Here is a 144,179-nt window from a genome sequence, read left to right on the forward strand (position 1 = left end):
AAATATCCCAGCGTTAATAGCTATTAAAAATAATAGTTAGTTCATTTTATGGCCATCAAGGTGAAATGTTTAATTAATGGTGATACTGAGGTTATATCAACCCGCCCTGTGACCTCGTCACATGTCCACATTTGGTCATGGACTTTCCACGTCCACATATGGCGTCCAAGGTACCCTGGGTGTGTTGGTTGTTGACGTTCTGGGACGCCATGTCAACTTCAGCCTGTTACATGCATTGTCTGTTTTCAAAATACACTTCTGTTTTCACAGGAAATGTACAGTTTGATACAGTCTCTTTCAAAATAAAAGCACAAAGTGTGTTGTTTCCTTCAACAACACACGCACCTGGTTGGGTTTAGGAAAAAAGAACAGGGTTTGACTTTATAATCTTACAGGAGGTGAAACACCAGCCTCCCAGATGAAAGTCAGTGTTTGTTGGACCCATCCACCATCTCTCCTGCTCGACCCAGTCGGACTTTCACCGCCTTAACTTTCGTTCTTGTCCCTCTGCATTTCCCTCTAGAGCAGCCAGGTGCCATTAAACTACAACGGCAACCTGCCACGTATCATGCCGACATTAAAGGACGTCTTTTCTCGTCGGTGTCTGACGCCACAAGTCACTGCCCAAGCCCAGATTTTGACGACTCTGGAGTGAGAACAGGTTGGTTCCCACTTTCCATTAGAGCCCCGCAGCTGTGGAACTCAAACTCACGCAAACTCACTGTCTTTTATCAATTTTTTCATCAACTAAGGCGACAGACGCTCACCAACGCCCCAACATTGACTGACAGCCGACTGTTGGCTTGGTGTGTCAGAGGCTTTAGACACAATAACGCAAACACTGCATCAAGACACACTTACAACAATGTGAGCCTGTCTGAGGTAAAAATAAGTAAGGGTTAATGCCCTTCGAGGTGTCCATTATCAGAAATGAATGGACGACGCGGAGGCGTGAACTGTCTGACGTGAAGTCCATTCATTTCTGATAATGGACACCTCGAAGGGCATTAACCCGCTTATACCATGGTCACTTACCAAAGAAACTAATATTAAATCAATTATTTATGCTTTAATGTGTTTTACAGTTAAAATCAGTTTTTCACAAGCCACAGCTGAGCGGACTATTTAATCTCTGTAGCTGACAGGTGTTGCTATGGAAACCCGCAGCGTAGAGAGCATAGCGACTCTGATCAGTGAAGGCAAGTGAGATGATGGATGAACGTTAGCTACGTGATATTATTCAGAAGATGATTATTTCAGAAAGCCAGTGCACTTCTTACCGCTTGTGTGTTACAGACTCTGAGGACGATGTGCAAAAAAACCTTGAGATATTACTTTCATGATTCAGTGGCGTTCATTTATAGGCCCAAGAAAATTTGTTTCAAATAATCAACATCCAAATAGGCTAGTCAAAATCGTTTTTAATTGCAACAGGTAATTCATAAGCATATAGCCTAGTCGTCGAGATTAAATCATATAAACACATTAACAAATTAACGATTGTTTCCTATTTAAAATTAAATGCTACATTACCATGATATGATATGGGTATGCCCATCATAGTGGCATTTGAAGGACGGAGATTGACAGATTGAGCACTGCTTGTTGGGACATTTGGAGATGACAACATGTTGCTCCAGTCTCGTCTCTCCTGCGCTGACGCAGCCCAATAAGCCTGCAGGCTGCTCTCACACCGATGTCCCGTGACGGTCATGATGTGACGAGTTTCCAGGTGTCTCATCTTCTAAATTATTTGATTCTTCCGGTGTCACCTCCTTGTGCCGTTTCTCCCTTTTCTTTTCATTCTCTCTTCTTCTGCATCCCAGTCATCAAATTCACCAAATAACCTAAATTAAATGAAACGATAAAATCACTCATGATGCCCGTTGTAATCCGTTGCCTCTGCTCTGAGTCTCCGTTGCTATGGTTACAAACTAGCAGTTGAGCCAGCGCAATAATTTAGAACCTGTCATCAGGCAATTTGACCGGAACGTCTTTTTAGCTGTCCTATAACACCTTTTAACGGACACCCTGCAGCCAATCAGAACTGAGTATTCACCCAGACCATGGTATAAACACTTTTAATGGACGTAGTGTGACGGTGCACAATGGCCCCATATGTTCACATTGCAGGTGTTGCTGGCTGCAGCTCTCTCTCTGAATACTGAAACCTGTTTCAAAAACTGTTGCTCACATTTGTCACTTAGACACAAAACACTGGAAAATAGGGTCCAGGTTGAAACGTCCCGAGACAAAACAATTATTCTTCTGTTGTGGCTGAAAAACACGCAGAAAGTTATGCAGAACCAGCGACATCGATCAGTTGACGACTCAAGAAGCTCCTCTCCCACCATTTTGTTCCATCTCAGCTTAAATGTTTGAGTCATGTCACCTTTTAGGTCCTTTCAGACTCCTAGCCCCGCCTTTACAACGTTAGAAACTCCAGATTTGATTCAGTGTTTCAATGTTTGCACCAACATTTAGGATAAAACTCACCACAGTTGTCCTGAGATGTGTGTCCAAGTCTGTGTGTGTCTTTAGTCCTGTCCTTCCTCCATATGAGCTGAATTTATGGTCCATATTTTATCATATTTATCACACTCATAACACTACAACTAACCTCGGCTGACTTTGATAACTCTGCATGGTACTCATGACTAGGTTTGTGTGTGTGTGTGTGTGTGTGTGTGTGTGTGTGTGTGTAAGACTGAGTATGACTTTCAGAGCATCTGCTGGGTGCGGGCATGGCAGGGGGGCACAGGTGGTATATTGTTTGTACCCACACACACAGGCACACACACTCACACACACTCATACACACTGATGAAGCTCACAGATGCTGACCTTGTGCGAGGCCAGGCTCCTGGACTGTCAGCACTTGTCACACACACACCGCCACACACACACACACCGCCACACACACACACACACACACACGAAGACGAGGTGCCCATTTACTCAGGGCTTGTCAGAGGCTGCCATCCTTCCCAGTGGGGGTATATGTGTGCTGCTGGGGAGGGGAGAGGGGTATCGAGGTGGGAGTATTGATGAATAATGCTGCAGGTAATGAGATGGGTGATGATGGGGACAGAAACGCGAGCAGCCGGGAACTTGTTTATATGTACTTTGCTGTCGTATAACTTCTTGAATTATTTGTGAAATTGGTGGAGAGATAAAAACCTCGCAGTCGGAGCCGGGAGTCAAAGCCGTGATACAGCAGAGTATTCACACAACCCAGCAGGGTTATGATCCCGGAGGTGCTCTCAGATAAGCATTGCACCGCGCGCTGTGACAAAACCTCCATACATACAAAAGTGAGGAGGCGTCCAAAGAGAAGCTGGGGATTTGAAATCCCACTATTTATCATGATTTCTCACCAGAATCCTCTCCTGGAGACGTATGTAGCTACTGAAGCAAAGACAGCGTCTCCAAACTGCATTAACTGCTCCAGATACTGTAGCATAAAACAGAATTCAGCCTTTCAGCCTGTCGCTGTTTCTTCTGTTCACTGTTCTTACTTAAAGAAACACATCACCCCCCAGTTACTCAACTTTGTTTTTCTTGCATGCCTTCACTTCGGACAAAGAATTCAAAAATGGAGAAAAGTGTTGATGAATCTTAACATAGATACAGGGCTGAACTGTCTGATTTCCTGGGGCAAGTGAATCTTAAACACACTGGGCCTCAGTCACCACTATCTTCCCTAAGTTTTTGTCTTTAAATTGTTCTTAAAAAGGTCCTAAGAAAAGTCTACCTTAGCTTCACGACATGTTCTTAAACCCCAGAACTGCTCACACCTGTGATCTTATCACGATGAATCCCGCTGTGTCTGTTGATCCTAATTAGCGTAAGCGTCCTGCAAATCTCCACAAAAGGGCGTGAGACTGCAGGGCCGTGTGCACACAGGGAGACTGAAGAAGATGGAAAGTTTTAATTTTTTTTTTTCTTGGCTTTTGCCTTTATTTGATGGGACAGTCTAACGCTGGAATTCCACTGGATGCGTGTCAGTTGCGGAACGGCTGCGCTGGTTATCCGCTGCGTGCTCCGCCATCTGTCAACACCCACCGGCTGCGTTTGCTGTGCCGGACAGCGGGAGTAATGAGGACCCACGAGATCTCGCGAATTCACGCATAATCACGCGATATAACAAGATGTAGTTTCTATAAACAGAACCACAAACCAGAGGAGTAGTAGGAAGACATCTGGGTGCACCTCCATGATTAACATCTCCTCGTCCATGGTGTCAACGGGGTGAAATGACGTCTGGAAACCTCTGACCTGTTGACTTCAGGCCTGCCTCCGCCCATTATGATGTTTTCAAGGTGTAGTGCAGGGAAATATGATCCGCCGTGAACACTGTATTTTATTTTGAAAATTAACCAGATGTTTTATTTTGTGTCTGTGCACGACTTCCTGCCCCGCACGATCTGCTCTGTGCTGAATTGCTGCGTTGTGCTCCAGCATCTGGCAAAAATAGAAGTCCTGCGTATCTGTTGCGGAGGGCTCCGGAGCGCCGCAGCTGTGACGGAGCCGGTGGAATTTGGGGGTTAGACAGAATCTGAATCTCACTCTGAGTTTCTGTTGTTGTTCAAAAACTAAAGAAATTAGATCATTTCAGTTTTTCTGAATATTTGAAGCAAACTGTAAAATTGTATCATTTATTTTGTTCAATTTTTTTAAGTTAATAATAAAATATTTTTTACTAATTTGTCACATAACCAAGAATATTGTTATTGCAAAAATACTATATTATTAATATATATAATAATAATATTACGATATTATTTAATATCATAATTTTGAGGCCATATCGCCCAGCCTACATACATATATATACACAAATACAACTAATGTGATCAAGCTGTCCTTGCAGAGCTAGGCAGTTAAAAATGTGACACGTGTTACAAATGTGCCGTTGGTCAAACTCATGCTTTGGCGTTCCCTGCAGAACAGAGCTGGCATGTATGACATGTGGAAACTATGCTAACTGATGAAGAACAGATACCTGCAAACAGCCGTGTGGATTTTAGCTCCACAACACACAAACACAAATTTATATTCAAAATATCCCTGGATCTTAATTTCACTTTGTGTGTGCTGTTTGGTTTCCAGCTGCCGTTCACTGCAGCATGGACGAACCCTGTTAACAAATGTCATGTTGACGAATTAATGTTTCTAACAACTGCGTCAAGCCGTTTCGGTGTCTGTGTTAACGGCTCAATTTTGGATGTTAATCGCTGCTGCATGACTTCTGTCCAAGAAGCAAAATGTGACAAGTAGGGATGAGATCTGGTTGTGATGTGTGAGCTTGAGAGAGCAAGAGGAGAGCAGCTCACAAAGATGGTCCGTCAGCGCTGCATCAAACGGCATCAACAGCTGATCACCTCCACTCCACAATCCCAAAAACAGTCCACAAAATCCTGGAGGGACTGAAAGTTTCTGAGCTTAAGAGCAAGGGAACATTTCACTTATCCTGGAAACAGGAGTTTAGTTGGGTGGCGTGAGAGGTTGTGGGCAAAACTCCAACTATGTATCGCGCAGTTGCAGCAAGTTAAAGAGCAAGGTGGATAAAATGGAGTCCTTTATTCAAAGGAACGCCACGTTTCTGAAAAACGATGCTGAAGTGTCGGAACAAGGGCCGTTTAGTCTTTGTTGTTATTTGATAACTGCTGACAACTAACACACTTCGTATGGGAGCAAGTAAAGACTGATTTTGGGCATTACATTGGAGAGAAGACAGACATCTCTCCAGCCGATGTCTCCAACACTCTGCACCTCACACCAAGACTAATAAACGGCACCACAGGTGAGAGGAGAAACATTCATTTCTAATTTTGGGTTGAACTGTCCTTTCACATCATGCTGAACACTGCGTCATTATCTGAAAGCCCCTTTATATACCACAAGAGCAACTGACATTATTTTTATGATGCTCAATATAAACCAGACATGTTAATTACACTCCTGGTCACAGGCGAGGTTCAAAGTTACAGCCCGTCAAGAGGAGAATGGCAGTAAAGTTTGTCTTTGGCAGATAAATCAGTGAGGGTCAGCTGAAACACTGGGCGGCTGTAAAACATGGAAGTACATAAAAGCCTCAGTCATACTCTGTCAAAATATGCTGACTGCTGTCGTCTCATGTCTGCAATCATAATACATCTATCTTTGGGAGTAGAGCTCAGAGGATTTGGGCTGATGGTGAATTAAGTTTGTTTGTACGGCCCCAGATCACAATTCTGTGTGTGCTTTACAACCTGTACAATAAGTTTATTCCAGGGTGCTGGAAAGTTGACTTCGACTGATTGGCATACCTCAGATTCAGGAGGAGCAATGCCGGTTTCATCCTGGCCATGGAACAGTGGACCAGGTCTTTACTCTGTCATGGTTGCTGGAGGGGTCAAGGCTTATGACTGCATCCCCTGCAGAGTCCTGTGGGTGGTACTGCGCCGGTCTCTGCATAGGCACAGTGAGAGCTGTGTCCCCATACCTGGCAGAAAATTAAACACGCAACCAGTGGGTGTTGGCCTCTGCCAGGGTCTCTAATTCTGTTTGTGATATTCACAGATAGGATCTGAAGGCGCAGCCGGGAGGAGGAAGGGGTCCGGTCTAGGAGACTCTGCTTTATGCAGATGATGTGGTTCTTTTGGCTTCAATACACTGTGACCTCCAGCATGACCTGGGCGGCTTGTAGCTGAGTGTGAAGCCGTTGGGATGAGAGTCAGCGCCTCCAAATCTGAGGTCATGGTTCTCTGCCAGAAAACAATGGATTGCTCCCTCTGAGGTGGGAGAGAGTTACTGCCTCAAGCAATGGAGGTCAAGTACTTCAGGGTTTTGGTTAGGAGTGAAAATGGGTAAAATGAAACACGAGATGGATTAGCTGTTTGGCGCAGCATCTGCAGTGATGTGGGCGCTGCACCGGAGCTAAGCCAGAGCGCAAAGCTTTTGATTTACAGATCTATCTACATCCCAACCCTCAGCTGTGCTCGTGAGCTCTGGGTCGCAATGAAAAAGATGAGATTGTGGATACAAGTGACCAAGATACGTTTCCTCAGTAGGGTGTCTGGGCTCAGCCTTAAAGAAAGGTCCAGGAACTCGGACACCCGGAGGGAGCTCGGAGTAGAGCCGCTGCTCCTTCATGTTCAAAGGGGTCAGTTAAGGTGGTTCAGGCATCTGATCAGGATCCTCCTGGACGCCTCCCATTAAAGGTTTTCCCGGGCACGTCGGAACACACTGAACACACTCTGGGAACAACATCATCCTCATTGTGCCCTCCTCACATGTCCACGTTGGACTTTCCACATCCACATATGACGTCCAAGGTACCCTGGGTGCAGGGGTCGCGTTAACCGGATATTCTCGGTCATTGACCGTTTTTTTACAACAATGACCAGAAAATCTGAAGGCCGTCGGTCATTTTGACTGGTTGCAATTACCACCCCTGCCCACTTGGTGGCAGAGTGCACAGTCAGTGGTTTACGTGGCTGCCGTTTTCACACTGCAGAGAAAAAGTCATTCATCTGCTTCATGTAGCGTTGCTGACATAACGCCCTGGACACACTGGACGTGGAACCGAAGCACGGCGCCCAGCAGTGGAGACAGTTTTCAGTCAGCGCCCATGTTAACCTATCTGACTGTCCACACAGGCCGCTGAGCAGAGCGAAGCGCCCGCGGAGTAGAGGCAGCGCTTCAGTTCAGCGTCTGGTCTATTTTTCACGGGAGCCGCAAGCGCTTCTGTCAAGCTGGATAGAGCGGATCGTATCAAACAGGAAGTCGGACACAGAAAAGACGAGAGAATCCGGCCAATTTTCAAAATAAAATAACAGCAGCGCACACTGTGGAACATGAGGAGAAAATACCGTGTTTATAATTTAAAATAACACAACAGTGCATAACCGAACACATTTTTCAATACCATAATCACTTCATTACAATTTTAATTCTGTGTCGACAGGCATAACTACGTAACGCCCTGGACACACCGGACGCATTAGTGACACGTTAGTGACATCCAGTGTGTCCAGGGCGAAGCCTAATGGCACGGGTGTGTGGATGTCTGTTCATCTTTTCGTTCATGTCCTTATTAATGCACACTTTATAACTTGCTTGTTGGATTTATTAAAAATGAACAAATGAAAACTAAATGTCTTTGAATATCTTTATTATCATTTAAAAACGAAAATTAAAATGACCGGTAAAAATAGATTATGACTGGATTTTTATGAGCCTGTCGGTCAAAATGACCGGCGACGAAAAAGTCTAGCGCAACGTCTGGATGGGTGTGTTGGTTGTTGACGTTCTGGGACGCCGTGTCAACTTCAGCCTGTCACATGCATTGTCTGTTTTCAAAATACACTTCTGTTTTCACAGGAAATGTACAGTTTGCATACAGTCTCTTTCAAAATAAAAGCACTATGTCGGTACAACACTGCAAATTGAAGTCTTTTTCCCTTCAACAACAAACACACGTGGTTGGGAACAGGGTTTGGCTTTACGGTCTTTCAGGAACTTGACACCGGCCTCCCGGGTGGAAGGGGTGGTGGTTTGAATCATCCACCCCTTCCACCCATCCTAGCTGGACTTTTGCTGCCGTCTGGATTACTTTGCTCAGCTTGCTGCAACTGACTCAGCCCTGGATAAGTGGATGGGATGATTCTGGAGTTCAGGATGGTGTGTGGACGATGCATGCAGAAAACCGTGTCTGTGTCCCATCAGAGACCTGTGATTAATGTTTCCTATTAATTAACCATAACTTCAATCTGTCCCTCATGTTAGCCACATGTTTTAGTTGCCTAACGCTAACCAGACCTGAACCATAATTCACTCACCATAAGCACAATCTTTCTTAAACTCAGTAGCTACGAAACTCGCACAGAACGCCATCTGAAGTTTTCCAATATTCACATTCTGGTCTGGTCTAAATCTTTTGTACAACATACTGCACATTATATCTTCGTACCTTTGATTCAAGCAAGGAAAGAAAAACGCTATGACCAAAAAACAAAATGAGTTTGAAGTCTACATATACATTACAAACCAAACAGAGGCAGCTGTATGTGATTTACAATATGAAGAGACAGAATTACTCAACAAAGTGACTGATGTGTTTTAAACCACAGACAGACAATGAGCTGATTAAATGAGTGTTTTGTAATGACTTTGTACATTTGTTTTACTGACTGTTTGTCTGCTTTTTACAATGTTGTCTTTTGTGTCTGGTGAGCTGAGGAAAAATTTCCACCCCTGGTGGACAATGAAGACATATTCTATATATTATTAAGGAACTAAAGAGTAAATTGTAAATTTAAATATTGTAATACTGGGTAAATATTCCATCCAATAAGTTGAAGAGTTTAGTGTTGACAAGGTGCCACAGAGCTGTCTGGTTATGGTGAAACAAACCGGAGGGGAATTCATTTTTCAATACACCACTGAAACCAGCAGGCTTTACCAACGTAACTAGTTTAGTAGTTTTTTCCCCATTAAAGTTTTTTGGGGGTGAGGGAGGGATGTCATTTGCTGTAAAGCAAACTATGATTTGTGATATTCCATCCATCCTTTTTTAACCGCTTATCCAAAGCCGGGTCGTGGGGTCAGCATACAGAGCAAAGCACCCCAGACGTCCCTCTCCCCAGCAACACTTTCCAGCTCCTCCTGGAGGACCCCGAGGTGTTCACAGGCCAGATGAGATATATAATCCCTCCAGTGTGTTCTGGGTCTGCCCCGGGGCCTCCTACCAGTGGGACGTGCCCAGAACACCTCAAGGAGGCGCCCAGGAGGATCCTGATCAGATGTTGAACCACCTTAACCTCCAAGAATCACCACTTTAACGTGGTGGAGGGATCTACGTGTCCCGGTGATCCTGGGAGCTGTGTTGTCCGGGGCTAATAGGCCCTGGTAGGGCAATTCAAGAACACCAAAAAAAAAAAAAGCGTGCTTCATTTAGAATAATATCACTGCTTTACTTTGCTGTCAGACAGTGATCTCTGATAGGGAACTGAAGCCCCCAGTTTGGAGAAGCAGCAGTGCCAAAACAGAATCCGAACTAAGCCTAAAAAAGTCCAACCTAAAAGAATCAGTGTCAGATGAAGTGTACGCTATATTGAGAGAGATTTCATTCAGTTCAGCCTCGACAGTTACAGAGATTTTAACTGACTGAGCTCACATGTGGTTCAATATTTAAATAACACTCAGCTGATACATGTTTAAATCAGCTGCAGCATTTACAAAAATTATCAAGTTCAAACTGATCAGAGGGAAAACAAAGACATTTGTCGTAGAAATCAACACGGGAGACACTACTAATGGATTTGAACCAGTACCTCGCCCAGTATAAGGACACCGGGGCCCCCCTGTGGAGCCTGGTCTCACTCCGAAGTTGTCGAAATCTGGCCCTTGGGCCGTGACTTGCAGCATCTGCAACCATAAAAAATAGACATCCTTTAACGTTGGCATGATATACGGCTGGTTGCTGTTATAGTTTAACGGTGCCTGGCAGCATCAGAGGGAAACATCACGGCACAAGGATGAAACTTAAGGCGGCGGAAGTCCGAGTTGGGCAGGCGAGAGGGGGGGGGTGGATGGATCCAACAAACACCGCCTTTCACCAGAGAGAGTGTTCACGTCCTGTAAAATTCCTTGTTCTTTTTTCCTAAACCTAACCATGTGTTCACCAGCGAGCATCTGGTGGCCAAGCCTTGGGCCATGGGGTCGGGTTGGACCCAGTCCAAATGAATAACATGGACCACCTGCAGGGACCGGCATCAGGGCCGGGTGCATTGTGGCAGGAGGCAGGGGCAGGGACCCTGACGTGCTGACCCCTGGTGCTGCAGACTGGCTTTGTGATACTGGGCTTTATAAATAAAACTGAACTGAAAAATGTTGCCCAGCTCATCAGACACACATCCAGCATCTACTGTGTTTCCTCAAAGCTTCATTTTTCATAAAACTGTAATAACAGCGCTTCTCTTCCCTCCACCATAAAACTCTGACAGAGCCCTGACGAGTATAATCAAACGAGGTTTCAACCAGCAGCAGCTCTTCAGAGGAATTGTTCACCTGCAAAATGTTGCTGTTTTTAACCCAGAGTGCTCGGCTGGTACCGCTCAGTGATGCGTGCGGTGAGTGTGGATGTTTCTGTGTATCTCCACAGTGAAGTCTCTGTGTTAGAAAGTGATGCCGTGTTGAAACAGAGCACAATAAAGTGCTTTTTAGAAGCAGTATGGGTGAGAATGAGCAACTGAAAATGGATTTGGCAGGCTTTACTTCGCCAATAGCAATCATTATAATATGCAGTGATCGGTCCAGATATTGATCCTGCACATCAGCTCCAGATAGAAAAGCTTTGGGAGCTGCCCAGGTTTTTATAAAAAAAAAAAAAAAATAAGCAAGAGAAGATTAAAAAACAAAAACAATATAATGGATTTAATGTTCTGTCTACCTCAGGCAGGACATTTTAACGTTCCTCTGCAGGAGTGTAGGAATAATCAGTGGCTGTATTAGCCGCTCTGGGGACCCACAGTCACTCACATTTATCTTAACACAGAAAAAAACAACACTTCTAGGACATACTGTACACAAATGCGATGGACCCCTATGAGACTGTTTTTCTCTCTGGGCCCAGGGTCATACTTCTCAACAGGAATGTTCCTCCGTCGGCACAAATTGATATTGAAAGCTAGAGAAAGAGCCATCATATGCCAACCTTGAGTTCCTGCAGCAGGAAAAAAAAACCTGAAGAACAGGATGAAACAAATAGAAATCGATTTTATGTGAAACTTCTGCTGCTGTTACAAACTCTGCTGATGGCGACTGTGAACGAGCCTCAGAGTCAACGGCCAAATAGTTAAATGAAAATGGTGCAACAGTTTTAAGTGTCCAGAAAGTCTCTGTGCAATTATTCACGATTAAAATGTGATCCCATCAGCTCCTTTAACTTCACTGTCATTTAGTCCTTTTATTGTCCTCTTACATTGTTGGCTGCTGCTTCACAGAGCCCCGTCTCCACCAAACCCTTTCAGTCCAGTCCCTTTGGAACCAGCAGTAACCCTTCAGACATGGTACCTAGACCCTCGGTGTGTTCAGACAGTCCTCTTAAATGTGGGCGGGGTTGTTGTCACTCACTGCTCCGTCCAGCACTCGCTGTATTTCCTCATCAGCGGTGACACAGATGGAAGTCTGCACCTGGTTTATCGTCCACAGAACGAGGCTGCACGCCCACATTTTCAGCACCACTAACACTTACAAACATAGACATTAGCACCTAAAGCCTCCTTAATATTTTTCAGACATTTTAAAAAAACTTTAATTATTTTTCTTGTGACATTTCAATAATATTTTTCTAGCATTTTATTAACATTTTTGGACATTTATCAAAATTGTGTCTGACATTATTTTGATAGTTTTAAGACACTTTATCAACATTATTTCAGATGTTTAATTTTATTAAGGATGGCAATAATTTTATTCATTTTATCAATGTAATCCTCCATGTTGTGCCTCACAGTTGGAGCTCTAATAACCTGTGCAGCATCACTCAGTATGTGAAGCTGTTGCATTGTACGTCGTAGCCTGTGATTCAGTCGGCGCTGTCATCGAACAGTCTGCAGACATCAAACTTGATGTCGTAGTTAATCAGATCCATGTTGCACAGTGTAGCTGCAGTAAACTCATAAGGTTAATAAAATCTCACAGTCTTAGTCACTTCATTTAGCACAGATTCAGCAGAGCTGACGGAGCGGCAGCTGGAAGCGCCTGCGTCACTCCATTAACTGTTTGTCTTTTATCAGAGAAAAACGCAGCTTCCTAAATCATGAGATGCTTTTTCTTTGTTCAATATCACTGTTAATTTAAAAGTTTTGGACTGTTTAGTGAAAAACAAATACTTCAAAACACAATGGGAAATTTTGAAAAGTAAAGTTATTTGACTTTGTGTCTGAAAAGAAGTGCAGTGATCAATATGTCCTTTAAAACATGCCAACAATCATGTTCTGTACAATGACAAAAAAAACCCCTCTAATTTCTGTTTGGCTGACAGGTGTCTATAAAAATCACACAATGAGGTAAAAGCACCTCACCCTGGTTAAATGGAAAAATAACTATGATTCCAACACAAACTGCCTTGTTTTCTTTTGTTGCCTGAGCACAGTAACATACTGTGATTTCTCCTCCAGATAATGTGTTCACTTCCTGCTTCCACAGAGACAGAGTGCAATTAAGTCCCGCCCACATCAGAGGGGGAAATAATTCATGTTGTCACTTCCATCTGTTAACAAACTGCAGGACAATGCCTAAAAACTGGTACGTGCTGAGACGACCTGCCAAAAGAAGCCAGAATATATACGACCTTAATTTAACTAGAGTCACACTGAGATTAAACCGAGCCAAGACAGAGTCACATGGCAGCATAAAAACTAACAGAACGTCAAATCACAGCAGCGACAATACATGTGTCAAACTGGAACATATAATAGAGTGCATTAAAAAGGCAGCAACATTTAATCGAGAAGTTGTTTGTTAAATGAATCAGCTGTAGCTAGCCATGACCTCATCCTTAAGTCCAAGTTTAAAACCATTGAAAGAGATCAGGGTTTACAGTTTGAGCTCAGCCTGCAGATCATTCCAGGGACTGTAGTGGAACAGACTTGTCCTGCCTGCCTCTGCGAAGGTAAAAGGCGATTAAGAATTAAGTTTTTACAAGCAGCTGAACCTAAAAAGTGAGCCTCAAAGAAGACAAATGTGGTCATTATCAGGGCCCGAGCACCACGCCGTGTGAGGACCCCATTAAAACTGAAGGTTATTGTTCTCCAAAGTGAATCACAATTTCAAAAACTCAAAAACAAAATTTCTACGAATAGTCTCTTCCACAGATGCCGTTGACGTCAGCACTGTGGCTGACTCTGTCGTCTGTGGACATTCCCATAGGAAAGTTGTAACAGAACTAGCGCTGGCTCCCAGCAGCAGTGATGTGATTGGATCCAAATCCGTGTACTTCCGTACTTCCTCGACCAACGGCTGACTAGCTTTGCCTTACACCTGCCTTGCTGTTCCCAGAATTGTTGTCCGTAGTACAACAGAAAAGGAAGTGTTCAGTGCATCGCAAGAAGAGATTAAAATGGATATGATTTCATTTGATTCAGCTCTATTGCAGAGCTGCAACGTCTCTGTTACATGTAACACACGTGGCAACGTCGTCATGTGGTCTGGATATCCCCGCCCATTTCTATTACAAAACGAAAGACAAATGTCCCCAGACTCCCATTCTGAAGTAAGGGAGACAGGTCACGCGAGACCACTCCTGAAGCTGGTTCCACCTACATGTACTAAACTTGGTAGACACATGTAACATCTGAAGATGTACAAAAAAAAGTCTCTTGAAGCCATACCCTAAACTCAACAAGAAGTCAGACGTTTTGACTTAAATGTGTAATTTTTGTGCATTTTGGGCTATTTCCAGAGGTCGTACTTTAACGTACTCCTCCTAGAGGTTTGATTTAATTGATTTCAAATTTTGTCTTTACCATCGTAAGACCTTCAACATTAAAAGTCACTCAAAATTTGAGTTTTTGTCAAAATTTATGACTATGGTGAGATGTCAAATGTCCATGATTCGCCACCAAACAGGAAGTGGTTTGTAACTCTAGTACATGCTGCAATCTGCCCCAAACTTCACATGTTTGATGACAGTCCCGCCCTGAACACATCTACATGGCACTAACTAGTTATAGTTATAGCACCCCCTACTGGCAACAGGAAATGAGATGGGTTTTTTTGGGCATTTTGCCTTTAATGGACAGGACAGATAAGTGTGAAGGGGGGAGAGAGAGAGGGGATGACATGCAGCAAAGGGCCACAGGCTGGATTCGAACCCGGGCCACTGCAGCAACAGCCTTGTACATGGGGCGCCTGCTCTACCACTAAGCCACCGACGCCCCAGGAAATGACATGTTTTATGCTTACATTTACAGGCTGAGCAGATCCACCTCAAATTATCTTTCAGGAATGTTCAGCTCCCCGACGATCACTTTACAGGCAGACGCCAACCTATTTGTATTTTCGTAGTGAAATGCAGAGGCATCATGTAAATACATTTCAACCTCATGAATCAGCCATTCCTCGCCCATTTTGGTGCTTTCAATATGAGCAACAGGAATAAAATAGAAACGGGGTGTCCGACAAAAGTCAAAACAGCTCGCCGCATCATGTTACATCGCTCATGGGCAATTATAACAGTCCTATAGAAAACAGTGCAATCAAATTGATGTCGTCACTAACGCTTTCTTACGTCGCATCCAGTCAGGACACCGTATAGATCAGAACAGATGAAATGAAAGAATATTTGTACTGCATTCATTTTCATTCAGGTGTTCTCATAGTCAAAGAGAAAGTAATGCTGCCTGTGTGGTGCTGATGTGATTATAACTGGATATTTACTCTTGGTAACAGATGTGCTGCCGTGTTGGGAAACAGTGGCATGATGTGCAGAAACATGTGTCAGCATATTGTTGGTGTTTCCACTTGAAACAATTATTTTACAGACATTAAAAGCAGCACTGTTGTCATCTTTCTGCCTAAAATGAAGCCACGCTTTGGAGCGTTTTTCCTCTCCGCCACGACTCCAGCATGAGTCTCACATCACTGTTTCACACGTGCAATCGACAGAAAAGCCTGTCGGCGTCAATAAAGGGAGCTGATGTACTGAGAACCGGTTTTCAACTTAAATCAGTCTTGATTTGTACCCTCACTTTAAACACACTTTGAATCAGAACAAGGAAATGATTTTGACTTTACATCTGAGAGCTGATGTCACAAGAGTCAAGAAGACGCAAACAGCAAATGTGTCCTTGTGACGCTCCGCTGAAGAAAAGCGTTTCCCACGTCTTCAGATATCAGCCTCAGATTCTGACAACCTCTTCCTTCATGCTGCAGGTCTGATTACCTGTGACAGGCGCGTCTGTCATACGGGAGGTACTACTCTGCGACTGTGATCACTCAGCAGTCATTAGCAGCTGCAGCAGTTACATGCTGGGCACTCATGGAAGTGACTGCTTCCCTCTTTGTGCCTGTTTAATTAGCAGCATTTGCATTTTGCACCTACACCTGAAACATTAACAGAAATGTAAAAATGCCTCTGTCTTTGCTCTGCGCCGGAGAAACACATTAAATTATATTACGTCATGAATTAATGTGTGTGGAGAAACACATTTGCAAGTTACATAAGTGCCTTTATTATTTTAGCAGATGTAAGTTTTGTCCTTTCAGAGAGGGCTTTTAATTTAACTGTGAGACTCCGTTTAGCAGTGACAGGGTTCAAAAATAATTAAAGCTGCGAGCAGCGTTGGGCGGGACCTCGGACTCACGCCGTTTCGGCCTCCAGCTCATATAGACAGTTAAAGACAAAAGTTCTAGACGATTTTAGACCCCTCTCCACTCTCACAGCTGACAATTTCTCCACATTTGCTCATGTTACTTTCAGAGGCACCAGCTCACTTCCTGTTGGGTTTAGGTCAGGGGTGTCAGCGCGTGATTTGTAGGTTTTGATGAGGCGAACAAGCCATTTTTGGTTTAATCTTTCTATGACATTCCTACGGACCGCAGTGGCCATTTAAGTGTGTCTAGGTGGTGCTAGAGAGCCCATTATGGGGTTAATTTTTTCATTGTATCAAATGTTTCGCCAGTCCTGACATGCGTGCCAATTTTGGTGAGGATCTGAGCACGTTTAGGGGGTCAAATTTTGTGGCCTTCAGCCGAGGACCCTAATAAGTGAGACAGCTGCATTGTATCAGACAGCTGATGTACAGATATAAAGTGTGCAGTGGGACGCTGTCTCCTTCTATATATTCAGTCAGTACATTCAGATCTGAGCCTGGATGTGCGTTCATGACCTTGAGGTAAAATATTCTAAACTCAAGGATCACGAGGGAACACGAGTCAGCACCTGCCAGAAACCATTAAACACCTTGTACACGATAAAGACTGGATGACTGCAGACATGAAGACCAGAGCAGAGCATGAAATCAGCAGCAGCAGCTGTGGGGAAGCCCACATATGTGAGGAGACTGAGAGAGCGCTGGGGAATATGGAGAATAGTGATGCCCTGATTAAGTTGTTTTTAACTCCAATCCTGATCTGAGTCCTTTAACACTGCCGACACAGAGTCTGAGCTGATGTCTATATTGATTAAATATGTATCTGACGCCTTGAAATGACAGTGATGTGCAGCTACTGAATTTGGTCCACTTGATCCTAATACCTGAAATCATAAGGCTACCACACTTTAATGATCGACATGATAAGTGAGAGATTGACTGGGAGCCTCTTTAGCCACAATAAAAAAGATGTACTGCTCTGTTGGAGTTGCTGGAACAACATAAACAGTCACTGTCGATTTATTGACATATGTAAAATATCACCTTGGGACATTCCTCCTGGCGGCTGTGGGGTTCAGGTAAACGCTACAGAAAATCTTTTTTTAAAAGGCACTACGTGAGGCTCAACTTGAGACTGTTGGATCGCAGACATTCAGACTTGTAGTAAGTTATCCCACCTCCTTAAGTCCTCTACTTACCAGTTTATGGCACTATTACCCCTTTTCCACAGTCATGGGCTGGCTTGGCTTGGTTTGGTTTGGTTTGGGCCGATCTGCAGTGAAAGTCCCCTGTTATTTTTGCTGCATGTGTGTGTCCACAGCAGGGCAGGTAAAAGATGTTTACCTGTTGGAGGTGAGCTGTTTGCAGAGGTGCAGTCAGAGCCTGTTGTCTGCAGCTCTTCATCAACATCTCACTGTGGCTGTTTCTGCTTTCACTCTTCCTTCCTGTTGTATTATTACACTTGCCTTTGTTGAAGAAAAGCTGCTGTCAAAGTTCCACTAATTCAGTGATAAACACATTTCACTTCCTGTAGATTCTTCACAATAAAAGTCCCCTGTTATTTTGGTATGTAAAAACTTTTATTGTGAAGCAGCAAAATAAGGAAATGTTGAGTTTTCGAGCAGCAACTTCACACAACTTCTAACACGGCTGGTAGCGAACATGAAACAGTAAAATAAAGCAAATATGTGAAGTAAAAACAGGACGCAGGAGAGAAACTAAACTTTACATCTCCACTGACCAGTGGACACTTGGTCATCATGTTCCAACATGGCAGACGTCATGGCGTCAGAAGTGCTAGGCTTTCTGATGAATGGACAAGTTAGACTAATTTTAGTTGGCTAAAGGTCAAGTTAAATGTGTCAAGGCACCATTTTAGGTAACAGTATACATGCCACCATCCTATATAAGCTGTGTCACTCTCCGTTCACACGTATCACACAGCTTCTGCATGTAGCCATGTTGATCCGAGCTCGTAATTAAACGTGCATTAAGAAAGAACTCCGTGATCGGCCTCATCCTTGAATCCGCCAGATCATCACAGAAACACCTTGTCTCAGAAAAATAAAATAAAACACACAGTGTCCAGATACATGCCTGACCTCAGGAGATCTTTTTCTGTTCTGTCCTGTGTCTTATCAGACGTCCTCTCATATGCCGCTACTTTGCCTAATTCACACATTCCTGAAAAGGAGGTTCTCCTGGTTTGGATCTGTCGTCCAATCATGACAGCAAATATTCAGACAACACTTTACAGCCTCCTCACAGAATACCTTTTTTTGGCATTGACAGTAGCCATGTTTCCATCAGCCTGTTTAGATGAGCATCTAGAAGTATCGCACCGGAAAATTATGATGGAAACGCCAAAATTCGAATTAAAATTCCCTGATTCGCACAAACTAAAATACGCTCGCTTTAGCCGGGTTTTGGTTTATTTCGAAAAAATGTTGATTCTCAAAACGGGGGATGGAAACAGTTATGTTGGAATTAAGTCTGACGTAGCGCACCTCTCTCCATGGTGATATCCACACTCCGGGTCAGGAAGGCGGTAATGCATTTACAAGCTGGTTGCCAACCACCAGAAAACGGAGAAGAAGAAGAATGCGAGACTTGTTTTGGTTCCGGTTCTGTGGAAAACTCGCGCGAGTTCGTAGTTTTCACCAAAGTCCGTACATTTAATGGAAACACACAGGATTCGTATTTCTTTAATGCACATTTCCCAATGATTCAAATCACTTTTGGATGGAAACATAGCTACTGTAACAGATAATCTCACCCAGTATTGATCAGTCTTTGGGTATCAGTGTATCTCCATCCATACAACACCTCCAACAAGTCTGAAAAGTTTTTTTAATTTCACAGTAAACTGACTTTGTTCTTCTCATCCTGCTACAGATCATGTGACACGTGTAAATAAGTGTTGGGGATCTGAATGAGTTTACAAGGAAAAGTACAAAATACACGACTTACACAGTGTTATGTGTCTGTAAGGTTGCCAACAAAGACCTACAATATTATTGTATTATGTTGTTTATCATTAATCAGTCATCATACAGCTGAAAACAAGACACCAGCAGACAGTTATTAACAGGCACAGAGTCAGCAGGCGACTGAGGGAGCAACACAAGGTCAAATATGTGAAAGAGCAGCAGTTAAATCCACTGAGGGAGGTTTATACAGACAAACTAACAGACAGGTGGACAGACAGACAGGTAGACAGGGTGTATCTGACTCACTTTATGTGAAGCTGAAGCCCAGTATGTTTTCCTTCACGGGGCAAAATGTTAGATATCCATGTTACAGTGTCCTCTCCTCCATCTTCTGTGTCTCTCAGCCAAACAAACACGGCCTCTGACATTAACTGTAAACTCTCCTGTTTAGTTTGACTTTAATCACCTTGTTTTAACTGTCCGTTTTGTTTAGCTTCGAAGTTAAACTCATAAAATCCTCCACAGAGTCCTGACTGGTTGATGCTACTCGACGTCATACTGATGAATCAACGCACCTGGTGTCCTCAGGTAGACTCCACGTGGACGTCAGCAGGCTGCAGTACCGTCTGTCACCGCACAGGCTGACTAACATGTATCTGCCGTTACAGCCCAGAGGGGCGCTGTTTCACAACATGAGGACCCTCGATGGAGTTCAGAGACACACAGACAGTAAAGAGTCAGAATTATTAGAAACTGAGTAGATTTTTTTTCTTTTTTAGTAAAAACTATTAGACAGCAGTTAGAGCTAAAGTTTCGGTCAGTGCCGTGTGCAGACATTTTGCAGTGCAGGTGCTCAAGTGGAAAAAATGGATGCATGAAAAGAAGAGCAAAGTGCAGCCTACCAGGAGGTTTCTATCTGCCAGCACCAGAGGGTCTCTTGAGCTTGAGGCCTCAATACATACATTTGTGCACAGTAATGAGCAGGGAAATGTCTTTATAGATTACACACAATGTGTCTAAATATTTATTCCATATGCACCCAGCAGCTGCTACACATTCATTCATTCATTCATTCATTCACACAGGCAGCAGTAAAGATAATAAATAACCATCACAATCAACAAATCTGTGCACAAAATTTAAAAACTCTCTGAATTAATAAAATAATAAACCAACCAGTCCACCCTCTAGAATACAAAGTGGGCCTCTCCTCTCCTCTCACATTATTCACCACTCCCTTCTTTTGCTCTCCTCTTTTCAATTTGTTCTTCTCTTCCCCTCCTTTCTTTTTGGAAAAAGTCACCTGCTAATGCGTATAATTATCTTCTAAATCAGCTTTAAATATTTGTAAAGAAACCCAGAGAACAGAAACAGGCAGCCCTGCGCTCCTCCTCTCCTCCTCTGCTCTCTTTATGCACTGCAGCTCCACCTGCACGTCATTTCCAACAAACTTTATTTAACAAATAAATACAAATTTTAAACAAACTTCATGATTTTTTTTTTTTCAAGTTAATGATTTATTACTCTGCATTTCATTTGGTGAAGAGTTCATCACGACTTGTTCAACACTCAAAACTGAAAGTTTTGGACTCGCCTGTCTTGAACTGGGACTTGAGTGCAAAGACTTGGGACTCACTTGTGACTTGCAAAACAATGATTTGGTCCCATTTCTGGTCACTAGTAACTCCAGCTGTCAAACTGTGGAGTAGAAAATCAACACATTCTCACTGCGACCTTGTCACGTCAACGCATTCTCGGAACCCATCGGCTGTATTCGCCGTCTGACTTCCTGCAGACAGTGAATACAGCCTCTGGGGGCAGACCCCTGATTTTTTTGGCATTCCGGTTTGATTTGGGCGGAGGAGGCGAATATCCGTTTCCGACTTCCGTTTATATATAAGTAAATACGTTGAACCATTGCGATGGATTATAGAGACTAGTCAACGTTTGGTCAACATGTGACCCAGTTAGTTTGGACGCCATGTCAACTTCAGCCTGTTACATGCATTGTGTCTTTTCAAAATAAACTTTTGTTTTCAAAGGAAATGTACAGTTTGCATACAGTCTCTTTCAAAATAAAAGCACTACGTTGATACAACACCACCAACGTTTTTTTCCTTCAAAAACAAACACGTGGTTACGTTTAGAAAAAAAGAACAGTTTGTAAGTGTGTAAAAATTATTTGTAGTTTTTTTTTTTTATATAGGATATAATATATATATTATATATATATTTTTGGGGGCATTTTTAGCCTTTAATGTATAGGACAGACAAGCATGAAGGGGGGAGAGAGGGAGTGACATGCAGCAAAGGGCCACAGGCCGGAGTTGAACCCGGGCCGCTGCGGCAACGGCCTTGTACATGGGGCGCCTGCTCCACCACTAAGCCACCGACGCCCCAAAATTATTTGTAGTTGTAGAAAAAAATAGTTTGAATAAATTTTTATACAACCTGTCACCTTGATTCTAATTCCTGATACATGAATTAGCCTCGTTGGATTAAAGATAAGATACCTAGAAAACATAATGACGAAAAGTCGACTAAAACATCATGTGTTCACGTTGACTGAGGCTGCTTTCACACCTGCCCTGTTTGGTTCGAATCTGTCAAACTCATTTGTCCCCTAAGTGTGGTACATTTGGGCAGGCGTGAACACCTGTACTGCCTTAATATGCACATTCAGCACATCCAATGCATCACTTTAATGCAATTATACAACTTTGGAACAACATGAGTCCCTGGTTCAGACCAGAGGAGACCACTCTAGGGCTGACAGCAGCCTGAGACTAGACTAAGACTATGACGGATGAAAACCACTAAAATGTGACAAACACTAATAAACATTTTCGTCTCAGGACTCAGACTAAGTCTAAAATAGCTCTCAAAATTAACTCTGCTTGCGCTCCATTTTGAATGGACCCATGACCGACTTCTATACCCACCAGTTGGGAACCACAGCTCTACCCTTCGTCCTCCCAGTCAACTCCGAGCAGCACCAGAGCTCTGCGTTGGCTGAAACACAAACACCTGCTGCAGTTAGACGGACGTTCAGCAGGTCCACCTTTAATTTTCGCCTCATCAGGGAGACAGGAAACGTCTTTTATCACCTGTTTCACTGCAACATGTGAAAGAGGAGCTTGTCATTCAATAACATGAAAGTGGCACACACACACACACACACACACACACACACACAGGAAACGCTCACACAGATACACACTGTAGGAGAGAAATTGATACACGCACTCCCACATCCATTACACTCACACAATCAATGAAGTAGTACATTCTCATACACACAAACACACACAGGGTGGGGAGGGGGTTGGGAGACACACACACACACACACACACACACACACACACACACACACACACACACCATTGGGGGTTTGATCGCCTCTCTATGTCAAATCAATGCATTCCTTATTAACAGGCTTTTTCTTCTCTTCCCCTCTCTCCTTTCTCTCTCCTCTTTTTCCCTCTTTTTTCCTCCCGTCTTCTCCTCTCCTCTCCTCTCTTCTCCTCTCCTCTCCTCCCTCCCTCCCACTCCTCTGTCAGAGAGCAGATCTGCCTGAATAATTTCTTCCCCCTGGACCAGCTCTGCTCTTTAATTCATGAGCCAGAGCGCGAGAGAGTGTGTGTGTGTGTGTTTCTGTGTGAGTGTGTGTGTGTGTCTGTGTGTGCGGGGTTGTGTCAGCGAACATGTGTGTGTGTATTTGTGTGTCAGCAAGTGAAAGAACAAAAAAGAGAGCTGGTGACAGAAAGTGTGACACCGTCTGTGTGTGTGTAAGTTTTTTTGTATTTTCTCTTTTTTAATTTTTTTTTTGAAAATCCAGAAAATGTAATTGTCGTGTTTTAAGGCCCCCTGCATCCCCGCACACGTGTGTGTGCACGTGCATGGCAACAGCATGTGTACCAACATGCATGCAAGCCTGTGTGTGCATGTGTGAATGTGTGCATGTGAGTGTGATCTTCTTCAACCACAGAAAGTCTATTTTTAACTTCAGGATGAAACTGGCTCAGAGTCATCTCAAACTGACTCCTCTGAATGAATCACTTGCTTCCATTCAACATTAAGCTCCTTCCACTTCTGCTCAGATGAATCATTTACTTCTTTGCCACTCTCAGAATTAATCTTTCAGCGCTTTTCCCAACGTTTCCAAATTAATTATTTGGTTTATTTCAGTTGTTCTAAATTGAGCCATTTAGCTGATTGCAAATCTTAACTGAAACGCTCAGATCATTAAAGCAGAGTTCATTTCAACTCTAATCAAAACAGTTTGAGTTGAGCTGCACGCCGTTCACACAGGACGTGACTGGACTCCAGAAGAGGACGACTCCCCTTATTTATTCAAAGTTTGAACTATGCGTGCACATTATCTTCCATGTTGCTTTAATAAAAACAAACGAATATTAAAATCCCGGCATGCCTGCAAGGCTCCGACAAGCTGTGAATGACAGCAGGTGAAATGTTCATCTGGATTGTTTTATTGGCAATAACAAGAGCCTCAGTCATGGATCTGAAACTGATTTACAGGTTTCATTTCAAGCCGCAATAAATTTGTCTTTACTGTCTGAAATTCATCTGTTAATATTTCAGAAACAGTTTATTAAGTCCTTAAATCGTAACAATTTGCTGAGCAAACGTGACACGACTCTTAACTCCCATCGTGCTGAGCTTTACTGCCAGTAATCATCTGCTCCTCAGCGTAATATATACACACATACATATACATATTCTGTCTTTGCCATGCTATGGACAGAGGTGTCATCCATGGGGGACACAGAGGACATGTCCCCTCCACTTTCTACAGTCCAAAAACTAAAAAGCATGGAGAGACTGGAGACTGATGTCTTTTAATTACACGTTCTCATCCCAGCTCATCAAATATCGCTGCTCATTCAGCCGACTTTCACGACTACATCTGACGCGCTCGGTATCTGCTGTCGATGTTCCAGGACGCTGGGTCAATTTACGGTTGTCACACGCATTCTGTCTTTTCAAAATACACTTCACAGGAAATGTACAGTTTCTGCTCTTTAGATGAAAACAGCCATTTTTAAAATTAACTCGATACGTAGGTAAAACACCTTGTATTGATGTTTACTCACTCCTCACACGGCGTTTGGTCATGGACTTTCCACGTCCACATATGTGACGTCCAAGGTACCTTGGGTGTGTTGGTTGTTGACGTTCAGGGACGCCGCGTCAACTTCAGCCTGTTACATGCATTGTCTGTTTTCAAAATACACTTCTGTTTTCACAGGAAATGTACAGTTTGATACAGTCTCTTTCAAAATAAAAGCACTACGTCGACTACATACAACATCGCCAACTGATGTTTTCTTCCCTCAACAACACATGTGGTTGGGTTTAGGAAAAAAGAACAGGGTTTGGCTTTACAATCTTACAGGAAGTGAACACTGTCCTCCAGGGTGAGTGTTGGTGGTTGTTGGATCCGTCCACCCTCAGTCCAGCCCACCTTACTCAGATGCTGCCTTAAGTTTTATTGTCTTGCTGCATTTCCCCCGGACTATGCCAGGGACTCTTAAACAATAACAGCAATGTGAAAGCACAACTTCTTTGTTGGTGTCTGACGCAGGTAGCTATCTGACACCAGATTGTGATGACTTCAGAGTGAGACCGGGTTGGTTTGTTTGCTTTCCTCACCAACATTAGCGTTCACGTGGAACCATGTTCCTGGCCTCCTGATGAATGTAAGACACAATATTCACTCTCCTTTGAGCTCTGTTTTTGGTCTCCACCAGTGTCCGACAGAAGCATCTTGCTCTTTAGCTGCTAATGTTCAGCTTGTTGCTAACGTTTGTATTCAAAATAAAAGCACTATGTCTGTACAACACCACGATTTGAAGTATTTTTCCGTAAACAACAAACACACATGGTTAAGTTTAGTCAACACATGCACGTTGTTGGATTTAGGCAAGAAGAGAACAGGGACTGGCCGACCTCTCGCTCGGTTGTTGTTGGACCCATCCACCATCCCTCCCTCCCACCCTACTTGGACTTTCAGCCATTTAACGTGCATTGTTGTCACGCTGTGGATGACAGATGCTCACTGACGGCCCAGTGTTGACCACGTGTCAGGGCCCATGTATGAAAACTTGTTGAGCTGCAACTTTACATTAGTAATGCCACCGAATGAAGCTGTGCAATTAGAGTTGCTCAAACTGTTGCGAGGTTGTTGTTGCTCTTACTGGACTGCTGAATGCCGGCTTTAAAGCCGACCTCTTCTATAGAATCACTAGTAGCATAAATTAGTAGTTCACCGTATTATTACCAGGGGCGCAGCACCAAATTCTGAGCCCTGTGGGTCCCCCGCCCTTCATCTCTTGATCCATGTCTCTCTCATGCCTGAATGGGTTATTGAATGGGCCTCTCAGGCACAGGCCCAAGAGCCCAGTGTCAAGGCGCCCCCTGGTCTTCACCTGATAAATGTCAAATCAACACGTACCCCAGTGTTGGCAGCCAGAATCGGATCAACTGATTTGGATTTGGCCCGAGTCTGGGGCGTCATACATGCCGAGTCTCAGCCCAGTCAGGCAACTGGATGCGGCCTGGCTAATTTCATCTGGCCTGCTGAGTTTGGGCCGAAGCTGGGCCGGTGTCGGCAGCTGGAAACAGGCCAGCTGATTCGACTTGATTCTGGGGCGTCAGTCATGCCGAGTCTCAGCCGAGTCGGGCAACTGGACACCACTCGGCTAGTTTCATCTGCCATGCCGAATTTAGGCACAACTATTAGAATACTGGTTAGTCCATTGGTATTTATCACAGATAATATCCAATTAATAAAATTAGTTTCACCAAAAAAATGTCCATCTCTCAGAAAAACCAACACCCTGCACCGACTGTGCCCCCCCACCAATAAAACCTAGATTCTGTCTCTGGTGTCGAACGTCTAATTTTGGAATGAAAGGCTCCACTTTTTATTTAAGAGAAGACGATAATGACTTAATGTAATCTGTCATAATCTGGACTCAGATTTGAACCACAACACTGTGGAGACTCATAATCATTCTGTGTCACCGTCTCCCTTCGTACTGCAGCAACACTTCCTTCGTCAAATCCGTCTGCAGAGGAGGTGCTCAGCAGCTTTTTGGTGCATGATCCTTAACTGTGTCTTTTGGTATCAATAATGAAGGAGGGCTGCATTCAACATATACATTTTTAATGTGGAGACATTTAGTTATCTGTCAGACATAATCTCATCGAGAAGAGCTCCTCATCGTCTCGACTACAGGCTGATACCAGAAGATACCACGTTACTGAAAAATTAATCACTTATTAATTGTATACATAATATTTTTGTCGGTTGATATTGAGACTGGGTCGTTTTCACTGTATTATCCAGTCTGACATCATCTTTGTTCCTCTGCTCAGACGGAGGTGTTATTCTGCTTTAATCAATCAGATGTGACTGATTGTTATCCGTCCGGTTATTTTCAGTCGACACGGACTCTGTTAAGCAGCTTCCAGGAGTGAATAACTATTTCTGTGTTGATCTGAGGACAAAGCAGATTTGAGAGTTCAGGTTCAGTCAGGAGCTGTTCTTCAGATTCTGATTACATCATGTTGTTATTTCTGTGAGTCCACTCACTGCGTCCTGCACAGCTGCGTTGGATCTGTGGCCTCAGACTCTGGCACAGGAAGACGATGTCCCTGATGTCCCTGATGTCCCTATTCTTGATCCTACCAACAGTACAAAGCTCTGATTGGCCTGGCTGGAAACACGCTGGGCTCCATTATCTGACCGCTGATAGTTTGGTCCACATCAACACGATTTTCACTCCATTTCAAACCTACACAACGTGGCTGTGCCAACTTCAGCTGGCAGCTTGAGACTGTTACATCACTGTAAAAAATACAGACTGACAAACATTTATTTTATGGATGAATCCAAATGGAAGCTGTACCGTACTGTACAGCCAGCAGGAGCAATTTGGGGTTCAGTATCTTGCCCAAGGATTCTTTAACATGTAGAGCAGACGAGCCGGGGATCGAGCTTAGTTGAATTTTTTTAGTAGCAAATACCTTTTTATAACCTATTAAAAACTCTTGCAAAAAAGAGTTTTTAATAGGTTTTGAAAAAGGAGGGAAAATGTGTCTTTGAAACTGCACAATGTCATCATCTTTACTCTTAATGTTAATGAACAACATATTAGCCCGCTGGTAAGCTTACTCGTTAGCATAGCCTTACTAATTAGCAAGCTAACTTGCTAATATTCTAGTCTATTAGCAAGTTTACTTGTTAGCATAGCCAACGTACCATGAAAGCTAGCTCACTAACCTTGCAGTAGCTGATAAGGTTTTTGTTTAATGTTCAGTTGTTTTAACTTCAGTTTTTAAAACTAGCTCAGCTCTGAAGAAGCACAGAGAATTTTAAAGGAAGTGCGTGAGCAGCACACTGATGATGTCAGAGGGCTGTGATTGGTTGATTGCATGTTGCTGCCGGAACGCGATGTGGGAAATTGATCCAGGAGCAAGGAACTGAAATTCAGATAGTTACGATGCAGAAGAAGGAAACAGATCATTTTTTTGCTTCGATCTTATTGACGCTAGGAGCGATCTTCAAAATGAAAACATAGTATCGAGAGTATCGATATTTTAAGATCGATCCACCCACCCCTAGTTCAGAGAAACATGAGGTGTGTAGGAACACGAAAACAGCGAGCAAAAAGCTTCGTTCTCATTTAAAACAATTATAAAAAGCCGCCTACAGCTGCTAGAATGCTTTCTGTGTGATCAGGGCCCTAGTGTGTACAGTATGGTAGGGGTGCATCTAGTGATTATTTTCAGTATGAACTATCTGCAGATTATTTTTTTAGGATTAATCGATTAAGTCTATGAAATGTCCACAAAAAAAAAATAGATATATAGATATCACAGAGCCCAACGTGGCGTCTTCATATTGCTTCTTCTGTCCAACAAACATTTCAAAACCCAAAGACTCTTCATTTCCTGTCTCAAATGACAAAGACAAGCAGCAAAGTCTCACATTTAAGAAGCTGGGAACAGAAAACGTTTGACTTTTTGTCTGAGAAATGACTGAAACATTGATTAGCAAAATAGTTGGTGATCTTTTTTGTCTTTGAAAGATCGAGGAATTGATTAATCGACCGATCCTTGCAGCTCTACAACATGGAGTTCTCAGACTAGAGAGCGTGACACACTTTGTGGCCTCACTGATGTGTGTCGTCACCTTTGCAGCTGACAACCATCACCATGTTCTTCTGAACGCATCAAACCACCACGACAGAGTTCACTGTCTCTCACTGTATCCCTGTGGTCTGTGCCAACATTTTTAAAAGCTGTGAAAAAATGAAATTAAGGTTTTCAGCAGCGTCTCTGCTTCCTGCTGTTGTTTGATTATCAGCTGACAGAGATTCAGCATCATACCTGCAGCCTCGTGTGCCACCTGCACGGCTTTTTAAGTGGGTTTATCCTCCCTCGCTGCTACGCTACAGGCGGCACGTCGACGTGAAGAGAAAGGATGTGGACGGTGATTCAGATGTCTGGCACCAGGCTAAACATTTTTCAGCCCTGTTGGCAGAACATTGTTAATGTCACATGTGAGCTGACTGTCATCAGAAGGTGGATGGCGTGTCACTGAGTCCAGCCGTGGAGTCCACATTTCTCCTCACTCATTAATTCAAGGTCCACACAGTTTAATATTATAACAGGTGAGTGTCTGACCCAAAAGCAACACTGATGACAGGCAGGACAGTTTGTAATGAACTTCAATGTACTAATATGATATATTATGATACAGGCGGCACATGTCGTGAAGGTGTGATACGTCACTGGACAGCATCAGTTTCAAACACTGCAGGTGACAACATAATATAAGAAGCTGGGTCTCATTTATAAAACAGTGCGTAAGATCAATACTAAAAATGCACGTACAGACAAAAGTCAAAAATGGCGCACACCAAAAAATATTCAGCAATTTTTACAATTAGGATTTGACCTCACCGTCTGCATCACCAATTTTCTGTCTCCAAAATGTTTGTAAGCACGGGTCAAAGTTTCTCCCATAGAGTCTGTTTCTATCGATCACAACGTTGCGTGAGAAGTGGCGTACGCCTCTTTCAGTTTTGTGCACGTTTATAAATGAGACCCACGGAAAGTCCCTATAGTTCTGGCGGGAGGGGCGGTGGATGGGTCCAACAAACCCAGGACTTTCACCCGGGAGCCTGGCGATCACTTCCTGTGGGAACGTAGAGCCAGACCATGTTGTTTTTTTTTAAACGCAACCGTGTGCTTTCATTGCACAAGGAAATAAACATAAATATGAGGTGTGTTACCGACATTTTAGGTTTATTTTGTACCTGTACCTTTCCTGTGAAAATGGAAGTGTATTTAGAAAAGACAAACCTAACTCTAACCACTTGCTGTTGTTGACATCCCAGCGTTGGTTGCAGCGTCCCAGAACTGTAGATGCAGGATGATACCTAGTGCGTAATATGTAGACAAGTCCATGGACAAAGCGGTGATATGTGACGACTTGGGATGTCGCAGTTTGACAGTGTTGTCATGAAATTACAGATGCTCAAATGTCCATTTATTTTCCTGAGCACTTTAAAGTCTCATCCATGTTGACTCAGATAATTTAACATGTCTGGAAGCCCCGAAGTTACAAAATGAACCTCGCAGCAGTGAGATTTGTTTTGCGAACAGCTCTTAAATTATCATTAATGTTCCAATCTTTCCCAGTTATCTGCCAGTATACCATCACCCTCCATTCCTCCCTGAGTGACTCTGTGCAGTTCAATTCAATCTTTATTGTCCCATGAGATGAATATAGTTTGCAGATGGAGTTAACAATAAAATAATGAAATAGAAATACGCAATAAAAAGGCGTAGTAGGAATGCAATAAAATAAAGGAACACAAGTAAAATCACAAAAAAAACAACAGTTTTACGGATGAAACCCTGCAGGGAGTCGATGGCTGAATATACTGCAATAAAAATGAAAGAATCAGTCATCAGTGCTGCTGGTGCATCCTCCGAAATGAAGTGGTGACGTATGACTGACATTAATAAGGTTTACAAACAGCTCGTTTCAGTTGTGAGAAGGAGTCTAGACATTTTGTTTCTGCAGTGAGTGAATAATGGGACAGCTAGTTAAAGGAAAACCCTCCTGAAAACAGTTTAACACTGTTTAAAAATAGCAGCTGCAAAACAAAGTGTCGTTGTTTGGTGCTCCGTTTCTCTCTGGATAACTGTGGATATTAGGAGGTGTTTCCAGTGCAGATACAATGGCATGAAAAAAACTTTAAAAAAGGGACTACAATGGCAGCACAAAATCTTTCAGTTATCTAAAACACCAACAGTAGGCTAAACATCCTGTTTTGGTGTCAGTCCCTCAGGATCATCGAGCAAAGCGCTCCTTTCTAAACTCTTCATTTTGCACAGGCTTTCAACCGTCACACAGGGAGAAAGAAATCCGCCAAAAGAGGAGGAATACACAGCAATCTCTCCACCGACAGTAGCCTCAAGGGACCAGAGTACAATGCATCCAGCAGACAAGTTACGTTATCAGTAAAAGGATATGATTCTCCACTTTTCTGGGATGAAAAACACATTCTCTCTCTCTCTCTCTCTCCTGCTGTCAGCATCAGCACCTCCTCCTGCTATCGCTCATTACCTGAACACAAGCTAAATACATCAGGTTCACACCTGATCTCCTGGGGTTACATGAGTCATTGTTGGAAATGTAGGGAATCATTTAAAGTACACTCATCGACCACTTTATTAGGTACATCTGTTCAGCTGGCCGTTAATGCAAACAGCTAATCAGCCAATCACGTGGCAGCAGCTCAATGTGTTTAGGCGTGTAGACATGGTGAAGATCAGTGGTTCTCACATGGTGTGCTGTGATGTCAATCCAGGTGTACCATGGGAATTTGTGATAGCCACACATTATTATTGCAATATACAAAAAGTCATGAATTAATGTTTAATTGACCGTATCAGTGTGCACCCATTTCCTAATAAAGAGGCAAACTCTAGCTAAAAAACTTAATTTAATTTAATTCAGTGTGTGAGGGATGATAACATTTAAATGGAGAAAGCTGTGAGTGGGTTAATGGATCGATTTATTGAACAAAGCAAATGACAACAGAGCACCAGAGAAGACGACCTGTCGCTGAAAGAAAGGAGAAAAACTGTCAGTAGACAGAATCATGAAAACTACCTGTCTTATTTTTATTGTCTTATGTCGTGATAAGAGTGATAGAAGAAGAGTTATAGGAGCTATAGTCCACGGACATAAATACAGGTGTGCCTTGAGATTTTGGCTCGCCCTCTGGTGTGACTTGGGCACAAAAAGTTTGAAAACAACTGGTGAAGACGAGCTGCTGAAGTTCAAACGGAGCATCAGAATGATGAAGAAAGGTGATTGAAGTGACTTTGAACGTGGCATGGTTGTTGGTGCCAGAAACTGCGACTGGGATTTTCAGCACAACCATCTCTAGGGTTTACAGAGGATGGTCCCAAAAAGAGCAAATATCCAGTGAGCCAAAATGCCTTGTTGATGCCAGAGGTCAGAGGAGAATGGCCAGACTGGTTCAAGATGATAGAAAGGCAACAGGAAGTCAAATAAGCACTGGTTCCAACCAAGGTGTGCAGAAGAGCATCTCTGAAGCAACAACACCTTGTCCAACCTTGAAGCAGATGGGCTACAGCAGCAGAAGACCACACCAGGTGCCACTCCTGTCAGCTAACAGCAGGAAACTGAGGCTACAATTCACACGGGTTTTCTCACCAAAACTGGACAATAGAAGATTGGAAAAACCACATTCAGATGGAAGCATGGATCCATCCTGCCTTGTATCAACGCTTCAGGCTGCTGCTGCTGCTGGTGGTGGTGTAATGGTGTGGGGGAGATTTTCTTAGTACCAACTGAGCATGGTTTAAACACCACAGCCTACCTGAGTATTGTTGCTGAGCGTGTCCATCCCTTTATGACCACAGTGTACCCATCTTCTGATGGCTACTTCCAGCAGGATAACGCACCATGTCACAAAGCTCACATCATCTCAAACATGACAATGAGTTCACTGTACTCCAATGGCCTCCACAGTCACCAGATCTCAGTCCAATAGAGCACCTTTGGGATGTGCTGGAACGGGAGATTCTCATCATGGATCAACTGTGTGATGTCATCATGTCAATATGGACCAACATCTCTGAGGAATGTTTCAGCACCTTGTTGAGTCTGTGACACCAAGAATTAAAAAGGGGATCCAACCTGGTACCAGCAAGGTGTACCTAATAAAGTGGACAGTATTTTTTAATTGGATTCACTTCAGCACAAAATAACTCCTGGATTGCGCGGAGCACCACAGGCTGATGAGATCTCAGTGGTGTGTGGGGGCAGACACAGTGAGGTAATGGGAGGTCTTTTTCCATGCACGATAAAGTTTCTTCTTTCGTAGCAGGTATAGTTGCCAGGGTGGGCCCGGTTGGAGCCAACCTCTCCTGCCCTTTTCTTTGCCCCCGGTGTCCGGCAGCTCCTTGACGGGGAGCAGCCGACAGCCGATGAGCCGCTCAGCAGTCAGCAGTGCAGACAAGGTGCTGCAGTTTGTCCTTGGGAGCAGGAGGAGGCCGAGCCAGACTGAATAACAGGACGCTTTCGATTATTGCCTCAGAAAAATTGGACTGGGATAGGTTGCACGGTGTCAAGTTCTTTCAGATGCCACGGGAAGTAGATCGACTGTTGTGCTTTCCTAATTAGGCGGGAGATGTTTTCTTTCCATCTGCAGGCAGTTAGTGGATTCAAGTGCAGTCATGTGTGCGCTTGTGTTTGTGTGTGTACATGACATGCATGCCCTCTGCAGAGAAGATCGATGTTGGTATGAAAATGAAGAAGGCGTTTATGGGGAAAATGGTCTTGTAGCAGATATAGTGATTTATTAGACTGCTCTCCCTCACACACACACACACACACACAGATCCTCGCTGAAGGAGAGAGAGAAGGAGTGGGAGAAAGTTTGCTGGAGGCAATTATATCCCACCTCTGTTGTCTTAAAATCTAGCCTTCAGCCATGCAGTCAGGAGTTGTGTCAATATAGGTTATATTGTACTACGCACACATGTACTCGCCAGCTAACTGAGCTGCACGGTGGAAGGGCGCCATGCATGCCAAACGTGTTATAAATAAATATCTCCACATCCGATGAAATATAGTCGTATCGGAGTGTGTGAGCAGACAGCAGAGAGGATGCTAACGCATGGCTCGGTGACACGTTCGCAGCCAAGGATGCTGTTACTAGAGTAAATTCATTGTCTCACTCTGGGACTCATTAAAGCACGCTACGAGTACCGTCATTATGTGGGCACCCAAACTGAGTAAATGTTGTCCCTAACCCTCGAAACAACCGAGGCTCATTAAAACACGAGAGCAAATGAGAGCCCAAAAGGAGCAGGCGTGTGTGACCCATTTTGGCTCGTGACTGCGCCTTAGTCTGCTGTACGACACACACGCACACAGTGAAGCGAGACAGGATGTGGATGAAGGCCACACATGTCAAATGTGCCAAATGAAATCACATTAGTAACTTAAGTGAAATCTAATTAAATCAAGTTGATTCAGCAGCTGAAGCGGTAAAGCCCCTGCTGGTTGGCTCTCTCCGCCCTGCAGCCACGACACAATCTCACGCTTCTGGTTACAATAACGAGGGGTTTCTTCTTAGCAGGCGTCCAAACAGAAAGCACTGCGGCGCCGGTGCTGCAGAGGTTGTTGCTCCGCTTGTCTTCTTTCCCCTAATTTTCCCCCCAAAGCAGAAAGAGCTCAGAGACCAGATGACCTACACAGCCAAGGTTTCCTGATCGGCCTGAAATTTCATCCAGGCAGTAAAAGTCATATCAGGGGTGTCTTAATTGAGCGGCCGCTCTACAATCAAACTGTTAAATAGAGGCAAAATGCTAATAAAACAGTGTTATGTCCACTGGCCAGATGGTGGCTCAGTAACAACCTTTTTTATGTGTAGGAAAATTATTTGTAAACCACCTATCATAGAGACACTTTTGTTCCTCATGAATCAGCTGCTCACTGAACATCAGTTCTTCCACACAGCATTCTGCACCATACTATATGTTTGTGTAAACTCCTGAATCATCCTCTCATGTCACTCGTCTGGATCATTTTGCTTGCGTCAGGCAGGGGCGTAAATATAGACAGTGCAGGCAGAGCGGTTTCACTGGGGCCCATAGAGAGGGGACCCTCCGACTATAAGTTAGGCAGAAAACAGTCAAATTTGTTGCCATATCAAACTACAAACATTATTAATCATAAATAAACAAGTTTCAACTATAAACTGATCAGTTTTGGACCTCGTCCACTTTTGTGTCGGGATCGGCTGCAGACTGACTTGGCAGAGATGGCTGCCTTGTTTATACATGGATTAGTGTATTGTGCTCTCACTGGCACTAACGAATGAAAACAACAGGTCTCAGTTAAAGAGGCAACAGATCAGCGTTTACATAGGTTACTTAGTGGCTTTGCAATCTTTGCAATAAGCTTCTGCCACCGGTGCCGAAATTTCACGGAAAAAATCTGCTTTACGGCAGGAAACGCGTCATGTATTGTGAAACTGGTCGGTCAGCCAATCAGGGACTGGAGCTGGTCCTTATGAGGAGTTGGGCATGAGATAGTTGAGTCACGAGCACAATGGCAGACGGACAAAGTTTGGAGACAAGTGAAAAACGGCCTAGCGAAAGAAAAGGAGCTCCTCTGTGTGAGGAGGCAAAGAAGAGCAAAAAGGAGAGTGATAAAAGAAGAGGAAAAACAAGAGTAAACCTCAGTCAGGCGTTCAAGAGATGGAGGGAGCTCCGTGACCAAAGAGGCTTCAAAACCCATGTCCAGCTAGCTTTCTTTCTAATGGATCAGTAAGTAACACGGCTAAATGTTAGCTAGACCAGAGAGGACTGGACTGTACTGGCTGCTAGTTCATTCCTAGCTGGCCAGCATCGCAAATCGCCGCAACCAGGGAGCGGGTAGCGAGTGTTGGTCGGCTGACATCCTGGTTGCCATTCTACAGCAGCCCTCGGACAGTGATACCCCCCTCCCTTCCTTCTGTTCTCTTCTCACGGAGGCAGCTATCCACGGACATCGCCCAGCTAAGTTACGCCCAGCTAAGTGAACACTGGACTTTGTTTCCCATTCAATTTGAGCTCCAACCGGCCGCATGGTTTCCATACGGTAGCGTTTATTCTAGAATGGGGACTGTTTACATGTGCATATTGGTATAATTCCACTGTGTCTACTGTTGTTTGTACTGGTACTGTACATATTGGTATCATTCACTGTGAGCTGTTTGTACTGGTACTGTACATATTGGTATCATTCACTGTGAGCTGTTTGTACTGGTACTGTACATATTGGTATCATTTACTGTGAGCTGTTTGTACTGGTACTGTACATATTGGTATCATTTACTGTGAGCTGTTTGTACTGGTACTGTACATTCTGCTATAATTATTTGCATTACTATTTGTTTTTTCTTCAGATAAATCTGATAATTGTTGCTCGGTCTCTTTACTCATTTATTTAGTAGAGTGTCCACACACCTTCTCATTCTACATATACATAGAGGTATACTGGTGGCTTTACAGCCTACATTTTATTGATTATCTCTGATCCCCACGCTCAGTTTGGTCGTTGCCACAGTGCGACGCAACACCACTGATGCTAGGTGGCGCCAAGCTAAAAAACAAACGAATCCTATCTGTTGCCTCTTTAAGTAGGAAGTAAAACTGTACGTGCACACCAAGAGCTACAAAAGCTGCAAAGGCGACCAATTCAATTCACTTTCAGTGGGCACCGGCGACCAAAAGTTGCAAAAGCTGTTTTGGCGACCAGAGCGTCAGATGAAAGTTGGGGAGTCATGAACTTTATGCAGATTAGCTACGGTGCATTTCGGCTGCAAATGACCAGCCACAAATCTTAAAGTCGATGTCCATCGCTTGCGTGGAACCCAGAGAACATCCTCGGAAACTTTAGTTCCTGCCACACATTTGTTCCTACTTCAAAATGAGAGAGAAGCTCATCACTGCTCTAGCTGGACATCGAGTCCGTTATGATTCGAGCCTGTTCATATATAGGGACTGAATCAAAAGGAGCAGGCGTGGGAAGCTAAGTCCTGAGTAGTTGGTTTGCCTGGTGAGTTGATATTGAGAAAGAATTTGAACTAGGGGTGAATACATCCATGCTAATATAACGCTTAGCATGCTAATCTCCTTTGTTTCATGTGGATGTGATGATTTCGTGCTACTACACATATTTCCCCAGTGTTTAATGTTGGCCAGTTTAGTGGGTCTGTTCTGTTTTCATTGACCACATTTCTTTACTCATGTGGCCCAGCTTTTGGGGCTGGGCAGCCGGCGAAGGCGCCGTGCTCCAGCCAGTAACCTGCTTTGCGGCTCCTTTAAATTGACAAGTATGATCGAAGGTTCGAATGTGTGACGCCGTGAGCGACTCGAGCTGCCAAAAATATTTTTGACAGCAGTGTTGCTTGGGCGACCTCGGCTGCTTTGCTTTGCTTTTGCAGCTCTTGGTGTGCACGTACAGTAAGGTGAAGAAAACCAAAATTTGATGTCCTCATATCAGGACACTGGGTCTTATGAGGATATGTCTTTAAAAAGCCTAAAACTATCAATAAGCTATATAAAAAAAAAAAATTATGAACAATTCCTTATTTTCTTTTTTTACCATATGTGATGATGATTTCTGGGTAACATGTATGTTGGTGTTCTCCAGTGTCGCGTCTCTGTTTGATCATGTGACGAGATATTAAGATGATGTGGTAGTTTAGATGCATGAATATCAACTAGTGTGCAGTGGGGCCCATTATAACTACCATACGCCACTGGTTAACTAACAGCAGACATTTCCTGCTCGGCAGCAGACATGATCACAGCAAAGAAGCATAAAGTCGATGCAGGAGCAGAGGAAAGTTGGATACTTGTTCACTGAAAGATGAAATAGTGTTTGTCTCATTTGTACAGGTATGAGACAAGAAGCTGCTGACCCCCAGGTGCTTTACCATCACCTGATCTGACACCCATTCAAAAAAGTTTGGACACCTCTGATAATGCGTCTCTACATGCTGAGAAAATCTGATCAATAACTCAAGAAGACTTCTCCAGAGGTTCCCTTCAGGTGCTTGAAGTCAGCTTCAGCTTCTGACACCACATTTCTTCTTCTTTATATCAGCTCTTCGCTCTGTAAGATGTGTGTTGAGACTCTGGTTGTACCTGACGACTAAACCAGTCACTGATTCTCTCATCTGTTACGTCTCTCCTCAACCGGCACACACTGCAACACTGACACCTGGTGGTGAAATGCTGCAGCTGCAGTGAAATCACATTGGACCCTGAGCGAAGCCTCATCTCTCCTCCTGCTGAGCAGCTGCCCAAAGTGTTGCAGACCAGTATAACAAAAACATACATAATAATACTGAGGATCATTTTCAGTAAGTCAGTTCTGACTCCTCCCGTCTGTCAGTTACAATATTCTAAAGCAACATACAAGATTTTAAATATAGTGTATTTGTTTGAATTATATAGGAATGTTTTATTTATGTTGTGTGTGTGTGTTGTGTGTCATGGCCACGTCTACCTGAACCCTTTGGGGCTGGAGAGACATCACTTTCTTGAGCTGCTTTCAGATGCTTTTCGCAAGTTTTTAAACCTTTAAAACCTCCCTGAGCTAATGGTGCGATTTATTTCAAAAACATAGGGGAAAAGGCAATGAGCACAAACTGAAAGGAAAATTTAGGAAAAACTTTTTAGAATTTTTTTTTTTTTTGCACAAAAACTAGGGGAAAAATAAAAAAAACAAATTAGGCAAAACTATATTATTATTATTATTATTATTATTATTATTATTATTATTTTAAATTATGTTACAGAATTAATTATTTATTGATTGATTAATTTAATTTCTAAGCTTTCTTTCCAGGTCATTTCCTTGTTTGACTGTTTTTAATTTTCTTTATTGCTTTTTTTTCTACATTTTTTTGTTGTTAATTTTCTCATTTTCTAACTTCTTGATAGTTTCTTTGGGTCCTTTCTTCTTTCGTCTGCCATGTTGTTGCATCTACAGTAGCCCAGAACAAACCAGGGCTCTGCAAATTTTATTTTTTATCAAAAGAACCCAAAAAATAATAATCTGCCAAAACAAACTGAGCCTCATAGTGGAGGCAACGCAGCCTATTAAGCTGAGATAACCTATTAACATCACTGATAGGTATAAGTGGCTTCTCTGCAGTGGGGTGCTTATGATCATTTTAACTTTGCAGTGTTGATGGTGAAAGCAAACAAAGCTGTCCTTGTCTCAAAGTCTCAATTTTCCTCAGAAACTTGTTCTTTTTGTGGTTTGAATCCATGGCTAGCTGAACTATGAGGATAGTCGCCACAATGAGGTTTGGTATTTTAGATAAAGGCCCTGGGCTGCAGACGTATGATGCACATTTACAATTGGAGAATATAATGGAATTTAACTGAACCCATTCTTCCCTCTACCTGTGAAATGTTCCCCGTGCCACTGGCTGCAACACAAGCCCAAAGCACCATCCACCCACCCCCGTGTTTAACAGTTTATTCTCCAAACATACCTTTGCTCATTGTGTCCAGAAAGTTCTGTTTTACCTTCATCAGTCCACAGGACTTGTTTCAATGTTCCTTTGCAAACTTGTGAGGCTGAATGTTGTGGTGAGGACACAGGAAAGGTTTTCTTCTGACGACTCTTCCATGAAGCTCATATTTGTCCAGGTGTGTCTGCACAGTAGAACAGTGCACCACCACTCCAGAGTCTGAGAAATCTTCCTGCAGGTCTTTTGCAGTCAGACAGAGGTTTGATTTGCCTTTCTAACAATCCTACGAGCAGCTCTCTCATAAACTTTGCTGTCTTCTTCTAGTCTTCATCAGGTCTTTTAATCTTCAGAGTGCTAGGCAGCTGTTTAGAGGAGCCCATGGTTGCTGATTGTTGGGACGAGGTTTCAGGAGTCACTTGAAATTAGCATCACCTGGCCTTTCCTAACGATGACTGTGAACAAGCTCATTAAGGTCTGAGACCCTGGGAAAAGCTGTCTGAGAGCTCAGATGTCTCGCCGTGCCCAAACTTTTGCATGGTGCTCTTTTCATTTTTTTTCCACTCTAAAATTGCACAAAACAAAAATAACACACTGCTGAAAAAAATGTTCACAGTAAATGAAATTTGACTGCGCGTGCCCAAACTTTTGCAGCCGCTGTACACACACATGCACAAACAGGACAAGCATTAAATGGAGAGATGTCAGGGTGAGGGGGCTGCCCATGGACAGGTGCCCTGAGCAGTTAGAGGTTTGGTGCCTTGCTCAAAGGCACCTTGGAGGCGCAGAGTAATATCCAGGTTGACCAGCTGCAACATTAAAATGATGCACCTATTTATACATCAATAATTATGATTCAATAATGGGCCACTCTGCTTGAGTGATTTACCTTTAAGTGGTGGTAATACTACTGTAGGCTACTTTTACTCAAGTAAAATTATATATGCAGACCTTGTACTTGTAACAGATTACTTCTACACTCTGGTACTGCTGCCACTGCTTCCATAAAACAACTGAGCACCTCTCCCACCGCTGATTACACCAGGTTTAACTGGGAAAAGTCGTTTTTATGTGAGGACTACAGTACCCGCCATGCCTCTCGCGGTGCGTGATGACGCCACCGAACATCAACAACTCACATGTGGCCTAGGGACGCCGTCGCGGTGCGGTGCTGCTAGCATCAACCGGGTAATGTGGAGCTGACGTCCCCCAACCGAAACACCACATTTTCAATAAAACACACGGCTGTCCGCGTTTTGTACACAGCTGCACCTGAGCCAACATGCCTCCGAAGAAACCCGCCCAGCCCGCGGGGAGTAAAAAAACTCAGGAGAAGAAAAAGGAAAAGATTATTGAGGTAAAAATAACACGAGTTAGCATGTCGGTGTTTTAGCGTTAGCCGGCCGTGCTAACCGAAGCTAGCGTATGTTGCTGACAAGTTGCACCGGCCTCCTGGCAGCTGACAGCGTCAACTAATTGTGCCGTAGTTGTTATGAATAATTCATTAACTATTTAACAAAAGTTAAATCACTATAATTAAATGTTTAAGTGAGTAGCTGTCAGTGTGTTAGCTAGCTGTCAGGAGGCTAGCTTCATTTTTGGCTGATGCTTGTGTCCTAACGAGGCGGTCAGGAGGCTAGCAGGGCCGCGCCGCCGCTCTGAGTGTCCACACTTGTCCCACTAAGCTTCATATATGTCCCTAAAGTCACCAGTTAAATTAGAAGTCTTTATATAACGTCTTTACTGTGTATTTTACAATTAGCTTAGCTGTTTTTGTACATGAAGAGTCATCAGAGCGGTGTGAGCGGCCTGTCCGGCCGCGCAGCTCAGATCAGTGACAGGATCAGATCTGAGCTAGAGCTGGACAAAGTTGGTCTTTAAACACATTATGTGTGTGTCGTCAGGTATGAGAGTGATGTTAACGCAGGTGTGGGTCTCTGAAAGCAGCTGTAACTATCAAACATTGTGTCGTGTAGCTGTCAGTGTGTCCACACCGGCTTGTCTGCGTTAGCCGCCTTTTGCTATTGAGACACACAGAGGCTTCAAATGTACTGCAACGTGTTCCTGAGGTTTGTCACTGCAGAGCTTTGAGGCTGATTATAGGTTTATTTAACTTGTATAACGTCACGTTTAATTGTTCCTGAATGTGACAAGAGTTGGTAAACTATCTGTGTAATTACACAACAAGTACTTTGTGTGCTGTCTGTGGTCTGATGCTTATAGTTAACGGTTTATTAAAGTGAGCAAAGTCAATTAACAAGTTGTGTTTCCAAAGGCTGGATAAAGCTGAATCCTCTGAGCCACTGAGCTACATTGTTATCCAACAACTATTGACAACTCATGTTGTCACACTGATGTGTTCTTCTGTGAATACAGTCCCTATAAACACACTAGTTACTGCTGTTTGATGAATGCAGACTATTGTGACCATTAACTACATCATTCAGAGAGGTTTGAGGGACTAACTAACACATTAACATAACAGAGTCATGTCTCGTTTCTCTGTTTTTAACTTAAGTCAAGTCTTATCACACTGTTCACAAGTTTGGATAATAACAGGGGCGGGAATCACCCGACGACCCACTATACAATATTATCACAATAGTCGACCAAGTCGGCAAGATTTCATTGGTCGCTTAGCTGAAGAAAAACAAAACATGAAACTCTATCAGAAGCTGCACCTTGTCAGAATAGTGTTGTCACGATACCAAAATCTTTGTTTTGGTACCCATACCAATATGAATTTTGATACTTCTTGGTACTTTTCCTAAGGAAAAGTCCTTTTGGCTACAAACCTTTAGAACAATAAATAGTAGGGGTGTAACGGTACCAAAAAATCGTGCTTCAAAAGTACCTCGGTACGGACGTCACGGTTTGGTTGCTCAAATGTTCCACCAAGTTGGTGTTGTCTCCTGTTGTCTCCCTTTGCGAGGCAGACTTTCTCTTGTCTTTTTTCACGTGCGCCAGCTGCAAATGTTGATACAGGTGTTGTCATACACACCACTTGTGCAATCTGTGCTCCAGTAGGAACAAGAAAGGCGTTTGTGTGCATAAATGAGTAAAATAAATTAACTAAATTAATGAATTGAATCAATTTCAAAGTACCAGTATTTTCCAAATGCAGTATAGTACCGTTTGGAATACTCTAGTACCGCGGTACTATTTTAGTACCGGTATACCGTGCAACACTATGTCAGAATAAATCCAAACCTATATGACTGGAGCATGTGTGACTTTACTTTGAAGGGACAGACACAGGAAGTGTCCTCGTCAGGTTAATTTCCAGGGCTGGTACCTGCGGTTATTCCACAGGCTAGTTAATAACATGTCGGGCAGGAAATCCAAAGTGTGGGATCATTTTGAGAAGGTGAAGGACGAACCCAAGGTGATATGTAAACTCATCTTCATTGGTCGACTACAAACATGACGTATCATGTGAAACATGGAAGTAGCTACATGCCCATTAGCCCACAGCGTCATTAACAGGCGGCTCGCTCAGTGTGTGACGTGCACTTGGAGATAAAATATAGGCCTATATTAATGAAGGTTCATTAGTACGGTTTGTATTTCTCTGTAATGTAGCACAGTGTTAACAATGTTACTGATACTATTCTTTCTCACACCTTCAACTCAAGTGCTGAGTATTGGAATAAATTATATTGTGATTTATTACCCTTTTGTCCCAACTACAAATTATTTCTTCAAAGGAAAACTTTGCCAGCATCTGTGTTCATCTGACTTAAATCATTTTATTTGTGGCATAATGTATCTAATATTAAGTAGTAATATTGGATAATATAAAGTAATATTAATCATTTAAATAGTAAAAATCAATACTTGACACTGTGTGATGAAACGATATTGCCTCACAAAAATATCACGATACTACGTCGTATCTATTTTTCCCCATCTCTGTTATACAACAATATTATTGCATATTTCCCTCGTGTGATGCAGCCAGGAATGATAATGACTACTTAACGACCGATTGGTTAATTTAATTAATCAAGTAAAGATCTGATTCTGAAATATACAGATGAGTAGCCTCCTGTTATATTCCAGCTGTCAGTACGATGGTGTATGTTGGAAGCATGTTTCCATTACAAGCGTTAACAAACAGGGTGCAGTACAGCTACTATATGACAAGGCAGCCATTATGGGGTGTGGAGTGAGAGCGTGGTGGCGACACTGGAAAGTAAAGCAGGCAAAGCATCATGATGCAGTTATAATTAATGTGTTTCATGTGGTTAGACCTCCACATCTGTATTTGTTTCAGAGGCTGTGTGATGCTGTCAGAGTATCCAGTATGTTGCTGTGAGAAACAAAAGGCATTAGGTGCAAGCAAAGTTGATGTATTTTTAGAAAAGAAATCAAGATGAACTGATGGTTATGTTACCAATGATCAGCTAAGGAAAGTGCTTACATATGTAGCCCCATCCTGCACATCCAGAATCACAGTGTGTATGTGAGCTGCTCTGTGATGCAGGTGAGTTCATCCTCATCTGTCGTGTTTGTGGATTTGAAGTGCAGGAACTTGCTCTCGTTAGTTGGAAGTGTTAAATTGATAAATTAGAAACTGATAACTGACTGTGTGTTTTTTCCAGGACAAGACATTTGGCTTGAAGAACAAGAAAGGGGCCAAGCAGCAGAAGTTCATCAAGAACGTCACTCAGCAAGTCAAACATGGACAGCAAAGTGCCAGACAGGTCAGGAGCTACGTTAGATGTCACCACCTGTCAGGAGTTGTTCATCACCTGGCTGTGTGGCGGTTAAACTGCTCTGTGTGCTCAGCTAATTTCACTGGATAAGATCGTCCTCATACACATCTACCATCTGTGTTTGTGTTTGAAGGTGGAGGCAGAAAAGACCAATAAGAAGGGTGATAAGAAGAAGGAGCTGGAAGAACTCAACGAGCTGTTTAAACCCGTAGTCGCTGCCCAGAAAGTCAGCAAAGGTACCGAACACACCGTCTGTGAATGTGACAGAAGATGAATGAATCATAACTCAGCTCATTTTTCATTGTAGCTGCTCATCATGTAAAAATGCCCAAATATTTGCTGGTTGTGTGTTTATAAGTTGACCATAATTAATCACGGCTGAATGAATCTTCTCTCTTTCTGCAGGCGTCGACCCAAAGTCCGTGCTGTGTGCGTTCTTTAAGCAGGGCCAGTGCACCAAAGGGGACAAGTGCAAGTTCAGCCATGACTTGTCGATGGAGAGGAAATGTGAGAAGAGGAGCCTCTACGTGGATGAAAGAGACGATGACCTGGAGAAAGGTTAGTTTGTAGTGAATGTATAATTATTAAAAGCTGGATGTCAAAACATTTTCTGCAGCTGAACTCAGACAAAACAGAGATTGTTGTCATCGGGCCCTGACAGGCTGCTCCCCTGCTGGATCACATCAGACCTGCTGAAAGACATCTTGGAGTCTGGTTGGACAGAAGTTTAAGTTTTGAGTCAGAAAGCTTGTGTAAACATGTTTACATCATCTTAGCAATATTTCAAAAGTACGATCCATTTTAACTTTTAAAGACGCAGACAGTTTTACACACCTTCATCTCTTCACGCCTGACTCAGGAATTTATTAATGGACTCCAGACTGTTGAGAACTCAGCTGCCAGGAGACCTTAATTTTAGCCTCTTTAGACCCCGATCACACAGCAAGCGTTTGAGCAGTTGGAGGCATCTTTTGTATTTTTTTTTTTAAAGATATTTTTTGGGCATTTTTAAGCCTTTAATTGATAGGACAGCAAGTGTGAAGGGGGGAGAGAGAGGGAATGACATGCAGCAAAGGGCCACAGGCTGGAGTCGAACCCAGGCCGCTGCGGCAACAGCCTTGTACATGGGGCGCCTGCTCTACCACTAAGCCACCGACGCCCCATCTTTTGTATTTAAAAAAAAAAAAAAGAGAATGAACGTTGTGCTTGCTGTTTTGCGTTGCTACACGTAGGCCTGTCATGATAACAAATTTTGCTGGGCGATTAACTGCGTCAGAAATGTTTGTGTAATATTGTGCTTTTAAGACCATTTTTATTGTTGTTGTAATTTTGCTGTTTTTAGACCATTTTTAAACTTATATTATGATAATAAAGACATTGATGCAAGTACACCCTTTTAAAGAGAAATAAACATTTATTTAACAAGAATATTTAGGAATGCAAAAAATAGTCAGTCTCTCACTCTCAGGTGTGCAGTTAAGATGGTCATAATCGCTCTTTTTGTTGAGACGGTTTTAGAACAAACCCGGCATTCCCTGTCTTTCTCTTATGCTCAACTCCTTTTTTTTCTTCTCCGCCTTGTCTCTCCCTCATGAAGATCGCACTGTGTGTGTGTGTGTGTGTGTGTGTGTGTGTGTGTGTGTGTGTAGCTCATAGCCCCGCCTCCCCCACAGAGACAAAGACACTCGATGACGAGAGGTTTCCCTCCGTTCATTGCGCTAATGAACCAACTCACCTGCTGCCAGACGATGCACGGCAGTGAACGCTCTTGTCGTCCAGTCTCTTTGGTGGAGAGAGACGAGGAAAACAAATATGAATATGGCAATTCATCGCGGCCGGAAAACTTACCGTCTCCCTTTAAATTTACCATGCAATTAACCGACTTATCGCATACCGCCACAGGCCAAGCTATGCGTCTCGTGCTTTTGTGGGAAAAGCACTCCACATCATCTCTTTTTCGTCATCTTTTTCCCCATTGTCCGGTTATTATCGGATGATTTTAGAGGCGGGGCTTCTGTGGTGGTCACTACAACACGTTTACAGTTGGTAAACAATGGAGGAGAAACTGGTGGTAGTGGCTGCTGGATACCCAGAGCTATACGGCTTTACAAAGCACAGTTAGCACCATCTGAATAGAAAACAGCAGATAAGTGCAGTACTGTAAACGTCCATGATGGAGGAGAAGCTCCTGGACCAACTGGTGGTACTCCCCATGATCCAGCCTCTTTTTTAGGGTCTCATGTACCCACACAGATCTCTGTTTATCTGCTGACAGCCTCTCACCCTCAACCAGAGCTACACACAGCACCCTCTGCCTCAACATGGCAGCAGCTACACACTGATTACTGCGGGGAAAGAAAAACAGTAGAGTGATTATATGGAAGGGTTAGGGTAGCGAACTGATGAGGTGATTGCACAAATTAAAAAGCGTAGCAAAGGTTTATTTACCAGTGGCATTCAATTTTATTTACTTTTTAAGAACAAAAAGGGGCAGTGCGTTGCGCCTCATGTTTTGCAACCTGGAAAACACTTTCTGTGTGATCGAGGCCTCACACCGGCTCCCAGTATGTCTTAGATATATTATAAGATTTACTGATGCCTTTAAAGGCTCTTCATGGTCTCTCTCCCAGCTGTATCTCTGACCTCTTAGTGCCGTACACACCAGGACGTACTTTGAGGTCCTCAGGCAGCAGAGGTCGCCTGTCTGTTCCTGACACTGAACAATAAAGGGGACAGAGCGTTTGCTGTCGGGGCCCCGAGGCTCTGAACAGTCAGGTCGACTGAGTCAGTGATCTCATTTAAGTCCCTTCTTAAAACAGACTTTTATCAGAGAGCCCTTCCTGGTCTTACTTGAGTGATAAGTTCATTTAAACTGTCTGTTATTTCCTCAGGTTTCATAAACCAAAGTGTTTTTATCAGTTCTTTTAAAAGTTGTTTTCATGTCATGTCTGTTTTAACTGTTGACATGTGAAGTACTCTGTAACTCTGTTTGAAAAGTGCTTTAGAAACACAGATTATGTGTCATGCTGGCCAATGTCATTATATTTACTTAGTTTGATACAGTCGTCTCCAAATGGCTAAAATAAGGTGAAATGAGGTTATTTGATTAAAAAATCACATATCACTTATATACTTATTTACTAAGAATCATACTGGCTTGTTGCTCTGTTTCTTCTTCAGCAAAACAAGGTGGAAATACTTTTTAAAACCAGACTTCCTATAAGCACCAAGAGTCTGAGTGCAAAAGTTGAACACTCTGCTGCCAAGACGATCTATCCCTCATTAAATCTCAGACACACCGAGTGCTCAGTGATAAATATCAGGAGCGGTGCTGATGAAGGTTCGGGTCTATTATTTGCATGATGCTTCATTACTTGTTGTGTTGTGTTCAGACACCATGGAGAACTGGGATGAGAAGAAGCTGGAGGAGGTGGTCAACAAAAAACACGGAGAGGCGGAGAAGAAGAAAGCCAAAACACAAATCGTAAGTTGGCTCTGATGATGAGTAATGATGAATGAATGAAGACAGGGTCACATATGAGGAGGTAGATGGTGATGCATGGAGGGAAATGGTCCATTTGCTTTTGCCATTTGAGGAAGAGAAGACTGAGGCAGAAATGACCTACAAGAGTCAGATGGACGAGGTTTGATCAGTAGTGAAGGTGTTGGATTCGATCAGTCATCACATAAATCTATGAGTCATGTTAGTCGTGATTTAAAGCCGAACTGTCCCTCTGGCATCAGCTAAGCCTCTTTTTGAGTCAGACACACAAACAATCGGAGCAGTTTAAAGAGCAAAGTTAATCTGTGATCTCATGGCTGCTTGTCCCCGAACACTTGACAGTCACTCAGACTTAAAATCCAGTCAGCTGAACACAGTAATAATACGATGCTGTCTGTGTACCTCGACCCCTCTGAGTAACATTATCCACTGCATTGTCTCGTCTGCAGGTGTGTAAGTACTTCCTGGAGGCCATAGAGAATAATAAGTACGGCTGGTTCTGGTCGTGTCCAGCGGGGGGCGACACCTGCATGTACCGGCACGCCCTGCCGCCCGGCTTTGTACTGAAAAAAGACAAGAAGAAGGAGGACAAAGAGGAGGAGATTTCGCTGGAGGAGCTGATAGAGAACGAGGTAAGGATGGACGGAGGGGTGTGAAGTCTGGACTCTGAGGTTTATGGTTATTAGAGTCAGAAAAAACAAACAAATCTGTTGAATAACAGCTCTGAATTGATACAGAAATGTATTCAACAAAATCAGCAGTAAACTAGAAACAGCTGCGTGTAGAATAATCATGTCAAGCATTTCATCGAGACTCGTCTCCAAAGTCAGAACTGTAGGTTACAGTGAGCTCAGTCAGTGCAGCACTCAGCAGTTAAGATAACATGTTCAGCTACAAAAAAAGAATTAACCACTTTGTTTTTTCTTGAACTGATGAGGTAAGAAGCCGAGGAGTGAGCCAACTCCTCCTCCTCTCTATTGATAGCTGCACATGTGCTGTACTAATTGGGCACTTGCAAGAAAATGGCGGTGAGTAAAGGCAAAGTTTATGAGCTGAGGCGCAAGTGAGCACTGTAATCGTCTGGGAAACACGAGTTTAAGCCCCGTCTCCACCAAACCCTTTCAGTCCAGCACCTTTGGAACCAGCAGTAAGCCTTCAGACATGGTACCTAGACCCTCGGTGTGTTCAGACAGTCCTCTTAAATGTGGGCGGGGTTGTTGTCACTCACTGCTCCGTCCAGCACTCGCTGTATTTCCTCATCAGCGGTGACACAGATGGAAGTCTGCACCTGGTTTATCGTCCACAGAACGAGGCTGCATGCCCACATTTTCACAACAGGCTGCAGTGAGAGTCTCTCTCCATGGGATATTTCAAAATAGCAGCTTTGTGCATTTAGTCCTTCTCAGGCAAGCTCAGGGGTTTAGTGTTGCTGTAGCCCACAGGAACAACGCTCTGCCGCATGATGACATCATCAGATGTGGTCGTTAGCTCACTGTTTTGACATTAGTACTTGTAATTATGTTAGTAAACATTTATTTCTATTGTACCTTTTAAAAACAATTACAAAGTGCTTCAAGTATTCACATTAAAAATATACAACAATAAAATACAGCAAACATTTTAAAAGTTATTAAATGCCTGTCGACACAGTTAAAAAGGAAACACAAGAACCCTCAGTGGTCGGTCAGATTTACAGAAGCAAATCTGAGACGGAAAAATTGGATATTAAGATATTTTGTCTGTAGAAAATGGTACCCAAAAGTTTAGGACCTCCAACCTGGCTGCCGCACGGTGATGTGACGTCTGTAAAAATCTCCATCTGACTGATATTTTCTCTCCACATCCTGACGTCTGTCTGTCTGCCTGCAGCGCTCAGCTCTGGGCCCCAACGTGACTCGGATCACTCTGGAGACTTTCCTGGCATGGAAGAGGAGGAAAAGGCAGGAGAAGGTTGGAACATGTTCAATCACATTTTTATCAACATCAGCTTTTTATGGAGCAAAACCAGAAATGTTTGATCGTAAAGCTGCTTACATTTCCCTCTGTGTGCTGCTGATTAACAGATTGACAAAGCGAAGGAGGAGATGGAGAAGAAGAAGGCCGACTTTAAGGCTGGAAAATCGCTAGTGGTAAGTCCGACTGGTGTGTGTGGTCGTTACGTTAACAGTGTGTGTGTCTGTTTCTAGAGGTCCGTGACTCTGAGTTTACAGTCTGTCTGGTTTTATCACAACACAGCAGACGTTTCCACGGTTACACAGGATTTAATTAAATCACATGTATCTGTAGGTGAGTGGGCGTGAGGTGTTCGAATTCCGCCCAGAGCTGGTCGACGACGACGATGCTGAAGCCTCCGACACACGATATGCCAGCGACGAGGATGGTGATGAGGAGGAGAAGGAGGTAATGTAGCAGCGTGCAGTCACAGATGATGTCCGCCTACAGTCAGTGGTTATTTAGTGAGGCTTTGTATGACTTCATATTGATTTGTGCTCTCTGGAAGCGAGGTGTCCCAGCACAATAAGATTTGTTTGGTGTCTGATATAGTTTGCATCGTTGGTCCAAAACACCTGCAGTCTAACGGTTATTTTGGTCATGCTGTGAGGTCGCTGTCGTCAGGAACTTCTCTGCAGCGCCTGGAAAACCTCTCAATATTTAAACATGAGGCCATTAGGTATTAAAATATTTTGAACACTGTGAAGAGGCAACAAGTGTTCCTGTCGTCGTGATGAAACGGTTCAATTTATGCAAAACTCAGAACAGAATTTCCCGTTCAGAGAAATGTCCACATGCTCAGTGAGTGCAGGAGAGAATCCATCCACACAGAGTGTTTCCTGTCTTTAGTTTAGTGACATTTAGAATCTGGGAGAATAGATAATGTATGTGTTTCTGCTTTAATGTCCGCTAAGTGAAAAGTTAAGAGCAGCAACAGCCGACTGCAGAAAGTGAAGTCAGAGAGAAACAAGGACTTCGGTCACACCTCACAGAGACGAGACAGCCACATTTTCAGTTCGCTGTTTTGCCTCAGTTACAGGTGATGCAGGTGGTGTGGTGCAGTCGTCAGACTTTAAAGCTCCGTTTGCACTAAAACGTTCAGTATCGTACCTTCAGGACCAAAACTGACCCTAATGGTGGTGCACACAGACCAGAGGGAGGCGCCTCTCCAGTGGCTTTTACAAAATATTATATGGAAGTGAAAAACACTTACTTTAATTTTAATGTTTTATTACTGTGGCCTGAAGTGATTCTTACATTTTCCAGCTGTAAAAATGTGTAACCTGATAACCGGTCCTGTCTCCTAAATTTTGGTGACCCTAATTAGCAGTGGACTCCCCCTCGCTAAGCTAGTTATTGATCCCAAATCCCAAAAAGAAAAAGTCTCAGAGGAAACCAGAGAACTACAGTAAGTAGTGAGCAGACAGATGTCTTTGCTTTCACCACCAACGCTGAAACGTTTAAGTACCAAAGAACCATAAATACCCGTTATTATTAAACTGTTCACAATGGAAACGGAAAACTGAAGAGCACTCGTCTGTATTAAACTGTCTGATTCCTGCTGCCTGTCTTTACACAGCGAATAATGAGCCTGTTAATCATCTGCACCTGCTGTACAGTCCTGCTGCTCAGTCAGACGCCGGCTGTAAATTAATGCCGAACACATTTAATGCAACAAGAAAACATTTCTCCTTCATTCCTTTAATTCATCTTAATTAAATGTAATCTGAAAAGTCATTTTTGCCCCTTAATTCATTTATTATTTTGCGCTCTGGTACAAAGACAAGCGTTTTTAAATCTACTTTAGTGGAAATCTGCTTTTGTCAAGAAGTTTTCAAACTGACTGTCAGAACACTGCACTTCTTCTGATCCAACTAAATACAAATAAATGACCTTATTTATGCAAAGTATTAACATATAGATACATTAATCAGCATCTGGCAGGACAATTAGCACTGAATGCTGCGTTTAAGGCAAAATGACTCGTCACTGTAAAGCACCAACACTTTCAGTGCTTAAATTAAGTAGATAATAAATGGTATGATCAGAACACGACCTCTCACACTCCTGTCTAAACCTTACTTATTTCAGACTAACTCTACAGAAGTCCAGGACATAGACCTATCCCGTTTTGTTCCACAAGAGGTCGACAACACAGGCATCACCGTAGCTTCCGTGGACCGTTTCACCTCAAGGAACAAGACTCAGCCGACGCCAAACGACAACGGTAAGAAGATGAGTGATTTGTGCCTTGTTGCCATGACAACACAGGTCGTCTTTTTGTGTAAATCATAAGGTGACCTTTAACACAGATAATAAAGATCGGTCTGTTTCTACAGAGGAGCAGATGAACGGAGCTTGCGGTGGCGCTGAGGCCAACGGGCTTTCGGGGGCGGAGGGAGGCGGGGAGGACGGAGGAGGGGATGATGAAGAGGAGGAGGAGGTGCCGGTGGATGAGAACCTGTTCACGGGAGAAGATCTGGAGGAGCTCGACGAGGAACTCAACACACTGGCGCTGGAAGACTGAGAGAGGGAGCGCGTGAGACACGAGGGAGCGCGTGATGGAAGTCAGGACGGACTAAGTGACAAAGGGATCGACGGATGGATGCATGGAGCTACACAACAAAGAGACCAGATGTTTGAATGATTTTAAATTTCAGAGACTCCAGTAATAAAGCCTGATTATATCATGACATCACTGCCTGTCTCTGCCGCCCTCTGTTTTCTGTACCGCCCCTCTCACATCCTGCCGCTGTCCATCCGGTGTCCAAGTTCCCGCCACAGGGCCAGCTCCACATGACCGCCGCTTGTCAGAGTTTAATTAAAAGAGAATTTGGCTGCACTTCTTGTTGCTGGCTTATGCTGAAACTGATAAATTAGGCTTCCTGATCAGTTGAATCTTAAATTTAGTGATTTGCAGAGTGAGACTTTGTCAGGGCTTAAAATGAAAGCACTCTTGAGATTATATTGTGGGATAAATCAAATAACATGTTGAATGTTTGAAGGTTGAGTTATACGACGTAGGAAATGAACAGGAGTGATTCTGTTATAAGAAACTGAATCTGTTCAGAGCTTCACCGCCTCTCATACTCAACAGCTCTAGTCTGAGGTCCAGCTGATTGTTTTCTCTCAACAAATACATTTCATGTAGCTGAAGTCAAAGCCCTGTTCAACTGTCAGCAGAAATTCGTGCAACTTTTTGAACGAGAAAATCCAGAACTTCTAAAATGTCAGCCCTGAAACCAAATGATCCACTCGCCAGCCCAGAATTGTAAATACTGTTCTCATGAGCTGCCTCCTGAAGAAATAAAAGATTACTGTTCATCCAGTGTGAGTCTCTTATTGGACGAAGCAGAGCCCCACATCTTACGGCTTCAGCGTTCACAACAACAGACTGCTGCTGTACAAACGTGCTGCATTTTTAAATTTAAGATTTCCCCACTCTGTCACGGCAAGACAACAGGGGCCCTCAGTGTGTTTGGGGCCCCTGTTAAATACACATAACATGTACTGGACTACTTCCTGGCCCCAGGTTGTCTGTCTGCCAGCTGCTTTGTGTTAGTTTGATCAAACAGTGTAAAAGTTTGAGCAACATAAATTTGACATACGGCCTCTTTAGAAGTCAGAACCAAGAGTCTTGCTCCAACACAAGTTTAACATGTTCACAAGAAGCGGCTAACACGCGATGAGCTGAGGCCTTTGGGGCCCCTGAAGGGTCTGTGGCCATGTGGCAGTTTGATACTTGGTAATCTGGTCTTGGTGCCAGTTATGTTAACAGTCAGGAAAAATTTGGGCACATTTCTAATTCTTAACATTTTAATTTGGGATACATGACATTGGGTTTTTTTGCTGAAATCCAACATGCTGAAATATAACAACTCATTTGTCTGATAAACAATATCAAACGATAAATCCACTTTCTCCCACCTAGTTTCAGTGATCATCAAGTCTCAACTGTTGTGGAATTAACGTCATATCATACATACATACGCTTATCATGACAGCCCACCAGCAGATGGAGACATGAAGTATAATACTGTTCAATGTATGTAGTATTCATTCATTGTGCACAGGAAGAAAAGGCGTGTTGGCTGATTCTGACAGTTCATTTTAAAGCTGATGTCAGCAGATATAATTGTGCATCCCTCATACAAATGCTTTCAGGGTGGATGATTGTGATGTTCCACTTAAAATAATGTAGCTGCTGGTGTGTGACGAGTGTAACTAAGGATTTATTATTATATCAGTGGTTCTCAACCTTCCTCTGGTCACAGACCCCTGAAGTGATGCACATCGATACATCACAGACCTCCATTTGTTAAGATTTTGGTTATTAGAAATACTACAGAATACTGTAGTTATTACCAACAGCTGAGGAGATGAAATCTGTGATCAGAATATTACCACATTGGGCTCACTCACCTAGATATAGACCTATCTATACATTCACGCACGCACAGACTATATGCGGCATGTCACAGAATCAGCCAACATGCTGATATACTGGTGCATCACAGGTATCAGCCAGTATTAGCTTTAAATTGAACTATATTACAGACACTGAAAAGTATTCTATATACTTCATGTCTCATCTGCTGGAGGGCCGTCACATTGAGAGAGTGCATGTATGATATGATGTTGATTCCATGACAGAAGAGACCTGATAAAATTAGGTTGGGAAAAATGTGGATTTATCAATATCAGCCAAGTATTTATTATTTATTGCCGTATTGGATATCCAATATTTTGCATCGCAAATATGACACTGCTCGAAAATATTACGGAAACACTTGAGCAGCTGTCTGTGGACGCCACATGTAAAACCATTCCCTTTTTGGGGCTTGTCTTGCTTTTGCCTCTCCATTGCACCTGTTGTCACTTTGATTTGCACCAAAGCAGCTGAAACTGATTCACAATCACTTGATTGATCTCTGAAGTTTAACTGACTTCCTGTTACACTGTGACCATTAAGTGTTCCTGTAGCTTTTGAGCAGTGTATATTCACACACATACGTACATACATTTTCATCCAGTCATTCAGGGCCGGGTTACGGAGGCAGCAGGCTGAGCAATATACTCCAGACGTCCCTCTCCCCAGCTCCTCCTGGAGGACCCTGAGGTGTTCTGTGGCCAGATGAGATCTATAATCCCTCCAGTGTGTTCTGGGTCTGCCCCGGGCCTCCTACCAGTGGGACGTGCCTGGAACACCTCTAATGGGAGGCGCCCAGAGTGCATCCTATATGTGTGTGTAATCTGACACAGACTCCTCACGATTATTTATTTCTTCCTCTTGCATACACACCCAACTTTCTCCCATTGATTTCCATATCTGGATACTTGTTTATTTCCAAACTATTCTGAAGAATCAGAGGGAAGAAATCCAACAAGAGATCAAAGTAAAACAGGAAATAACGTCAGAAAAACATATAAAGAATTATTAAAACATAAATATCATCAACAGTTATCAGTCCAGTTTTTCATCAGGCAGCTGCAGAAGAAGAAGAGACGAGGCGAGGCTGGAATGTTCAAATGAGTTTTATTTATAGTGAGACAAAGGAAATCAAGTTTACAGTTTTAAACGAGAATGGACAGAGCGCACGATAAAAGAAAAGGACCCAAACTGTCTAGATCCAGGTTACACATCCTGCTCTTCATCCTCCTGCACACACGTTAGAAAAGAAGAACACTCAGCTTCTAACAGCTCAGCTACAAACTACAGTCTAACTCATGAGACTTTCAACTCAACTCAGGTGTTTCTCTGGTTATCTGAGGACAGATGCTGCTGCTGACAGGAACCACAGCAGGGTCAAGGTTCAGATGATGAGCTAATAAAAAGCATAAAAGCAGGACGCTGACCAGACTACACACACGCTGCACGCTGTTGCTGCTCAGACTCTGTATGTGATTAAGACTCCAGTTTAGTAGTGGATGCTACTGTTGACTTGTTGAGTCACAGCAAGGTCACAGACCAGAGGTAAGGTCAGACAGGTGTCAAAGGTCGTGTCAGAGGTCAGGAGGAGGTCTCGATGTCGGTCGGTCGGTCAGGTCAGGTGTCATTGTGTCATGACAACAGTCGCCTAGGGAACAAGAAGCTGCAGTGTTATTCACAGGAAGAGAAACAAGTGTCATCAGAAACCAGTGGACAGCAGTGATTTCCTCACAAACAGTAACAACAGTTTCACAGGAATGTACAGGTGTGTGTGTGTGTGTGTGTGTGTGTGTGTGTGTGTGTGTGTGTGTGTGTGTGTGTATGTGGAGGACTGCAGGTGGATGAAGAAGCTCTAACACAAGCCCCTTTTACACTGTCTGCTCAAGGTGGGATTATCGCACCGTTATGCCGCCTCGCCGCTCTGTATAAAGGTACGGTTGCAGGATGTCTGAGCTCTGGGCCAGGAGTGGAGGTAGAAACAGCACTAGGGATAGACCGATATGGATTTTTTTAGGGCCGATGCCGATTTTTTTCCATCACCCTTAGCCGATGACCGATTACAGACTGCTGATTTTCTTGAGCCGATATTTGGGGCCGATACTGCTTTTGCCTCCTCAATTTACATCAAAAAAATGACACAATGATAACAAATATTACAGGTCTCAAGTTTAAAATAAGAAACATTTATTGAACAGTAAAAAAAATACTAAAACAAGATGGAAAGTTGAGGTAGAACAGGTAGAATAGTATTATTATTATTATTATTATTATTATACATTCAAATTAAAAAAAGAGTTCAGTGCTCTTAAATCTTCCAGTAATGTCTTTATAAAATAAACAAATATTTAAGCTGAAGCATAAATAAAACAACAACTACTGTACACAGTAGGATTCGCTGCATGTGCGCCGCAGGGTCTTTCGGCAACACAGAGCTGCCCGTGGATGCCTGTCTGTAAATCATGCCAGGGAAAAATAAATCCGCGAACCCACGCGCGTATCGGCCAATGCCGATACAAGTAAAAAAAACTGAAATATTGGCCCAATATATCGGCCAGCCGATGTATTGGTCTTTCCTTAAACAGCCCTGAAACAAGGTCTGTGTAAATGGGACCGCTGGCAGGACGGGATCATGGGCAGCACGGGTGTGACGTTTTGACGATGTATGTGTGTATGTGTGTGTGTGTGTGTGTGTGTGTGTGTGTGTGTGTGACCCACCGCGGTAGATTTAAAAAGCAGCTGTTAGCAGTTAGTAGCTAACTCAAAGAAGATAAGAAGCCGAAACTGATTTGGAAAATGAAGATGTCCGAGAGATCGTCATCATCTGAGCAGAGGATGAGATCAGCTGCTGTATGACAGCGACTGTAAATGATTGTTATTAGGGATGGGTCATGATTTTCGAATTTCGAATAGTCGTTTTATTTTTGAAAAATCAATTTTTTAATGCGACTATTACTATTCGCTGTCTACTACTACTCTGCAAGGAATGTCCGCAGTCATTTGGGCTTTCATAGTCGAGCGCACTTCCGCGTTTTAGTTTCCTGTAAAAATGTCCGTGAAAAATCCCCGCGATGTGAAAAATACATGCCGAGCAGTTACTGGGGTGCGGAGCTTTGCGCACACAGGCCTAGCGGACGTCCACTTTGAGTCCGCGCGGACCTCCGTGGAGTCCGTTCCGTGTACGTTCCGCCTGAGTATGTTCAGGCATTTAATGATGAATGGATCTCTGTGTTCGTTGTCGAGAAGTTGCCACGATTTTCGAAAAGTGTTTTTGCTTGTGCTGCCCATCCCTAATTGTTATTGACTTTTAAAAAAAGACTGTGTGTCTGCTTTTTGCCTTTATCAGACAGGGCTGTCTACACGCGAAAGGGGGACGACGTGCAGTAAAGGGCTGCAGGCTGGAATCGAACCGGCGGGTGTTGCAGCAAAGACATTGCCTCTGTATGGGGGACACTTGCTCTACCCGCTTAGCTAGCAGACGCCGTTATTGCCATGTTAATGTCACTGTTGTTGTTTAGAAAATGCTGCAGACACATTTTACCTGCCACACTAGAGGGTGACGCTGTTGTGTCACGTCACACCCGTGGAAGAGGAACAGTAAAGACGGAACTTCAGCCGCTCTACGGCGTGATCGGTGTGTAAAAGGGGCTTCAGAGTGATTTCTACATTTCATCTAATAAACCACACTTTGGCTGCTTCCTTTTTGTTAAGCACTTCTTTACAAGGTGGTCAGTTAGCACATCTGCCTGAAGCATGTGACAGTGCAACACACACCGGTGTGTGTGTGTGTGTGTGTGTGGGGGGGGGGGGTCACGGTCCAGTGCATGCAGCCGCAAGAGGAATACACTGAAAGTAAGTTAATGCACATGAGGTGTTTGAAAAAAGTTGGTCTCAGTTCCCAGTGGTGGTGAAATGTTACCTTCATCCTCAGCGTGTTGCGCTGATCAGTCTGTTTAAGATTTTAAAAACAGAAATCTATCCTTGTGCAGTTGGGTTCCCCCCCGCTGTACGGAACACCTATATGGGGGCATGAACTGAACCGTGACCTTCTTGTACCGTAACACCCCCACTACACACACTGCTGGTCCCTGCAGAGATTAACTCGTCACTTACCGGTCATTTCTGTCACATGGTCCTAGTAGGTACGAGGACGCTTATGGGATTCCTCTCTGGGAGGATCAGCCAGCATCACCTTCATCTTTACTCCGTTGACGACCCGACCGTGGAGCGCCGCCATGGCCTCATCAGCACACTGAGACAGAGAGAGACAGAAGCGAACATGTGACTTCTCCTTGTTCATCTGTAAAAGCCTTCAGTTCATTTCCTCAGTTTATCCTGCAGCAGTTCAGTCTCACCTGTTTGTCTGCGTACTTCATGTATCCAACCTTCCTCCCAGGAACCAAATGGACCTCGATAAGGGAACCAAAGCGACTGCAGAGAGACAGACAGGAACGTTTGGTCAGGCTGATTGTTTGGAGCAACATTACAGTGTTATTAGAAAGCATTTAGCTCGACGCTCTCATCCAGAGTCATTTGCAGTGAGCTTAGAGTCGTGAGCAATTAAACCTTTCACCTGCTGGCTAATGGACCATTATTCTCACCATACTCACACTGTTGCACATTGTATTGTTATAATGAAGTAAGATAATGAGTCAACCAATGAGACATTCACCAGAAAACGTCCTCCAGCACATCTGGGGGCAGCGGGGAAGGGCTGAAGACAACAAACAAGCGCTCCTTGGCCTTGCTGTCGGGTGGGGCCAGCTTCTTCATTGAGGGTAGGTTGACGTCTGTCTGAATCCGGGCCATTGGGGAGACAGAAGGGAAGCTCTGGAGGATAAACACACCCAGGATCACTGATTCAGTTTAATGTGTAAATAACTCTTTTTTGCAGATGAAGAATAAACTTTGCATATCAAGGCTTTTTTTAAATCCTACAGCACTGGTTCATTAAATGTGTCGTTTTGGAGACGTGAACGATGAAGACTGAAGGGGTTTCAGCTGATTACATTCTGTAATCCCTCCCACTGGACGCCACTAAATCTCCTTAAATCTTACACACTGCTCCTTAAATGTAACTCAAGGTAAGTAACAGAGTGATCTGATGTAAATCATTTAATGTACTTACAGGAGGTTTCATTGCTTGGCTGCTGGAGGGGCCGTTCCACGCTGCAGACATCATCTGGGTTGCTACAAACTGCATGGCCATGCGACCTACAGGACTACACACAGGAACAAGCACACAGGCTGTCTCTAGCTGATCTTCACTGGTTCATGCAAATTAAACTGATGTCATTTATTTTAATCCTCCGGCGTGGAGGCATAAAAATGTTCCCACTTAAAACAACACCAGTGTAAGTGTACGCTATGTTGAGAGTATTTTCACTGCTCTACCTTTACGTCACACACTGATTTCCAAAATGAAAAGGAAGCCATTACATCACTGTCTTTAAAGCCAGACTCCGTTAAGAAGAACAGTGATTCAGCATCACTAGAGGAGCTGCTGGTCTGTCGCTGGCTCGATCTGTTCTCTTGTTTGTGTTGTTGTTTGACTTTGGAGTTTTAAAGGTTGGTTCAGATTCACCAAAGTCACACAGTAACACAAACTAACTAACTGAGTGAAGCAGCAGTAACCAGCAGCTCTGTGTTCAGTGAGCTAACATGACTTTGTGGATGGTGACGAGAGCAGAGATGGGAACTGAGGCTGTTATAGGCCTTCTTGTTGAGTACAGGTAAAGCTGTGGAAATACTCTCAATACAGTGCACACTTAAATTGATACTGATTTTTTTTATGTGGATCATCTTTTAAGTGGCTAAAATTAATGTTGGTTCCTGACCCCCACCCAAAGCAGTACATTGTTTAGCTTCTCCAAACTGGGGTGTGCTGATCAACTTCATTTAACACACTGACTGTGGATCAGTTACCTCATACAACCCCACCTCAAAAAAAATCTGACTTATCCTTTTAACATTAGACAGTATGCAGACAAAGAACACTCTAACACTATTTGTGTCTCCAAGATGATCTTTATGGTCATTTCAAATCTTTTCTGCACACTTGCAGATAACAACTGAACCCGTGGCACTAAAACCAATCTAAAGTGTACAGAGTGTGAAATGTTCCACTGTTAACACACTGGTCAACGTGGGGACTTTCCTGTACATCTAAACTGTGCCGACAACTTTTATTTCATCAGACGACATTCTTACTTGTTTACTACATAAAGACGGTTTGCTCCTGGAAGACAACTGTCCGGTCACTGTGGCCCACAGGGGGATAACAGTCACATTCAGCCATTAATATTTGACAACTAATATAATGTGTGACCAAGACAACATGCGGGGAAGGTTACTGCTGATCATCAGTGGCATTTTAATCCCAATTTTCTTAATTACTATATTAACTTTAAAGGGCATTTCAGCTCCATGTCTCCATTAACTTCTGACTTGTCTGCAAACACACAGTAAGTGTTTGCTGTGGTGTGTGTGTGTGTGTGTGTGTGTGTGTACCTGCTGCGGTCCTCTCCATCATCAACAAAATTTACGACCAGTCTGTTTCCAGGTGGATATTCGAAGCCGTTCAGCTTTTCCTTGGCGTAAACCGCTGATCCCAGGTTACTGTATCGAATCAGAGCGTGACCTGAGGCCGAAGGGACCAGAGTTAAGTTTAGAGTCATCGACATGAACTGTTGGAGACACATTAACATGTACAGACTACGAGGATGATAACCAATTAAATTTTTTTCTTCTGAGTTGGGCGTATATCAAAATCAAGACAATGTCTTCAGGAAATCAGGAAATGTATTTACAGTTGTGACATGATGGAGATAGATCAAAGAACACTCAGTTGATCGTGGTCAACCAGTGGAATAAATGACAACTGATTCTTGAATCGTAGATGAAGTCAATTCCAGTTTTTCAAATATGTGGATTTCCTTCTTTTATTCATTTTATAGAAAACTCAAATACAATTTGGTTTTTGTCTGTTGGTCATATTCATGTGACAGTCACAAATCTAGTAACTGAGACACATGTATAGAATGTTTGATCAAAAAAATCCACGTTCAATATTATGGTGTCCAGATTTCATGTTTCATCACTCACCTTTGCTCATTCCGTATGCGTCTCTCTGCAGCTCGCAGTATTCCATACCAGGAATGATGTCGAACAGAGCAAACACCTGCTCCTGGGTGAGTGCGGCCCTTGTTGAAATCATCAGGCACCTCGTCATGTCACTGGAGCGGTAGTCCATGACCGGGTAGTTGCCAGGGTCAGCTGCAGAGGTCAGAGGGACACCAGGGTCAATAACAGGACAGAGACGACTGCAGTGAGGGATTCCCACAAGTATTAACATCAGAGACCTTCAGGAAGAGACAGGGGCCGTACACATGCTGCGTCTTTAACCACCTGATCTACTTCAAGTGCTGTTTTGTAAGTGTGTATCAGGCCAAAAATATGAGGGACAGATGTGACGCTCTGACAGCTCTGCACTAACACGATCAGCTTCTTCTTCACATTTACTGATATTTACAGATGAAGGAAAGATGTCTGCCGGCTGGTTGCTCCTCATCACATGACACGCAGTGCGTGCTGCTGCGTTCCAAAACTGGGACTCTGTTAATCTCAGGACACAGCCATTAAATTCTGCCTGCTCTGGTGCTTGAGCGCGGCTGCACATCTACACTGAAAACAATGAATCTGAGGGCACAAAAACGCAGCATGTGTACGGCCCTTCATTTAGCAGTCATTAGTTAATCCATTACATTCACAGTGGCACATGAGGCCACAACAGGCCCCCTAAATAACTAACTTGAGCCTGAACTCATCAGGTGCTTCAATTTGTATTTTGTCTTTTATTTTGCATGTCTTATGACTAAAGCCCTGTTTCCAACAAACACTTTCGGCACAGTACCTTCAGAACCAAAATTAAAGCCAGATATAACAGAGGAGAAAGCCTGAGTTAGGACATACCCATAGGGAAGGCATACTGGTTCATGGAGTCACCTCCACTGCTTGAGTAATCACCTCTGGGTGGTCCCACAGGGTACTCTTCTGGTGCTGTATTTTTGGTGCGAGGTTCAGCCAGGATGGCTCTGTAAGCTAAAAAAAACATCATAATCATCATCATCACTCCCACAGCTCTGAGAGACACAAACATCCACAGTGCAAACTGTGTGAACACTAAGAAGTGAGTATGACTGGAAACACACACTACATATTAACTCATTCATTCATTTATAAGCACACAGAAATGTTAAAATTTAAGTCATAGTAATTTTCCAACACTAATAATGAACCTGTAAAACAATCTGACACCATCTTACTTTTGTCACAGTTCTCAATAGCGACAGCTGCCTGGGAGGGTTTGTAGTATCTCACATAGCCCAGTCCTTTACTCTCCCCTGTGGTCTTATTCTTGATGATCACACAATACTCAATGTCACCATACTCCTTAAAGAGAGAGGAGAGAGAGAGAGAGAGAGAGAGAGAGGAACAGGTTTGTTTTCATCCTGCTGAACTGGTTATACATACACATGATTTATAAATAAGGTGGCAAGAGGTGATGATTAAAGCCAATATTTTAGGGTGTAAACACATTTCAGAGAGCCATAAATCTAAATTTAGACTGTTTTAAATGAAATACAAAGACATGAAGTCCATCAGTTTTAGTGAAAGCTCCAGTGTGTAGGATTTAGGGAGATATATGTTGGCAGAAATGGAATAAAATATAATAAATATGTTTTCTTTAGTGTCTAATCACCTGAAAATAAGAATGTTTGTTGCCTTAGAATGAGCTCTTTATATCTACACGGGGAGCAGGTCCCTGTCTGCTGGGGCCAGTATGTTGCACAGTAGCCCAAAATAGACAAACCAGACACTGGCTCCAGATAGGGCCTTTTGCTTCGGCCCCTGATACAGGGCCTCAGAAAAACACTGTTTTATTCAGCGTTTTTAATCATTTTAATCACCTGGTCTGTTTGCGTCGGAGAAGAAGAGACCTCTCTGGATAAACCAGCTCCTGATATAATCCTGCTGAACACTGAGGGAAGTTTCAGCTGGTTGTAGTCTGCAGTCTTCTCTGATAGGTTCCACTAAATAGCCCTAAATCCTACACACTGGACCTTTGAGCTCAGTAATACGAATCCAATTTGCAAATCACCATCTTGTCTCTCTGATGTTAAAGACCTTGTATGACAGTTTATGTTACATGTAGGTGAAGAGGTGGGAGTTACTTTGAATGTGTTTTTGAGGTCCTCCTCTGAGAAGCTTTTGGGGATCATGACGAAGATCCTGGTCAGCTCCTCATCCTCAACGTCTCTGTGTCTTGTTGAAGACCGTGACTGGGCGATGAACACCTACACAACCAACGAGAGAGGGACAGGAAATACAAGACATTTACAAGGTTACAACAGCAGCCAGTATCAAGGAAGTGAATAAAAACCGGTCCATGCTACTCAAAGATTTATACGATGGCGTCCTTCCTTAGTGTATTTATAATGACTGTTTCTTTAGTAGGAAGTAGTTTGCCAGGAAACTTGAGTCTTTGGATTGTCTCTGAATAACTGAGATGAGCCAGGCCTGCGCAGATTCAATCACTGGCAATCACCACACAATGCCTGTCCGTTAGACTTGTGTCTGACTCGGGGACGGAAATTAACTTGTGGCTGGTGGATTCCAAAATCTAACAGCAACTCAAGATTACCATAGTTTTTTGGCTGGTAAAGGAAGCAAATCTAGCATTCACCAGCATTTTACCAGCACCTGACTGGTGGTTGGTGCTACTTTCTAACCCTAGTCAGTCTTCATCCCGACTCACTCTTACATCACGCAAAGGTGGACAACAATACTCTGACAAGATCGAGGCGGTCACAGGGTTAGAGCCAAAGGCTGCAGTTGCTCTGCACCATCTGCAAGAACCAGAGCACGATGGGAAACGTCTGGCACTCGCCAGATCTCACAGCTGATTGGTTTAGATGTTGACTCAACAATGAGACCTTTTAGATAAACTTTTCTTTTTTGTTGGACTAAGATGTTATTCGTCTGATTTTGAAGGTTTATGCTGTTAACAGAAAACGTGTTACTGATGGTGACATTTGGTTGTCAGAGACTAAATACATCCATTGTAAACTATACATAGTCTATTATCTATTAAAACTAGACTGTTTTCATTCTTGGGGGATTTAGCAACACAAACACTGGTGGTCAGTGAGATGTGAGGGTTCTTACAATAACATCTGTACAGGTGTGAAGCCCTGAAGTCCTGTTATTTTGTTAAATGTTATCAGTTGTCTTGTGCACGGTCACAAATATAAAGTGGTTGTGGACCTCAGGAGGAAGAGCTGCTGCGATACAGTGGATAATGGGGATCCTAATTAACTCTTACCCTCCTCTGTGTTCTGTAAGCCTGATGTTTACACTGTATTACTGTAACTGAGGGCACAGGTCTGCTCTGCAGCAGCAGATTGATATGATGCTGGTGTTCAGGAGATCTCATGTAAAATGGCGGTTGGACCATGGACATAAATAACAGATGGCCTGTGAAGCATTTAAGAGGTCACTCTGTCATGAATTTAACAATTGGAAGCTGCGAACAAACTATATTTACATATATATATGTATATATATATTTAATACGTTGGCATCAGCTCTAACAGGATGTGAGTGTTTCTGTGACTTCCTGTACGGACTGAGTTTTGGCAACAATTAAATCGTAGGCAACTGGACATTTGATTTTGTCTAGAAGACGTTTCGCCTCTTATCCAAGCGGCTTCAGAGGCGAAATGTCTTCTAGACAAAATCAAATGTCCAGTTGCCTACGATTTAATTGCTGCCAAAATGGAACTGACCTGGATAAATGAGAATATCCACAGACTGTACGGACTGAGGGCTGCTGCAAACTGACCTCACCTCACCACAGCTGTTTGTCACCGCCTCCTGCTGCATAAACAATCCGCATCTCATCTGTATTGAGGCGGTGGCAGGAGCACCAAAGACGAACATTCAACTGGAAACCTCTCAATATAATAAATTATTCACTGGTCACCACTGGGAGTGAGTGAGAAAAAGTGGATGTTGTGAACAAACGCCAACGGTCGTTTTTAATGTTAGCATGCTAACAAGCTAAGCTAACGTTCTAACCAGTTGGCTCTAATCCACATCTAAACGTTAGTGGGGTGGTGCCAGAGGCGCCACAGACGTAGCGCAGACTGAAACCCTCTACAAACAATAAATACGTCATTGAACAATAATATGAGTGAGTGAGGAAAAAGTTGATTTTGTAATTAACTCAGATTTCGCTCTCCGCGCTAACAAACGCTAACGGCCGTTTTCGACGTTAGCATGCTAACAAGCTAAGCTAACGTTCCACACAGTTCGCTCTAACTGAAACTAACTGAGATTAACGGACAGTTGTACTGACTCTGTCAGTTAGTCCGGCTGCTCGGTGCTCTGACCGTTGACCGTTAACCGTTAACGCTACCTTGATGGGTTTGGTCCCCTCCGCCAGCACTTTGCCGTGCATCTCCTCCATGGCCAGGCAGGCCTGAGACGACTTGGAGAACTTGACATAGCAGATTCCTTTGGACTCCTTGGTCTGCTTGTCTTTGACCACCCAGACCCCCTGGATGTCCCCGAACACGGAGAAGCTCTCCCGCAGCTCCTCCTCGGTGATGGACCGGCTGGTGACCACGAACAGGCGGCTGTTGGGAGGGTCGTCGAGGTTCTCGGTTTGTTTAGCAGGGTACTCCTCCATCTTTGCTTCCGTCGAGAGTGCCGCACAGCCGTTGGTGCTCTCGGAACTTCCTGTTTCTTCCGGAAGCAGTCAAACTCCAGAGATTTTTTTTTTTTTTTTTGAACACAGACTAGAACAAAAAACAGAGAAACTTAACTTACATCTTCTCGTAAGGAATATACATTTTTGTACAATGAAAAGTTGTGAAATTGAAAAAGAGTCACAAAGAAAAAATACAAATAAAAACAAAACTGGGGTTTTTATAAGGTGCAAGTACAAACAGTAACACGTCATTTTATAGATCACCAGGCATACAACCTAGAGAGGAGCAAAGTCTTAGGCATAAATCAAATAAGCAAGAAACGACATATATCTCCACAGATCTTTCTGGCTATTTTGCTGGAGTACAATTTTTTAAGAGATAGGAAAAATAATTTGAAATCATTTATAAACCAGTCAAAGGAGGGTTTGCTATTTCTCCATTTACTACAATTAATATGATATTTACCCATTACAATGATCATATTTATCATATCAGAGATATTAGATTTCAAATTATCTATGTAAAGGAATATATGAGAAATATCAAAATCTGGAATGACACTTATTTTAAGTAATAACCAGTTTCTTATTTCTAACTCCAGAGATGCAGCTGTTCAATAAAATGGAGGATTAAAATTTATTTTTGTGACGGCCTTGATATTATCAAACTTCGTGTACCATAAAGTCCATAAAGATTGAAATAAATGATCTGTACCTGATGAACAATGGAAAATATTCCCTGGGAGACAAAACAAAAACACATCTTACACAGTTTGATAAAAAAAATCAATTAATAAACCAAGAACTGTATCTATAACTTTACCTACACCCTCCACAAGGAAAGAAACACATTTCAAAACCATATATATGTATAACTATATATGATACGTTCTCATTTTGTGAAAATGATAATGAAACCACAGATCATACATTTTTCTCATATAGTGTAATAAACACATTTTGGCTTGACAATCCGACATGGATAAACAAAATATCTCATCTTTGTCAGTTCCTATCTCTAGAGATAATATCACTTTGTATGATCCTAAAAAACAAAAATGATGAACTCTGTTGAAATGTAATTATATGTCTGGCAAAATGTTTCATACCTAAGAGCATCCTGAAATCATCCCCCAATTTATTTTGTTTTTTAATGAATCTAAACACATAAAATCTTGAAACTGATAAGAGGAATAAAAGCAGATAAATTTATATTTCCACTTGTATGTTAGTTATCATTATTATTATTACTAGTAGTAGCCTATATTACCTTTTCCTCCTTGTGTTGTTTAATATTACTATTCCATTCAAAATATCCAGTTAAAAACACTTTCTTTGTAATCAGTGTTCAGTTTTGTATAGTAAGATATGTACATTTGTTTCCTATACTACTGTTCGCGTTGGCAATTTCTTTGTACATATCTGAACTTAATGAATGTGAATGCTGCCATACTTACATATTTTCATCAAAAATCATTCAATTTATTTAAATTAAAATCATTGCGAAATATTGTAAAATTGTAAAGGCCCTGCATCTGTATGAAAATCCGTGTACTTTCATTTTGTATTTTGGTTTTTATTTCATTTTTGTTTTCATCCTTCATTATTTTTTATTTATGCCTTTCAGTTTAGCTCAGTTATAAAAATATTGTAACCTGTAACATTAAATGAAATGAAATTAAATTGAATTAAACTGAATGAAATTAAGTTTCTCCACTCTCATCTCGGCACAGTCTAGTTGTGTGAATTCCCACCGTTGTGAAGCTGTCAGCAGAGCTGTGATCGTTTACTGCCACCTACTGTTCGGGAGGTGTAAAGACACTCCTCAGCTCTCTGTTACAAAAGGATGCTGCAGTGAGATTTTGTAACTCCTGATATAATAAAAAAATATATATTTCACCGGAATATCTGAACAGTGGGTTCATTAGACTTGATGCAGATTATTTCACAGAAGGTTACAGGACAGATGACACTTTAAAATGATACTTTCACTTTACCTTTATATATTTTACTCAGTGTTTTACAAACTGTTTACACCTCTGCATATTTATTACACCATTCACTACATCCCTGTTTGTATTGAGTTCATTCATTTGCAGATAGCCTACTGTTCACCACAAATATATATTTGGGTAAATTAAGGGTGATTGTGACAAAAGGTCAAATTGCAATACAGAAATAAGAAATTAAATGTATTTAATGAAATAAGGTGGGAGGGAGGGGGTTGAATGTACACAGAGTCTGACTTCATGAGGACGAATTAAAGACAAACATTAAAGGATGAAATAAATTGTGCAATAAATACACTTACACTAGTCTAAACCAGTGATTACATGACCTGTCCCAGTCATCCAGAGAGTATGTCACACCTCCTTGGAATATGATATGACGCTCTGTCCTCCTCAGACACACAGGTAACATTGTCAGTATTACAGAGGTATCATTTGTTGGGCTTATTGTTTGAATTTATGGCAAAACAAGCTTACATGCTTTCCTCTTTTATATTCTTATTAATGAGCAGTGGGAGGAGCTTGACATTCAAGATTTCCATTGCCAACTAGTCTGTAACTGTTGTGCATAATATGATAATAAAGGACATTAAACTTTAAAATTAGTCGTGTAATATGCCTAAAAAATATAATATTAAGATAATGTCTCATGTATAAAAACATTAATATTCTAGTTATATACTGTATTAAGTGTACTATAGCCTACGTCACTGAGGCACGCAGGCCTAACACTGGCTACATAAGGCCGTCAGCTGATGATATGACGTCAGAGGCTTGTGACTTGTTTGAAGGGTCTCAGGAATGAGCTACATATATGTGTGCCACCATATGCCCTCTGTGTGTTGTGTTCAGTGCTGAGTGACCCTGGTGAGGACAGATATGTAGATTATAGTAGTTTTAATGGGGTTGTGGCACAGATACATGGACATATGTGAATTTCGCCAAACATCTAATGAAAATACGACTGAGAGAATTAGCGTATTAGACAGATGTGGGGTTGTGGAGACATGTCCGACCAGGTCACGCATTTGTTTAATTTAAATTCTATTTATTACTGTTTTATTTAGTACAAATGTGGTGTCTTGCTTCTGTCTGCCATTGTGAAGAACTCTGTGAAACGTGCACCAGACAGTTGCTCTATGTGCAAACTGTACAAACTTTTATTTCACTATCACATAAGCACTATCTCACCTGTGTCATCGTGACATGTTGTCTCTTCCTGTTTAGTAACAGGGAAGTGGCACAGTTTTATTAAGTTATTTTATCGAAAACATGAATTACTAATTTTCTCGACTTGTATTTATGTTGAAGTTCATTTAACCACACATAGAAAAGCTTACATAGTGTATGAAAGCACCAACATTACCTCGAAGACATTTTATATCAAGTACAGCCAAAGGTATGCGGACATTTCCCACATTCCTTAACTCTAGGAACCGTAATATAACTGACAACCTAAAGTGTGGTACAGCTAAAATGTTAGAGACTCCAGTTTGTCCTTAGCAACAGTAAATAAATGTACATTTCTATGTATTAATGTGTATTAATGTGTCTCCTTATAAGGCGACTCCAGCAGGTGCCTTTCGCTCCACAATGGAAGCTGGGGAATGCGGCAGGATGATGGCCCAGTTCCATTACACACTCGTCGCTTCCTTCCTTGTCCCCTCGTCTCATCTCATACGGTCATAGCGATGAATATAATGCATTATGTGTACCTTTTTTAATATGAGTATTTTATCAGTGTGTGTTTGAATTCAGTTTGACCTCAAAAATTAGCGATTACCGACTAAATTTAAAGACGGGACGTCGGGCGGGGGGACGTCTGTTTGAAATGTAACGCGGCCGGATTAAAGGGACGACGTCATGACGCAATGCCAGGCACATGATTGGACGATGACGTCAGAAGCCGGTGCCTCTAAAGTGAAGTGACCTTCTTTGCGACCGCCAGAAACCGCTCATCGGCCCAGAGGAGCAGCTGGTACCGGCGCACCGGAGAGACTCTAACCCCGCGTGTTTTAATCAAAAGGTACATTTTAATATTTCTCGCTGTGGCGTTATATCCAATAGAAACTGGGGTTGTGATTTATTTATTTAAAATGATGCTGAAACACAACAGCGGTGATGAAAAGAGATGCTGGGCGGCGGAGCGCTAACGGTAACGGTAGCTAGCTAACGTTAGCGGCCATGTTGGTGAATAGCTCGGCTGCTCTCTTTGCGTAATCTACCAATCCAGTTATTAATGAGTAATACGGTAATTTAATGTAGCATGTTATTTAATTGTCGGAAATATTAATATTAAAGCTCGTCCTTAGTGTGTCCTGGACTCGGTGTAGGTGTTAGCTAATGCTACAGTGGGTATCCGGACGCCGACATTGAAGCATCCTTGACCGTCTGGGTCCGTGACACAACCCCGGCTAACCTTGCTAGCAGGCTAGCCAGGCCAGGCTAACGATACCGGGAGAGCTCGGTGAGATGTGTCCCGGTATTAGAGGGAAATGTCGGCGTTAACAGCACATTAGCAGCCTGCAGGGAAGCTGCTTTCACTTTGTGCGGTTTGTCCTTGGTGAGGAGGATGTGAGTCAGCCGGTGGCCATGTTAGAGGCTGGCTGAGGTAGAGTAGTGACATCTGTGCTGACTGTGCCTTCACTTCATATCAAATGATGAAGGTCCACAGTTTGTACACGTCTTGTAGTTCATTCTGATATAAGTTATAAAATGACAGTGTAGTGTAACAGCTGCAGTCCTGTTATGTCGATACCTGTCGATTATAAGTCACCATTGTGCACATAACTCAGAGCCTCTGTTTCAGATACGAGTGTTATAAATGGCTGTTGGATCCGAGCATTAAGGGTCTCAGCTGACAGTCTTCCCTCGGTGCTGCGGGTGTTCACCCGGGTCACGTTAGGACAGCCAGCCGGTGTAACATACGTGCACGTTACTCCATTTAAATGAAGACTAAACCGTTATTTAATAACCACAGCATTAATATCTTCATGCAGGAAGCGTGCTCTGACTGTAGAGAGAAGTCAAGGTTATTTAATGATAACTGTTTAGCTCGTTATGCTGCATTTATAGGGATAATATAAGAGAGGAAATGAGTATTTGCATGACACCCGTCAGTCCTCTGCCACTGTGGCGCGTATCATTGACACAACTTTAGCTAAGCACATTAATGTCGGCTGGTTTAAAGTCACATATTAAAGCACACCCCTCATAGCAGGATACTATTAAGACCGACCTTATTTACTCCACAAGTCTGGCAGCTCTCCCTGAGGAGTAACCCGAGCTGAGGCTGCCAGTGCTGGGGAGAGAGACCATATGACAGGGCGGATGGAGGCCAGGCCAACGTGTCAGTTTGAAGGGTGGTGTGTGGAGCTGTGTCCTTGAAATGACCTCGGCACAGTGCCAGCACACAGAGGAATGCCATGCCTAGTTTACATGTACTGTAAAGAGAGCGGTGCTACAGGTACCACCTCAAACGACCTTCACAAGATGGCGCCAGTCAGACTTGAGCAGTGAATTAACTTCCTGCCATAACTGTGGTCTATGAATAGAAGATGGGCGGTGACTAAAGTCACACACATTGACATCTGGAATACTACAGCTTGTAATACCTCTGACTTCTTTTCTTGTTTGCCTGCTCCTCCAGCTGATTATGGGAGACATTGCCAAGGGAAAGAAGGCTTTCGTCCAGAAGTGTGCCCAGTGCCACACAGTCGAGGAGGGAGGCAAGCACAAGGTGGGCCCCAACCTCTGGGGTCTGTTCGGACGCAAGACTGGACAGGCAGAGGGCTACTCGTACACAGACGCCAACAAGAGCAAAGGTCAGTTCTCTAGTGGTTAAATGAGGCTTTGAATAATCCTCTGCCTTGAATACAGATCAAGTGAAGAGGGGGGGGACGCTCCGGTCTGAAGCTGACAAAAGTATAGTTATCAGAGCTAGAGTGAAGGTGATGTAACGTGGTCTTAAGAATTATTTTATGTTTATTTAATATCTTTTATTACAAAATAGATAAATGACTGATGTTGTTTCATTACTTAAAATATATTTGAAAATTACTTTTAGTTATGCAGCTGATGATCACTGCCATTATCAATTAATCTGATAATTGCTTTCCTTAAAGACGAATATTAATATTTTTTTTTCTTAAGGGACTGTTTGTTATTAATGAGGGGGCAGGGGGAGGCATGTCAAATAACTTTAAGCTTGTGTATTTTTAAGAAAAAAAGAGATGTTGACCAAGTGGAGGGGCGAACAGATTTTAATTTCAATTTATTTTACCGGGGATTTTTTTCACAGCCAGAAACTGTAAAAACAGAAATAATGATTGGATTTTCACTTTGCTGACGGCCCTTGGACGCGTCATGTGTGATGAACACTTACTTCAGGAAAAAACTAATTTTAACAAAAAGCAATTTTATAACAGGAGCCAAATTTCTGGTGAAGGGAGAGTCGCGATTTTCCACCAGTCACTCAGGGAGCCTCAAGGAAAAATATTTGTAGCTTCGGGGAGGGTCAAAATTAAAAAAGGAAAAAAAAAAGAAATGACCTAGCCCTCTGTTAAATAAAGAACAGTTCCTTATGTGAACTGATCAACAGCCCGCGTGTTAATATGTAATCTGTAAATATAAAACATCTTCCATAAATACAAAAGAAATTCATAAACTCACAAAACTATTTTGCAATTGAAAAACAAATCTGAAAAAAAAAACAAGTGCCACAAATTAAAAAGATAATACCTGAGTGAGTAATATTCTTAAAATTTCTAACTTTAAATCCAGTTTCTATTTTTCAATCTTAATTCTGTGTTAACAGGTTTGAATTTTACACACAGTTTATTTTCTTATTAACTTGTGGATTTTGTTTGTGTATTTGCAGATCAGTTTTATACTTGCAGTATATATTTCCGCCGGTGTCTCAGGGAGGCTTAAGGAAAAATATTTGGAAAAAGAAGTCACACCTCAGCCACCCTCCTCCTCTGTTAAATAAAGAACAGTCCCTAATAGCATCACAGATCCTGCTTGATCCTCCATCAATAGCAGCAGTTTCTTTACAGAGATGATGTTTGTGGAGCTTTGCTCACTGATATCTGGCCTTTTATCGCTCTGTCCTGGAGCTCAGATCCTTCTCACGCACACTGATTGAATAGTTCATCACTGATCTTTTCTCAGGTATTGTGTGGAACGAGAATACCTTGATGGAGTACCTGGAGAACCCCAAGAAGTACATTCCCGGAACCAAAATGATCTTCGCCGGCATCAAAAAGAAGGGAGAGCGCGCAGACCTCATCGCATACCTTAAATCAGCGACATCATGAAGTAGTCACTAAATCAGAGTATTTAATGTAATTTTAATGTATTTTGTTGGTCTGTTTATTTTTAGGCTTGCACTCGCTAAATATCCTGTTTCATGTTTAGTCATTTGCACAGAAGGTTAGTTTATGTTGTCGAAGGTCAGAAAAGTGGCAGCTTTTGTGATCCAGCGAGTTCACAGCAGGTGTCACTTCCTCTTTAACGTCAGGGTGCGTCATCAAATGGCCAAACATAAAACTACTGTATGATTATTATTAATTTTTTTTTTCATGAATCTGTTATTTGAGTCTAATGAGAAGGAAATGATTTCAAATTTCTAGCTGTGATAGGTCGCCTGACCTGCCACTCATTCTGTTTTCCATGACGACATGTGTCTGGTACTTTCTGCTAGCAGAGCCATCCGCCATCAACTTCATTTTTAAAACTATTACTAAAAAACTAACCTAATATCAGAGACATCAAAGTGACACAGGGTGGAAATCTGTAGAGATTTGGTGGTGAACTGGTTCAGACTCCCAGCTTTCATGCCAACTGGAGTTTCTAACCTGCGAAGACGAGACACAGTGGAGACTTTCTGCACTGTGTCTCACCTGTCCTCATCTATCGGTGCTCAGAAGCTACCACTTGCCATGAATGCTCTTTAAATTCCACAGACTGAACATTTGGTCCTCCTAAACTTTTGGACAAAACCTCTTGTTGCATTCAAGGACTCCTAACAGATCCTGGATGATTGGGTTACTGAAGCAGCCCCTGTTTTAGCCCCCGAGTTTTTAAAACATGTGCTCTGGGTGACACACTGTTATCTGCCTCAGCACAGCTAAGAACTGTGGGGTATTGATACGTACAAATGCCTTTATAAGCACCACCATGCTGAGACTCCACCAGTGTGAAATCAGCTGGCAAACAATCACCATGCCTAACAACAATGTCGTGGAGCTCCGGTACCACACAGAGAAACTGCCGAGGGCGCCATCTGAGGTGAAGGAAGATTTTGTTATTTACCTGGTTTCACAGGCCGGAAAGAGTTTTAACTTATTTTACTGTAATTTGACTGCAGCTGAGAAATGTTGTGACGAGGCTGCTCGCTGTCGATGTATACGGCGGTACACTGAATGCACAGAAACAATATGATGATGATGATGATGAGTTGTGGACAGGATGGATGAAGGATCAATTAAAACGTCCAGAAATGTAAATGTGACTGAACGTCTCTTCATTTCAACCTGTTTGGTTTTTGTGTGTTACAGTGTTGAAAGGTAAAATTCTAAATCTGATATAATCAATACTCTCATGTTTTCATAGTTAAACTACAGTCGAGCAGCTCTACACTCGTCTCTCTGCAGCTGTTGAAGTTAAACATGTTTGGAAGCGTCAACGCCAAATTTTCTTTCACTTTGTCGAATATAGGCCGAAAGAACCTCAAGAAAACACTGGTAACATGCTACTGTACTGATGAAGAATAAATACAAATGGTTAAATTCCTTAAAAAAGAAATTAAAATGAACCATTTCCTTTTGTTTAACAATCAGCCAAGACAAAGTCTACAGTATCTCTGCAGCTGTGTTGAAGTTTAACAGACGTATTGAGAAGAAAATGACCCTTAATGCTGAATATTCTCATTAAATCTTTTTTACTTGAGAAAGGCAACATCATATTCAGCATACAGGGTGAAATAAGGGGTGTCTGCAGGTCCTTAAAAAGTCTTGAAATGTCTTAACTTTATAAATATTGGGCCTTAAAAGTCATTTAACAGTCTTAAAGTTGAATTCATGAGGTCTTAGTTACCATAAACATTTTATCTTTTTTTCTTTCCATATTTTAATTTCTTTTTGTCAAAATGAGTCACAAATGTTTCAACCCACCGTTTAACCTAACACTGTCTTTATACTTTACACTTTCACTTTCCAACTCGCGCTAACAACCATATCCCTACATCAAACCTGCCTCTGCACAGGACAACATACCAACAGTACTTACTTACTTGCAGTGTCTGAATAAGGGGAAGATGGTTTGTCCAAAAATCTGCCTTGTTGAAATTCTCCTGAAAGGTCTTAAAAAGTCTTAAATGTATCTGATACCTGTCGACACCTTGAAAAAGGACGATAATGTTTTTTTAAAAAACAAAAAGGTACAGTAGTTTTGTGTCTGCTGCACATTACTTCCAAGAAGTTACAATATGTAACTGTAATATTTCACAATAAATTACATCATTATCACCTCACAGGCTTTTACTGTGATATATAACCAGATTCATTTTATTTTATTGTGAAATTACTGCAGGTAAATATGATAATTTCACTGCTAAATCACAGTGATCAAGTGTACAATGTGTGTCAGGGGAGCGTGTATTTAACTGGGTGGTACTTTTATATTAGCTGTAAATACTTTTGGGAATTTGTTGAAATACTTCACAAGTTAAAAGAAGAAATGTAAGGAAGGGTTAGTGACACTGTTATCTTTGTCTTGTTTGGTTTTTATCATGTCATTCATTCATTCATTCATAAACTATGAAGTTACAGTTGAATTCAGTCATTTACAGGAGTGTAATGTTATATCACAGTCATGTAATGGGCTGTAACTGAGGGCACAGATAAAGATAATTTTACAGGAGCTGTTAAACCTCAGTGATATACAGGCAGTGAGATCACAGTGCACAGCTGTCATTTCACAATAACTTACTGTAACAATGACTCAGCAATTTACTGTGAAAGTGATGCAGCTAGTTGCCAGTAATTTACTGTAAATGTACAGTCAGATATTTCACAGTGCAGCTCAGAGAGATAAAGAGGTAAGTCTGAAGCCTCGGTCATCTCTCAGCTGATCTGCATCCGTCAAATCCGTCTTTATTCTTTTTAAATCTTTATCAAAATTCAGCGAGTCCACCTTAAAATGACTCTCAGCATGTCCTCCTTAAATCAAACAGGGGTTTGCTAAACGTCACACTGGCCTTCAGTGTGTCTGACATAGTGAACGTGCTGAGGTGAATCTGATCCTCTGAAGCTGCGTCCTGTGACAGTGGCATGTTCTGCTCCTCCGTCCTGTGCACACGTAATCAGCGACAGAGTCGAGTTCAACACGTCAGGCTGAGCTGGACTTGAGTCGTACTCTGACAGCCACACCTGCTCATGTACTGCGCAACGTTATATAATCCTGCTCTGCCCGTCAGGTCTTTCTAGGAAGTGAGCCAGCTGAGGGGCGGCTGAGGTCACGTCCCCCCTCGATCAAAGCTCAGTGAGCAGCAGAGACGCCACAGATCGGCCTGTTACTGTCTTCAAACAGTCGGCCTGCTCTCTGTCAGGCTGCAGACGGCTGGGTGCGCTCAGCTGTTTGTGTTGTTGGGCTGTAAACTCATCAAATGATATGAAGATCTGGTTTGTGGAAAACTGTAATTAAGATAAACAGCTGTTCTTCATGATTATAATTACACCCAGGTGAAGGAAGGACTTTAAGTTAAATGAACAGAACCACAGAGCAGAAATACTCTGTGACAAGATTTAAGACTCTACTTCAGTAAAAGTGCAAAAGAATTAGCATCAGAATAAAGTTAAAAAATCAAAAGAACAGCTCATTTCAGAATCATGTCTGTTATATTACTGGAACATGATTATTGATGCATTAATGTGTTCATCACTTTATCATCACAGCTGGTTAATGTTGGGCTAATTTAATTTAACATCATCATTGATTTTTGATTAAAGATTCAATCCATCCATTTTCATCTGTTTATCTGAGACCGTGTCACAGAGGCAGCAGGCTGAGCAAAGCACTCAGACGTCCCTCTCCCCAGCAACACTTTCCAGCTCCTCCTGGAGGAGCCCGAGGTGTTCCCAGGCCAGATGAGATATGTAATCCCTCCAGTGTGTTCTGGGTCTGCCTCCTACCAGTGGGACGTGCCTGGACACCTCTAATAGGAGGCGCCCAGGAGGATCCTGATCAGATGTTGAACCACCTCAACATGAAGGAGCAGCAGCTCTACTCCAAGCTCCCTCCAGATGTCCGAGCTCCTCCCCCTATCTCTAAGGCTGAGCCCAGACACCCCATTTCATCCGCTTGTATCAGTGACCTCATAAGCCCCTATCTAAAAGGGGCTTATGAGTCTTTTTTCAGCATTGGCAGTATAGAAACAAAATCGGGGAGTGCAGCAAAATGCCGCCTACCTACTTTTGTTTATACAGAATGTGCCTTTTTCGGGGCAATGGGGGGCGTGAGCAAGTAACAAAACGTGTAGCTCAGCGTGTGACGTAAAGAGTGACGTGGGAGGGAAGCCGCGGCTGGTCAGTCCTTCGGTGATTCTCTCGTAAGTCGGCCCGTTCTTCACCGTCCCCGTCATCTGACGGTTAATGGCCTCTTCGTTTGCGAGGACGAGGAGGGCGCGCAATTCCTTGTCTCCCCAGTTGCTCATCTTTACAGTGTCTGTCAGGTTTGTGTTTCCCTCTTGCTACTAGCTGCTCGCTAATTCCTGCTATCAGCTGTTTCTGTTTATCCACCGCCAGTGGCTCGCACGCGGCGCGCCATCAACAGCTCCTCCCACAAGTCATCAACAGCCCTCCCATTGCGGAAGGCCGCCTCGTCTGACTACCCTACGAGGCGGAAAATTGGGAACCTCGGATCAACTCGCCAATCCGGCGCTGTGTGTCTAAACGCCGCAGCTTGCCGGCAAAACGCCCAACATTCACCAAAAATCTGGCAGCGTAAAAGGGGCTATTCTTTCAGTCACTACCCAGAACACATGACCATAGGTGAGGGCTGGGACGATGGACCAGGAAATCCAAAGCTTTGCCTTCTGGCTCAGCTCCTTCTTCACCAGAATGGTACGGCCTAGCCGATCCATCTCACGCTCCATTCTACCCTCACTGTGAACAAGACCCTGAGATACTTGAACTCCGTCTCTTGAGGCAGTAACTCTCTCCCAACCCAGAGGGAACAATCCACGGTTCTCCAGCAGAGAACCATGACCTCAGACTGGGAGGTGCTGACTCTCATCCTGACTGCGTCACGCTCAAACCGCCCCAGGTCATGCTGGAGGTCTCGGTGTGATGAAGGCAACAGAACCACATCATCTGCAAAAAGCAGAGACGCAATCCTGAGGTCCCCAAACTGGACCCCTTCCTCCCCCTGGCTGCGCATCGAGATCCTGTCCATGACAATCACAAACAGGATCGTAGATAAGAGGACAACCCTGGAGGAGGCCAACACCCACTGAGAACGTGTTTGACTTTGTACCAAGTATGCAGACACAACTCCTACTTTGATCATACAGGGACCGGATGGCTCGTCTCAGTGACCCTGTTACCGCGTAATCTCGCAGTACCCTCAAAATTGCAGTACAGTACTTTAGTAAATGTACTTAGTTACTTTCAAGTGGAGAAGGCCCTTATTGCAGTTTGTTCCATCATGTTGGTCCTTTTGCTCCACTGTCTCTGGTATCTTTGTACATTAATGGACGTACACAAGCACAGACTCCCCTACAGACATGTTCACGGGGTGCTTAAAATGCATTTGAAAACTTTTTCAATTAAAAACAGAAGAACACAGCTCTCACAGTCGGCACAGGAATCAGGACCCACAGGAGGCTTAGTTGAGTTCACTGACTGGTGGAAACAGGCGGCAGATAAAGATAAAGGCAGTAACAGTGAGGCAACAACAAGGGTGAACCAGAAATCATCAATCACGCTGAGGATCATTAGTAATCTGTCGGTGATTGATTGGCTTTAATCAGGTTTATTATCAGGATAAAACTCCTGTTGAATCGTCTCGTACAGGTGAGAACCAAACTATACAATTACCAGGAAAACTAGAAATAACAAAAGAGACTTCATTACAACCTCAGAGGAGCCACGGTCAAATAAATGATCAAAATGGAGGAGGAGGGAGGAGTCATCAGATCACATATGTCAGCCTTAACTTGTCAGACTCGTCAGGGTGTGTGCGTGTGCGTGTGTGTGTGTGTGTGTGTGTGTGTGTAATGATCCGGTTTGTGTTTCACAATCACATGTATTACGACACATTTTGTGTTCAAGGACATGTGATGTCACTGCTGATTAACAAACTATTAAACAATCAGACATATTCATTACTGTACGTGTGTGTGTGTGTGTGTGTGTGTACTGACCCATTGACACGTTTTAGGTGCATCACAGGTGAAAGTGTTTGTGTGGCCCAGATCTGATGTGATACGACACCTGATAGCAACAGTGACAAAAGCTGTTTTAAAATAGCTCGTAGGCTGTGCTTTATGGTGACATTGATAGAGAGTGACATGACACGGGAAACACACACACACACACACACACACACACACACACACACATAAACGACAGGCTGTAAACAAGGGTCTCCCTTCAAAGATATAAATACGACTGTCACTTGACTCAAGTACAGGATCATGGATGACAGGTGTGTGTGTGTGTGTGTGTGTGTGTGTGTGTGTGTGTGTGTGTGGAGGGGGTTGACGTATAACACAGTTGGCGAAGACGACACACACTACATAAAGTGTTTTTTTTAGTCAGTTGACAATTTATTTTAAGAAACTGGTCAAAATCACAAACACTTGTCACGTTTTGAGTTGGACTGAATTAAACTAATAAGTTAGAATATCTTAAATGAAATAATTTGATCCCTAAATATCACAACTTTTGGATTAATATTAAGTTGGTTCAACTTAATTACGTCTTTGAGGTCAAAGCAAATCATGCTGGTTGTACTAAACAAGTTGAGTCGATCAGATTATAAAAGACTAATAGGACTGACTCATTAATGCAGAGTCGGACCTACTTATTAAAAAGATGCAGACAAAATGTTTCCCTAATTTTTTTTAAAAGTTGAACCAGTGGGAAATGATTTATCAGGTTGGTGGATTATGTTTGAAATTAAAAAGTTTTGTCAACATAAAAAAATTACATTTGTTACATGAAAGTGTTTTAGTGAGCCGACAGCTGGTCACAACCAAATCTGTTTTTGATGTTTTTAAATTGGATTGAATTAAACTAATAAATTAGATTATCTGAGATAAAATAATTTCATCACTAAATATCACAACTTTTGGATAAATATTAAGTTGGTTCAACTTAATTAAGTTTTTTGAGGTCAAAGCGAATCATGCTGGTTGTACCAAACTAATAAAGTTTAATTAATTAATTTATCGTAAGTTGAACCAGTGGATTATTTCTTATAGTGCACAGAGACCTCAGGTTATATCTGAAGTCACGTGAGGACTTCTGAGGTCATTGTGTTATTTACACAGAGTAAACAAAGGTTTGTGTCAGTATTAAAACAGTAAACAACATCAGTACTGCTTTGACTACAAATGCACAAACACACATTTGACTCTGTATATTTGTGAGGACCCTCAGTGACATAATGCCGTCCCCACAACAGGGAGACTCAACTTGCTTTGCCCAGAAGCTACTGTTTGTTTATTTAACCTCTATTTAACCAGGAAGTCCCATTGAGACTGAAAACCTGTCCGAGGCAGCAGCCAATCAGAACACATTAAGAAGCAACAAATACAACATATAAAACAAAGACCCACAATGAAACAACAACTATTCAAACACAGTGGCCTCTCAAGAAAACAAGCACGTCTGTCACCACGTTCTTTGTGATGCTCTTATATTCATCAGTGGATATAAGTGTTTCTGGTTTTAGATCTTTTTGGAGATTGTTCCATGTCCGTGGTGCAGAGGAGGAGAATGCAGTTTTCTACAGATCAGGGGTTCATTACAAAGCAACCACCTGGAGGAGCGCAGCTGGAAACTCCTCAGCTGACACACAGCAGGGGTCAGAGGTCAGCTGGAGGTTTGCCCAACATGCGAGTGGTCAATGACGTCCAACCAACCAAATCATAAGAACGCAGTGATGAGTGTAATAAAACGTAGAGATGCATGACACACTTGAATCAAGGCTGCGTGAACAATATGTCACCACAATCAATCACAGATAAAAAGGAAATGACAGGAGGTCAAACAAACGTTAATATTGATCAGTATATCAAATAAATTAATTTCCAGCCGGTTGAATCCAGTCACAGCAGCCTCACACACGTCAGGTGTATCAGTTCAGCAGACACAGGTATCAGCATAAAAGTTTGGTGAGGCTAAAATGAACATTGCCATTTTTCAGAATAGTGTATTTAAATATTTCTGCACACTGGGGTCCCTGAACAGTCTTGGAAAGTCATAAATTGGATTTGACTGTAAAACAAAGAGTTGACAAGCGTATACTCTTTGTATTATTTCAGCTCGGCACAATTTGACCAATTTTTGATTAAATTAGCCTCAAGAATTTTTCTCCAGTCAGTCACTGGCGGGTGTATTCTCAGCCCAGGACACATGTCAAGTCAAGTCAAGTCAAGTCAAGTCAAGTCAAGTCAAATTTATTTATAAAGGCATTTCATACACAAGGTAAACTCAGTGTGCTTTACAACAAATAATCAAAAATAAGTAACAAATGCAAATGTAAAATAAAACGAGATAAACAAGTCCAATCAAACACACATGTTCACACACACTCACACACACCTAACCAAATGCTGTCATAAAAAGAAAACTTTTAACCTGCTTTTAAAAGTGGCCACTGATGTGGCGCTTCTCACTGTTTCAGGCCGGGTATTCCACCTGCGTGGGGCATAAACAGAAAAAGCTGCCTCCCCTTCCTTAGGTTTTGTGCGGGGTATAAGTAGGTTGTTGCTGCCTATGGATCTGAGGGTTCTTGCTGGTGTGTAACTGATGAGCATGTCTGTTACGTACTGAGGTGCGAGGCCATTTAAAGCTTTGTAAACCAGGAGGAGGATTTTGAAATCAATTCTTGTTTTAACGGGAAACCAGCGCAAAGATTTAAGAACAGGAGTGATGTGTTGATATTTTTTTAGTTCCAGTGAGAATACGTGCGGCTGCATTTTGAATTTGTTGTAACCTGTGAATGCTGGATTTTGGAAGGTCATGTGACCACCTCTGCTTTTTCAAAATAAGAAAACAAGGTCTTAACAGTCGATACAAGAACAAACAGACACAAAATACGTGTGGAAATATGATTCATTGGACTGTATTCACAGGAAGTATAAAAATGTACAGACAGCCTCTGTTGGTGAGGACGAGGGGCCCACTTTAAGAAATGTCCCCCTGCCTGTATTTCCTAACGACTGGCCTGATAACGAGCATTATAACAGTGTAAGGCTTGTAATTTGGGTTTTTTCTTTCTATTTTATCTATTTTATTTTCAGCCGTTTGTTAGAGGCTGTTATTTACTATGGAGTCAATTAAAAAACAAAATGTTGATCCCTCACACTTGAGCCTTCACTCAGCAGAGGAACCACTGGACCTAATTTTTTTTCCAACCAGAATGTGAATATTATGGTGTGTTGTCATGTGTGTCCATCAGAGCACTGCAGTTATATATTTATCCACGAGAGGGCGCCACTGTCCGCTGAATGGTCTTGACCTCACAGCATTATTTTTATGTGTTTTATTTATATTTTATTACACATTTATTTTTACCAGTTTAACATTCTTTATTCAACCACTAAAAGACACTTTTCTTTTCCAATGTTCTCATTAATATTTTCCATCATAACTTTTAATTGAAGCTTTTCAAAGCAGCCTCTTCATGCAGTTCATTTCCATTTCCATGTTTCTCACGTACGGTTTCTTTTTCCATTTCTGTTGCCCTCCGAAATAAAAACATTGGCATATAAGTATAACATTGCTGTCTTACAGTTTGAGTCCATTTGTTGTTTCATTGTCTTAAGTTTTCTTTTTGTTTTTCATATTTAAATATGACATGATTATCCTTAACACTGGAGTCAAATGATTATTTGTTTACTATTTTATTTTGCCTTTTAAATTTTACATCTAGCTACAATTATGCTCTGTGACAAACACGAGGAGGTGTGCAGGTGAGTGATCATCCTGAACAAGGAAAAAACAGGTTACTAAGAATGTCATATTTGGCCGTGAGGTTTATCTGCCATGTGGCTGAATAACGAGTAGGAATACTGCCTGTTAATGAGCTGATGAGCAGAGCGGGGAACCAGGGAGGGGCCCACGCCCACGCCGGCACACAGACAGAACTAAACCAGAGTGAGGAAGGCAGACAGGAACACAAGGAAGGAAAAACACAAGTCACAGTAACATGCTCAACATATAATCAGTGGGAATCTTAGACTCTGGGGGCCCCAGGCAAAGAAGACCATCAGGGCCCCACTTCTCTGCGCTGACCTGTACGTATGACAGTTACAGGAAGCTAACTGACTGACCTGGGGAGCCTCATCAGCAAGGACAATGGAGCGAAAAGGACATCCAAGCAAGGCTCTCCAAAGCTCACGGGGCATTCGCAAGACTTCAGCCAATCTGGAAGTCCAGACAGTTTGACCTTAGGACCAAGATTCAGCTCTACAACAGCAATATGAAATCTGTCCTTATATACGGCTCAGAACGCTGGCGAGTGGTGAAAGGAGACATGAATAAAATCAGTGCCTTCCACAGCGCGTGCCTGAGAAAAACCTGCCGAATCTTCCGACCAAACAAAATAACAACCAAGGAGCTGTACGGCAAAATAGGATGCAGAAATGTGGTCCTTGAAATAAAACACCGATGGCTAGGCCACGTCCGAAGAATGGACAAGGAGAGGGTACTGAAGGTAGCATTACGATGGACACCACCTGGAAAACATAAGCCTGGGCGCCAAAGAACACCTGACTGAGAACAGCTGAAGGCAAGCTGGCAGAAATGACACTTAACACGGGAAGAGGCACAGAAAGTAGCACAACACCGAGATGAATAGCGTCGAGTCGTCAAAGCCTTATTTCCCACCCGGGAAGAAGAGGATTAAGTAAGTAAGTAACTGACTGTCCAAACGAACAGTATCCAGCTGTCATAGAGGGAGCTCACTGAGGGGGTTCTGGGGGCAGTGGCGTTGCACCTGTAGCGCCTTTATGGGAGGTTTAAGGCGTTTATAGTCATTGGAAAATGTGCCAGTGTGAGTGACACCAGGGGCCCCTTTGCTTAATATTTTTGGGGGCCCCCAACATTTGTACACATAGTTCATACAGCGAGTGCAACTCAAAGTGCTTTGCATAATGAAATAAGCAAATACAGATAAAAGACAATACAAGAGAGCAAATAAGATTCAAGTTCAAATAAAAATACCGTAAAGATACCAATTGACTGACTTCATGTCCTCTCTCGCTACATCCATAAATCTTTGGTCTTCCTCTCGGCCTCTTGCCTGGCAGTTCCCACCTCTGCATCCTTCTCCTGATATATTCACTATCCCTCCTCTGAACATGTCCAAACCATCTAACATGAGCTGTCCCTCTGATGTCCTCGTTCCTGATCTGATCCATCCTCGTCACTCCCAAAGAGAACCTCAGCATCTTCATCTCTGCTGCCTCCAGCTCTGCCTCCTGTCTTCTCCTCAGTGCCACTGTCTCTGAACCAAACAACATGGCTGCTCTCACCACCGTCTTGTTCACCAACCTGCTTGCACACATTTATTCACCTCTTCTCCACTCTGGCTGTTGACCCTCAGTACTTAAAATCCACCTTCTTTATTTCTATTTCCTGTAACCTCACCATTCCACGTGGGTCCTTCTCCTTCACACACATGTTGTCTGTCTTGCTACGACTAACCTTCATTCCTCAGCAACATAAGTCTAAAAAGACAGGTTTTGAGATTTCGTTTGAAGCTGTCGACTGAATCAAAGAGTCTGGCGTCCTCTGGAAGGCTGTTTCAGAGACGAGGGCCGACGACACTGAACGCAGCATCACCGTACTTTTTAGTTTTACTCTGAGGGACATTTAGCAGACCAGGGGTTGAGGATCTTAGAGATCTGGAGGGAATGAATTTGACCAACGTATCAGATAAATAATCAGGAGCCAGTCTTTTAAGAGATTTAAACAGGAAGCTGATGAAGAGCCTTTAAAACAAGAGTAATGTTTAGTCTGTGTGAGTAGACGTGCGGCTGCATTTTGGATCATCCAAAGTTTGTTTAGAGATTTCTTTGCGAGGCCTGAGAACAAGCCAGTCAGATCTGTTTGACATAAAAACATTCGTCCAATGGTGAAACGTTGCCCGTGCGCCCCTGCGTTCTGACTTCTTGTGATTTAACTTGTCAGTTCAGATATAAAACACCTTTCTGCTGGGCAGTTTAATTCAATAATAAAGGTTTACCATTAAAAGACAGTATTATTCAGGAACTAATTTAAAGGTAAATAAATGTAATTTTGAGTCATTCTGAAGTTGGAGAGGCTGCAGAGTCTTTTTGCCCATACAGCAGGCTCGTGGTGTAAACATGGCCGATGGGAGCAGAGAAGATGGAAAGAAAACAGAAAACCAACCAGTGCTGCAGTTCCCAAACATTCCTGATGTATCAAGATGACCTCACTGGGAATTCTCCCATCAGCTCCTGGTCCAAGCTGGACTGCTGCCATGGGAACCAGGCAAGACTTTCTTTTTTTATCCCAGAGTGCCCCTTTCTGAAACGATCCAGTGTTTCTCAACTGTCTTGTCACTTGGTCAGAGGAGATGTGAAGGGCCTTCAGGTGACGTGATGTGACCTGTAGTGGGCTGAATGATGCTCCACAGATTTGGTGACTGGGCGTCTCTGATCAACAGATATCACAGCACAACACTGGTGAGGATCGTTTGACAGCAGGCATGTGGAGAGTCGGATCATGGAACTCCTCAAGCTGCAAAACAGCCGGCTGAAACTTCTGACGTGTCAGAAACCCATCAGATCGTCTGAAATCCAGATCACCAATCACGCAGCCAATTAAATGAGCTTCAAATAACACCTGATCCAGCAGAAAGTCAGCAAGATTCTAAAACTGATCAAGGGAAACAAATTTGGGGCTAAAATGGTAGAAATTGTGCCGTGTCTTCCCGGCTTTGAAGTGTTACTCACTTATGAGACCATATTATGTAACACTGCAGAGTTTGATGCACCAGCAGTCAGCATTTTTCCACAGGAAACATCGTGACAGAAATAGCACAAGCACAAAATAAACGATGGCTGAATTCCATTTATCTGCTTCAATTTCAGGGTCTTTGCATCATTCATACTGGCTCATTGTCACGCCTTCACACTGCCTCTTAGGGGTGACACAGTTGTCTCGCCTCTGAGCTGGGAACAGCAACTCGTCCTCACTGTGACCTCGTCACATGTCCACGTTTGGTCATGGACTTTCCACGTCCACATATGACGTCCAAGGTACCCTGGGTGTGTTGGTTGTTGACGTTCTGGGACGCCGTGTCAACTTCAGCCTGTTACATGCATTGTCTGTTTTCAAAATACACTTCTGTTTTCACAGGAAATGTACAGTTTGATACAGTCTCTTTCAAAATAAATGCCGCTAATTGACTTTTTATTACTTCACAACAAACGCACGTGGTTGAGTTTAGGAAAAAAGGGTTTGGCTTTCCAATCTCACAGGAAGTGAACACCGGCCTCCTGGGTGAAAGTCAGTGGTTGTTGGAACCATACACCACCCGTCCCGTCGGCCCTACTCGGATATCCGCTGCTTTAAATTTCATTGTAATCCCACCATGTTTCCCCCTGGTGCTACCGGGCGCTGTCAAACAATAACAGCAGCGAGTAACGTATCATGCCAATGTGAAAGGACAGCTTCTTTCACTGGCGTCTGACGCCAGAAGTCACTGACCAAGCACTGCTTTTCGACGACTTCGGAGTGAGACCAGATTGAGAACAGAGGCACCGAAACAATTTCTGTCTAAACGGGACAGCTAGCAGGATGGGATCATGGGCAGCTGGGGTGCGACATTTTGACAATATGTTATGTGTGTGACCCACACTGGGAGATTTAAAAAGCAGCTTGTAGCAGTTAGCAGCTAACTCAAAAGAAGAACAGCTGTTGAAAGTGTCCGCACATTGGAAAAACACTGAGGTCCAGGTGCTCCTAACTCTGAGCAGAGGACGATATCAACCGACATATAACAGAGATGACACAGAGATTATGTCAGTGTTTGTAGGAGACAGAATGTGTTTTTAGCCTCTCTTGCTTATTATTTGTTTCGGCTGCACATGTTCTCTTTGTCACCTTTGTTCCTGTGGTTGTAATTGGCACAGCGGTGGGCGTGGTTTCACATTATTTTCACCTCACGTAATATTTCATTTCATCTTGTTTTGTTTTAGTTATTCAGTTGCTTGTTTAATAAACCACCATAAAAGTGGGTAGTCTTGGTCTTGATCCAGAGAGTCCTTTTTTATCCAGAATGCTCTCGATGATTGGCTCCCCGTCAGGGTTTGAGCCCTTTAACTTTACATTTGATTGATGTTCCCTTTGAAGAATTTCAGTTTTGCAAGCCAACACTCTGGCTGTAAGCTTGACATTCTGGCTGCTATGTTGTTATTGTTCATAAAGTGCTGCCAACGCGTACGTTAAATGTCTCACTGGAGGCCGACGCTGTTGACACATCCTGCATGCCTCTTTGCTTCCACGATGTCAGCATGCTGCCTAGATTCACACACTGGAGCAGAGTGATGCTGCTGTTGTTTGGTTCTGTGTAAAAATACAAAGGCAGCGTGAACAAGGGACTTTGCAGCGGCTCTATAGCGCCATCGCTGTGTGAAAAAGAGTTGCTGTCATCGCTTACTGGGACACTTGAACAGAACGGAGCCACAGCTATTTCTACACTGCACTTAATCCGTGATTTTCCGACAATGAAAAGTCAATTATTCGTGTCCTATTCAAGCAGTGGCGACAGTAATTTATATCAAGACGGTCTCAGCTTTCCAGACAACATCGGGTCATGGATCATTGCTACAGGATTTGAAAAGACAAGAGCAGGGCTCAGGTGTTCGTCTTATAGAAACAACTCTGCATTTGAACTGTTCTTTCAGAGACAAAACAAACTCTATCAGGTTCTTCATTGTTTTATCTGCAAAGCATTTATAGCATTCACATTATTGCAGTGCCAAAATAAATATAAAACTACAATACAGACGACACACGACCTCCATCTTAGATTATACAGACTGTATTCTGTCGTGTATCCAGATGTGTTCATAACTACAATGGGAAATTAACATGATACAGTGCAGTAGAAACTCACCAGTTGTCTTCCAAACTGACTCAGGTGTCAAACAAAAACAAGTCACGTATATGAGCAATTCAGACACAATTTCTAAAAAGTGGATTCGAGTGAAAATATGCTGGTGTCAAGATGAAATCTGTGCTTCACGTTCCTATCCGCTGATGAAGGACGAACATCTGTAGCCAGTAAAACAGACACTGCAGTTGGAAACCAAAACAGGTGAGACTCTTGGATATAAAGTAAAAATGATGACAAATAAAACTTACTGAACGCTAACAACAATAACAGTTTAACAAAATGACACCAGTTACATTCCTGTTACTTCACTGGAAAACTCAAAACTGTCCAACGACAGCGAGTCAGTGAGTTTCGGCTCAGTTCTCAGGTGAAACTTTGGCTGCTTCAGGGGTCAAAACGTTCCCAGCACCCCCAGGGTTGTGACGTCCACAGACGTGAGGCTCAGTCGGTGATTTCCTGGGTAGATTCAAGGGCTGTGAATCAGTCACATGTAGAGATCAGCCTCTAATAAGAGTTTGCTTAAAAACATCGGCTGGTGAGCTCCAGTCACGAGTTATCCCATCAGCGGGTTCCCTCAACAACCTTCAGAAGACAGTACGTATGTCCTCTGAAGAGAATGTTTGCTTTAAGTTGCAGCAACTGACGGTCATCGGCTGTAATCAGCTCCTATCAACAGTCGGTACAAGAAAATGTTGGCTCTATACGTTTCAGCAAACCCCAAATACATTACACTTGAACGTTTCATATGTATCATGTCATCTCTAAAGAGATGATATATGTATATGAGCTGACTTGGATCAGGAGGTTTCTGCTACCTTCACCTCCAACATTGCCGGATGTTCGATAAACATCATTATTTTAGAATTGTCTGCATTTAGATGATGTCAAACGGGATACCCCAGATGAATGTGCTTTGACTCAGCGTGAACTGTATTTTGACTGTTACAAACACACTAAGGCCCCGATCACACAGAAAGACTTTTCGCAGCTGGAGACGCCTTTTTGTAATAGTTTCTAATGAGAATGAAGCTTTTTGCTCGCTGTTTTTGCGTTGCTATGTGCCTTGCGTTCCTGTGCTCCAGGCACCTGGCGTTTTTGCCGGAGTGCTCTGAACTCCTTGAGGTGGGAAAAAACATCAACTCAGAGCGACAAAGCACCCCAACGTCATCTCCGCTTTTTGCCCATTGTGCATTGTTACAGTTGGTCAACAATGGAGGAGAAACTGGTGGTGCTCAATCACTCAGCAGGACCACTGGACTCCCTGCAGTTAGTGTTCATTGTTGGGCCTGACGATAGACAGCAGGTTGTCAAACTGCCCCTGAGTCATCCTAAAATATGCCTGGAAACGTCCATGATGGAGGAGAAGCTCCTGGACCAACTGATAAGAAAAATAAACAATAAAGGGAAGGCAGTGAGGCACGCTTCACATTTTGCAACCTGCAAAACACTTTCTGTGTGATCGGGGCCTAAAACTGCAATCTGAACGCTTCATCGTCCGAGGAAAACATCTCCTCATCAAGTCAGCGAGTGGAGTTCCATTACTTTTGAGACACAACTGAAAAACAGAGCTTGTGCTTATACTATAGTCTGTATATAAAGATGGACGACATGACAGCTCCCCAAAGTGAAGCCAAAACATCTGGATCGCCCCCTGGTGGCTGGCTGCAGTGCAGGACATGAACCCTGCCCCCTCCATGTTAGTTGATGAGACATGGGCTGAACTAAAAACTCAAAGTACACGTCAGATATATTTCCCCAAAAATGATGTTATGACAGCTTTATTGGTAGATTAAAGAATGTCCTGTAGATGTGGGTGTGGTTTAGGCAGGTGGTAGGAGGCAGGGTCAGCACTGACGTCACACTTGGGGGCTGGTGGTAATAAGTGATGAGCCGCAAGACATTCAGAAGACAAAAGAGCCTGAGAAAGCGTTCGACACGCCACCACGAATTATCCATGTGAATACACATTCACTCTGAACAACCACGAAAAAGAGAGAAGGGGTGTCCAGTGGAGTCGTCCAGTGCAAGCGAGCTGGTTGCAATGAGCAAGAGCGGCGGTGGCCTGACGGTGAGTCAACCACACACCTCCCCAGATAGGAGAGGACACATGGGGCCCTTAACACATGGGGAGAGGCACTAATGGGCTTGCTAGCCTTAGTTGTTGTAATTGAGGTTTTGATTGACAGCTGTGTGTACCAAGCTGTGGGCGGGATCTTGATACCAGCAGAGATCGCTACTGCGCAAACTCTGGCTCCAAATAACTTCACCAGTGCAAGATGGCAGCAGCTGTATCTGGGATATTTTGCCTTCATTTTGATATACCGGGGTAAGTGGAGACATGTCGCCCATCTTTATCTACACTCTGTGGCTGGTGCTAAATGTGTGGCGCTGATTCTTTCGGCTATATAAACTGAGTATGAATAAAAAGGTCAAACAGTTTTTCAGCAGGCGTGAGAGAAGTTACATTTTCCGCTTCCTTTCTAAACAGAGAGGTCGCCCGCCTCGCTCGCTGCTCGTCCGCTGGTTTTGCTGAATCTTCGCTGTCCTTCTGACAGAGCCCTCCGTTCGGGCAAAGCAGCAGCCCGTCCGGGGCGCCACTCTGGATCTGAGGACAGCTGATCTCCCCGCTCACAGGGGTGTAGGAGTTAGCGTCTGTCCTCAGGTATCCGCCATCTTGGATCTGACTGTTACCGCTCTCCTGCCATCCGGGCGAGTAGCAGCTCATCTGGAGGAGACTGACCTCCTCTGCTGCGGCGGCCATTTTGTGCTTCTCAGTGGCCATGTTCTCTGAGTTTTGCTGGTTAGCCAGGCGGTGGTTGGGGAAGGGGAGGGGCAGGAAATGCGAGGAGCCAATCAAACACTGGTTGAAGTCTGGAGGAGGGGTTGAGGGTGGTGGAGGGGACAGAGAGAGCTGCCGGGCCAGCGAGGCGTTGGCAGGAGCGACGGCCTTCTCTCTGAAGAAGTAATGCCTGCAACAAAGAGATTTAACCAGTTAACAGATGCGATACAGTCTCATCATAAAATGAATGTTTTAATGCATCAGATATTCAGCAGTTCTTAACTTCCTGTTGAAACTAAAGGGACACTTTGCTGATTTTCATCCAGCTTTGTTTCATAACAATGTGAGTATTATGTGTAAATGAATGATGTTGAACTTCCCTCCATGTCGTCAGCAGCTACAACTCCCTGTAAAAACCTCCCCAACCATAAACACTGATGAAATTCTAACCAGGAGAAGTTTCAGCTGGTTGCATTCTGCAATCCTCTGAGTCACACAGCTGCAGCGATGGCCGAGATAACCTGACTTTAACAGTAACAGTGTCTTTTCGTTAGACTCCCGCTGCCTAATAAACACCCAAAGCTTTTGATCTGCGAGTTCTCAGCTTGTAACACAGACTTTCTTTTATAAGTGTGAATCCCCAAAGTCCGATGCAAGATAACCCTGATAACATCACCGGATGTGTCTCCTCAGACCGGCTGAATAGGGCTCTCATTTATGAGTAAATTGACTTTGATGTGTGAAATCAGTGGAGTTCCTCTTCCTCTAAAAATTGCCTAACCGTTATTACTGCAGCAGACGTCTCAATATTGACTTCATCCCTTTTAAAGGCAGAGATTTTATTGGTTTATTAAAGCAACATGAGCAAATGTAAGCAAAGTCCCAAACCAGTAATATTAGTTTATTTCAAATGAAAATCAGCTTTCTGACTTGAACGAATATCTTTATTTTTAGTTTTTGCTTGTTCACTTATGAAAATAACTTATTCAAAATGCAAAATGCTCTGCATTCAATATTTTAGTTATGTATAAAGAATTTACTTAGAAGAATCAAAAGTAAAAGTGCTCATTGTGCAGAATGGTTCATTTCAGATTTATGTTTGTTTATATATTATTGGATTATGATTATTGATGCATTCATGTGTTCATCACTTTACTGATGCAGCTGGTTAAAGGGATAGTTCAGATCTTTTGAAGTGGGGTTATATGTAGACTCACAAGTCAGTCTTTAGACACTTTGCTTAACTAAAGACTGATGTCTTTCTCCCTGATTTTGTGTTTAGATGGGCGGATACAATTTCAGAGTTTAAAAAAACTCCCTACGTTGCAGAACCAATAGTAAATCCGCAGGGCGGTCCTTCTGCCAGCCGTTTTCGCCGGTGTGTTGAACACACTTTAGAAAGGAGTGTCCCCAGACTATCATAAGGCGGAGATCTCTGATGGTCTGGTGGCGAGACTAGGTTATATGAGGTACAGTCAGTGTATTTCAGTAGATGGCAGTCGGCCCTGAGGTTGGAGAAGCAGCAAAAGGTATTACAGCAACCTAAAAAAGTCTCACTGTCACAGTAGGCACATCCGACCTGCCATACATGCCACTCTCTCAGTTCACCCAGTAAATTTCCACTCACCCTGCCTCTCCGCCACACCCACCTGCCAGACTATCACCTGTCCACACATCTCCTGCTCCTGCCGGTCCACCACACCCACCTCATCAAGGTAACGCCACTCACCTGTGGCTCATCACGCCCTGACACTATTAAGACTCCAGCTTCACAGACTGTCATGTCCATGCAAGACTTCCCAGCATTTCTTGTGGACTGCTTCCTTGTTGCCAACCTCGCCGGTCTCTGACTTCCTAGTTTCTGGTCGCCTGCTTCCTGTGGCTGTGTAGACAGAGCTGTTCTGCTGCCTGTGATTTCCTGTGCTGTGGATTACCTCGCTGTATGGCTGCACATTCTGGGATCCACTAATCATCATCGCTGGTTGCATAACTCCTCGCCAGTTCTGACTAACCTGCAGCCGGTCTTCTGCTGGTGTTGGACCTTCTGCTCGTCTGACACCGCCTCGTGAGATCTCTGATGGTCTGGTGGCGAGACTAGGTTATATGAGGTACAGTCAGGTACATTCATCAACTGAACTTGTGTCTCAGAAGGCCCCTCAAGTTGTTGACCTGCTCATTCTGTGATCAACAAGCTGTATAGTAAAGCATCATTACAAACTGTCCTGTCTGTCTTTGGTGCTGCGGTTGGGTTCAAACCACACCCGTGACATAAAAAGTATTGGACTCAGTGGGTTTCTGTGACTAACAGTTTTTTATCAGATGATGAATTTTTACACTGCATATGAAAAATACAGACTTGATCTTTTAAACTGATCCGGATGGGGTTTTTTAGGCTCAACTCGTCCTCCAGCCTGCTTCTCCGATGTGTTTTGCTTTCTTACATATTAATTTTAATCCCCATTCATTGATGCAGACAAAGATGTCATTTTGTTTTGAAATTTTGAGTCTCAGACTTTTCATTTCCAGTCTACCTCAAAGTTCTTCAATATGAAGTTCACAGAGTGCTGAAGAGAAAAGAGTCTTTTTTTGGGGGGACGTTTGGTTGATTTACATCAAATTCAGCTTCTCACAAACATCTTTTCTTCAGGCCTTAAATGCTGCAGGGTTTATCTTATATTCACTCTTGTCACTTTCCCGTCAGGAGCCTTTAATTTAACCTGTGATCCAGCTAAATTCTTTATTTCCTGTTGATTCAGAAATAAAATTAAATTCACATTTTTTAAAATTCAATCCACCGCCCAAGAAAACAATACAGTTTTTGTATACAAGAAAATCTCTGATTTAATTGAATAGTCGCGTACTTATGTTTCAAATGATCCTCTGAATAAGCTTTATATACTCATGAAGAATCCCGGAGAACAGACGCCTGCAGCGGCTGCAGCTTCGCACTCCCCCTCTCCTTCTCTGCGCTCTTGGCACAAGGCATGTGAAGCACCAAACCGCATTTCACATTTATTTAAATGAATTATCAGAGCTGTGGCGTGGAAGATCTGCACTTTATTTCGAGTAGAGCTTTGGTTTTCAAAGACATGTGGACGTGGAAAACAATTTGCACTGGGCAGTCTGTGAACTGGAGTCAGCAGAGAGTTGTAACTTAACGGTGAGTTGTTGCCTAAATGAGTCCGCCTGTATTGAGACGTTAATCTCACAACAGTTACAAACAACACGAGGCTGAGGGCGAACACTATTGTTACCTGGAAGTCCATGAGGACAGGTCAGAGAGACGTGACGCTGCTCTGCAGGATGCCAAGTGTGTTAACTGTGGCGACGTTACTGGGGCTCTGCAGTCTGGCAGAATCACAACTCAAATGCGGATGTCACACGTTTCATCACCGTAACATTTTAGATCTCAGTGTGCATCTGAAATCACCTGCAGCGACTTTGTGCAGTTTGATTAAAGGTTTCAAAACATGCAAAGCCACCGTCATGGTCCATTAAACTGTTCAAGAACACAAACACAAACTCAGAGTTCCCTCTGTACCTGCAGCAGTGTCTCCACGCCAGGTGATGCAGCTCCAGCACACTGAGGACCAGAGAGACGGCCGACACGGCCATCATGAACACTATGAAGACGTTTTTCTCTGTGGGTCTGGAGACGTAACAGTTCACTGGATGTGGACATGGCCAGGCCTGAGACAGACACACAGAGTATGACAGTAGGGCCTGAATGTGATGTTCCAGACACACAGTGAACTCTGAATGGTTTTGTTGTTTTGGTTTTACCTTGCAGACGTACAGAGGGTTGAGGAAGATTCCATACAGGAAGTACTGAAGACTCAGAAACACCACCTGTAAGGACGTCCAGTCACAGTCAGCTGCGTCCATTCACTGCTGCCTCTTTTATTTACGTCCACTTTTATTTTGAAATACTGTTATCATGCAGTATGTCATGTATGCTACAAAATAAGATACAAGTACCTCCATGATGGTCCGTATCAGGATACTCAGTATGTAGGTCTGCAGCAGCGCCCCCCTCAGACGGACTCGACCCGCTGATGGACCGTCTCTTTTGTCCTTCCCTCCGTCCCTCTCTCCTCGTCCCCCGTGCTTCTCTCCTCTTTCACCTCCTCCTCCTCCTTCTTCACCTCCTCCCTGGTCCTCCTCTCTCCCTCCCCCCTCTCCCCCCTCCTCCTCTCTGCTCCTCCTCTTCTCCTCTCTGCGGACAGTGTGCATGGCGTGGCCCATGTAGATCAGACTGGGAGTGGACACAAACACGATCTGCAGCACCTGAGAGAGGAGGTCAGGGTCAAAGGTCAGGGTCAAAGGTTAGTGACGCTCAAAAGGTTTACAACAGTTTTACATGATGTAGAAAACAAACTACCATCACTGCTTCTTATTTTAAAACACACCATGGATATAAAGATTATTGTGGCCTCACTGCACACAGATTTCTTGCAGACGCCGCACTACTTCGTGTTCTGTATGTTAATGTTGCAGCCTTTCATGTTTCAGTTGGAGGAGGTTTGTTTAATATGAACTTTTGGTAACACTTCATAAGACAGCCCGCGTTTTAGAGTGTACCTCCCGCCCACTTTCCCAGGAGTTAGAGTATAACGACGTGGTCACTTGGCATATACTTCCCTGGGAGTTAGGGTATAACTCCTCCCGGGGAAGTATGTGGTAAGTGACCGGGAGGAGTTGTACGCTAACTCCCAGGAAAGTGGGTGAGAGGTACACTCTAAAACGCGGGCTGTCTTATGAAGTGTTACCAAACATTTTTAGCTGTGTGGAAGCAGGGATGCTCTAACATCCAGCACATTTACTCAAGTACTGTACTTAAAGGATTACATCGCCCCCCCAAATGACTATTTGTATATCAATTACTCGGCCTGTGTTACGTTGAATTTGTGAAAGGAAAACATTGTTTGTTCTCACTGTGACCTCGACATGTCCACGTTTGGTCATGGACTTTCCACGTCCACATATGACGTCCAAGGTACCCTGGGTGTGTTGGTTGTTGACGTTCTGGGACGCCGTGTCAACTTCAGCCTGTTACATGCATTGTCTGTTTTCAAAGTACACTTCTGTTTTCACAGGAAATGTACAGTTTGCATACAGTCCCGTGAATTGATGTTTTTTTCCTCCATCAACAACAAAAGCACGTGGTTGGGTTTAGGACAAAACAGGGTTTGGCTTCACAATCTTACGGGAAGTGTAAGGCCCCCCGGGTGAAAGTCAATAGTTGTTGGACCCATCCACCACCACTCCCACTCACCCTACTCAGGCCTCCGACACCTTAACTTTCGTTGTTGTCCCGTCACATTTCCCCCTGACACCGCCAGACACTGTTAAACAATTACAACCTGGTCTCACTCCAAAGATGTCGAATACCAGTGCTTGGTCAGTGCCTTCTGGCGCCAGACCCCGATGACACACCCTGCAGCGTCAGGGGGAAACGCAGCTGCACAAAAACAAAACTTAAGGTGTCAGAATTCCAAGTAGGGTGGATGGATCCAACAACCACCGACTTTCACCCAGGAGGCCGGTGTTCACTTCCTGTAAGATTGTAAAGCCAACCTGTTCTTTTTCCTAAACCCAACCGTGTCATGCTGACGTGAAAGGACAGCTTTGATGCTGGAAGTCACTGACCAAGGTCGGTTTTCGGCAACTTTGAGTCAGACCGATTGCTGGAAACAGACCTTTTGTAAAACTCTGTCCAGGGTGAACCTTTGTTTTCAGCGTTGATGTGTAGTCAGGAAAAACTGAGCACCTAATGTGCTCTTTCCTTGCTAATATAACTATTTACAAGTTTACACAGAAATGTACCGAGAATCTTCCACTCATGGATGCATTACTGAACAGACCTACTGGGCACAGTCCCAGGGGCCTAAAGTGTCAGGGGCCCTTTTGCCTTCACCTGCAAAATTTCACTCAAACTTAACACGTAATGACTACAGAGAGACTAAAACTGGCCACCAAAAGACGCCAAGAGACACAAAATAACAATGTTATAGAAAGCGAACACCAACGTTCTGGGTGAAAGTCAGTGATTGTTGGACTCATCCACCCTACTCAGACCTGCACTGAACACAGGAGCTGCTGAGGGCTGGACCATGAATCAAGTTTAGTGGCTTAGTGAGGTATGTTAAGACTAAAGTCGTCCTACAAAAGTCTTTTATCCTGGCTAGATGACCATGCTAACTTATGCTGCAGACCTGACCTGGTCGGGACCTGTTTTGGTTTCAAGTCTCAGCTCAAACAGATCGTCTAAGGTTGAAAAATAACTTAATTTTATAAGTGATAAAAATAGGACCCAGCTGCTGCAGGTGAAGAACAACAGCTGCAAGGAAAAAACAGTCTGAAACGCTTCAACCTTTTAAATCACCTGGTTTAAATCTTATTTATCTGATCGTTTTCAGTTTGTTGACGTTCATAATGAATCATGAACTGAGCTGATATCACACCCAAATATGAGGAGCTACTATTTCACTTTGATCCTTCACATCACGTGACATCAGGTTGTACATTACCCAGTATCGTATGCGCTATGGGGAAAGCTCGGTCGTAACAACGTTCGCAGCCCGGCTGCTCAGTGTCACTGATTAAAGTCTTCCTGTTCGTCTCCCCACGACGACTCAGCAGCCGTCCCGAGCACCAGGATACGGAAGATAAACAGGATGGTCAGCCACACCTGAGCAGCCAAGAACAACAGAGACACACATATCAAACCCTCAGACACAATGACGTGGAAATGTGTGAAGATATTGTGAGTAAATAATGACAATATTCAGTCATTAGCTTCGGTAATAAGATTTGAAAATGTAAAAGTCTTTGCAGGAAGACGAAAGATGTTCAGTTTTCTGTCTCAGCTTCAGATGTTTCGTGGAGAGATTAATCAGGAAGCATGGAGCAAAATATTAATTTAACATAAAATGAATATTAATATTTTATTTTAGATTATTTTAAGACTTCATGACTTCTGCGGAGGTTGGACAAACAAACCTATAGTGACATAAACTTTACATGTGCTCATTATTAAAAGATTCCCAGACAGAAACTTCCAGGAAACAAAGCACAAACAGGATGATATGGAAATATATGTATGTTTGATTTGGTGTATATGCAGAGGAAGTCGCCCTGTCCTGCCTGGCACGCAATGTATGCAATGTATGCAGTGTGTGTGTGTGTGTGTGTGTGTGTGTGTTCGTGTGTCATAACCTTGCCAACAGAGGTAGAGTGCTCCTGGACTTCCTCCAGGAAGTTTCCCAGCAGGCTCCAGTCTGCCATGACCGCTTACAGCTCAGCGAAGACTTCTCAACTCGCCGGTCGATTCTCTCTCAGCAGTCACTCTGCAGGTACGAGATTCACCTGAGGAACAGAGAGCACACACAGGTGTCATGTCTGCCGCAGGGTGAAGTGGGTCTCTGTCCAGTTATTGAATCTTCTTAAGTTTAAAATGTGTTTCCCAAAAACTGAGAGCATTTATGAAACAAGAGAAGCTTTTGTTCAGTTTTAGATTTTTTGAAAACGTTTGTCATGAACGCTGACGGTCTCTGTTTGGAGACGTCTCCTGTAAAATTAGTGACAATGTTTAAGGAGAAAATAAGAAGATTAAACTTAAGTTTTAGACGTCACAGCTGCCAAAAGAGAGGCCTAACTTTCTGTTTTACAACTGGGTGTGACACGCACACACAGTGTCTGTCTGGCTGAGGCTCTGTCTCGACTCTAGGCAGGAGATCCACGTCGATTCTTGGCACTAAACCTGGAAAGATATGGTGAAGTTTACTGGAAGGAAGGGTACCTTCAACAAAGCCTTTCCCTCTGGAATGGGCGAGAATATATTTGAGTTCTGGCACGACCAAGGTCTCAGGATTACTATCGATCTGTTCAAGGCTCAGATCTGTCGAACAACTTGAAGCCAAATTTTGCAAACCATCTAAACATGTTTTAAACATGGTTTTCTCCACATTATACACTTTACCAACCATCTAAATGTTCCTGACGCTCAGTCAGCGGCCTCAACTATTGATTCAATTTACTAATATTTCATCGTAATAAAAGTTTCATATCCCACTTCTGTGGAAAATCACAAACACTAAACACATTCAGCATTGACAGACTTAAGCATTGAAGCATCACTTGGCCCTGACCTCCAGCATCAGACAGCGAGAAAAAAAGCTGCTCTTTCACACTGGCATGATGCACGGCTGGTCACCGGTTTCCTTTGACGGCGCCTGGCGCCAGTGATTTTGTAATGATTTTGTGTCTCTTTGCAGCTCCTTTGCATTTCTTTGGGGTCTTTTGAGTCTCTCCCTGGTACTTTGAGTCTTTCTGGTCTTTACATGTTGAGTTTGGGTGACATTTTGCAGGTGAAGGCCGAGGGGCCCCTGACACTTTGCATCCCCAGGCCTGTGCCCAGTAGGCCTGTTCAGTGATCCATCCATGAGCGGAAGACTACCTGAACATTTCTGTACAAGCATGTAAATAGTGTTTGTTAGCACTTAGGTTACAACCAGCACTATTTCGTGCTCCCTGCTATTACATGATGTCGCCTCATTTGTGACGCCACACAGGAGATGACAGTGCACACTCAAAATCATAGATTTCCAAAAACAGTTTCTGAAAATGTTCATCCTGGACAGAGTTTTACAACAGGATCATTTCCAGACCTAACATGCAGTTTGTGTGGACAAAAGGCCGAAAGCTATTTTTTAAATCACTGTTTTGTGTTGTTTTCAACACCGCTGCTGTGACAGTGAGATCAGTTACATGAAAGTGTGTATTCAGTATCGTCTTCATCACCACAGACAGACCAACATTAAAGACCTCTTTTAACAGTGTGCACCTGCTCTGAAGGGCTGCTTTGGGAAACTTGTAAAAAATCTGAGTGTCATGGAAAACTCTGTCTTTTAGAGACTTTTCTGGGGCTTTCTTGCTTTTATTTGATAGGACAGTTATGGTGTGAAGGAGGGAGAGACCGGGGGAATGACGTGCAGGCCGACGGCTCAATTCCAACCCATGTCCCAAGGGGACATTGCCATTACACATGGGGCACCTGCTCCACCACATGAACTAGTGGGTGCCACTTTTAAATTGTAGGATTGCTCACAGTCAGAAAACAGGGCCAGATCTGTGTGGACCGATAATGACACTGTGGTGTTCTTTAAATTATTACCTGAAATCAACAGACATGCCAAATTTCCACATTGTTTTCTTTCATTTTTATTCCTCATTTTGCCTTCTATTTTCTGTAATGATTTAACAGCACCTGACTGTTTATATATATATATATATATATATATATATAGATAGATAGATAGATAGATAGAGATAGATAGATAGATAGATAGATAGATAGATAGATAGATAGATAGATAGATATAGATATAGATATAGATATAGATAGATATAGATATAGATATAGATATAGATATATAATCTCTTAATATGTAATGACGAAAACTCTGTCAGTCAGTCATTCTGTCTGTCCCACGTTTTTCTACTCACTGACGTGGTCAATCTATGTGAAACTGCACATAGGCATTGAGGACTGGCATAGGTAGAAGGTGACAAAGCTACTTTTCCAAAAATTACACTAATAGTATTCTTTTACAAAGTGGATGCATTCATCCCAAGAGTTACTATGCACACACGTTGATATATGCATCCACCTCAAACAGACATCATCTCAGCTGCAGCCAATAAAGGTAGGCTCATCTTATCTTACCGTATAATGACAAAAACTGTGTGTGTGTGTTCCACGTTTTTCTCCTCACTGACTTGGTCAATCCATGTGAAATTTGGCACAGTGGTAGAGGGTCATGGGAGGATGCCAATGAAGCAATATTACATCAATTGGCCAAAGGGGGGCGCTATAGCAACCCATTGAAATGTCAAACTTTGAATGGGCATATCTCATGCCCCGTATGTGGTAGAGACATGAAACTTTGCACAGAGATGCCTCTCCTCATGAGGAACACATTTGCCTCAAGAACCCATAACTTCCGCTTATATAGATTTTCCACCATTTTGAAGTTTTTGAAAAACACTTCAAATGGATCTCTTCCTAGGAAGTTTGAGCGATCTGCATGAAACTGGGTGAACATAATCTAGGGAGCAATATCTAAAGTTCCCTCTTGGCAAAAGTTGGAAAACTTCCTAAAACTGAGCTTCTATAAGGCAATGAATATTGCGGAGGGCGTGGCTCATCACATAAAGGTGTAGAACATCTCAAGGGTTTCACCCATCACCACGCAACTTTGTAGGCATATGACCACACATAATCTGAGGGACCCTCCATTATTGAGCCCATCAAACAAAATGGGGGCGCTAGAGAGCTCATTTCTTATCTAGGCCTAACCGCCATATGGATTTTTACTAAACTTGGTAGATATGTAGAACAGGACGCCTCAAGGTGACTGGACCGCACCTTTCCCATGTGAACTACCAGTGCGCCCCACTTTTAAGTCAATACAACATATAAACACTTTAACTATCTGCCTTTCAACGTGCTACCTCAACTACTAATGTACAGTTTTAGCCCACTAACTATCCCACTATTGGCAATGGTGCTACTGTACTTTCAATAAAGCAATCGTACTATCAAATCCACAAACACTCTGTCTGAATACATTGCTCTTCTTAATGGGTTCAGTTGACTATTTAATCTGCAGTTTCCTGTATCCCAAACACACACCATATGAAACTGTACGTGGGCAACTGTGCACTCAGTGGGTATGGACTAGTGATTATATTAATATTCACATATTTTCTTGTCACCTTGTGTAAAGTTGTTCAAAATTCACCCTGAGTTCTGATGGAAATGTGAAGACCACAAGTTAATGGGTGTAATGGTGGTCTGTGTGTGTGTGTGTGTGTGTGTGTGTGTGTGTGTGTGTGTGTGTGTGAGTGTGTGTGTGTGTGTTCTTGTATTATCTTGACCCTGTGACCCTCCCTCCAGCCTGGCCATGACCCCATTAATAATAAGCCTGTGTCCATGACTTAGTTTAGCTTCACTCTCGGTTCCCACAGTCCCCTCCGTCTGTCTCTGGGGAAGGAAAACTAGACTTCTATTGTAAACACACACACACACACACTCACACTCACACACACACACACACACACACACACACACACACACACACACACACACACAGCCTGTTTCTCTCCCTGTTGACTTGTATGAGTATGTTTATGCATTCACTGTGTTTTACATTTTTCTCTGTGAAATACAAACAGTATTCGGCCGGTAGCTTCTAGAAGCTTCAATGTTCATTACGCCTGACAATATTAAAGTTTGATTAAAAAAACATCATTACTATTTCTGTACAGTTTGTCCTGGGACTAAGTGCTTGCTGATGACTCAGTAAAATTTAAATTGTTCCTCTCTTTGGGAACGTGATTGTGCTCAGTGCATTTCATGGTAATCTGACTGCTGTGTTTGGTATTTATGACGTCGTAAGAGTAAATGATCTCAGAGACATTTTGTTGCCCACCTCTGTGCTTCTGATCTGTAACGTCGACAGGAAGTGACCACCATGAGACGGCGTATCATCTCTAGTCAACGACTCTCTGCGCTTCTGATCTGTAACGTCGACAGGAAGTGACCACCATGAGACGGCGTATCGTCTCTAGTCAACGACTCTCTGTGCTTCTGATCTGTAACGTCGACAGGAAGTGACCACCATGAGACGGCGTATCATCTCTAGTCAACGACTCTCTGTGCTTCTGATCTGTAACGTCGACAGGAAGTGACCACCATGAGACGGCGTATCATCTCTAGTCAACGACTCTCAATGGTTAAGTTTAGAAATAAACATCATGGTTTGGCTGAAAAAAGGTACTGTTGTTACTCACGTCATGTAACGTAATAACGTAAAGTGACATACGGCACTACCGTAGCATGCGGCACGTACTAGCACACTACGTTGTTATTAAGTTAACTCCATTGCCTTTTGGTTTCACATAGGAAACAAAGAGCGGGCTCCCGATTTAAAGACTTTGTTTGACATATCCATGTCCCCTCCCGCCTGCCCTTTATGACTCTTTATAGTGCGGCAGTAGCAGACGGTATCACAAACTGCCGCCTGGTGTGTTTCATACCGCTGCAAAACTGCCTCTGTGCGTCAATATCTGACGCTGAGATCCCTGACAAAGTTGGGAGTCAGACTGGCTGGAGTTGTGTGTGTCTGAAACTTCCACATCGTCTCCCTCATTAAAAAAAGTCCAGAACTCATGAATATGTTCAACTGCTGCACACAACACGTCTGCTACATGACTGGAAAGTCAATGATCGTGCTTGTACGTGCACACTTCATTCTGCACAGAGACGATAAAACAATAAACTGAACACATCTTTGAGTGGAGGATGACCTTAAAGGAGCAGTGTGTAAGATTTAGTGGCATCTAGCTGTGAGGATTGCAGATTGCAACCAGCTAAATCTTCTCCTTGTTAGATTTCCTTCGGTGTTCATCGTTCAGGAGGTTTTCACTGGGAGCCTAATAATCAGCAGAGGTCTCTTCCTCTCCAAAACAAACAGAGCAGGTGATTAAAACTGGTAATAACACTGAATAAAGTAGTTCCACGTTACCTATCAGTGTTTCTCCTACACCGTTTGGCACTTGAAGATGGCTGAGAACGTGTGCTCACCTTTTTTCTCTGATAACTTAAGACCTGGATGTTAAAGAGGTTTTTACAGTGAGAACCAGGAGAACCTGATGGATACACTCCTGATTTTACACTTTAGATTTGACTGAATTTATTTCGTGGGGATCAGATTTACTTTGTAGTTTGTGCTCTCTATGATTGTGTTCCTCCAGAAGTTTAATGTTCTCCTCCTCTGACCAGGCCGGCTTCCTTGTCTTCTTGTCTTCTGACATTGTTTCACTGTCTAACTATAAACTTAGTGAGACGATATGTGATATTCTGTCAAGTTAATGTTCACGTGTTTGTGTCCACTTCCTGTTTTATTTTGAAATGTGTTCTCATTGTGTTTAGTGTTTCTTTTACTTCCTGAGTTTTCCCCTTTGTTAATGACCTCATGTGTTTCACCTGTGTCTTGTTCCACTCACCTGTGTGTAGTTAGTAATCAGCCTTTGTGTATTTAAAGCCCAGTGTTTCCCTTCATTCAGTTGTCAGGTTGTAGTTGTTGCTTCAGTGTGTTCCCTCCAGCCTTTTCCTCGTGTTTGAGTTCTTGGATTTTGACTGGACTTGGATTTATGGACTTTGCTTTTGTGTGATTTCCTGAATGGACTTTTCTACTTTTGCTGACTGCCTTCCCGACCTCTTAAGTAAAGATTTGGATTTCATGAACTGTTCTTGGTGTTTTGTGTTTTTGTGTCACAAACGTGAGTCCGAGTAAACAAACAATCCTCATGGAAACTTTTATCGCTGTAAAATCTCTTTCAACACAATAAATTAGTTTGTTTTTCTTTAACTAAGAAAACCTATAAAGGGATTCTGTGTAAGTCCCTCAGCTAAGGAGAAATTAAGCCTCAAGTGTCATGAGTGAGGTTCAAAACCGATAACGCTGAATAAAACAGTTTCCCGTTTATAAATCTGTGGTTTTCTGATGCTGCTGGTTGTGGAGAGGCTGATGACTATGGTGGCTGATGCAAAAACATGAGCGGTCCTATCTAGATCCAGTAGTCCCTTTTACACTGCCAGATTTTCGGCGAATGTTGGGCCGTTTTGCCGGCAAGCTGCGAGCGTTTAGACACACAGAGCCGGATTGGCGAGTTGATCCGAGGTGCCCAATTTTCCGCCTCGTAGGGTAGACATATTGGAGGAACCCTTTTAGTTTAAACAGACCGAGGCGGCCTTCTGCAACGGGAGGAGCTGTTGATGACTTGTGGGAGGGGCTGTTGATGACTTGTGGGAGGAGCTGTTGATGACGCCACACATGCGGAAAAAACACTGATTGGGCTTTCCTGCAAATTTGCACAACTCCTGTTTATAAAGGGCCAGTGTTTGGTTTGTCCGTTCTGGGCTACCGTAGAAACATGGTGGTGCAACATGGTGATCTAGACGAGGACCTGCTCCCCATGTTGATATAAACGTCTCATTCTAAGGTTACAAAAACACAACAAATCTTATTTTTGGGTGATTATACATTAAAGAAAACACACTGATTATATAGTATTCCATCTCTGACAATATGTCCCCCTAAATCTGCTGCAGCAGAATAATTCACACTGATGGACTGATGGCGTGCTGTATCTTGTCTTTACCCTGTTGAAGCTAATTATAGACGACTTCCTCTTTTATTTTATAACTTTATTACTGTAGGGTTCAGTTTCTTAAAGTCCGTTTCAGATGATGCGTCATAAAAACTGCCCCAATTTTGCATGCAAAACAAAATTAGGATGAATTTAATCTGCCCGTGGTGAAGTCATAAAACTACCCACAGCTCCAGACAGCTTCAGGGCGTCAAATCAATTTTTGATTTTATTTTTTTATTTTTGATGCCCCTCCCTTCCTGTTTTTGTGAAACCATGAGGCTTTGAACAAACCGTGTGTGTGTGTGTGTGTGTGTGTGTGTGTGTGTGTGTGTGTGTGTGTGTATTTCTGTCTGTCACAAGTGCTCCCAGCATCATTAATAACAATATTACTTCCTTGTATAGACTTTCGCTTGACCTTTTCTGGACATGTGTGTGTACGTGTCAGTGTGTGCACGCCCATTATCCAGCGCACAGTATTGTTCTGCATCCTGTCTCGATAACATGCTCTCACACACACACACACACACACACACACACGCACGCACACACACACACACACACACACACAGATCTTTCCTCCGCTGGTTAATAAGAAATAATAAACGATGAACCGCTGACATCGCTCAGACCTGAGGATGTTTTTAATGTGATAATAAACGTTATTTATAACCTACACTATTAATATTCCACAGATGAATGTATGAGCAGGTCAATGTGATGACATTTTGAGCCATGAATCAAAAAGCAGGGAAGCTGATATCAAATACACTGAGAATAAAATAACCCTACACAAAATTCCCAGTTGAATTACTTCCTTTTTAATTTGCACATTTTAAGCCAAACCCAGGCATGTTCTGTCCTCTGTAAAGCTCTTAAAACATCTTCATAATCACAAAACCAATCATGTCTTTCTTACACTACTTCTTGAGGAGCGTAGCACCAAACCTCAGCCCTGTGCATGAGCAGTCTCTGTGGGCCCCCCGGCCTTCCTCTCTTGATCCACACCTCTCTGTGCACCTTTTCAAATTTTCTTTGACTTTAAGTGGGTTTGCTTTCTTTCCCTTTCCTTTCTGTCTGTCTTTCTTTGAAACCCAGATTTCTCTTTCTTGGGGGAAGACATGACAGATTGCGTCAGTACACTTTGATTTATTCAGCCTATTTTAATTTAGCTATGGCACTAATTACTTAAAAACTGTAAACAAAACCAAACTTTTTATTCCAGGCTTTTCAAAGTCCCCCTCCTCACGGGTTTCTGAGTAGTCAGTCCCACTTCTCACCACACTACCTGCTGGAATCATTTAAAAGTTGATATCAGGAGTTTTCTTTGAATTAGTTTGTTTATTAAGCTCATTTTTACTGCACAAAAAAACCACTAACACCTACTAATATCTGGCTTTAGTCTGTAATTGGAGCAACGAGGTCTCACTCAGAAGTCATTGATTGCTTGGTCAGTGGCTTCTGGCGTTAGACGCTGACATAAAAAAGCTCTCCTTTCATGTCGGCATGATATGTGGCCGGTCGCCGCTCAACAATCACATGGGAAGTAAACAGCGGCATGAAAGGTGTCTTTGTCCTTCGGTATCTTATGTGGAAGTCCACTGACATAGCGCCAGTATTTGACGATTTCGGCTGGTGGCCACTGTGCCAACCTGGTCTCGCTCTGAGATTTGGTGCTTGGTCAGTGACTTCTGGCGTCAGACATAGACAAAAAAAAGCCGTTCTTTCATGTTGGTATGATACAAGGCCAGTCACCGTATAGTTTAATGGTGTCCGGTGGTGTCCAACAACCACCAACTTTCACCCAGGAGGCCGGTGTTCACTTCCTGTAAGACGGTAAAGCCAAACCCTGTTCTTTTTTCCTGAACCCAACCACGTGAGTGTTTCAGCTAGCTGGCATTCTAATGTTTATTCATCGTTGAATCAGCGACATCATGGTTGAATCATGGTTGAATTATATCTTGATTTTGAAAGATGAATCAACATTGATTCATCAACTTAAGATGTTGTTTCAAAATTTCAAAATTGTTTCAATGCTGAAACAGATTTTTTTTTAAATTTCTGTGTTGATTTATGAGAATTTTGTTAACCCTTTCGTCACAGCGTCCCAGAATGTCAACAACCAACACACCCAGGGTACCTTGGACGTCATATGTGGACGTGGAAAGTCCATGACCAAACGTGGACATGTGACGAGGTCACAGTGAGGATGTGTAGATCAGAAAGATGACAATCCGCACTCTAATTTACCGGCAATGGGAAAAGGACTCTGTTGCCTATCTATAGCAGGTTTCGTGTTAAAACAAAAACCTACGTAAACACACTGAAGCGTTTATTAGAATTGTGCCTTGTTTAACTTATTAGATTGTTTGAGAATCTGTCACTGTCCTGAGGGAAATGTATTTGGTCTTTGTATGATTGTCAGATGACAGCAGCTCCCTCCTGACTACAGATACTCTGCTACCCTCAACTCCTGGCCTTTAAATTCTGCCACAGTTTTCTATCTTCTTCACACATGTCATATTTAAGTATATTATATATTTTTGTAGTAAAAACTTTGATTCTCGACTGTACATTTTATATCACTGAGCACTGAAGGATGCATTGTTTCAGTGGATAATTTGCTGTTTTAGAGGATTTTCCAACATGACAGCGATAAAATTAATGAGGAAACACTGAATCAAAAGACGATCAATCAAATTAAATATTCAAGTTAATAATTAGCTTCAAATTAGAGTTAAAGTCTGAAGTTTAGGCTTCATGTTCTGTTAAAGAATCCCTGCACCCTTTACCTGATCTGGGGTCACAGTCGTCCTGGGACAGTCTTGAGACGATTGATGAAGTGGCGTCTCCCCCTTTTTCTTTCTCAGCAGCTGTTGTTGCGGTGCCTTTGAGCAAGGCACTTCCTCCGTCCTTCTACTGATCCTCAGCGGCAGCAGAAGAAGCTTCAGGTGGTTTCAGACGTCTTCCTCTTATCTACTTCCTCTAGTTTGTGTAAGTCCAACTTAAATCAGTGAATCTCAATTTGAGACGGCTTCAGGCTCCGAGCAGAGAGACGGACAGATGAACACCAGTGAGACAGTCGGTCCAGCAGCAGACAGATGAACAACAGTGAGACAGTCGGTCCAGCAGCAGACAGATGAACACCAGTGAGACAGCAGACAGATGAGAGCAGTGTGTGTCCAGAGGACTGAGCTCAAGTGTGTGTGAGACTCGAGTTTATACCAGCCTCTCTCCCTCTCCCCCTGCAGCAGAGGAAGTGGGCCCGGTGCCTCGCTGCCTGCTATTCAACTCTTATGTATGTGCATGTGTGTGTTTGTGGTGTCTGGCATCTAAAGGAAGTCTGACATTGTATTAGGACACAATGGCCGCAGGTCCCAGTCCTGCATTCCTCCTTGTCGCTCCATTCTTCTCCATATGTCTCTCTTTGTGGCTTTATCCGTGTGACTGAACATGAAACATTTAAAACACACAAACAACAGTTTATACCTTCACTGTGAGGCCTGAACACACAGAGCACCGGCCCGTTCTCAATCCCAGCTCCTCAAATAAAATCCACTTTGTCAGTGATTTCAGTGTCAGACACCAACGCCACTGGGTAGTGTCAATTTATAACGCTGCCGATAACAACTCTAGATAAGGAGCTGGTACGTCCCTATAGGGCAGGTGGGAGGGGTGGTGGATGGGTCTCGCTCCAAAGGTACCAAATACCAGCACTTAGTCAGTGACTTTTGGCGTCAGACACCAATGAATAAGCCGTCCTTTCACATCAGCATGACACACAGCTGGTTGCCGTTATTCTGTAACGGCGTCTGCAGTGTCAGGGGAAACCACTGTGGGACGACAATGTTTTCAGGTGGCAAAAGTTCAACAACCACAGACTTTCACCCTCGAGGCCAGTGTTCAGTTCCCTTTTTCCTAAACCCAGTTGATTGAAGAAAACATGAATCCACAGTATTGGACTGACGTAGTGCTTTTATTTTGAAAAAGACTGTATGCAAACTGTACATTTCCTGTGAAAACATAAGTGTATGTTGAAAAAAGACAATGCATGTAACAGGCTGAAGTTGACACGGCGTCCCAGAACGTCAGCAACCAACACACCCAGGGTACCTTGGACGTCATATGTGGACGTGGAAAGTCCATGACCAAACGTGGACATGCGCCACCAGACAATCAGAGATCTCCGCCTTCTGATAGTCTGGGGACACTCCTTTCTAAAGTGTGTTTAACACACCGGAGAAAACGGCCGGCAACAAAGCAACGCCTCTTGATTTTTTTAAAAGGACACGCCCTCCCGGAAATGTGCGCTCTTCTTTTCTCATCTGAGCTTGAAAATGGATGCCGAGAGATTTACCTCCGTTTTATCAAACGTGTGCTCAGTCCACAAGATTGTGGAAATGAAGGACTTACAGCGACTTTGTTTAAAACTTTTAACGCAGTTGGACTATGTTTATGAGCACAAGAGTTCAGCGAGCCACAGAAGGACCGCCCTGCGGATTTACTATTGGTTCTGCAACGTAGGGAGTTTTTTTAAACTCTGAAATTGTATCCGCCCATCTAAACACAAAATCAGGGAGAAAGACATCAGTCTTTAGTTAAGCAAAGCGTCTAAAGACTGACTTGTGAGTCTAGCTTCCATGTGAATGTAGAGCCAAACCATGATGTTTTGTCTAGATCTAAATACGTGCTTTTGGTGCACAGGGAAATAAATATGAGGGGTGTTTTGTTTTTTTAGACTGTATGTATCTAACGAGCAGAAACTGTTCTTTTCCTGTGAAAACAGAACTGTTATTGGCACGGCATCCTGGAATGTCAGCAATAGACATAGCGCATCATATGTGGAGTGAAAGTCCACTGACAAAGCGGCAATATGAGGCTGTAAAGCCGTATTTGGTGTGATGACGTTGTGTAGTCTCATTCAGCCACTTGTTAGCAACCACCTCTTTTAAACCAACCCATCCTCACTCTGACTTTGTCACATATGAACCTTTGGTCATGGACTTTCCTCGTCCACATATGACGCGCAAGGTAACGTTTAGCCAACACACATATGGTTGGGTTTAGGAAAAAAGAACCGAGTTTGACATTACAATCTTACAGGACGCAAACCCCAGGTGAAAGTCAGTGGCTGTTGGACCCATACACCACGCCTCCCACCTGCCCTACTTGGACTACCGCTAGCTTAACTTTCCCCTGAAGCCAACGGGCGTTGTTAGACAATAACAGCCATCGGCTGCGTAACATGTCAACGTGAAAGGACGGCTGTTTTTTTTGATGTCTGACGCTGGAAGTCACTGACCAAGCGCCAGATTAAGACGAGTTCAGAGTGAGACAGGGTTGTTTAAAACACATAAAACCTCCAAAATTCATTAGTGGGGTATTTACGGACATATTTTATGTCGTAGAACAAAACTGAAGGTCTCTTAAGCTTGTGTTGACCACTTATAACTTATTTCAGGCATCTAAACAAAAACCCACTGACTCTGAGACAAGTAAACTGGGCATGCTAAAACGCTAACTAATTTCCATGTTTTAGGACTCATTTCTGCAGCACTCTGTGATGATCATTGGACTTCCTTCTTCTTCTTCTTTGCAAGTCTTTTCAGTGTCAGTCTTTTTCATGTCTCTCCGTTCAATATGAAGCTACAGTCAGCAGCTGGTTAGCTTAGCTTAGCGCAAAGATTGGAAACAGGGAAATGGCTAGCCCGGCTCTGTCCAACAGAAACAAAAATAATCCCTACCAGCCTCTCTAGTGCTCATTAGCTATATGTGAAATACTGGAGGGTAAAAAGTTGCTGTTCTCATGGCGGGTTATGTGCCAGAGTATTTATTGGCCAGGCACAGTCAACTTCCTGGAACCAGGCTTTCTGCTTCTGCTGTTTCTAGTCTTTGTGCTATGATAAGCTAACTGACTGTAGCTTCATATTTACTGTGCGGATGTGAGAGTGATGTCAATCTTATTTAAAGCCACTGGAGGGGCTCCAAGATACTCTTGTAACTATGTGACTTAGGGTCTTATGTGAATAAGAGCAAGCATCTACAAAGAATTCTTTTAATCCCAATTCAAAATATTGTCCTTTAAATTTTTGGAGTTTCCTGACGTTGGTTTCAAATTGGGCGTGGTTATGTTTAGACATTTATTATTAAAAGATTATGTAGTTAATCCCAAGAGCCATCAAAAGGAAATCAGCATCAGTTGTCTGCTCTGAAATCCTCGAGGTGAAAAAACTCACATCATCTCTACTTTTCCCCATTGTCCAATCAGATGATTTGAGAGGCGGGGCTTCTGTGGTGGTCACGACAACAAGTTTACAGTTGGTAAACAATGGAGGAGAAACTGGTGGTAGTGGTTGCTGGATACCCAGAGCTATACGGCCTGATGATAGACAGCAGGTTGTCAGACTGCCCCTGAGTCATCCTAAAATCTGCCTGTAAACGTCCATGATGGAGGAGAAGCTCCTGGACCAACTGGTGGTACTCCCCATGATCCAGCCTCTTTTTTAGGGTCTCATGTACCCACACAGATCTCTGTTTATCTGCTGACAGCCTCTCACCCTCAACCAGAGCTACAGACAGCACCCTCTGCCTCAACATGGCAGCAGCTACACACTGATTACTGCAGGATACACACAATAAAATAAAATAAATGGTGGCTTGATTACACAGGAAGGTTAGAATAAGGAGGTGATGTCAGCGCTACCTGGAAACAATAAAAGTGTTTTCAACAGTTTTTTCATTAATATAAGTTGAATTATTTGCCTAAAAATAAAGAAAGCTAAAAACAGCATCTTTGCTCAGTAATGAAACAAAACATGTTGTCTCTCACTGTGTGAGCATTCAAGACGATAGGGTGGCAGAGGGGTTAAATATTATGTGGTATTTAGATGCTCTGGGCTTCTTTTATCAGCGTGGAAAATTTTAGGAGGCTGTGTCTGTTTTTTTGTTGTTTTTTTTTTACAGAGAACTTGTGATAGTGTCAAATGCACACTGGTTTCCCCAGGGCCATTATCAGTGTGTGTGTGTGTGAGTGTGTGTGAGTGAATGTTGTTGTCAAGAGCAGAGCCCCCCTTGATTCATGTGAAACAGTGGTTACACCATGTGACTCTTAGTAACATGATGGTGTACAACAAGGCATAGTAAACAACTTTACAGAGAGCGGGTGATGGTGTGTGATTTAGCACCGCTGCTTTAATGTGGCAGCGACGCCGTTCAGCTCCACTTCAGAGGATTGTCATAAAATTTAAAGTGTCTCAAAATTACAATCAGCCACATTTACGGAAACCTAACTTGTCTCCTCTGGGTAAAACAAGGCCAGTAAAAACAGGAAAACATGCAGATTCTCAGAAAGATCACATCGTTTTTAAAATTATGATAAAACACATGACTTTTTCTTCAAACAGGAACATTTAAACAGCTGTTTTATCAAGTCTGCACGATTAAAAAAAGCATTACAACATGATCATGTACATCAGGATGCTTTGTGCTTAAACAACAGTCAATCAATAATAATAATAATAATAATATAAATAAATAAATAAATATGAAGCACTTTTCAAATCAGTGTTACAAAGTACTTTTCATGTTGACAGGTAAAACAACAACTTTTAAAAGACCCGACAAAAACACTTTACACTTTAGTTTAAATCAGTGCTTCCCAACTGGTGGGTCGTGGCCCAAATGTGGGTCACATGTCCATTCTGAATGGACCGCAAGTACAGTGAAATTTCTAGCACAGAGCTTTTATTTTGAAGCGCTGTTTCTTGCTGTAGAGTGAGTAAATAACTAGTCTCGCTCACCTGACCTTTCTCAAGAAAAGAAAGGTCGGGCTGGGCCGACTCTCACTTTAAGATTGGAGAGGAAAACGCCCCAGCTGCTTGTATTTCTTTCAACCAATCACAATCGTTCTGGGCGGTGCCACAGCAATGGTGCGCTTGCAAAAATATTGCCGGGGGGAAACAGGTTTTGGTGTAACCCGCCCACAAAAATATCGCCTACAGGATGCGAACCATGGCAGAAAAATGGCTACATCCCCGCAAGATCAAACACCGCAAAAGTTAGTAAAGGACGTGTTGAAAACTGCAACCGGAGGTGGTAGGGCGGGACTTCAGCGGGTAGTTTCGTCCGCCCACTCAGACTAGTAAATAACAGACAGCTACTCAACAGAGACAGTAACCTAGCTCGACGACATGGCCGAACACAGGTATGATGCTGAATATATATATAACTGCATGGACCTCGAACTAATGACTAAGGAGAAATCTGTATCGTGTGGCCGGACCAGTTAGGAACCACTGGTTTAAATGAACGAAAAATTCAAGAAAAATAAGGAACGGCTCTCCGATAAAAGTTTGTTTTAAGAAGGGACTTAAAAGAGATCATGGACTCGGCTGACCTGATTGTTCCAAAGCCTCGGGGCCTCGACAGCAAACGCTCCATCCCCTTTAGTTTTCAGTGTCAGGAACAGACAAAGACCTCAGAGTACGTCCTGGTGTGTGCGGCACTGAGAGGTGAGAGATATAGCTGGAGAGAGAGTCCATGAAGAGCCTTAAAAATGATCAGTCAAACCTTAAAATCTAAACAAAAACATACTAACCGGAGTGATGTGATCATGTTTCTTGATTAAGGCAAGAAAAGAGACTCCAAACTATCACCAAAATGAACTTTGAGGATTTGCTGTTTTTCTTGTTAAGTGAACATCTAAAGCAATTAGAAGACACCAGCTCTGGTGCTGGGAACTTCCACTTTTCTTTTTAACTTTTGGCTTTTGGCTTTTGGATTGGACAGTCTAAGTGTGAAGGGGAGGGAGAGAAGGAATGACATGCAGCAAAGGGCTGCAGGCTGAATCAAGCCCACGGCCGCGACAAGGACATTGCCCTCGTATATAGGATGCCTATTAGATCCACTGAGCCACTGAGCACCCCAAGTTTCGGACTTAATACATTATATAATGAATGAAATAAAAATCTGTCCATCTGTTTCATCTGCTTATCTGGGGCGGGGCTGTGGAGGCAGCAGACACCGACCAAAAAAGCCGTTCTTTCACATCGGTCTGATGCATCACCAGCGGACCTTAAGGCTGCAGAAGTCTTGAACTCTCGTTGTCGACTCAGCAGCCACCAGCCTTAGTCATCAAAGACTGGCGCTATGTCAGCAGACGTCCACGTAAGTTACCGACCCACAAAGACACCTCTGAGGTTGTGTGTTATTGTGGAAGGTCTGGGGTCTCATTTATAAAACTGTGTAGGGAAAGCTGACTTAAGGTGACGTACGAACAAAGCGCAGAAAGAGTTTACGCACAAAAATATCCTGATTTATAACACAGTGCACACTCATGTCCCACACCTGTTTCCCTTTATAAATCACAGTCAACTTGAAATGTGGCGCAGGTGAGCGAGCGTCTCGCCCCACCCATGGATGCCTATCAGTGGCCAGTGAAACGCCCTGAATTGATATTCATTAACAAGAAACTGCACGAAGGAGAGCACGGCTAATGTGAAGATGAAGTTCTTGTTGGGGAGGTCAGTAACAGAAAGACTGTTGTTTGGTGACTCAGTGTGGACAGTGCTAAGGCTAAAACTGCAGCGGAGTGGCAGCTGGTGGCTGATGCCTCAGACCGGTTCAGAAGTCAAGAAGAAGTGGTCTGACATTAAGGTGTTAAGGCTGTTTGCAGTGATTTATTTAACAGAAAACCGAGGGATGTTTGGAGCCGACTGTCAGACAGTGTCAGTGACTGTCTGAAATAAACACTCTAAATGAAGGAGACAGTTGCCACAGCTGTTTGACAAACAATCTAATTGTCTTGACTCAATGATTTCTTAAAATATGCCTTGTTTTCATAAACGATGCATCACATCCAGACGCTGGCGCAGCAGCAGCTCAAATGTCTGGGGATAGAGGTCAGGGTCGGGGCATCAAGCGGTAGTGGCACGTTTATCAGGTGTGCCACATTGTGCAGCACAGCACCGGCACTGCTTGGTTCCTGTGGGTGCTTCTTTGCAACGCTGGGCCCAACGCAGCGCAGAGATCCAGCAGCATTGCACACAGCAGTCAGAACCAGCCACTCATCATCCCTCACCACTGAGGGAAATGGTTTCAGCTTACAGAAACAGACAGGAGGTCTGCGTCACTGTGACGTGGAGTTACATTTCTGGGGAGGTGCACGTCAAGCTACGGCGTAGACTCTACATTGATGTAGTGCGATTCAGCGCCAAAGTATAAATTCCCAATTAGGCATCTCAGACAGCAGCAGCGTACAGTCGATTTGTCCAACTGTTCACATCATTATTTCACAGACTACAGTTCATCACATTATCTAATGATTACAGAATATACTTGAGTTCTTTTAAAACAAAGATATCTGCTTGTGTTTAGTCTCTTGACTCGTGTTTCTCATGTGTGCACGTCAGTCAAAGACATGTTTGTTCTTTATTCATGTTTATCCGTTTTTGCACCTGTGCACTCTTAGTATGTAAAACGTGAGAAATCATATCTGTCTTTATTTTACACACATTTATTCTTTTTCGTCTTCCTGCCACAGGGGACACAGTTTCTCATGTCTGCAGTTTTTGTGCGTACGCATGGGTCAGACCGCACATTTTCCTTCAAGTTTGATTTATATAAATCTGGTGTACGCCACGTTTATAAATGAGGCCCCTGGAGTGATAATGGTGTCTCGTTCTGTTCAGGCAGAATCAGAGAGGTTCGACAATGTAGAGACACAAAGAGAGTGTGAGCAGACATTTAGCTCATGTCATCATCTCCTCTCCTGCTCTCACACCTCATCTAAGTGTTTGTGTGTGTGTGTGTGTGTGTGTGTGTGTACATCTCACTGTGTGTTTGCACGTATCACACCTCTGTTATCATATTGCGTTAAGCTCATAACATACCTTTCCTTAAAAGAGCACACACACACACACACACACACACAAGTAGAAGCTGCACACACGCACCGGATGACCTCTCTGTCCTATTTTTAGGAAGCGCTCCTTTGGTGCTACAGAGTGCACCAGGCGGGTGGGTTTATCTGAACTTCAGCACCTCCTCTGGCACACAGCTGTCAGTCGCACCAGAGAGCGAGTGACACGTGAGGAAAAATTATGATGATGGTTGAATCTGAAAAAACAAAACCACTAACAGTGATGGATGGACACTGTGTTTTCCCTCCAGAGACAGAGGACAAAGAGACCCACAGAAACACGATGCGTGCGATAATGTGTGGTTTCTTTTATGACCAGGACCTTGGGACATTTTGGTTTTGGTTCCAAACAGGTCTCAAAATATAGCCTATGTGATAGAGAAGGAGACGCTGCCCTCTGCTGGGCACAGTGTGGCACTGCAACAGAGCATCAAATGCTGTGAGAGGGTTTACATCAGATTTATACATTTGAAAGATATAAAGTTTATATCTTGCAGTTGCATCAGTGTTCTGTTCACTGTGTGACAGTGAGCAGTGGCGTCATATGGGGGAGAAAAGTTAGGATGATGGTAAAAATCTTGGCAGCAAAAACCAAACGAAACACAGGACAGAAAATAAAGAGCGACAGTATGTCACCCAGGTCTTCACAAAGATATTTGAGTCATCATCATTGGTGGAAATTAACCTGTTTTTCTTAACTAAACATGTTGCTCTTTAAGCTGCCATTTAATCACTGCAGTCAAACTTTTAGCAAGATGTTCATACCTAATCAGTTGTCTCTGTCTCCACCTGGCACCAGGCCACAGTACAGGTGCAGCTTCATCCTCAGCAGCCCTGTCTCCCCCCTTATAATGAACCAGGCCTACTCCCAACTGAGGAAGAAGGTGAGCAGCATTCTGTCACATTTCGGTCATGATGTTATTACCAGTGGTGACAGAAGATTTTTTTTTACTTATTTAAAAGTAAAAATACCACAGTTTAAAAATACTTGATTACATGAAAAAGTCCATCCATTCACTGAGGCTGAGCAAAGCATCCAAGATAACGCTCTCCAGCTCCTCCTGGAGGACCCCGAGGCGTTTTCAGGCCAGATGAGATATGGGTAACACTTTCTATGAAGACCACATCTGTAGTGCATTATATGGCCACTCATAGTGAACTAGTCCATACACATTGGTAGCTTTGTCACCTTCTACCTATGTATATATGTACCTATGTGCAGTTTCACATAGATTGACCACGTCAGTGAATAGAAAAACGTGGGACAAACAGAATGACAGTTTCCGTGATTATGTACAGCATACGATACCATGACAAAAATTAGAAAACAACACCAACATTGGTCCACAGGGGGAGCCACAGCGATCCGTCGCATTTTAGCCATTTTGAAGCATTTTTCTGTTGGTTTAGATTGCACGGATGGACCTAATGAAGTGGCCAGTGGACGGACGGACGGACACACACACACAGCGTGTTGCAGAGGTTAGTGGACAAAATACTGTTGAGGGTACTAAATATGGGTCGCAACCAATAATGAAAATTTTTAACAAATATTGTTGTCTCTCCGTCTCGTTTAAGTGTGAGGTGTGTACTGCCATAGCGAAACTTGAAGGGTACGGTCAAATCGGACACAAATATGGCGGTGGTCTCGTCGACTTGACGTCACTGGTACCCATGAATAGCTAGCAAGCTAACCACCAAAGAAGATATTTGCAAGCTAATGTTAATAACTGGAATGTTTGCTATTAGCCTACAAGCTAACCATATGTTTCAGCTCAAGATTACTAGCTATAAAAGTCGCATCATGTAACCACCTGTATGAGTGAAGCTAGCAATGTCCAGCTGAATGTACGGTTGCTTGTAGGCTAATAGCAAACATTCAAGCTACGTTAGCTGACAAGTAGGCTAACCTTGTCTGGGATGCATCTACTCGAATCGCAACCTAGTTTAGATCACCACGCCACTTCCTGACGGAAACCTCCGACCACCTCCAAGCTACCACGAATAAGGGCTAGTCAGCCAGCTAGCTAACTTAGCCTGTTTTGGTTTACCCTGTTACATCACAACTACTTGTAAATTTAGTACTGCCGCAAATCTATTATATGACTACTTGACTACTTATCACCACCACAAATATACTCCAAACGCATCTTCATTATTTTCACTATGTAACGTTACTGCCATTCACATAGGCTACATTCATAACACTAGAACGCCACACGAAACAGCTGTTATCACAATGAAATTGGTACAGCAGCTCCAATATGAATGGACAGCAGCAGAATCTTCATATAGTCAATGAGACATATTAATACACAGCTGCCCAAATGTCTCTTACAGTCCATCTGTCAGTGAGTTCAGACAGATTAAAGCCAGATGTTAGGTGTTAGTATTCTGACTGAGAGACAAGCTGAGGATTGTTTTATTTATTTTGAGGCTGATGTTGGCCAAAAGTTCATCTGCTCACTACAAGATATGATCTCCTACACACAAGACATTATCCTGACTGAGGACATGTTATCTTCTACATACCAGATCATGTCTCCTAACATGTGTTCACTATCTCCTAACCTTATGCACACCCACTTCAGCACTGAGATATTATCTCCTACGTAGGAGATGTTGCTTTTAAAGCCACATGATGTTGAACTTGTGTTTGAGGAGAGACTCCTTCAGTGTGAACAGGAAGTGCACAAAGTTCTGTCAGAAAACAAGCAGAGCTCCATCTAAGAATATGTTTCCATTCTTACTGTCTGCTGACTGTTGGTAATGACTTCATTCAACATGTTGCATCAGTCATGTGAGGGTGAACACGTGCACATCAACACCACCACTGTAAATAGTGGGAGAAAAGGAAGCAGCCACTTCCATCATGTTCCTCTGTGATGTAGTGCAGTAAAAGTACCACATGTTCCTCTGAGATGTAGTGCAGTAAAAGTACCACATGTTCCTCTGAGATGTAGTGCGGTAAAAGTACAACATGTTCCAAGATGCAGTATGTGGAATAAAGTATATGAGGTAAAGAATGAAAAAAGAAGGTGGCAGTAATGATTTGGACATTTCAGTAATAGAGTCTATATATGTAGAAATACCTATGAAAACTTTTCTTCCTCTTCTTGTCTTCTTCATTGTTATTGTTTATTATTAATGACATCATTATGATTATAATAATAATTATTATTATTGTTCTTGTTGTTATGCCTGTTGTTCTGAGCAAATATTGTTTCAGTTTGATGATGGGTTCCATTTTTTAGAGGTATTAGAGGTACCCCAGCTTTTTGGCAGAGAGCAAAGCATGACCTCTTAGCTTATGTCTGTCAGCTTGGTGTCCCTCTGTAGTTCTCTTCAATATTAAACCCATCCAAATGAATCTTTATCTGTGTATTAGTTCTGCATTTCCTAAAAAGTATCAGTCTTGTTTTGTTCAGGTTTAATGATCATTTATTTCTATCAAACCATATTTTTAATTTACTAAGTTCTGAACTGATCACCTGCGTTAAAACTTGAAAATTACTGCCAGAACAAAAAATATTTGTGTCATCAGCAAATAACACCAGTTTTAATACTTTTGATACGCTGCATAAATCATTGATATAAAGAACAAACAATTTAGGGCCCAACACTGACCCCTGGGGGACATCACAAGTAATGTCCAAACATGTTGAACACTGATCACCCAGCTTCACAAACTGCCTTCTGTTAGACAAATAACTCCTCACCCAGTCCAACACTTTACCCCTGATGCCACAGTGTTCTAGTTCATTGAATAATATATCATGGTCTATTGTGTCAAAACCTTTTTATGTCTATGAATATTCCAACTGTATACAGTTTATGGTCCAGTGAATCTGTGATTTCCTCAGCTGAATCTGTTAATGCCAGTGATGTTGCTGTTTGATCTGAATCCATATTGACTTTCAGTGAGTCATTTGTGTTTGTCTATGAATTTTTCCAGCAGGTTATTGAAAAGCTTTTCTAGGATTTTGGAGACTTGAGGTAGTAATGAAACAGGTCTGTAGTTTGTGAAGTGGTGTTTGTTCCCAGATTTATACAGAACTTTAACTTTTGCTATTTTCATGTTGTCTGGAAATGTAGCGGTCAGAAATGATAAATTACAGATATACGTTAATGGTTTTGAAATTCCCTCAATGAGCCTTCTCACAACAGTCATATTAATGTCATCACAGTCAGTAGATGTCTTATTTGGACATTTAGCAATAATATCTAAAATATCTTTCTCATCCACTGCTGTGAGGAACATTGAACTCAGATTTCTATCAATGAAATGATCGTTCTGCTCCTCAGATGTTCCTGGATCAATTTCTCTGAATTCTTTATAAAGTGTATTTTTCTTTTTGCAGGCATTTTGTAACCCCTTTGTGATCCAAGGACGATCTGCATATTTTAGTCTACTAGTGATGATTATTATAGGACAGTTTTCATCCTATAATCTTCTAAATATTCTGAAGAATTCCTCATAATGCACAATTTTGTTTTGTCGTCAGGTTGATTTGTCTTGTAGCTGCTGTCAAATACTGTAAAAATTGACAAATGGTCACTGATATCACTGATTAATAGTGAACTTATTGTGTTGTTCATCATGTCAGTTGTGAATATATTGTTGATTAGCGTGGCACAGTGGGAAGTTATCCGGGTGGGTCTGGTGATATTTGGATATAAGTTCATACTGTTTATTGTATGAATGAAATCATCGGTCATTTTGTGTTTATTTGTATGAAGCAGGTCGATATTGAAGTCTCCACAGATGAAAATTGTTTCATGACTTTTTTTGCAAACATTTCCTCCATCCAGTCCTTGAACAGTTCAATACTGGAACCTGGTGTCCTGTATATGCAGCTAATAATTAGAGATTTATTTTTCTCTTTGTATATTTCAATTGATTTGCATTCAAGCGTGTTGTTAACGACAGCTGACATATTGTCCAACACCCTGAAGTTCAGATTTCTGTCCACATAGATTGCAACTCCCCTCCACCTTTATTCTGCCGATCCATGTGCATAAACTCAAACCCCTCCAGCTCAAAGTCCACCCCTTTTTCCATGTTGATCCATGTTTCAGATATTGCAATGATGTTGAATAAGTGTGTAAATTGACTCAGGGAATCCTTGATGCTTGTAACATTTGCATACAGACTCCTGCTGTTAATGTGTATGATTGATCATCTACCATCTTTATTGATGCAGTTATATTGTTCATCAGTGTAATAGCAGCAGTTATTATTGATGGAGTTGAAGAAGTAGTTATCCATATCCAGTGAATTGTGATCAGTGTATTGAAATGTTTGCAGTTCCAGCTTGTCATGTTCACTGATCCTCTGAGTTGTGCTACTATTGCCTCCAGATGTGGATGAGTGAATTCTTTCAGTGTGTGTCATGGTTGTGTGTAAAGAGGTTTGTTACCTTCCAGTCCAGCTCATGTTGATCATCAGTATTTGTCCAGCTCCTCCATACTTCTTACCATTAACACTTTGGCCTCCTCTGGTGTCCCGTTAAGCTTGATGAATATTTTGCAGTTTGTGGTCCAGGTGTGTTTAATTGAACTGCAGTTTACACACTTGTATGGCTGCTCTTAAAAAGACATACTTTTTGACTTTTATGTTCCTAGTTACATTTGTTTTTGTGCTATTCTTTGTATCGTGTTCTTCAAATCACACCAAGTCAATGTCACGTATATATCCCAGTATCACAAATCACACTTTGTGTCAGGGGACTTTACAATCTGTACGACATACGACACCTTCTGTCCTCAGACCCTCACAGCAGATAAGGAAACGCCCCCCCAAAAACACCTTTAAGGCCCCGATCACACATAAAGTGTTTTGCAGGTTGCAAAATTGGAGGCGCACCACAGTGCCTTTTTTTAACTGTATGCCACTTAGTTTATTTTATTGTATGTATCCTGCAGTGATCAGTGTGTAGCTGCTGCCATGTTGAGGCAGAGGGTACTGTCTGTAGCTCTGGTTGAGGGTGAGAGGCTGTCAGCAGATAAACAGAGATCTGTGTGGGTACATGAGACCCTAAAAAAGAGGCTGGATCATGGGGAGTACCACCAGTTGGTCCAGGAGCTTCTCTTCCATCATGGACGTTTACAGGCAGATTTTAGGATGACTCAGGGGCAGTCTGACAACCTGCTGTCTATCATCAGGCCGTATAGCTCTGGGTATCCAGCAACCACTACCACCAGTTTCTCCTCCATTGTTTACCAACTGTAAACTTGTTGTCGTGACCACCACAGAAGGCCCGCCTCTCAAATCATCCCATTGGACAATGGGGAAAAAGATGACGAAAAAAGATTCCTTATGTCAGTTTGTATAAATTAAAATAATAATAATAATAATGAAAATAATATTCTCTTTGAGGTATAGCAGAACACGTTGCCACATTCAGCGATCGTTCAGTGTTAGAAATTAAAGTTAAAAAGTTAGCACCCTTTCTGCAGGTGGATCCTCGCACTCAATTCATATAATTTGGAAATAATTTGATGAAGATCAGGGGAGAGCAATGCTTCACTGTGCAGATTGAAAAGTGCTCAATGAAACATTAAATAAGTGCTAATATGTGACGTCCACACAAGTCACAGAGTCACAGTATAGTGTGTCAAAAAGACTCAAAATAATGTTAAAACAAGTTCGTAATAAACCATGTTGAAACACCTGTTAAAAAGTCACACTACAGTGTGTCAGAACAACTCACAGTATGTTATGTTTAAAGCAAATAAAGGCAGAGCTGTGCATGTTTGGACGGTGGTTCCTGTTTGCAGACAAAAGAGAAGAGAAAGATATAAAATGCAAAAAGGGACTGAAGGTGTAAAAAAAAGGCCCAGAAATATGACATCATAGCCACAGAGCATTGTGGGACTTTTTCTAGCAGGAAGACGCACAGGTATTTCTGGGGTTGGCAGAGCGGTGGCGGTTGGCAACACTGGACTGTGACTGGATGAGAGATGGCAGAGGGAAGTGACGGAGCAGGAAGCGAGATAGGAGAGATGGAAGTAGGTGGCGGGAGATATGAAGACGTTTGGGATATCGTTAGGAATAATAAGCGCAAAAAGCGGGGGAATAGATCGGAGGATAGTGATTCTGAAGGGGGAGCAGCGGTAGCAGGGGAAAGGAGAGAGGAGTTTCAGGTAATCGCTAGTCTTGTGCAAAAGGGAGCTTCGTTCAGCGACTGGAACCCAATACGGCTAACTAAAATCATCAGCAGAGAAATTGGGGAGGTAAGGAGTGCCAAGATACTGAGAAATGGAGCATTGCTGATTATATGTAGGGATGAAGGACAACAAAAGAGAGCAATTAGAATGAATAAAATAGAGGACAGGGAAGTGCAATGTACCCTGGCTAGAAGCAGAAAGCTAGTCAGGGGAGTTGTGACAGGGATCCCGATAAGAGTATCTGATGAGGATGTGAAAGGAAATGTAACAAATGCAAAAGTAAGGGAGGTCAAACGTCTGAAAGCAAATAGAAATGGGATTAAAAGTGATAGTCTCTCGGTTCTGATCACTTTTGATGAAGAAAGACTCCCGGAAAAGATATTTATTGGGTATATGTGCTATGATGTGAGGCCATATGTTCCCCCACCCCTGAGATGCTTTAAGTGTCAGAGATTTGGACATGTAGCGGCGGTTTGCAAGGGAAAGCAAAGATGTGGCAGATGTGGTGGAGACCATGAATATGGTAAATGTGATGAGGGGGCAAAACTGAAGTGTTGCAATTGTGGAGGGGAACATAGCTCAGCATACCGTGGATGCGAGGCTAGTAAAAAAGCAGCAGAGGTGCAGAGAATCAGGGTTTCCCAGGGAATGAGCTATGCAGAGGCAACAAAAGCGGTTTCAGGAAGCATACAGGTAACAAAACAAAATGTCGTTAAGAACAAAGATGCAGAACAATGCAAAAGATGTGATAAGCTGAAGGAGGAGACTCTGCTAGTGAGTAAAAATGACTTTGTACTGTTTATGGCGGACATAATTAACTGCTCAGCTCAGTCAGGGAGCCGAAATGAAAGGATCAAAATAATTGTCAAGTCAGCTGAAAAGTACCTTGGTGTGAAGGGGCTGAGTTGCGAAGATATTAAAAACATTCTTAATGAAGATGCCCAACCATCTCAGACATGCACTGGATCATCTTAATGGTCTTGACCTTACTGCAGTGGAATGCAAGAAGTTTAATTGCGAATGGACAAGAGTTTAAGAAATATATTGATAATTTGAGAGAGAAACCTAATGTGCTTTGTATCCAGGAGACATGGCTGAGACCACAGTTGGATTTTATTATGAAGGGCTATTTTGCAGTTAGAAGAGATAGGGAATCTAGTAGAGGGGGAGGAGTTGCAACATTCATACAGAATGGAATGAGATATAAAATTATACAAATAAACACAGATCATGAAGCAATTGTGATTAGGGTATGGACGAATAAAGGTTCTATAGATATAGTTAACTACTATAATCCATGTGAGAAATTAAGTTTAGATATATTGAATAATGTTGGGGGATTAGTGGAAGATAGTGTAATATGGTGTGGGGATTTCAACTCACATAACTCATTATGGGGAAGCAATAACACAGATGCAAATGGTTTAGTTGTTGAGGAATTTTCAGATGATCACGGTTTGGTGTGTCTTAATACAGGGGAAGGAACACGATATAATAGCAGGCAAAACACAGAAACAGCAATTGACCTGACGTTGGGAACCAGTGCAATAGCAGGTGTAAGCACATGGAGTGTGCTTAAAAATACAACAGTGGGGAGCGATCACTACCCTGTGAAGACTGTAGTTGGCACAGAGATTTGCTTTGAAAAGGAAAAGGAAATACCTAGATGGAAATTGGGAAATGCTAATTGGGATGCTTTCAAAAAGATCAGTGCAAGCAGATTTAATAAACTTCAAGAGGAGAACCAGGTGGACGTTAACATATTTAATGAGGACCTAGTTAATGAAATAATTCAATCTGCTGAGGAAGCAATCCCTAAAAGCACAGGAACTAGACGTACCAAGAATGTGCCCTGGTGGAATGATGACTGTGGCAAAGCCATAAAAGCCAGAAATAAAGCATTTAGGCAACTCAAAAAATCCCATTCTCAGGATGCTCTGATGCAGTATAAAAGGGCCCAGGCAATAGTAAGGAGAACAATAAGATCACAAAAACGCACATTTTGGAGGCAATATTGCAGCAGTATTGGTAGTGAAGAACAACTATCAGATATCTGGGGCATGATTAGGAGAAGGGGGGGGGGGTCAGAAGAAACTATGAATTACCAGTATTAAACAGTGGTGACAAAATGGCTATCAACAACTTGGAAAAAGCTGAACTTCTAGCCCAGACATTTAGGAAAGTTCATAGTTCAGATAATCTCACAGAGGAAGCCAGGCAGAGTAGAAGTAAAACCTTAAGAAGGAACCCCAGCGTACTGGAGAAAATGGAGGTGTCAGGAGATCCGTTAGACTTGCCTTTTAGTGTGTTTGAGCTGAGAAGAGCTATCATTAGTGCTCGTCAAACTACCCCTGGGAAAGATGGTGTATGCTACAATATGTTGGAACACCTGACAGAGGATGCACTAGACATAGTGTTGAAGTTGTTTAATAGGGTTTGGGAGTGTGGTCAACTTCCCTCAGTGTGGAAACAAGCAATAATAGTACCAGTTCAAAAACCAGGAAAGGACTCATCAGATCCATCTAGCTACAGACCTATTGCCTTGACATCGCATCTATGTAAAATCATGGAACGAATGGTCACAGAGAGGTTAATATACTTCCTAGAAAGTAAAGCTCTTCTGTCCCCATATCAGAGTGGATTCCGTAGGGGTCGGAACACAATGGACTCTGTATTGTGCTTAGAATCAGACATCAGGAAAGCACAGACCAATAAGGAAGTGGTGATAGCTGTCTTCTTTGATGTTGAAAAAGCATATGACATGCTCTGGAAAGAGGGTCTTCTCATTAAATTAAAATCACTGGGAATTGGTGGGAGAGCGTATAACTGGGTTTTGGATTTTTTAATCAATAGGAAAATACAAGTAAGAGTAGGGGCAGAACATTCCAGTATTTATGAGGTAGAGAATGGTACACCACAAGGTAGTGTATGTAGTCCATTGCTATTCAATATAATGATTAATGACATATTTTCCAATGTAGAACAAAGCGTAGGGAAATCTTTGTATGCGGATGACGGGGCTCTGTGGGCAAGAGGTCGAAATGTAGCTCATGTGAGTGGGAAAATACAAGCTGCAATACTTGAGGTGGAGGGGTGGGCAAGTAAGTGGGGGTTTAGATTGTCAGTGGCAAAAACACAAGTAATCTGCTTTTCAAGACGGCATAAAATTACTCCACTCTCACTAAAAACTGTATGGACAACATCTGGAACAGGTTAAAGTCATCAAATTTCTTGGGGTCTGGTTTGATGAGAAGCTTACATGGAGCACTCACATAGGGAAAGTTGTGAGTAAAAGTAAGAGGGTCGTGAATGTTCTTCGGTGTTTGGCAGGACAGGAGTGGGGAGCAAGCAGATCATCTCTACTAAATATATACTGGGCACTCATGAGATCAATATTTGATTATGGGTGTATAGCGTATATGTCGGCAGCAGAGTCAAATTTGAAGAAGCTGGATGTTCTGCAAGCTCAGGCCCTAAGAATCTGCAGCGGAGCTTTTAAAACATCTCCAGTGTCAGCGATGCAGGTGGAAATTGGAGAGTTGCCTCTGCGAATTAGAAGAGTTAAGCTAATGTTGGCATACTGGGTCAATCTGCAGGGCATGGTGATGAACATCCTGCCAAGAATATCTTAGCAGACTGCTGGGAACACAATGAGACTAATTTCAGGAGTTTTGGTTGGATTGGTGACGTGAAAGCACGAATCATAGGACTGAGTAAATTGCAGTACAGCCCCACAGTCCCAATCTCTTCCATTCCTCCTTGGTTATTTCCTTTGCCAAATGTAGACCTCAAAATACAGCAAGAATTGAAGGAAAAGTCAGGGAAACATCCTATATGGCATATAGTCCAGAATTATTTTGACCAGTATTTCTCAGATTCAGTGTTTATTTTTACAGATGGATCCAAAGATCCAGACACAGGCTGTGCAGGAGCAGCAGTATATATTCCGGTGAGTGGCACACATATTAAGAAAAGGGTATCAGATCATCTTTCAGTATACACCACAGAACTGCTGGCTATACTATTGGTATTACAGTGGATAGAGGAGAGGGAAATACAAAAAACAGTTATTGCATCAGACAGTTTTTCAGCACTATCAAGCATTAGATCAGGCAGATCAGCATTCAGGATGGACATAGTCAATGAAATATACCTAATAATGTACAGAATGCATGTTAAGGGCATATTCACAAAATACATCTGGGTCCCTGCTCATGTGGGTGTGGAAGGAAATGAGCAGGTAGATATTCTGGCCAAGCAAACACTCCGAATTGCGCAGTTAGACATGAAAGTTCCACTAAGCAAAGCAGAGGTTAAATCATTCATTAAGAAATATACACAAACTACATGGCAGGAATATTGGGACAACAGCGAAACTGGAAGGCACCTGTATCAAATACAAAGGTATGTGGGTGATGGGAGGAAGGTGAGCTTCAAACGTAGGGAAGAAAACATTATAACACGTCTGAGAATAGGTCATTCAGGTCTCAATCATACATTGCACAAAATAGGCAAACACCCTACCGGAAACTGCACACACTGTAACCAGCCAGAAACAGTTGAACATGTACTACTTCACTGCAAGAAATATGACACCCAGAGGGAAAATCTTAGTCAGTCATTAAGGAAGGCAAATCACCACGACTTTACACTAACAGGGCTTTTGGGGAAATCAGTAGGCAAGATACAATATGACATTGTTAAGTACATTAAAGATACTGAGTTAGATAACAGAATCTAGTTTTTTTTTCTTCTTTGTTTTGTTTTGTTTTGTTTCCTGCCTTATCTCTTGTTCACACTCCAGTCCAGTTGGTGGCGGTAATGCACCATGAGTTGGTTTGCCAACCGCCAATAAACCCCACAGAAGAAGAAGAAGAAGGTATTTCTGGACTCCTAACTGCACTCTGTCTCATCAATCTGTGGACTTTATTTGTCTTCATGTGCGTCCATGATAAAGTAAGTGCAGAATGATTATTCCTCTGTCATAGTTTGGTTGAAGTGAAATGTGCCTTTCACTGCATTTTGCTATTTATGTACAATGTGTGCTGTGTTGCCGTTTTTAATGCTGATTGTAAAAGCAATTTCTCCCCAAATCTCCTTTGTATAAATGTAGGAATAAGTGATATGAGTGTCTGCATGTTTTTAGTTTCCCTGTTGTTGGTTTGCTCCTTTCGGGAGATTCATTGTTTCATTGATTCTGGGTTCATTTAGAGTGTGTTTTTGAAGGTGGCTGCGCTACAGGTGTGTGCCAAGTCATGGTGGATTCCGCCACTAGAGGGCGCTTTACCAATATAACAGGGTTAACAAGGGGCGTTTGATTGACTTGACAGTTGAATATTGATTGGTGCTGTCTCACAGCCTGAACTGCTGCCCGTTGCATTGAAATATTATGTTGGTGTGTCTGTTTGATTTTGGCAACCTTTCTAAATGTTTCAACCTTTGTTGTTCAGGTTGAATTGAGTAAGATAGTTTGTTGACTTCTAAATATGTATTAGGCCAGGAGCCAGGTCCAGCCCTCATGATGTTTTCTGCCACCTTTGTTTCATCATTACTTCCTGTTAGCCTGTATATACCCTGGGCCATCATAAGTTGATAACCAGCACCCCCAGCTCGGGGCCGTTTGGTCTCAGGGGGCCTAAAACCCCTTTCTGGGACATGCTTCTGGTGAAATGCAAATATTAGTGCACTACGACGACATAAATAGTCATACAAGTATGACATTTGGCAGGAAGTGTCCTGACACAAAGGGGAAAGTAGCAAAATAAGACTCTGGGGCTTGTTGACAGTTTATTTCAAAATATCACACACAACATCCCAAAAACCCCAAGTATTATTAACTTATCGTAAAATGAGTTTTACTTCTTGGAAATATATCCCTTAAATTCTCTGCTTTCATTTTCTGTGTACAGAAGCACAGGTTCACAAATGTAGTCAAAGTTCCTTGTTGTGGATGAGAGCTCTGTGCATCACTGTGTCTTCATCTTAAGGAAATAAAGTGCAGTTAACAAATACTGGGGTCCTGTCAAATGCATTCTGTCCGATGCACCGCGGCGAATGTCCATCCTAAGAATCAGCTGTTAGAAACTGGATCAGGTGTGTTGTTACGCCCTACCTTTGGGCAACCCTGTGGGGCGAACACAACTCCACCACTCACCCAAAATAATCACGTAAGACACCTTTCAAACAATCAGATCCATGGGATTTATTAAGAAATCTCAGACTGAGAGGCAGCAGGACCAGCAGTTCCTACACTAGAGGCCTCTCTCCTCTGCTGCTGTCAGTCAGTATGTTTCCATGCACAGTTCAGTGGAGCTACAGTTACAGCTCCACTAGGACGTTTAACTGGACTACTGTCCTTGTCCCAGTATACAAGCACGGGAGAGGAATCCATTTATTGACAGTAGTATGTCTGACTCCTCTACGATAGGTGGAGATAGGTCCCCTTTCAGCTTGTTAGTATTGGACCTTTTCATGTTTTCCTCCCGTCCACAGATGTCTTCTTCTTAATACGATTTGAGTCAGACTAACATGTTTACATGGATTTCAAAAGTCCGGTTTTAGTTAGACTGACACAATAATTCTCTATTTTTTAAATCACAGACTTTGAAATTTATGGACTTAGTGAAAGTTAGAACAGCAATAATGATGTTTAAAGCAAGAATTTGAATTTGAATTGATTTATTTAATAGGGACAATGCACTTAACATAGTTTCATTACAAAGCATGAACCTGATGTGTTGCATATAGAGTTATAGCTACAGCTAATTTTCAACTCCTGTCCCTAGTTGGGCTTTTAAAACAAATACAACATACAAAATCACAATCCTATAAAAATACAATATACAAATACCCTATACAAATAATCCTGCACAAATACAAATACAACTTAGCCTACAAAATTGAATTCAAAATCATCACAACTCTATACAACAATAGGAAGAGAAAAAGAAACAATATAAATTAACTACTGAAACTACAACACTCTAATAATGAGTACAGCTCTGGTTTGCTTTAAGCCAACACTTAACTTTTGTTGTGAAGGTTTTCAGATTAGTCACTGATTTTATTTCAGTTGGTAATTAGTTCCATTGTTTACAAGGAAAATGTCATCTAAAAGGAAAACTAAGTTTTAAACAACCTTGTGTGTGTACTACTCTTAAAAGCATGTGCATATCAGTCTGTGGGGTAACCTTGTGGAATGGTCTTGATGAAGAAATCAAACAAAGCACTCGCTCTATACAGTTTAAAAACAGATACAAGAAAACACTTCTTGACAAATATAGAAATAAGGACCTCTAAACAACTCTGTTTACTTTCTGTATATATTTCTTATATTAAATGTCTGTTCCTTACATGAAACAATATGTATAATACACATGTAACTAACTGCATTCACGGCTGGGTCATGGATCATTGAATATGTTACTGTGGTCGCATATGGGGAGTGATTGGGAAGGGACAGGACTACGTAAGCTTTCTGCTTCCTCCTGTTCCCTCTCGAACACATTATTTTGTTGTTGGTGGTTAGACAGTTGTGAAGTTCACCTGTGTTATGAAGATAATCTACACTGTTCTAAAAACTGAAGGGAACACTCAATGGTCACAGTCTAACAGGAAGTCAGTTAAACTTCAGGGATATCAATGTGTCCATTCGGGAAGCACAAGTGATTGTGAATCAGTTTCAGCTGCTTTGGTGCAAATCAAAGTGACAACAGGTGCAATGGAGAGGCAAAAGCAAGACAAGCCCCAAAAAGGGAATGGTTTTACATGTGGTGTCCACAGACAGTTGCTCTCTCCTTATCCTTCCTGACTGATTCTTCTCTAGTTTGGTCTTCTGCTAGTGTCCTTGGCACTACTGGTAGCATGAGGCCGTACCTGCAGCCCAGTCAGGTTGATACCAGATACCAGGAGACCGGCCGTTACACCAGGAGAGCTGGACAGGGCCGTAGAAGGGCATCAACCCAGCAGCAGGACCGCTATCTGCTCCTTTGTGTGAGGAGGAACAGGAGGAGCACTGCCAGAGCCCTACAACATGACCTCCAGCAGGCTACTGGTGTGCATGTTTCTGACCACACTGTCAGAAACAGACTCCATGAGGGTGGCATGAGGGCCCCACGTCCTCTAGTGGGACCTGTGCTCACAGCCCAGCACCGTGCAGCTCCATCATTCACCAGAGAACACCAGAACTGGCAGGTCCACCATTGGTGCTCCGTTCTCTTCACAGATGAGAGCAGGTTCACGCTGAGCACATGTGACAGGCGTGAAAGAGTCTGGAGACGCCGTGGTGAACGTTATGCTGCCTGTGACATTTGTAGGGTTTGCACAGACCTCCATGTCATAGCCAACGGTACCCTGACTGCTGTTAGGTACCAGGAGGAAACCCTCAGAGTGATTGTCAGACCTTATGCTGGTGCATTGGGCCCTGGGTTCCTCCTGGTGCATTCGGCCCTGGGTTCCTCCTGGTGCAGAGGGCCCTGGGTTCCTCCTGGTGCATTCAGCCCTGGGTTCCTCCTGGTGCAGAGGGCCCTGGGTTCCTCCTGGTGCATTGGGCCCTGGGTTCCTCCTGGTGCAGAGGGCCCTGGGTCATACAGGCAGGCGGGGGCCGTACACACTACTGAGTCACATGAGATCAGATTTTTTGTGTGATTCTGAATCCAGCCCTCAGTGGGTTGATGATTTTGGTTCCCACTGACTGTTGTTACGTCATTTTGTTCTCAACAAGTCCTGTACAGACTGAACTATCTGTTCAGCAGTGAGACAGTTTCTCTAACAGGAGGAGACTCTCCCTCCTACAGAGAACACAGAGACACTGAGGAACCAAGTGACCAGACTCCAAACCCAGGATGAAGAGGTTCAGTGAATGTGGTTTTGAAGGTGTGGAGGTGGATCAGTGTGTCAGAGGAGACTCTGAAGAAGGACAGAGTGCCAGCAGGACAGTCCACATACACTGCTACTCTACCAGAGGAGGAGGAGGAGAAGGAGGAGGAGGAGGAGGAGGAGGAGAATGTTCGTCTGTTAATGTGCCACACAGAGTAACCACCATCATAGCAGTCCAGACTCCAGGACTGATCATTCCATCCAAACACACAGTCATCACTGTCTCCTCTCCTCCTGATTCCTCTGTAACTCACTGATATATAAACTCTTCCTCTCCACTCGACCTCCCAGTAACAGCGACCAGTCAGACCAGTTCTCCACAGCAGCTGAGGCCAGGGGTCAAACCTGTCTGGATGATCAGGATATGACTGATCCTCCTCCACATGTGTCACCTTCCTGTTGTTGTCAGACAGTTTGAGGTCTCTGTGTACTGTGTTTGTGTCGATTGTGAGTTCACAGGAATCTGATGGAGAGAAGAAGACACGATACAGCTGCAGTTATTCATCTATCATCACTCTGATGATGACATCAGAGATTTGAATGAGTGATGTCACAGTTTGAAGATCAAATGAAAACACACTTACACTTCCTCAGACCTGGTGTCAACCATTGGACTCCAGGCTCCACCCTGAAAGGAGGAGGGGGGTCAGAGCAGCACTTCCTCTTTCACCATGGAAACATGGACATTACATCACTCTCATACACACAGCTTTGTTATTGTCTCCACATGGACTGACATGTTCATCACTTATTATTAATCAGCTGATATTGTTTTAGTTCAGTGTACCTGAGCAGGTGGTGTTTCAACAGTTTACTGTGGGTTCATCACCACCACACAACACTTGACCATTACAGTCAGCTGATCCATTGTCAATATACAAGTATTGATTATTGGAGCTTTGAAACCACCTGTTTTACTCCTGATGAGTGACCTCCTTTGTTTGTGTCATAATGACTGTTGTCTGTCACAAGTAAAGGAGACACAACCTCTGATGGAGGAGGTCGGGGTGGATGGTTGGATGGGTTAGGGTTGCTGTTCACATCCTGTCTCCTAGCAACAGTCAGCACTGGTTTTTATCATCTGTAATCTGGATATCAAATATTCCAGTCAAAGTCCATCTGCAGCCACAGTGCACTGCCTGTTTCCCCATAATGTTGGTCCAGTTCTAAATAAAGCTCTTTGGTCTCTGACACACCACGTCCACAATCAGCTGTTAGTTCTTCATTGAGCGTCTGTGGCTGACTGTCACCTTTAGTTTCTGTGGTGAGTCCCACTACAAGTCCACTCTTATCAGCCAGGAACTCTCTGTCAGTGCAAAACAAACCAAATCCAGGTGAAGCTAAACTCCTTTTAAATCAGGAAACATTCCCATTATGATGACACCCATTGGTGGCAGATGATGAAGACCAAAACATCCCCCACTATTGTTTCATATGAGCCCACAAACCTGCAGCATGACCACATTGACACACGTCAACCCACCATGAACCTCCAACGTGTCAGGATACACCACTGTCCTATTATCCAATGTTGAAACAAGACAAGGCTCCAGAAACATTTCATCACCTTCCCTCCCTGTTTTGGCCCATCCTGGCTACTGTTCCCTGACTACTTGTGTCTGTGTTGATGGTCTGATGTGGGACACAAACAGTTTGATGAGTCAGTGTTTATCAGCTGTGGTTGTTTGAGGTCAGCTTGGTGTGTCAGGGTCATATGAGCCAGGCTGACAGTGTGACAGAGACAAAGTTTCCAGCTCTACCTCCTCTATCAGACTGAGTGTGTGTGGCTGCAGCAGGCCTCTTCATACCTGAGAGTGTCCAGTCTCCAGTGTGGATCCTTCAGTCCAGCCGACAGCAGCTTCACCCCTGAGTCTCCTGGATGATTGTAGCTCAGGTCCAGCTCTCTCAGATGGGAGGGTTTGGAGCTCAGAGCTGAGGCCAGAGAAGCACAGCCTTCCTCTGTGATCAGACAGCCTGACACACTGCAAACACACAAAACAACACACATGTCACATAATGTGAGGGTGGGTACCACAGTACTGCCATACTGTCGCCTACTGTGGGGTTACATCAACATTATTACTGACTTTTTTCTAGTCCCAACCAAACACCCACTAATGTCCACCAACTATCTGACAACATCACTGATTCCTCTCTGATATTTCAAGTTCCAGCAACAGAGAAAAAAACAAGATAAAACATGTTGATGGAAAGAGACTGAAACACAAAACACAACTGGTTTGAAATCATATCAGCAGAGACAATCCTGTGATGGTTATGAGTTTATCAACTAATGTAAATCAGGATTTAAGTGGCCATCAGTTGAACATGTTGATGAATCCTGACCTGAGAGTTTCCAGTGTACAGTGTGAACTCTTCAGTCCATCAGACAGAAGCTTCACTCCTGAATCCTTCAGGTGGTTGTTACTCAGGTCCAGGTGTCTCAGACTGGAGGACTGGGAGCTGAGAACTGAGGACAGAGCTTCACAGCTTCTCTCTGAGAGGTCACAGTCACTCAGCCTACAGAGACAACAATCAACAAGAAGGAAAAAAAAATTAATTTGTGTTCAAATGTAATCTCACTATATAATGACGAAAACTCTGTGTGTGTGTGTGTGTGTGTGTGTGTGTGTGTGTGTGTGTGTGTGTGTTCCATGTTTTTCTCCTCACTGACTTGGTCAATCCATGTGAAATTTGGCACAGTGGTAGAGGGTCATGGGAGGATGCCAATGAAGCAATATTACATCAATTGGCCAAAGGGGGGCGCTATAGCAACCCATTGAAATGTCAAACTTTGAATGGGCATATCTCGTGCCCCGTATGTGGTAGAGACATGAAACTTTGCACAGAGATGCCTCTCCTCATGAGGAACACATTTGCCTCAAGAACCCATAACTTCCACTTATATAGATTTTCCACCATTTTGAATTTTTTGAAAAACACTTCAAATGGATCTCTTCCTAGGAAATTTGAGCGATCTGCATGAAACTGGGTGAACATAATCTGGGGAGCAATATCTAAAGTTCCCTCTTGGCAAAAGTTGGAAAACTTCCTAAAACTGAGCTTCTATAAGGCAATGAATATTGCGGAGGGCGTGGCTCATCACATAAAGGTGTATAACATCTCAAGGGTTTCACCCATCACCACGCAACTTTGTAGGCATATGACCACACATAATCTGAGGGGACCCCTCCATTATTGAGCCCATCAAACAAAATGGGGGCGCTAGAGAGCTCATTTCTTATCTAGGCCTAACCGCCATATGGATTTTTACTAAACTTGGTAGATATGTAGAACAGGACGCCTCAAGGTGACTGGACCGCACCTTTCCCATGTGAACTACCAGTGCGCCCCACTTTTAAGTCAATACAACATATAAACACTTTAACTATCTGCCTTTGAACATGCTACCTCAACTACTAATGTACAGTTTTAGCCCACTAACTATCCCTCTATTGGCAATGGTACTACTGTACTTTCAATAAAGCAATCGTACTATCAAATTCACAAACACTCTGTCTGAATACATTGCTCTTCTTAATGGGTTCAGTTGACTATTTAATCTGCAATTTCCTATGACCTGTATCGCAAACACACACCATGTGAAACTGCACGTGGCCAACTGTGCACTCAGTGGGTATGGACTAGTCCTCTTTGATTAAGGAATGTCAGGGTGCTTTCAGACCTAGAGTCGTCTCCTTTGGTCTGAATCAGGGACTAATGTTGTTCCAGAATTGCATAATTGCCTAGAGATCAAATGCCTTGTAATGATGGGCAAAGCAGTTCTTTAGATGTTACTGAATCACAAGAATCAGTTCATTAAAAAGATTTGTTCATCAAATTGTTCAGTGCTTGGCAGGAGGAGCCCTGACTGTGTACTGCGTAGTTCAACTCACTGAACTGATACACGGCTAAGCTGCCGCTGCATCTGCCCTGCACTGGTGAGTCTCATTACTGGCCAGCCCAGTGTTTTAAGTTTGTTTATCTGGAAATTAAGTCTGTTAAAACAATGGGGAGGTGTGTGATTGTGTTCATGTGGCTTGACTCCTGGATACATTAGCCGTTAACTTGGAGAAACCGTCCCTATGAAAGTGTATCGCTGAGAAGAAATGATTTGAATCACTCAGGGATTGGCGTTAAATCATTCACTGAGTGATTCGTTCACCGAGTGATTCGTGACACAGTAGGCAGTCCCTCCCTGCACCCTGGCTGCCTAGCGACTTGTGTGTGATTCATCGTACACACGGACCGAATCAGCAGTTCCACTCCCAGCCTGCACACTCGCTGCTGAGCTCAACTGAACTGAGGAATGAACGAATCAGTTCCGGAAGTGATTCAGTTCAGTACGTTCACTCAACAGATTCGTTCTTCTGAACGATTCGTTTGCGAATGACACAACACTAATGCCTTGTGTGAGAAAGCTGCTCTTGATTGGTCAGAATTTCCATGTGGGAAAAATCCAGGAAGTAAAGCAAACGTTGAAGAAGAGTACACTTGCAAGATAAATGTGACACTTTCTAATGTCACAATGGAGGGACAACTACGCAGGTTGATTTTAGCGCTGCTCATCGTGGACTATATTGCTGTGAAAAGCAACCACTTTAAATTTGTTCAGTAAAACATGACATGATATGAAAGCATAATGGTCTTTTCTATATCAGCCAGAGTTAATATCTGTATGTTGTTCAGTAGGTGGAACTTGTAGTGTAAGAATTAATCCCTAATCCAGTAAAAGTGATATACTGCATAAAGTGATCAAGAAACAAAACCATATAACCATGTTTTCTGCATAAGTTCTTATAAAACTGAGTGAGATGCATTTATATGTGTTAAAACACTGTCATACATAACAAAGTATTCATAATATGAGTTCACATTGTATCCATATGCTAAAGAACACACACATTCAAATATAACCTATCGTACTCTGTATAATGATAACTCACATATACTCAAATGCTTGTAATACCTGATGCGCATTAAAGGATTATATTGCATGAAGGCATAGGGGACCCCAAGTTCCATATGTTTTTTAAAAATAGTGTAAACCTGAGTTCCAACCTAATGGTGGGAGAGTTTGGGGATTTACAGGCCGGAGGAAAAAGATACACCATTAAGACATACCTGGGCATGTTCGGGCATGTCTGGACAAAGGCAAAAAGGCCGGCCACCAATAGGCTTGAGCTCAGGTAGGAAGGGCTAAAGAAAGAAGGTGGAGATTCTCTTGAATCTTCACCAGCATAAAAGGGACAGCTCAGAAAGTGAAACTTCAGTCCTGCTCCGGAGCTTGACTCGATGAGTTCAGTGTTTCCCATACATTCATTTATCTGTGGCGGTGCGCCACGAATAAATTATCTCCGCCACATATAGATTTTTATGCTTTTGGCGCTACCTGTTCGACCTCGCTCATAAACACATTATAATGGGACTCAGTGTCTGTGAATGTAGCTTGTCGTTACAATTCCGGTGCAATAGGTGGCGGTATGCATCGTAAAGACGCACTTAACGCACCTGGTCCACCAGAAGAAGAAGAAGTAGACGTAGTAACAGAACGGATCCAAAGACCTCTCAGTACAAATATGTGGGCAAACAAGTCCAAAAGTGGTCCAAACAACTCTAACTCATCACGTTATATTAGCTGTTTTATTAGCCTGTGTCTGTATTAACATAGGTAGAAGCTAAACATGTGCAGAGACATTAACTCACGCTGTTAGTAGTGTTAACTGCAGCGCGAGTCCCGTAGCAGCTCGCCCCCCTGTTAATCAATTACAGCGGCTCCACTGGCAACGGGAGCGGCGCGACAACCCCCGTCTGTCACGCGACAACTCTCTATTTTACGCGGCTCTTCTATTTTTGTTGCGCTACACCCCCCTACGCGACCCTCCAGCAGATAAAAACTATATGAAATAGTGTGCTAAACGAGCACAATGTGTTTTTAAATGAATAAACCATTATCAGAGGTGATATGTGATGATTTTTTCCATGCATTTACCCATGTTTATCCGTGACATTGTGTAAATGTCCATGGCGGACATTTGAAAGTGAGTAGATGACAAACAGTACAGTAAACTTGTAGATAACTCAAATATATGTAATAACTTAGGTGGAAAATGTTTTAACATTTCATGCAGCCTACATGCAGCCTCTCGGCTCGGCAAACAGTAAACAACCCCGCTGGCTTCTCTATGTACGCAGTCAGTGGAGCCCAAATGAATACACCGCGATGCTACGCTGACGTGACGCTTACGTTTGCAGCCGGTGGAGCCCGGCCATGTGGTTCTGCTCGTTAGTAATTAACTCTGACGTTGGATGTTCACTTCTTCACACAGATGAGTATTGAAAAATATTTTTAATACCCTCCCCCCTCCCAGGACCACACCACCACGAATAGATTCCTGTCCTGTGGGAAACACTGGAGTTGTATGTGTTGAAGCTTGTGAACACATTAAACTCGATTGCAACGGACTCTGCCTGTCTCCAGTGTTTCTTTGAGTATTACTTAGCTGAATTCAAGGTACCAGATCGACATCAAAGGGCAACTGAGAAGTCAAGTGGAGGACAAGGTCGGGAGCCTACAGGCCCACTTCCAGGCACCGATTTTTGCCTCTACAAACTGAACCAGAAAAGAGTTTCTGAACTGTGAAGTTTCAAATCCTGATTGAACATTTGTCAGATTCAGAAATGCTGACATGAGAGAGAATGTTTAAACTGTATGGAGTTTCGAGAAATATGTGAAATCATTTCAGATGGTCTGCAGCTTGATCTGACCTGAGAGTTTCCAGTGTACAGTGTGAACTCTTCAGTCCATCAGACAGAAGCTTCACTGCTGAATCCTTCAGGTGGTTGTTACTCAGGTCCAGGTGTCTCAGACTGGAGGACTGGGAGCTGAGAACTGAGGACAGAGCTTCACAGCTTCTCTCTGAGAGGTTACAACCACTCAGCCTGAAGAGACAACAATCAACAAGAAGGAAAAAAATACCAATTCGTGTTAAAATGTAATCCTCTTTGATTAATGAGTGTCAGGCTGCTTTCAGACCTAGAGTCGTCGCCTTTGGTCTGAATCAGGGACTCATGTTGTCACAAAGTTGCATAATTGCCTAGAGATCAAATGCCTTGTGTGAGAAAGCGACTTTTCTTTGATCAGAATTTCCATGTGGGAAAAATCCAGGAAGTAAAGCAAACGTTGAAGAAGAGTACACTTGCAAGACAAATGTGACACTTTCTAATGTCACAATGGAGGGACAACTACGCAGGTTGATTTTAGCGCTGCTCATCGTGGACTATATTGCTGTGAAAAACAACCACTTTAAATTTGTTCAGTAAAACATGACATGATATGAAAGCATAATGGTCTTTTCTATATCAGCCAGAGTTCATATCTGTATGTTGTTCAGTAGGTGGAATTGAAGCAGAAAAGAGTTTCTGAACTGTGAAGTTTCAAATCCTGATTGAACATTTGTCAGATTCAGAAATGCTGACATGAGAGAGAATGTTTAAACTGTATGGAGTTTAGAGAAATATGTGAAATCATTTCAGATGGTCTGCAGCTTGATCTGACCTGAGAGTTTCCAGTGTACAGTGTGAACTCTTCAGTCCATCAGACAGAAGCTTCACTCCTGAATCCTTCAGGTGGTTGTTACTCAGGTCCAGGTGTCTCAGACTGGAGGACTGGGAGCTGAGAACTGAGGACAGAGCTTCACAGCTTCTCTTTGAGAGGTTACAGCCACTCAGTCTATGGAGTCAATAATGGAGAAAACACAAGCAATTCATGAAAAGACAACAGAGCATTTAAGTTATGATATATGAATCCAACTGTCTCTGTACTTACAGAGCTTTGTTGGAGGCTTTGACCACTGGCAGCAGCCTCAGAAGAGCCTCCTCTGAAGCAGAGTATTTCTTCAGGTCAAACACGTCCAGATCTTCTTCTGATGACAGTAAGATGAAGACCAGAGCTGACCACTGAGCAGGAGACAGTTCATCTGTGGAGAGACGTCCTGAACTCAGGGACTGTTGGATCTCCTCCACTAGAGAACAATCATTCAGTTCATTCAGACAGTGGAACAGATTGATGCTTCTCTCTGCAGACAGATCCTGGTTGATCTTCTTCTTGATGTACTGGACTGTTTCCTGATTGGTCTGTGAGCTACTTTCTGGGGGGGGCAGCAGACCTTGTAGGTGTCTCTGATTGGTCTGTGAGCTACTTTCTGGGGGGGGGGGCAGACCTCGTAGGTGTCTCCGATTGGTCTGTGAGCTACTTTCTGGGGGGGGCAGCAGTCCTTGTCGGTGTCTCTGATTGGTCTGCGAGCTACTTTCTGGGGGGGGCAGCAGACGTCGTCGGTGTCTCCGATTGGTCTGTGAGCTACTTTCTGGGGGGGGCAGCAGTCCTTGTCGGTGTCTCTGATTGGTCTGTGAGCTACTTTCTGGGGGGGGCAGCAGTCCTTGTCGGTGTCTCTGATTGGTCTGCGAGCTACTTTCTGGGGGGGGCAGCAGACGTCGTCGGTGTCTCCGATTGGTCTGTGAGCTACTTTCTGGGGGGGGCAGCAGACCTTGTAGGTGTCTCTGATTGGTCTGTGAGCTACTTCCTGTCTGTCTCAGCAGACCTCGTAGGTGTCTCTGATTGGTCTGCAGTGAGAGACCCAGGAGGAAGCGGAGGAACAAGTCCAGGTGTCCATTTGGACTCTGTAAGGCCTTGTCCACAGCACTCTGGTGGAGATATGTTAGTTCAGGTTTGTCTGCTGAGGCTTTAGACCACAGGGATGTTGTTTGTTGTTCTTCCATCAGATTGACTCCAGAGTTGATGAAGGTCAGATGGACATGAAGAGCAGCCAGAAACTCCTGAACACTCAGATGGACGAAGCAGAAGACCTTGTCCTGGTACAGTCCTCTCTCCTCTTTAAAGATCTGTGTGAACACTCCTGAGTACACTGAGGCTGCTCTGATATCGATGCCACACTCTGTCAGGTCTGATTCATAGAAGATCAGGTTGCCTTTCTGCAGCTGATCAAAAGCCAGTTTTCCCAGAGACTCAATCATCTTCCTGCTCTTTTTACTCCAGTGATGATCTGTCTCAGCTCCTCCATCATACTTGATGTTCTTCACTTTGGTCTGAACCACCAGGAAGTGGATGTACATGTCAGTCAGGGTCTTGGGCAGCTCTCCTTCCTCTCTGCTCTTCATCACATCCTCCAGAACTGTAGCAGTGATCCAGCAGAAGACTGGGATGTGGCACATGATGTGGAGGCTTGGTGATGTCTTGATGTGGGAGATGATTCTGCTGGCCTGCTCCTCATCTCTGAATCTCTTCCTGAAGTACTCCTCCTTCTGTGGGTCAGTGAACCCTCTGACCTCTGTCACCATGTCAACACAGTCAGGAGGGATCTGATTGGCTGCTGCAGGTCGTGTGGTTATCCAGAGGCGAGCAGAGGAAGCAGTTTCCCCCTGATGAGGTTTGTCAGCAGCACATCCACTGAGGTGGACTCTGTAACATCAGTCAGGATCTCATTGTTGTGGAAGTCCAGAGGAAGTCGACACTCATCCAGACCGTCAAAGATGAACACAACCTGGAACTCTTCAAACCTGCAGATTCCTGCTTCTTTGGTTTCAGTAAAGAAGTGATGAACAAGTTCCACCAAGCTGTACTTTTTCTCTTTCAGCACATTCAGCTCTCTGAAAGTGAATGGAAATGTGAACTGTATGTCCTGGTTGGCTTTGTCTTCAGCCCAGTCCAGAGTGAACTTCTGTGTTAAGACTGTTTTCCCAATGCCAGCCACTCCTTTGTCATCACTGTTCTGATTGGTTCATCTCTTCCAGGTGAGGCTTTAAAGATGTCTTCTTGTCTGATGGTTGTTTCTGGTCTGTGTGGTTTCCTGGATGCTGTTTCAATCTGTCTGACCTCATGTTCATCATTGACCTCTGCAGTCCCTCCCTCTGTGATGTAGAGCTCTGTGTAGATCTGATTCAGAAGGGTTGGGTTTCCTGCTTTAGCGATCCCCTCAAACACACGCTGGAACTTCTTCTGCAGGTTAGATTTCAGTTTACGCTGACAGACTGCAGCACGACTTCCTGAATGAACACAACAAAGAAGATCAGTAAGACAAAGAAAATATTTCAGCATGTCATTTCCTCAAAGAATGAGTATATGAATATATTTTGGTCCGTCTCTTGAGACATTAGTAAACATCCCATTTATCCATCATGTTAAATCTTTATAGAAATCCTCTTACTGCTCTGCAGACAGTCAGCCAGCTCCTCCTGCTTCATTCTCCTCAGGAAGTTCAGTGTGATCTTCACAAATGCCTCTCTGCTGCTCCTCCTCTGCTCTTCATCCTCACCATCCAACACCTCCTCATCCTCCCTCTGACTCTCTAAGCATTCTGGGTAATCTGAACTCAGAACCTTCTGGATCTTCTTCAGCTCGTTCTTCACAAAAGTGAGGATGTTCTCCTCCAGCAGCTGGAACAGAATATTATATGAATGACACACTCAAACATCAGATCCATGTTGGACACACTGACAATCCACTGGTGTAAAAAGTGCAGCATGGAGATGATTGTGAACAGAATAGATTTCAATTTCAATTTCAATTTCAATTTTATTTATAAAGCCCAATATCACAAATCACAATTTGCCTCACAGGGCTTTACAGCATACGACATCCCTCTGTCCTTAAGACCCTCACAGCTGATCAGGAAAAACTCCCCAAAAAAATCCCTTTAACGGGGAAAAAATGGTAGAAACCTCAGGAAGAGCAACTGAGGAGGGATCCCTCTTCCAGGACGGACAGACGTGCAATAGATGTCGTACAGAACAGATCAACATAACAAATTAACAGTAATCCGTATGACACAATGAGAGAGAGAGAGAGAGAGAGAGAGAGAGAGAGAGAGAGAGAGAGAGAGAGAGATGCAGGTAATGACAGTAGCTTACAACAACATTATTGAAAGTAATAATATTATAGTTATAGTTCTGGCTACTGTGGTACAATATGTTGAAAGTATGTATTAATATCTGGCAGTATACATGTGTGACAATAGTCATATGTGTATAATAACAGTAGAAGTATGACTAATGACTAATGATGGCAGCAGCAGCAGGAGGCATCTGGCAGGACCACGGCAGCAGCACTTTGACCACACCGTCACGCTGTCCAGGCACCGCTGTGATATGAGTTAATCTGAGAGACAGTGGAGCACAAAGGCTCGGAGTAGAAGCCGAGTTAGTGACATGCAGACTGGCCGGGTGAGCTAGATGCAGTAATAGGATACGAGAGAGAGAGAGAGAGAAGGAGAGAAGGTGCCCGGTGTATTATAGGGGGGTCCTCCGGCAGACTAGGCCTAAGTCAGCCTAACTAGGGGCTGGTACAGGGCAAGCCTGAGCCAGCCCTAACTATAAGCTTTATCAAAGAGGAAAGTCTTAAGTCTAGTCTTAAATGTGGAGGCGGTGTCTGCCTCCCGGACCGTAACAGGAAGATGATTCCACAGGAGAGAGCCTGATAGCTGAAGGCTCTGGCTCCTGATCTACTTTGGAGACTTTAGGGACCACGAGTAACCCTGCGTTCTCAGGCGCAGTGTTCTGAGTGGGATAATATGGCACTATGAGCTCTCTAAGATATGGAGCTTGACCATTTAGAGCTTTATAAGTTAACAGTAGGATTTTAAATTCAATTCTGGATTTTACAGGGAGCCTCTTAGTTCCTGTTAGTACACGTGCTGCTGCATTCTGAATTAGCTGGAGAGTTTTTAAGGACTTACTAGAGCTACCTGATAATAGAGAGTTACAGTAATCCAGCCTAGAGGTAACAAAAGCGTGGACCAATTTTTCTGCATCTTTTCGGGTCAGGATAGGCCTAATTTTCGCAATATTACGCAGATGAAAAAATGCAGTCCGTGAGGTTTGTTTTAAATGAGAATTAAAAGACAAATCTTGATCAAATGTTACTCTGAGGTTTCTTACGGTAGTGCTAGAGGCCAGAGCAATGCCATCTAGAGAAACTATGTCATCAGATAAAGAGTCTCTGAGTTGTTTGGGGCCAAGAACAATAACTTCAGTTTTGTCTGAATTTAACATCAGGAAATTGGTGCTCATCCAGGTTTTATGTCTTTAAGGCAGTTATGGAGTTTAGTTAATTGATTACTTTCTTCTGGCTTCATCGATAAATACAACTGAGTATCATCCGCATAACAATGAAATTTACAGAGTGATTTCTAATGATGTTACCTAAAGGAAGCATATATAGAGTAAATAGGATTGGTCGAGCAAAGAACCTTGCGGAACTCCAAAACAAACTTTGAGTGCGTGGGCGATTCATTATGAGCGTCAACAAATTGAAAGCGATCAGATAAATAAGATTTAAACCAGCTTAGTGCTGAACCTTTTAAGCCAATTAAGTGATCCAGTCTCTGCAGCAGAATTTGATGGTCAATTGTGTCAAACGCCGCACTAAGATCTAATAAAACAAGTACAGAGACAAGTCCTTTGTCCGAAGCAATCAGAAGGTCATTTGTAA

General features: G+C 42.9%; 3 protein-coding genes and 2 pseudogenes across 3 annotated transcripts; 2 read left to right on the plus strand and 3 right to left on the minus strand.

Moving 5' to 3' along the window:
- The first annotated feature begins 40,066 nt into the window (after positions 1-40,066).
- zc3h15 (zinc finger CCCH-type containing 15) lies at positions 40,067-52,447 on the plus strand. The gene is made up of 11 exons (XM_049600313.1): positions 40,067-40,268; positions 43,516-43,617; positions 43,763-43,865; positions 44,035-44,187; positions 47,022-47,113; positions 47,581-47,763; positions 49,001-49,081; positions 49,195-49,260; positions 49,418-49,531; positions 51,215-51,350; positions 51,463-52,447. The coding sequence occupies exons 1-11, from the start codon at positions 40,194-40,196 to the stop codon at positions 51,648-51,650; spliced, it is 1,293 nt and encodes a 430-aa protein (XP_049456270.1). The 5' UTR covers positions 40,067-40,193; the 3' UTR covers positions 51,651-52,447.
- Positions 52,448-54,640: 2,193 nt separating this feature from the next.
- Positions 54,641-65,355, minus strand: rbm45 (RNA binding motif protein 45). The gene is made up of 11 exons (XM_049600312.1): positions 65,029-65,355; positions 62,783-62,905; positions 61,874-62,000; positions 61,521-61,649; positions 60,654-60,824; positions 60,060-60,189; positions 58,678-58,771; positions 58,222-58,379; positions 57,905-57,980; positions 57,663-57,801; positions 54,641-55,200 (listed from the first exon to the last, which is right to left on the minus strand). The coding sequence occupies exons 1-10, from the start codon at positions 65,299-65,301 to the stop codon at positions 57,685-57,687; spliced, it is 1,398 nt and encodes a 465-aa protein (XP_049456269.1). The 5' UTR covers positions 65,302-65,355; the 3' UTR covers positions 54,641-55,200; positions 57,663-57,684.
- Positions 65,356-69,199: 3,844 nt separating this feature from the next.
- On the plus strand, positions 69,200-73,840 carry LOC125903408 (cytochrome c). The gene is made up of 3 exons (XM_049600319.1): positions 69,200-69,357; positions 70,981-71,155; positions 72,504-73,840. Exons 2-3 carry the CDS (start codon positions 70,987-70,989, stop codon positions 72,647-72,649), a joined length of 315 nt encoding a protein of 104 aa, XP_049456276.1. The 5' UTR covers positions 69,200-69,357; positions 70,981-70,986; the 3' UTR covers positions 72,650-73,840.
- Positions 73,841-90,193: 16,353 nt separating this feature from the next.
- Positions 90,194-107,922, minus strand: LOC125903404 (gap junction alpha-5 protein-like; annotated as a pseudogene).
- Positions 107,923-129,458: 21,536 nt separating this feature from the next.
- On the minus strand, positions 129,459-142,792 carry LOC125903409 (NACHT, LRR and PYD domains-containing protein 3-like; annotated as a pseudogene).
- Between the last annotated feature and the right edge of the window lie 1,387 nt (positions 142,793-144,179).

This window comes from Epinephelus fuscoguttatus, linkage group LG16 (assembly GCF_011397635.1).
Source record: "Epinephelus fuscoguttatus linkage group LG16, E.fuscoguttatus.final_Chr_v1".
Classification (NCBI taxonomy): Eukaryota; Metazoa; Chordata; class Actinopteri; order Perciformes; family Serranidae; genus Epinephelus; species Epinephelus fuscoguttatus.

Bases quoted from the DNA above. Each gene is read 5' to 3' on its own strand.
- zc3h15 (XM_049600313.1), top strand. From the start codon at position 40,194: ATGCCTCCGAAGAAACCCGCCCAGCCCGCGGGGAGTAAAAAAACTCAG. The intron at 47,114-47,580 runs GTAAGTTGGCTC...TCTCGTCTGCAG, and splicing joins AGAAAGCCAAAACACAAATC to GTGTGTAAGTACTTCCTGGA. The intron at 49,532-51,214 runs GTAATGTAGCAG...TACTTATTTCAG, and splicing joins GTGATGAGGAGGAGAAGGAG to ACTAACTCTACAGAAGTCCA.
- rbm45 (XM_049600312.1), bottom strand. From the start codon at position 65,301: ATGGAGGAGTACCCTGCTAAACAAACCGAGAACCTCGACGACCCTCCC. The intron at 62,906-65,028 runs GTAGCGTTAACG...TTGGTTGTGTAG, and splicing joins AGGGGACCAAACCCATCAAG to GTGTTCATCGCCCAGTCACG. The intron at 57,981-58,221 runs GTGAATGTCTCA...GTCTCTCTGCAG, and splicing joins GTGCTGGAGGACGTTTTCTG to TCGCTTTGGTTCCCTTATCG.
- LOC125903408 (XM_049600319.1), top strand. From the start codon at position 70,987: ATGGGAGACATTGCCAAGGGAAAGAAGGCTTTCGTCCAGAAGTGTGCC. The intron at 71,156-72,503 runs GTCAGTTCTCTA...ATCTTTTCTCAG, and splicing joins AGACGCCAACAAGAGCAAAG to GTATTGTGTGGAACGAGAAT.